Source organism: Aquarana catesbeiana, linkage group LG13, assembly GCF_042186555.1.
Source record: "Aquarana catesbeiana isolate 2022-GZ linkage group LG13, ASM4218655v1, whole genome shotgun sequence".
In the NCBI taxonomy this organism is placed as follows: domain Eukaryota; kingdom Metazoa; phylum Chordata; class Amphibia; order Anura; family Ranidae; genus Aquarana; species Aquarana catesbeiana.
The window spans coordinates 222,855,282-222,997,307 of record NC_133336.1 but is presented as its reverse complement, the minus strand read 5'-3'; the positions used below and the strand labels follow the sequence as shown (position 1 = coordinate 222,997,307).

The 142,026-nt window shown below is 48.0% G+C and overlaps 7 protein-coding genes across 16 annotated transcripts; 4 read left to right on the top strand and 3 right to left on the bottom strand.

The window, feature by feature from the left end:
• Positions 1-7,003: 7,003 nt before the first annotated feature.
• On the bottom strand, positions 7,004-20,528 carry LOC141116778 (acyl-coenzyme A thioesterase THEM4-like). 2 transcript variants are annotated; one of them, XM_073609207.1, is made up of 7 exons: positions 20,430-20,528; positions 19,349-19,443; positions 13,932-14,070; positions 11,011-11,164; positions 10,789-10,899; positions 10,390-10,514; positions 7,004-7,595 (listed from the first exon to the last, which is right to left on the bottom strand). In XM_073609207.1, exons 2-7 carry the CDS (start codon positions 19,436-19,438, stop codon positions 7,549-7,551), a joined length of 666 nt encoding a protein of 221 aa, XP_073465308.1. In that variant the 5' UTR covers positions 19,439-19,443; positions 20,430-20,528; the 3' UTR covers positions 7,004-7,548. The 2 variants fall into 2 exon arrangements, with proteins under 2 accessions (XP_073465308.1, XP_073465309.1); XM_073609208.1 differs by lacking the exon at positions 20,430-20,528 and having other exon boundaries at positions 19,349-19,518.
• Positions 20,529-20,788: 260 nt separating this feature from the next.
• Positions 20,789-26,393, top strand: LOC141116777 (acyl-coenzyme A thioesterase THEM4-like). The gene is made up of 7 exons (XM_073609206.1): positions 20,789-20,844; positions 21,397-21,494; positions 23,646-23,781; positions 23,969-24,122; positions 24,230-24,340; positions 24,573-24,697; positions 25,959-26,393. Exons 2-7 carry the CDS (start codon positions 21,402-21,404, stop codon positions 26,006-26,008), a joined length of 669 nt encoding a protein of 222 aa, XP_073465307.1. The 5' UTR covers positions 20,789-20,844; positions 21,397-21,401; the 3' UTR covers positions 26,009-26,393.
• Positions 26,394-34,406: 8,013 nt separating this feature from the next.
• LOC141116776 (acyl-coenzyme A thioesterase THEM4-like) lies at positions 34,407-44,800 on the top strand. Of its 2 annotated transcripts, none has more exons than XM_073609203.1 (7): positions 34,407-34,474; positions 36,084-36,163; positions 40,925-41,075; positions 41,318-41,471; positions 41,581-41,691; positions 42,002-42,126; positions 44,661-44,800. In XM_073609203.1, exons 2-7 carry the CDS (start codon positions 36,089-36,091, stop codon positions 44,705-44,707), a joined length of 663 nt encoding a protein of 220 aa, XP_073465304.1. In that variant the 5' UTR covers positions 34,407-34,474; positions 36,084-36,088; the 3' UTR covers positions 44,708-44,800. The 2 variants fall into 2 exon arrangements, with proteins under 2 accessions (XP_073465304.1, XP_073465305.1); XM_073609204.1 differs by lacking the exon at positions 34,407-34,474 and adding an exon at positions 35,749-35,922.
• Positions 44,801-50,884: 6,084 nt separating this feature from the next.
• Positions 50,885-58,789, top strand: LOC141116775 (acyl-coenzyme A thioesterase THEM4-like). Of its 2 annotated transcripts, XM_073609202.1 has the most exons (7): positions 50,885-50,970; positions 54,445-54,542; positions 56,164-56,302; positions 56,384-56,537; positions 56,645-56,755; positions 56,988-57,112; positions 58,101-58,789. In XM_073609202.1, exons 2-7 carry the CDS (start codon positions 54,450-54,452, stop codon positions 58,145-58,147), a joined length of 669 nt encoding a protein of 222 aa, XP_073465303.1. In that variant the 5' UTR covers positions 50,885-50,970; positions 54,445-54,449; the 3' UTR covers positions 58,148-58,789. The 2 variants fall into 2 exon arrangements, with proteins under 2 accessions (XP_073465303.1, XP_073465302.1); XM_073609201.1 differs by lacking the exon at positions 50,885-50,970 and having other exon boundaries at positions 54,200-54,542.
• Positions 58,790-88,907: 30,118 nt separating this feature from the next.
• LOC141116774 (protein S100-A10-like) lies at positions 88,908-105,579 on the bottom strand. The gene is made up of 3 exons (XM_073609200.1): positions 105,440-105,579; positions 90,959-91,119; positions 88,908-89,191 (listed from the first exon to the last, which is right to left on the bottom strand). Exons 2-3 carry the CDS (start codon positions 91,094-91,096, stop codon positions 89,036-89,038), a joined length of 294 nt encoding a protein of 97 aa, XP_073465301.1. The 5' UTR covers positions 91,097-91,119; positions 105,440-105,579; the 3' UTR covers positions 88,908-89,035.
• Positions 105,580-110,293: 4,714 nt separating this feature from the next.
• LOC141116773 (zinc transporter ZIP1-like) lies at positions 110,294-118,260 on the bottom strand. Its single transcript, XM_073609199.1, is given in 5 exon segments — positions 110,294-115,394; positions 115,496-115,626; positions 115,735-115,925; positions 118,150-118,193; positions 118,195-118,260. Coding segments are annotated over 5 exon segments (1,068 nt in total). The 3' UTR covers positions 110,294-114,758.
• TDRKH (tudor and KH domain containing) lies at positions 117,838-136,373 on the top strand. Of its 7 annotated transcripts, XM_073609198.1 has the most exons (14): positions 118,412-118,656; positions 118,767-118,893; positions 122,024-122,130; positions 122,605-122,797; positions 123,648-123,787; positions 126,914-127,172; positions 127,565-127,728; positions 127,815-127,987; positions 130,583-130,647; positions 130,740-130,888; positions 131,169-131,273; positions 131,349-131,430; positions 134,460-134,960; positions 136,204-136,373. In XM_073609198.1, exons 1-14 carry the CDS (start codon positions 118,654-118,656, stop codon positions 136,257-136,259), a joined length of 2,124 nt encoding a protein of 707 aa, XP_073465299.1. In that variant the 5' UTR covers positions 118,412-118,653; the 3' UTR covers positions 136,260-136,373. The 7 variants fall into 7 exon arrangements, with proteins under 7 accessions (XP_073465294.1, XP_073465295.1, XP_073465296.1 ...); XM_073609193.1 differs by lacking the exons at positions 118,412-118,656; positions 134,460-134,960 and adding an exon at positions 117,838-117,988 and having other exon boundaries at positions 127,773-127,987; XM_073609194.1 differs by lacking the exons at positions 118,412-118,656; positions 134,460-134,960 and adding an exon at positions 117,863-117,992 and having other exon boundaries at positions 127,773-127,987.
• Positions 136,374-142,026: the final 5,653 nt, after the last annotated feature.

Below are 142,026 nucleotides of genomic sequence, written 5' to 3'. Positions count from 1 at the left end.
CAGTGACACAATATTGTGGGTGTTTACCCAGAGTCAATGGGGTGATGACGGAAATGTGCCGCACCCACCACTATGCAATGTACAGGCTGTGAAAGAGAAATTATCCGAAGAATCGCACGGCTGGCTATAGAGGTTACCAGAGACCAGATCATCTCTGATCACCTCTGGTCTTGAAGGACCAGAGTAACGTCACAACATTACTTCCGGTCTAGGAGGGAAGTAAACAATACATTTTTTTAAAGCAAAAGATCAAAAACATTTTTTTTTTTAATCTTTTGCTTTTAAAGGTAGAGGAGAGATTTGGGGGTCATATTGACCCCAGACCTCTCCATAAAGAGGACCTGTCATCCCTTATTTCTATTACAAGGGATGTTTAAATTCCTGGTGATAAAAAAAAAAAAAAATTAAAAAAACTCAAGGAACAGTGTAAAAATAAAATAAGAAAAAAAAAATTACAAAATGTAAAGCACCCCCATCCCACCGTGCACGTGTGCAGAAGCGAACGCATACATAAGTCGCATACTTCAACGATGTTCCCGCCACACATGTGAGATATTGCCGCGAACGTTAGAGCGAGAGCAATAATTCTAGCACTAGACCTCCTCTGTAACTCTAAACAGGTAACCTGTAAAAGTTTTTAAAGTGTCGCCTATGGAGATTTTTAAGTATCGTAGTTTGTCCCAATTTCACAAACATGCGCAATTTTTAAATTTTTTTTTCAAGAAATTTTATTGTTACTAGACATCGGTAGGTACAAGCCACAAAAAAAAAAAAAAAAAAAAATCACAAATTTGGTCGTGCACAATTTTAAAGCGTGACATGTTAGGTATCTATTTACTCGGCGTAAAATCGTCTTTTATATTTTACCCAAAATATTTTTTTTTGCATTAAAATTTATTAAAGTGTATCTCCCCCCCCCCCCCCAAAAATTGCATTTGAAAAACCGCATCGCAAATACGCCACAACGTAAAACATTGCAACGATCGCCACTTTATTCTCTAGAGTCTCTGCTATATATATATATATATATATATATATATATATATATATATATAATGTTTGGGGGTTCTAAGTAATTTTGGAGCAAAAAAATACTGATTTAAACTTGTCAACAAAACGTGCCAGAAAAGGCCGGGTCAGCAAGTGAATATCTTTGACTCTATCTTTGGTCCCGGCCAATTCAGCTGCTCACTCTTCCTGTAGTTTCCAAGTTTTAAAAAGCTCAAATTGGAAGTTGCGATAGTAAAAAGGCAACAGAAAAATGTGGGGCTTTTAATAAAAAAAAAAAAAAAAAAGTAATTTAATAAAAAAAAAAAAAAAAAAAAAAGGCTCCTAAATGTCTCTGGGGGCTGTATCATGGAAGCAGCACCATGCAGAGGTCTGCCAGTGTGACCGGCGCAGGCGGAGGGCATTGTGGGTAAAGAATGAGGCGATATTTGTTGGTTACAGTTGGCGTTGGTCCATGTACTGTACTTGTCAGTTATGTAATCCCCAAAGTTCTTAGTGTACCTTTCACTCCGACATGTGTGTACAGAGACTATAACAACAGCTTGGGGTAATGTGTACTGAGGCGGGGGGAGGGTGCCTCGGAATTTGGCTGTACCCAACCAGCGCCGTCACTCACTTCCTAGTTCCTGGATGGTTCCTGAGAACGAAGATTCTGCGACTGCCAACTCAGGAGAAAAACACAAACACTCAATTTCCATGTGGGAATTTTATGCATTTAAAGCCCAACTCTAGGCTTCATTCACTCCCACCCAAGACTACCCCCCTTCCCCCTTGGGGGTAGTATACAGAGCAGGTCCCATGATGCCCAGCACTCACAGTATGTCCTCAGTCTTTCAAGTTGAAACATGCTGGACGTCATTCAACCCAGAATACTGAGGACACCTTCTGACAGCTGAAGATAAGGAGGTCACCAGTGCTTTGATAGCGGCCTTTAGCTTGTTTGCATCATTGGGTCTGGTGTCTCTCATCTTCCTCTAGACCAGGGGTCGCCAAACTGTGTCCCTTTGCTTGCCTATCTGGCCCTTTGCCTGGCACTATTCAATCCACTGACACCAACAATGGGGGGACTATTCCATCCACTGACACCAACAATGGGGCATTATTCCTCCAACTGACACCATCAAAAGGGCACAATTCCTTCCATTGACACCAACGATGGGGCAATAGTCCTTGCTCTCAATGGCCCTAGTCCAGCCCCCCCCCTAAAGTCTGAAGGACAGCAAGCTGGCCCTTTGTTTGGAAAGTTTGGAGACACCTACTCTAGACAATACCCCACAGATGGGGCTTAGGTCAGGCGAGATTGCTGGCCATGATCATGTGACCAGGTATTGGTACTTTTGGCAGTGTGGACGGGTGCCAAGTCCTGCCGGGAAATGAAATCAGCATCTCCATAAAGCTGGTCAGCAGAGGGAAGCAAGAAGTGCTCTAAAACTTCCAGCTAGAGGGCCATGCTGACTTTGAACTTAATAAAACACAGAGGACCAACACCAGCAGATGACATATCCCCAAATCATCACTGACTGTGGAAACTTCACACTGGACCTCATGCAACTTGAATTCGGTGCCTCTTTGCTCCTCTTCCAGACTCTGGGACCGCAATTTCCAAATGAAATGCAAAATTTTGGGGAGCCATGTCATCTGCTGGTGTTGGTCCACTGTGTTTTATCAAGTCCAAAGTCAGCGCAGCCCTCTACCAGGAAATTCTAGAGCACTTCATGCTCCCCGCTGCTGACCAGCTTCATGGAGATGCTGATTTCATTTTCCAGCAGAACTTGGTACCCGCCCACACTGCCAAAACTACCAATACCTGGTCACATGATCATTGGATCACTGTGCTTGATTGGCCAACAAACTCGTCTTATCTAAATCCCATAGAGAATCTGTGGGGTATTGTCAAGAGGAAGATGAGAGACACCAGACCCAACAATGCAGATGAGCTGAAGGCCGCTATCAAAGCAACCTGGGCTTCCATAACACCTCAGCAGTGCCACAAGCTGATCACCTCCATGTCACGCTGCATTGATGCTGTAATAGATTCAAAAGGAGCCCTGACCAAGTATTGAGCGCATACTATACTGTACTGTAGGAAGGATAGAGGGTTCTGGTTGCTTATGGTACTTTTTTTTTAACCACTTGCCGACCACGCTATAGCCGAATGACGGCTGCAGCGCGGTCAGATAACTCTGGGAGGGCGTACAGTGACGTCCTCCCAGAATCCCGCTCTCGTACGCACCCGAGAACATCGCGCATCACGGTAAACGCCCGCTGATAGCGGCCGTTTACCATGTGATCGCTCCGTCAAATGACGGAACGATCACTAGTAAACAAACCGGCGTCACGTCCGGTTCCTCTCTCCCCTCTCTGTACAGTGCGAAGGGAGAGGGGGAGAGATCAGTGGCAGCAGCACTGTGGGCTGATGTCTAGTGCCCATAGCGCTGGTCTGTGCCCATTGCAGCCAGCCATCCATCCATCCCCAGCCATCCATGCTCAGCATACTCACTCACCCATCAATACTCAGCATAGTCATCCATCCATGCTCAGCCATCCATACTCATCCATCCATACTCAGCATGCTCATCCATCTATTCATGCTCACCCATCCATACTCAGCATACTCATCCATCCATACTCATCCATCCATCCATGCTCAGCCACTCATACTCAGCATACTTAGCCATACCCATCTATACTCATCCATCCATCCTCATCCATCCATGCTCAGCCTACTCATCCATCCATCCATGCTCAGCCATTCATACTCAGCCATACCCATCCATACTCATCCATCCATGCTCACCCATCCATACTCATCCATCCATCCTCAGCATACTCATCCATCCATCCATGCTCAGCCATCCATCCACCCTCAGCCATCCCCATCCATACTCAGCAATACTCAGCCGTACCCGGCCATACTCAGCCGTACCCGGCCATACTCATTCATGCTCATCCATCCCCATATCAGTTATCATCCATGCCACTACAGTGCTCCACAAAAGTGTAATAGGTAGTCAAATTAGATTTGAAACTTATGCCCCTAGAACACCTGACGGTGCTCCCTGCATGTTGGTCCTCTGTATGTGGCCACGCTGTGGAAAAGTCTCACACATGTGGTATCACCGTACTCAAGAGGAGTAGGAGAATCTATTTTGGGGTGTAATTTTTGGTATGTACATGCTATGTGTTAGAAACATAGTGTAAATGGACAACATTGTGTAAAAAAAGAAAATGCCTTTTAATTTTCTTTACACATTTTCCAAAAACTTGTAGAAAAAAATGACATGTTCAAAATACTCAATATGCCTCATAGATTATACGTTGGGTTGTTTTCTTTCCAAAATGGGGTCATTTTTGGGGCGTTTCCATTGTCCTGGTTCTCCAGGGCCTTCAAAAGCGTAAGAGGTAGTCAAGAAATTAGATGTGTAATTTATGCTCCAAGAAAACCTGAAGGTGCTCCCTGCATGTTGGGCCTCTGTATGTGGCCATGCTGTGTAAAAGTCTCACACATGTGGTATCGCCGTACTCAGAAGGAATAGTAGAATGTGTTTTGGGGTGTAATTTGTGGTATGCATATGCTGTGTGTGAGAAATAACCTGCTAATATAACAATTTTGTGAAAAAAAAAAAAATCTTGATTTTGCAAAGAATTGTGGGAAAAAATGACAACTTCAATAAACTCACTATGCATCTTTCTAAATACCTTGGAATGTCTACTTTCCAAAAAGGGGTCATTTGGGGGGTATTTGTACTTTCCTGGCTTGTTAAGGTCTCAAGAAATGAGATTGGCCGTCAGTACTCATCAGGTGTGATCAGTTTTCAGAGACTGGCACCATAGCTTGTAGACTCTATAACTTTCACAAAGACCAAATAATATACACAGATTTGGGGTTTTTTTTACCAAAGATTTGTAGCAGTATAAATTTTGGCCGAAATATATGAAGAAAAATTACTAATTTGCAAAATTTTATAACAGAAATAAAGAAAAATGCATTTTTTTTTAACTGAAATTTCGGTCCTTTTTCTTTTATAGCGCAAAAAAAATAAAAAACCCAGCAGCGATTAAATACCACCAAAAGAAAGCTCTATTTGTGGGGGAAAAGAAAGGACAAAAATTTCTTATGGGTACAGTGTTGCATGACTGAGTAATTGTCATTCAAAATGTGAGAGCACCGAAAGCTGAAAATTGGTCTGGTTAGGAAGGGGGTTTAAGTGCCCAGTGGGTAAGTGGTTAATGTGTTATTTTTTGGATTAGTTCCTGCGACACTTAGGCCCTTCATTTAGCACATGAAGGGCCCAGTCTCTTTCTAACCAATGCTAGATGCATGATCCCTAAAATGAATGAGTTGCAGATCGCTACATGCAGCTTGGTTAACCACTTCAGCCCCCGGAAGATTTGGCTGCTCAATGACCAGGCCATTTTTTAGCGTTAACGGCACTGCGTCGCTTTAACTGACAATTGCGCAGTTCGTGCAACGCTGTACCTAAACAAAATTGACGCCCTTTCCCCCCCCCCACAAATAGAGCTTTCTTTTGGTGGTATTTGATCGCCTCTGCAGGTTCTTATTTTTTTGCGCTATAAACAAAAAAAGAGCGACAATTTTGAAAACAAACAAACAAAAAAAAAAAAAAAAAAAAAAAAAAAAAAAACACAATATCTTTTACTTTTTGTTATAATAAATATCCCACATTTTTTTAATCAAAAAAACTATTTTTTTCCTCAGTTTAGGCCGATATGTATTTTTCTACATATTTTTGAGAAAAAAAAAAAAAAATAAAATCGCAATAAGCGTATATTGATTGGTTTGTGTAAAAGTTATAGCGTCTACACAATAGGGGATAGATTTATGGCATTTTTATTATTTTTTTTTTTTTTACTAGTAATGGCAATCTGCGATTTTTATCGTGGAAAAATTGGACACTGAAACAGGAAAATAACAAGGAAAAATAAAAATATGGGGCTTTAAAAGAAAAAAAAAAATCCTAAATGTCCCTGGGGGCCGTATCATGGAAGCAGCACCATGCAGAGGTCTGCCAGTGTGACCGGCGCAGGCGGAGGGCATTGTGGGTAAAGAATGAGGAGATATTTGTTGGTTACAGTTGGCGTTGGTCCATGTCCATGTACTGTACTTGTCAGTTATGTAATCCCCAAAGTTCTTAGTGTACCTTTCACTCCGACATGTGTGTACAGAGACAATAACAACAGCTTGGGGTGATGTGTACTCAGGCGGGTTCCTCGGAATTTGGCTGTCCCCACCGAGCGCCGTCACTCACTTCCTGGTTCCTGAAAACGAAGGTTCTGCGACTGCAAACTCAGGAGAACAACACACTCAATTTCCATACTGCACCTTTATGCATTTAAAGCCCAACTCTAGGCTACATTTTCACCCCCTCCCCCCTCAAGACAACCCCCTTGGGGGCATTTTACACAGCAGGTCCCATGATGTCCCGCACTCACAGTGTGTCCTCAGTCTTTCAAGTTGAAAGATGCTGGGGTCGTTCAACCCAGAACACCGAGGACACCTTCTGGCAGAAAAGAAGTACTTCCGAAAACAGCTCTGAACTGTGTGTCCCCATTGGAGAGATTTTACTCACTTCCTGTCTTGGTGACCACACAGGAATGGAGAAAATCTCCTTGTGTAGCTACAAAAACTGAGCCTTTTAGGCCAGCTCTACTCCCCAGCTGAAAATAAAAAATTCTCTGGAGGTGTGCTTTAACTAAAGTAAAGGGGCAGGCACTGGTGAGCTCCTTATGTTAGGATTTCAGGAGGAAAACTCAGCAAGGGGGTACGAGGAACATGTGACCCATCATCCCATCTGAGACTGCTGGTACTTCCTGATTGGCTACTAAGGTACCCTATGCTGTCACATTGGGGGGGGGGGGGGTTCCACAGCCCTATAAGATGTGACTGGGAATGTATGAGGATCACAGGTGAGGGCACCCCCAGGAAAGCCAAATCCAGTATAAAACAGCAAAAGGAACTTCCAAAGCCACAACCTTCAAAAGACAGAAAATTTTATTGACATTTCTAATGTGAGTTTTGTTCGGAAAGGTCCTAATGCAGCTCTTCAATGGGAAGAGTAATAAATAACATCTAAAAGGCACACAATGTTACAATGAATACAGATATTGAATGTTAAGAAACGGATAAGAAAACCCATCAAGTATGCCGACGAGGTCCCTGTTCAGCAGTGCTGTCTTCAGGGGGGCAGCGGGGCACCCATAGTGAGGTAGAGTGCCTACAGATTGAGGCATACTGGGGGGGGTTATTGGACCCAGAGGGGGCCCCTGTGACAAGAACCAGTCTACAGTACAGAAGAGGGAGCGTGTGAGTACATTACCTGGAGTTGGCCTCTAGAACACCTCCTAGGGGTCCTACAATACAGGATCTGCTGCCCACTAGTGGCAGACAGGATACACTACAGTACAAAGTGGAGCTGCCAACCAATAGAAGAGGATCTGCCATACTGGTGACAGGCTTGCGGTGGAAGATAAAAAAAAAAAAAAAGCAAATACTTCCGGATGTCAGAAATGTACAAGTATTTATAGTTTGGCTTCAGGTTCTCCCCGGGTCACCCTAATGAACAAACCTGGAAGGGGATACAAGAGGAGAATTATCAGTGATAGTGCAGGAAGAGGTGGTGGAGGAATACGAAAAGTGACAGAGAGGGAACAAGAGAGGCAGGGGAGGGGGAGAGACTGAAGAGGTAGGGGAGGGGGAGACTGAAGTGGCAGGGGAGGGGGCAACGGGAGTGGCAGGGGAGGGGGAGACTGAAGAGGCAGGGGAGGGGGAGACTGAAGAGGCAGGGGAGGGGGAGACTGAAGAGGTAGGGGAGGGGGAGACTGAAGTGGCAGGGGAGGGGGCAACGGGAGAGGCAGGGGAGGGGGAGACTGAAGAGGTAGGGGAGGGGGAGACTGAAGAGGCAGGGGAGGGGGAGACTGAAGAGGTAGGGGAGGGGGAGACTGAAGAGGTAGGGGAGGGGGAGACTGAAGAGGCAGGGGAGGGGGAGACTGAAGAGGCAGGGAGCGACGGGAGAGGCAGGGGAGGGAGCGACGGGAGAGGCAGGGGAGGGGGAGACTGAAGAGGCAGGGGAGAGAGCGACGGGAGAGGCAGGGGAGAGAGCGACGGGAGAGGCAGGGGAGAGAGAGGCAGGGGAGGGGAGAGGCAGGGGAGGGAGCGACGCGAGAGGCAGGAGAGGGAGAGGCAGGGGAGGGAGCGACGCGAGAGGCAGGAGAGGGAGCGACGCGAGAGGCAGGGGAGGGAGAGGCAGGGGAGGGAGAGGCAGGGGAGGGAGCGACGCGAGAGGCAGGGGAGGGAGCGACGCGAGAGGCAGGAGAGGGAGCGACGCGAGAGGCAGGAGAGGGAGCGACGCGAGAGGCAGGAGAGGGAGAGGCAGGGGAGGGAGCGACGCGAGAGGCAGGGGAGGGAGCGACGCGAGAGGCAGGAGAGGGAGCGACGCGAGAGGCAGGAGAGGGAGCGACGCGAGAGGCAGGAGAGGGAGCGACGCGAGAGGCAGGAGAGGGAGCGACGCGAGAGGCAGGAGAGGGAGAGGCAGGGGAGGGAGCGACGGGAGAGGCAGGGGAGGGAGCGACGGGAGAGGCAGGGGAGGGAGCGACGGGAGAGGCAGGGGAGGGAGCGACGGGAGAGGCAGGGGAGGGAGCGACGGGAGAGGCAGGGGAGGGAGAGGCAGGGGAGGGGAGAGGCAGGGGAGGGAGCGACGCGAGAGGCAGGAGAGGGAGAGGCAGGGGAGGGAGCGACGCGAGAGGCAGGAGAGGGAGCGACGCGAGAGGCAGGGGAGGGAGAGGCAGGGGAGGGAGAGGCAGGGGAGGGAGCGACGCGAGAGGCAGGGGAGGGAGCGACGCGAGAGGCAGGGGAGGGAGCGACGCGAGAGGCAGGAGAGGGAGAGGCAGGGGAGGGAGCGACGCGAGAGGCAGGGGAGGGAGCGACGCGAGAGGCAGGGGAGGGAGCGACGCAAGAGGCAGGGGAGGGAGCGACGCGAGAGGCAGGGGAGGGAGAGGCAGGGGAGGGAGCGACTCGAGAGGCAGGGGAGGGAGCGACGCGAGAGGCAGGGGAGGGAGCGACGCGAGAGGCAGGGGAGGGAGCGACGCGAGAGGCAGGGGAGGGAAGGGAGCGACGCGAGAGGCAGGGGAGGGAGCGACGCGAGAGGCAGGGGAGGGAGAGGCAGGGGAGGGAGAGGCAGGGAAGGGAGAGGCAGGGGAGGGAGAGGCAGGGGAGGGAGCGACGCGAGAGGCAGGGGAGGGAGCGACGCGAGAGGCAGGGGAGGGAGCGACGCGAGAGGCAGGGGAGGGAGCGACGCGAGAGGCAGGAGAGGGAGAGGCAGGGGAGGGAGCGACGCGAGAGGCAGGGGAGGGAGCGACGCGAGAGGCAGGGGAGGGAGCGACGCGAGAGGCAGGAGAGGGAGCGACGCGAGAGGCAGGGGAGGGAGAGGCAGGGGAGGGAGAGGCAGGGGAGGGAGCGACGCGAGAGGCAGGAGAGGGAGAGGCAGGGGAGGGAGCGACGCGAGAGGCAGGAGAGGGAGAGGCAGGGGAGGGAGCGACGCGAGAGGCAGGAGAGGGAGAGGCAGGGGAGGGAGCGACGCGAGAGGCAGGGGAGGGAGCGACGCGAGAGGCAGGGGAGGGAGCGACGCGAGAGGCAGGGGAGGGAGCGACGCGAGAGGCAGGGGAGGGAGCGACGCGAGAGGCAGGAGAGGGAGCGACGCGAGAGGCAGGAGAGGGAGCGACGCGAGAGGCAGGGGAGGGAGAGGCAGGGGAGGGAGCGACGCGAGAGGCAGGAGAGGGAGAGGCAGGGGAGGGAGCGACGCGAGAGGCAGGGGAGGGAGCGACGCGAGAGGCAGGGGAGGGAGCGACGCGAGAGGCAGGGGAGGGAGCGGCAGGGGAGGGAGCGACGTGAGAGGCAGGGGAGGGAGCGACGTGAGAGGCAGGGGAGGGAGTGATGGGAGAGGCAGGAGAGGGAGCGACGCGAGAGGCAGGAGAGGGAGAGGCAGGGGAGGGAGCGACGGGAGAGGCAGGGGAGGGAGCGACGGGAGAGGCAGGGGAGGGATGACAGGAGAAGCAGGGGAGGGATGACAGGAGAAGCAGGGGAGGGATGACAGGAGAAGCAGGGGAGGGATGACAGGAGAAGCAGGGGAGGGGCGATGGAAAAGGCATGAAAGAGGCGAAGAGAGAGGCAGGGAAAGGAGTGACGGGAGACGCAGCAGAAGAAAGAAAAGGGTGACGGGGGTGGGGGAGGGGAGGTAGGATAGGCAGGGAAGAGGCAAATGAAAAGGCAGGGGAGGGCAATGAGAAAGTCAGGGAAGGGGTGATGGCAGGGACAGAAGAGGAAGGAATAGAGTTACAGAATGAAGATTTCCCAGCAGCCCTCACCGGTGGCCTCGTTGTGCAGCACAGCGTCATCATGACTGCGGACCTGGCAGCTGCTGTAGATTTTGCGGCCGTCTACCTTCTCCACTCGGCTGTCTATGATGACTGTAGATCCCAGAGGAATCGGACTACAGACACAAAGAGAACCTCATTACACCTTTCTGCTATCACAGCTTCATAACATCAATAATTGTTTTAATCCCCCCTCCCCATTATCATCATTCTTTCCCAGTTAACTGGAATCACATCTCCTATGGAAGGAACCTTCTATAACCTTCTGGATTTCCTAAGTGTCACACATTACAATCTGATCGCACAATGCCTGAAAATCTATGTAGTGTGGAAGTCTTCCTCCATTCAATGTACATTAGTCAGGTAGGTCCTCCCACCCTGGGCACTTACTTCCGATAGTCGATGTTCAGGTTGGCCGTCATAGCAGGTCCGTAGGTGTACACGGTTCCAGTCCCCACGGTGGCATCTATGATGGTGGCGATGCAACCTCCGTGTGTGTACCTAGAAGAAGTTAAAGGGGACATGAGAGGCGCAAGCAGAACAGGATGGCCAAGAAACCAAGAGGATTCTAAATAAGACAAGCTGGACAAAAAAAAAAAAGAGAACGCTCACCCTCGAGGGCCCTCCAGATAGGGCCCGGGCTGGAATATGCAGATCGTCCTCTTCTCCGCCTGGTTGTAGAACATACAATACTCAAAGCCAACTCCATCCTGGTCAAGGTTCCTGGTGAAGAGGCGAGTTTTCCTGTCTCCCTCCGGACGCATACCTGTACAGAGGTCACCAGAGAAGCTTACACTCTAAAGTCCCCTCCCCCACAGTCACACACTATTATTATTATACATTTATATAGCTCTGACATATATACCTCAGTGCTGTACAGAGATCACTGAGCCAGTCATATCAGTCTCTGCACCAGAGGAGCTTTTCCACCAAGTGGTGCTGTTTTGCAAGGTGCTGTTGGCTCACTTTGCTTTGCTCTCAGTTGGAGGAACCATCAAGCCTGGACCTGTCCTGCAGGCTTCTCCCCCAACCACCATGCAGTGGGTGGGGGGAGACGAAGGTGGAGGCTCTCCAGAGGCACTGAGGCCTACACCATGTGCTCAAGCTGTAATGGATGGGCCTGTCCCTATGCAAGAGGAGTCCTTATCAGTCTTCCAGGATAAAGTGGTGAACAGACTTCGCCGCATTACTAAGGAGGAACAGAAACTTGCTGTCATGAAAGAAGTTCTCAGGAAAAAGAAATCCCTCGAAATTGTAAGAGGCAAGTCTCCAAGTTGAAGTTTCTGGAAGAGGCATTAAAAAAGCAGAAGTTGGTCGCCTCTCTGAAGAAAAGCAGCGGTGTGTTCAGAGAAAAGTGAGAGAATGAGGAGAGATTCCAACAGATGAAGGAAAGTGCCTCTGCCAGTACCAGGGTGGAGGGTGGATACCATACAACAGTATGGATGAGGGGTAAGGAAGTGGAAGTGGCTTCACATGGTGGCCCCAGTACTACCCCTGTCTCAGGATCTGTCATGTCTGAGTCAGTATCTGCCCCCCTCCTTCCCCAGCAGCCTGGGTCATCTCAGGAGGAGGTTGAGGGAAATGGCGGATTGCTGCAGGCCATTACAGAAATTGAATCTCCCTTGAGCGGCACCGACTCATCACATGAAGATCATGATAAAGGAGTGCTTGCTGAAAATCTCTCTCAGTCTGTGGAGGACTTCTCTGAGATTGCACCTGCCAACAGATCCTTGCAATCAGCAGGGAATGCAGGATTAGCTGGCTGCGAGGAGTCCTAACAGTGCAGAGCAGGAATGTCGCATGAACATTGAAACTGCAGAGCAGGAGGGCCCCGTATGAACGCTGAAACAGCTGGTTATTTTTCTAAACAGAAGACTTTACTTGATGATGGGATTGCTGGTATCTGTGGTACTTCTGGGACTACGGTGAGTGGGACTGTTGTGCTGGAAGGGAGGAGGGAGGATCAAGGGGTGGGTAATTTACCAAACCAGATTTCAGAGGTTCCTATGCAGCCAGTTAATATTCCTATGCAACCAGTTAATGTGTCATCTGTTAGGAGTTATGCTAAGGCTGTGTCGGGACAAAGTCATGCTGCTGCTGGTGGAAGGAAGCCAGTTGTGCGACTTTCATTTAACGCACCTTCTTCCATTAAACGCAGGAATGTGGTACAGCTCAGGTGGGAAGGAGGAGGTATTCCACCTATCAGGAGGGTGGTTGTGGATAAGATCCTAGCCATGGGATTTAAGGCGGAGGATATTTATGCTCTTATCAGTCCAGCTGGTTCCTTTGAATATTATTTGTCATTTGTGCGTCCAGAATTGCTGGATCTGTTTTGGGAGCGGTTTGAGCATGTGTATAGGGGCCAGACAAGCTGGAAGGGGCTTGTCCCCAAAGTTGTCTCACGACAGCCCTTGATAAAAAATTTGACTATCCTGACAAGGAATGAGTCTATACCCCCCGAGGATTTATGGATCTGGTTGAAGAGGTTTGGTGAAATGTTGTGTCCCCTAAAAAAGATTGTGGATCATAGTGGAATCTGGATGGGTGGGTGGTCGGTATCGATGAGGTTGAGTGTGTGTGGGAATGTGGTAGAGATAGGATTACTGTCTTCTACCCTGATCAACCTAAGCTGTGCCATAAATGTGGAGTCAAGGGACATTTCTCCTCTAAATGTGCAGAAGAGAAGTGTTCTTTGTGCCAGGAACTGGGGCATCTGGCGAGGGACTGTAACATCATTAAATCTAACCTATGTGATAAGGTTGGTCACCCTTATAGCCGGTGCCCTGAGGCTTTGCACAATAAGCCAGAGTTGGTGGAGGAATTTTTCCATCTGGATAAAGAAGAGTCTGGGTTATTGGAGGTTGTACCAGGGGATCCTAGTGTTTCTGTCCAGTCAGAATCTGTGTCTGTGAGGCCGTCTGTGGTGTCAGTGTCCCCCCCAGTCTGTGGTTGTCCAGTCAGTGTCAGAAAGTGTGGTTGTCAAGTCTGTGTCTGCACCTATTGTTTCTCTTAGTGTAGTGAAGGCAGTGGGAGGGTGCTGGACCAGCGTGTATGGTGGTGCCAACCCTTCCTCTTCAGCGTGGTAGAGGTGCGGCTGGAGGGCAGCAGACACCGAGGGGTGGAGTGAGGGATGGATTGGATGATGGTGGAGGGGGAGGTGGAAAGGGAATGAGAGTGGCTGGTGCAAAATGCAAGGTGAACGATGTGGAAGTCGGGGTGAATGATGTGGGGGGAGGGGGTTTGGAATTGCATCCTGATGGCGATTACATCTCAAAATGTTTCTTAGCCTGGATTGTGTTTAAGTTGAGATTCGGGGTTTGTAGTCTCTTTTTTGTTATTAAAATATGTTTCTTTCTATGTTATCTTGCAGGAAACGGTTTTCTTTACTTGCTGATGTAAGCACGCTTGTTTTTGTTTATTGGTGTGTAAATATGTTTTTATTAATAAGCTGTATGTTAGTATGATTTTTTAATAAACAAAAATTTACACTCTAATGTCCCCTCCCCCCACAGTCACACACTGTTATCTCTCACCATCTCGGTAATGGACGGAGGTGTTGTAGGAGGGAAGTAACCTCCAGCTCTGGTCTCGGCTCAGCTCCTCATACAGTCTCTTGGTGTCGGGGCTCCAGGTGGCGTTGGGCAGAGAGTAGTCTCTTGGTTGGTGGGCGACCTGCAGATATCACAGAGATGTCAAGTTAGAGTCCATTCACACATGTGCGACTTATCAATTGTGCAATTTGCATTACGACTTTACCCTGCGACTCGATGTGACTTTGGACGAGTGTGACTTTGTCACGACTTTGGCTTTGACCAATGTGATCGTTTTTGTTTGTGCTCTACAAAGTCGTTAGACATGTGCAGAATGGAAAAAATTATTTAGTTTCTTTATTTTCTAACAAATTCCAAATTTCCAGAACGATTTGAATGCTCTTCTGGATCGGCTGCAAGTATAGCCCCACAGGCCTCCCCTCAGGATTCACTGTGTCCTACACCTATTGCAGCCCAGGTTAGTGCCTCTCCTACCTTGTTCTTCAAGGGAAAACCCTAACCCCTAACCCCAACCCTGCTAGAGCACACTCTAGATGAACTGCTGCTAGCTCAGGCATTGCCACCTCCAGCTAGCATAACTACATCAGAAGCTTGTCCTAGCTCCCCTGTGGTTGATATGGCCCAACAGACTTTGTCCACACAGTTCTCAGTGCTGCTAGATCAGGGCCTGACCAGAACGGTGCAGCAGATCACCACCCCCACCCACTAAGGTAGATTTACAGGGGCTGGGGGCTAGGATAGACACTATTGAGCATATGATGGAGGAGACTGTTGTCCGCACCAACCATAACACCACGTGCATTGAGAGTCTCCAACAACAATTAGAGCAAGCCCTGGCAAAAATAGACGATCTGGAAAATAGATCTCGGAGATATAATTTACGCATAGGGGGTCCCCCTGCATCTGTTAAAGATGTGGATGCTGCTGTGCATACTTTTCTTAAAGACCTTCCCCCTGACATGCCTTCCTCAGCATTTGGACTTGGACAGAGCTCATCGAGCCTTACAGCCCCCCACGCCCAGAGGGTCTACCACGTGACATAAAATAGTCAAGCCTCATTACTACACTACTAAGGAATGGTGATGCAGAAAGCTAGAGGCCTCCACCTTGTCTCTCCTGGGTTATGGGGACATGTATCCTTTTACGGCCCAGAAGGGCAGGACCCTGAAACCCCTTCTGGTGGCTCTCACACGCAAGGCAATCAAATACCGATGGGCCTTCCCATGCTGCCTATCCTTCTCCAGACAGCATTCCTTTTCCTCGTTTGCGGAGGGAGAAGCCCTTCTGCTATGGCTAGGTCTCATCTCCCATGACGGCCCTGATCGGGGGGAACCCCCATCCTCCCGCTGGATTGGATCACCCTGGGAGCTTAACTCGTCTGCTCTCCCCGTTATGGCAGCAAGCTTTTTCTGGTCGCCCTGGACCATCTAAGCCTCCCTGAAGACTTTGTTGATCCCTGTTGTTGAGCAGGCTCCCTCTTATTTCAATCCCTTGGACAGCCGGGAACTTTGGAACCCTCCTGGGTTACCCATTTGAAGCTACATGGAACTTCATATGCTTTTGAGTTCTAGTTCTTTATGTTTGTTCAAGATTATTTGCCCATCCGCAACCATTTGGTGTGGGTATAGCCACCGGTTTACTATCATTAGGTATTTTGTGACAGTTTGCAGCATGCTATCCCAGCTCCTCAGATATGATGTCTGGATTTTTTTTTATAGCCCACGAAGCTTGTCCAGTTATGGAGGCCCTTGAAAGTTTGGTCCTCTCCGGTTAACCTCATGCTTACTGCTCCAAGCGGAGTTTCATCCACTTTATTACTCCTCCCCATGCGGTACTAATGTGCATCCTTAAAATGAATTGGCAATTTATTTATTTATTTTTCTGTTCACTTACCAGATTTATGCCTATATCTAATTTCACTTCCTCCTTTAGCGGTCGTGGTGCCGTACGTCATTTGCGGTTTTGCATTGGCTCCTGGTAGATCTTGGTCAGCTTGGCATGGCACGGCTCTAGTACCATTTAACATTGGCATCTATGGAAATTCTTAGTCGGCATGGCATGGCAATGCTTCTGTAATATTTAACATTGGCGTCTATGGAAAATCTTGGTCAGCTTGGCCTGGCTTCAGTAACATTTAACATTGGCGTCTATGGAAAATCTTGCTCAGCTTGGCATGGCACGGCTCCAGTAACATTTAACATTGGCGTCTATGGAAAATCTTGCTCAGCTTGGCATGGCACGGCTCCAGTAACATTTAACATTGGCATCCAAGGAAATTCTTGGTCAGCTTGGCATGGCACGGCTCCAGTAACATTTAACATTGGCGTCTATGGAAAATCTTGCTCAGCTTGGCATGGCTCCCATAACATTTAACATTGGCGTCTATGGAAAATCTTGCTCAGCTTGGCATGGCACGGCTCCCGCAACATTTAACATTGACGTCTATGGAAAATCTCGCTAAGCTTGGCATGGCAAGCTGACCAAGATTGCACCGCACATGCATGAGATCGGCAGGTGCATGCTGGGTAGCCAGCATGCACAGAATCCAGGAAGAAGAACACTGTGGCTTCAGATGCCCACACTAGAGATGGCCGTGCTGTGCAGGAACTTCTCAAAGTAAGAAAACGATGCTGGACAAATAGAAAACTGGGCATAGTTTACAGCCTCATTTTTGTTACATTGCACGAGGCATGAGAATTCTAGGGGTATTTTTTATCTTAAAAGTCAAATTTCGTCCGGAACTCCGCTTTATGGAGTCACTCACGGACTAGGTTATAGACTCCATCACAATATAAACTGTTTCAGGTTTTATGGTTCCATGTTTCCTATGCTTAGTATGCTAAAGGCCTGGCCGGATGGATGTGTGCACTCACTCGAGCCAATTCTCCCATGTTTCAGGCTTTTGGCCCGATTTTTCATGCCACACCAGTTCGGGGTGCGAACCTTTTTTTTTTTCCCTCTAGCCTGGGGACCTCCTTTTCTCCCCTGGCTGTAGTATTTGTGTGCTTGTCCTTATTTCTTCTCTTTCTATTTTTTTTTTCTCTCACTTTGTTCTTTTTTTCCCCTCCTAGAGAACAAGGTTTCATCCTGGACCGGTTTGTGTTGAGGAGCCTCGGTGTCCGTTCCAAGCAGGAATCCATGCTCTGGGTTGCGGTGAGTGGCCATTTGGGATCTCAGTGCTCTTACTACCCTTGTGCACCATGAGTACTCTTAGGCATATGAACCCCGCCCCCCCCCCCCCCCCCACCCGCAGGGTGACCTCTCACAAGACTTTTTTTAGGTTTCATCCTGGAACGGTTCGTGTTTAGGAGCCTCGGTGTCTGTTCCAAGCAGGAATCCATGCTCTGGGTTGGGGTGAGTGGCCATTTGGGATCTCAGTGCTCTTACTACCCTTGTGCACCATGAGTACTCTTAGCCATATGAACCCACACCCCTCCTTGCAGGGTGATCTCTCACAACACTCAGGGCCTTAATTCTCCTACCAAACGAAGGAAGGCGTTTCAATACGATCATTCTTGTAAAGGCCGATATCCTTCTCCTACAAGAAACCCATTTCACTAGGTCTTACCGAACGTCTTTCCTCCATGAACAATATCCAGTGTACTTCCTGGCCAATGCCACCGATAAAACTAAAATGAGTGGCTATATGCTTCTCTTTCAACCTTCGGCAGGAAATCAGGGATCCTGACGAGCGGTTCCTATTGGTTAAGGGTATGGTGGGGGGGGAACAGCTTTGCTCTTTTGTAACTTATTATGCTCCCAACGTCGGTCACGCCACTTTTTTCACATGTCCGCCTTAACTCCATACTTGGAGGGACAAGTTATTTGTGGTGGGGGGACAGTAAACTTGCTTTAGACCTGTCTTTGGATACAGTTGTGCTCATAAGTTTACACACCCTGGCAGAATTTATGATTCCTTAGCCATTTTTCAGAGAATATGAATGATAACACAAAAACATTTCTTTCACTCATGGTTAGTGTTTGGCTGAAGCCATTTATTATCGATCAACTGTGTTTACTCTTTTTATATCATAATCACAACAGAAACTACCCAAATGACCCTGATCAAAAGTTTACATACCCCCGGTGATTTTGGCCTGATAACATGCACACAAGTTGACACAAAGGGGGTTTGAATGGCTATTAAAGGTAACCATCCTCACCTGTGATCTGTTGGCTTGTAATTATTGCGTGTGTATAAAAGGTCAATGAGTTTCTGGATTCCTGACAGACCCTTGCATCTTTCATCCAGTGCTGCACTGACGTTTTCTGGATTCTGAATCATGGGGAAAACAAAAAGAATTGTCAAAGGATCTACAGGAAAAAGGTAGTTGAACTGTATAAAACAGGAAAGGGACATAAAAAAAGATATTCAAGGAATTGAGAATCAGCAGCGTTCAAACTCTAATCAAGAAGTGGAAAATGAGGGCTTCTGTTGAGACCAAACCACGGTCAGGTAGACCAACTAAAATTTCAGCCACAACTGCCAGGAAAATTGTTCGGAGTGCAAAGAAAACCCCACAAATAACTTCAGGTGAAATACAGGACTCTCTAAAAACATGTGGTGTGGCTGTTTCAAGATGCACAATAAGGAGGCACTTGAAGAAAGATGGGCTGCATGGTCGAGTCGCCAGAAGAAAGCCATTACTACGCAAATGCCACAAAGTATCCCACTTATAATACGCCAAACAGCACAGAGACAAGCTTCAAACCTTCTGCCACAAAGTCATTTGGAGTGATGAGACCAAAAACTGAGCTTTTTGGCCACAACCATAAACACTACATTTGGAGAGGAGTCAACAAGGCCTATGATGAAAGGTCCACCATCCCTACTGTGAAACACGGAGGTGGATCGCTGATGTTTTGGGGGATGTGGGAGCTACAAAAACACAGGAAATTTGGTCAAAATTGATGGCAAGATGAATGCAGTATGTTATGTAAAAAATACCGGAGGAACATTTGCATTCATCAGCCAGGAAGCTGCGCATGGGACGTACTTGGACATTCCAACATGACAATGATCCAAAACACAAGGCCAAGTCCGACCCGTCATTGGCCTCAGCAGAATAAAGTGAAGGTTCTGGAGGGGTCATCTCAGTCTCCTGACCTCAATATCATTGAGCCACTCTGGGGAGATCTCAAACGTGCAGTTCATGCAAAACAGCCCAAGAATTTACAGGAACTTGAGGCTTTTTGCCAAGAGGAATGGGCAGCTTTACCATCTGAGAAGATAAAGAGCCTCATCCACAAATACCACAAAAGACTTCAAGCCGTCATTTATGTTAAAGGGGGCAATACACAGTATTAAGAACTGAGGTGTGTAAACTTTTGATCAGGGTCATGTAGTGACAACAGGTGGAATGCCCCACTGGAAACATCACCCACCAATCAGTACTCACGGAGAATTGGCGATCGCTCTGTACTCCGGTGGCGGTGTAGCGGCAGACGGCAGCGCCGCCCCGGATGATCCTGGAAATTCCGTGCAGCATGGTGCCTGTGAGGAGAGGAGACAGGAAGGAGATGAGACGGGGACACCGGCATTCTATACATTATCGGGGGAGGGGCCAGCACACGTCACATGACCATACAGAGAGGACATGAGACCTTTATACAGAGAGGGGGAGGGGACAGCACACGTCACATGACCATACAGAGGCGATATGAGACCTTTATACAGAGAGAGGGGGGAGGGGCTACCAGACAGCTCACCGTCATGTCACCTGCAAGGTCTGTGGAGCTGTACAAAGTTCAGAGGAATGATACAAATACAGGAAGAGTCATTGGGGAGCTCAATGACGGGTCCGATAATGATCAGAGGGCCAATCAGGTTACCCTTCATTTACATAAATATATAAATACCCTGCTACCCCCCCCCCCCCCCATAGGAGCATCACCCCTCCCGCACACCGGAGCACTACATATCCCAGCATGTCCTGTGTACCCTCCCCTCCCCCACACCGGAGTACTACATATCCCAGCATGTCCTGTGTCCCCTCCCCCCAAACCGGAGGACTACATATCCCAGCATGTCCTGGTATCGGGGGATGGTAGGAGAGCTGTGTTGGGGGGTAGCGGGGACACCCTGGGGCGTGCGGCCATTGCCCACTATTGGGGGGATGCTCTGCTGAGAGAGGTGCACTACAAGTCCCAGAACATTCACCTAGAACTGAACCACCCAGCTGAAGGACTACAAGTCTCAGATATGGTTGCCACCTCATCCCTTTAAACCCGAACACATATGGATTACACGGGTTCTGTGGCTGATTAAAGTGATAATTAAATTCACTCGGTACCTTATCTGCATTTAATTAGCCTCAAAACCCGAGTAATTGAAAGGTGTTCAGGTTTAAAGGGATGAGGTGGCAACTCTAGTCTCAGCAGAGCCCACAGGCCCCAGAATTCTCTATCCAGGGCTGATAGGAGTTGTAGTTCCCCTGTTACTTTCTGTGAATGAAAAGCTCCCCCTGACCCCCTCCTCACCTGCCCCGCCAGTCCCTCCAATGTCCTCCTCATCAGTTCATTCCAGAACAATATCCCGCTCACACCTGTCCCTGTGTCAGGAGACATTTTACTGAAGCCTCCGCCTGGAGAATATGAAGCCGGGCCTACAACAACATGGCCGCCACACTGAGCCTAACACGCAGGAGAGGGCGGCCTCTAGCGGCGACACTGAAACCCGAAAGACCTGTTCCCCTTGGAGAGTAGAGTGGGTCGCAGTGTCACCGCTAGAGGCCGCCCTCTCCTGTGTGTTAGGCTCAGTGTGACGGCCATGTTGTTGTAGCCCAGGCTCCATCAACTCCATGGGGAGGCTTCGGGAAAATGTCTTCTGACACAGGGACAGGTGAGATTAGAGAACAGTCCAGGAGGACATTGCTGAAATTGAAGGGGGCTGGTGGTGAGGAGGTGGACAGGGGGGAGTTATTTATGTCTTATATCTAAAGCAGCAAAAGAACCACAACTCCCAGCAGGCTATGGAGCTTGTGGGCTTTGTTGGGACTTGTAGTTCAGTTCTAGGTGGAGGAGGGGGGGGGTGTACGCAGAGCATGCTGGGATATGTAGTACTCCGGTGTGGGGGAGGGTACACAGGTCATTCTGGGATATGTAGTGCTCCGGTGTGGGGGGAGGGTACACAGGACATGTTGGGATATGTAGTACTCCGGTGTGGGGGAGGGGACACAGGTCGGTGTACCCCGGACGCGGAGCTCCTGATGACTCTTCCTGTATTTGTACCAATCGCATGAACTTTGTACAGCCCCACAGATCGTGTTGGCGATATACCTCTCATCCATGGCAGTGACCTGTGTGTCTGGTAGCCCCTCCCCCCCTCTCTGTGTATAACGATCTCATGTCGTGTCTGTATGGTCACGTGACGTGCACTGGCCCCTCCCCCGATAATGTATAGAATTCCGGTGTCCCCGTCTCATCTCCTTCCTGTCTCCTCTCACAGGCACCATGCTGTACGGAATCTCCAGGATCATCCGGGGCGGCGCTGCCCTCTGCCGCCACACCGCCGCCGCCAGGGTACAGCGTGAACGCCGATACTCTGTGAGTACTCATTGGTCGATCTCGGAAACGAAATGGTAACAAATTTTGCTGAAATTCATTTACGTTCGTTTATCGTTTTCTAACGAATTCCAAATTTTCGGTACGATTTGGATTCGGATCGGTCGAAAAAACAATCGACCGGTTTGAATTCTGTGTGAAGAAATAGCTGGTTGCTAAGGAAGCAGGGTGGGAAGCCAGCCGCTGCGTCCTTGACAACCGATGAGTCATCAGCTGGCAGCGGGCTTCCCCACTGAAAACAAAACAATTCCGGCAATAGAAAAGTAAAAAAAAAAAAATCGGGTCCCCCCCCCTCCCCAATCTATATCAGGCCCTATCCGAGCATGGAGGCCAGGGAAAGCACCCCTCCCCCTCCTCCTGAACCATACCAGGCCACACGCCCTCAACATGGGGGGAGGGGGGTTCTTTGGGGCCTTGTCGATGGGGACTAGGGCCTCTTCCCCACAACCCTGGTCGGTAGTTGTGGGGGTCTTCGGGCGTAGGGCTTATCTGAATCTAGAAGACCCTAGATCCCAGCCCCCCCCCATGTGAATGAGTACCCCTACACCAAAAAAGTGAGTAAAGACACAACACAAGTTTTTGACAAGTTCTTTATTAATAAAATCCAGAATAAAAAACAATGCCCCCCCCCATGTAGATCCATCGTCAATCACGCCGCACCTGAAAAAAAAAAGACCCCTCCGGCCTCATCAAACGCTCCCACCGTCTGACATTTCTTAAATAAGTAGGGGCAGAGTACCCGATGATGTCATCTGGTGACCCCCACCCAGCATGACCTGGTCGGTGATGTCACAGGGGGGCGGGGCCCCCTGGTGACGATGCCTGGTGGCCCTGCCCCTTAGCTATGTAAAAACTGTCAGACATTCGTCAGCGTGGAGCATTCAACAAGGCCGAATATGTACCCCATACTCATTCACATAGGTGGGCAGGGCGGGCTCCTTGTTAAAGGGGGCTTCCAGATTCTGGTAAGCCCCCACAACCACTGGCCAGGGTTGTCAGGAAGAGGCCCTTGTCCCCATCAACATGGGGACAAGGTGCTTCTTCCCCCCCATGTTGAGGGCATGTGGCCTGGTATGGTTAGGAGGGGGGGGCCATTTTGCTGGTACCCCCCACACACACACACACTTTCCTGGCCTGCCGGTATGCATCGGATAAGGGCCGGGAGGGGATTTTGATTTTGTTTAATAAAGAAATTGTCAAAAACGTTGTCATTACCCACTTTTTATACTTTTTTGGGGGAATGTGTAGGGGTATGATGTACCCCATACTCATTCACATAGGTGGGTAATGCGGGATCTGGGGGCCCCCTTGTTAAAGGCAGCTTCCAAATTCTGGTAAGCCCCCACAACCACCTGCCAGGGTTATCGGGAAGAGGCCCTTGTCCCCATCAACATGGTGCTTAGGGTAGGGGCCCTCCCTGCCCCAAAGCGCACCCCCCGCCCCAAAGCAACCCCACAGGTCCGGACCCCCACAACGTTTTTTTTTTCTGGAGGGAGGGGGGTGCCCACGCTGTTTTTTTTCTGGACTGGGGGGGTGCCCACGCAGTTTTTTTTTTGTTTTTTCTGAATTTTCTATTGCCAGTGTTCTTTTGTTTTTACATTTCAGCTTTCAGTGGGGAGGCCCGCTGACAGCCAATGAGTCATCGGTTGCTAAGGACGTGGCGGACAGCTTCCCGACCCGCTCCTTAACAACCAGCTATTTCTTCACACAGAATTCGAATCGGTTGATCGTTTTTTGAAGAATTCAAATTGCTCCGAAAATTTGGAATTCGCTAGAAAATGAGTAAACAAAATTACATTTTTAACTAATCGAAGCTAATTCCGAAACAAAATTAGTAACATTAGAAAAAATAAGTAACATAAAAAATTTTAATGTTCTGCACATATCTAGTGCCGCGCACACACTGTCCGTGGGACGCTGATCACAGTAATCTGCTTCCTATAGGCGTGTCACCGCGCCGAAAACTGTGTTACTATTAAAGGGGGGGAAAATATCATGTCTGATAGATGTGGGGGTGGGGGGCCTGAATATCCACCAAAGACTCCGCCCAAAACTAGAATGTCACCCTTAACACTCCAATCATAGAAAAGCCAAAGCGAAAGCGCAGGTCTGACGTCTCGGTAATATCTTCAGGTGGCCCACCGACCGCGGGACTACGCCCTGCCCAACCCCACCTGGAACCCCGACACCAAGAGACTGTACGAGGAGCTGAGCCGAGACCGGAGCTGGAGGAGACTTCCCTCCTACAACACCACCGCCCACCGAGACGGTGAGCGATCATGTGACCATGGGGGGACGACGACATTAGAGTGTAAGCTTCTCTGGTACAAAGACTGATGTGACCTACGAGGAGTTCGCTCGCAGCAGACCGAGTACAAGAATAATAATAGTGTGTGACTGTGGTGGAGACGACATTAGAGTGTAAGCTCCTCTGGTGATCTCTGACCTCTGTACAGGTATAAGTCCGGAGGGAGACAGGAAAACACGTCTCTTCACCAGGAACCTTGACCAGGATGGAATCGGCTTCGAGTATTGTATGTTCTATAACGAGGCGGAGAAGAGGACGGTCTGCATATTCCAGCCCGGGCCCTATCTAGGCGGCCTCACAGGGTGAGCGTTCTTTTCCTTTTTCGCCAGCCTACCCTAACCAGAATCCTTTAGTTCCTCGGTTCCCTTGTTCTGCTTCCACCTCTCACGTCCCCGTTGCCTTCTTCTAGGTACACACACGGGGGCTGCATCGCCACCATCATAGACGCCACAGTGGGGACAGGAATTGTACACAGCATCGGACCGGCTATGACGGCCAACCTGAACATCGACTATCAGAAGTAAGCAGCCAGGGGGGAGAGAAGGACCTATCTGACACTACATAGTTGTCAGGAGATTGTACAATCCATGGCCGGAGGTGATGGTGGGATGCTGGTGGAGGTGTGGTAGTGACTGGGGAAGAATAATAATATTGGGGAGACTCATGCGGGGAGAGGGGGGGGTTTAGGAATTATTGGTGATATGAAGCTGTGATACCGGAGAGGTGTAATGAGGTTCTCTTTGTGTCCGTAGTCCGATTCCTCTGGGATCTACAGTCATCATAGACAGCCGAGTGGAGAAGGTAGACGGTCGGAAAGTCTACACCAGCTGCCAGGTCCGCAGTCATGATGACGCTGTGCTTCACAATAAGGCCACCGGTGAGGACTACTGCTGGGAAATTTTCATTCTGTAACTTCATTCCTTCCTCTTTTGTCCCTCCTGTCACTCTTCTTCTATCCCTTCTGTGGTTTCTTTTCTGTCGCTCCTGTCATTGCTCCTCTGTCACTCCCCCTCTGCCATTCCTGTTGTTTCTTGTCTGCTGTTCCTGTCACTGCTCCTCTGTCTCTCCTGTCATTGCTCTTTTGTTGCTCCTCTGCCGTTCCTGACATTGCTCCTCTGCCATTCCTGACGTTGCTCCTCTGCCATTCCTGACGTTGCTCCTCTGCCGTTCCTGACGTTGCTCCTCTGCTGTTCCTGACGTTGCTCCTCTGCTGTTCCTGACGTTGCTCCTCTGCCGTTCCTGACGTTGCTCCTCTGCCGTTCCTGACGTTGCTCCTCTTCCGTTCCTGGCGTTGCTCCTCTGCCATTCCTGGCGTTGCTCCTCTCTCCCTCCTCCTCTGCCTTTCCTGGCGTTGCTCCTCTCTCCCTCCTCCTCTGCCTTTCCTGGCGTTGCTCCTCTCTCCCTCCTCCTCTGCCTTTCCTGGCGTTGCTCCTCTCTCCCTCCTCCTCTGCCTTTCCTGGCGTTGCTCCTCTCTCCCTCCTCCTCTGCCATTCCTGGCGTTGCTCCTCTCTCCCTCCTCCTCTGCCTTTCCTGGCGTTGCTCCTCTCTCCCTCCTCCTCTGCCTTTCCTGGCGTTGCTCCTCTCTCCCTCCTCCTCTGCCATTCCTGACGTTGCTCCTCTGCCATTCCTGACGTTGCTCCTCTGCCATTCCTGACGTTGCTCCTCTGCCGTTCCTGACGTTGCTCCTCTGCCGTTCCTGACGTTGCTCCTCTGCTGTTCCTGACGTTGCTCCTCTGCCGTTCCTGACGTTGCTCCTCTGCCGTTCCTGACGTTGCTCCTCTTCCGTTCCTGGCGTTGCTCCTCTGCCATTCCTGGCGTTGCTCCTCTCTCCCTCCTCCTCTGCCTTTCCTGGCATTGCTCCTCTCTCCCTCCTCCTCTGCCTTTCCTGGCGTTGCTCCTCTCTCCCTCCTCCTCTGCCTTTCCTGGCGTTGCTCCTCTCTCCCTCCTCCTCTGCCATTCCTGGTGTTGCTCCTCTGCCTTTCCTCCTCTCTCCCTCCTTCTCTGCCATTCCTGGCGTTGCTCCTCTGCTGTTGCTCCTCTCTTCCTCCTCCTCTGCCTTTCCTGTAGCTCCTTCTCTGTTGCTCCTGTTGTTGTACTGACAATTTACCTTTTTTTTTTTTTTTTTTTTTCTCCTTCAGTTTTGTACATCAAGTTGAAGAAATCAGGAGAATCTGAAGCCCAACTATAAATTGTACATTACAGACACCAGGAAATATTACAGATTCTGTTGGTTGGCCGCTGCACTTTGTACTGTAGTGTATCCTGTCTGTCACTAGAGGGCAGCAGATCCCGGTACCGTAGGACCCCTGGGAGACCTCTTTATAATGTACTCACCTGCTCTTTTTTTTTTTTAAACAGAAAAGTTTTTATTGAACAAATCAGTATTACAATACAGTCAGCTTTCGACAATCAAATCTTGCTTAGTTACAGTGTCAATTTAAAATATCCATATTTAGCATCTTACAACTCTGTACAAAATATAATTTCTACCAATTCTCATCTAGTGACAATTCCCAAGTTTACTCCCATCTAGATCCGGTCCATGACTACTTAAGGGCATACGATCTCTCTCCCCTGGGTGGGCATCAGCCGCCCAGCCTGTATATTAAAATCATTTTTATTTGGCGTGGTCAGGTGCCATCCGGGGGGAGAGGGGGGGACGCCCCCCCCTCCCCCTTCGGACGGGGGGGGGGGATCCATCATCATCCATCATTTGGTCAGGTACAGATAGAGGGTAGAAAGGGGTTTCCCCCCCATTACACTGGAGGCGGGCAGTATCAGTGCCTCCGGGAAATGAGCCTTCATGGCATGTCTCAGCTGCCAGAACCTAAATTCCGAGGTATGGGGAAGGGAAACAGGTTTTTTTTTGCTAGAAAATTACTTAGAACCCCCAAACATTATATATATATTTTTTCTAACACCCTAGAGAATAAAATGGCGGTCATTGCAATACTTTTTTTTTTTTGCACCATATTTGTGCAGCGGTCTTATAAGCGCACTTTTTTTTGGGGGGAAAAAGTTCACTTTTTTGAATAAAAAAAATAAGACAACAGTAAAGTTAGCCCAATTTTTTTTTTTTTTATATTGTGAAATATAATGTTACGCCAAGTAAATTGATACCCAACATGTCACGCTTCAAAATGGCGCCCGCTTGTGGAATGGCGTCAAACTTTTACCCTAAAAAATCTCCATAGGTGACGTTTAAAAAAATTCTACAGGTTGCATGTTTTGCGTTGCAGAGGAGGTCTGGGGCTAGAATGATTGCTCTCGCTTTACCGGTCGCGGCGATACCTCACATGTGTGGTTTGACCACCGTTTTCATATGCAGGCGCTATTCGCGTATGCGTTCGCTTCTGCGCGCGAGCTCGTCGGGACAGGGGGGTTTAAAAAAATTTTTTAATTGTTATTATTTATTTTACATTATTTTATTTATTTTTATACTGTTTTAAAAAAAAATTGTGTCACTTTTATTCCTATTACAAGGAATGTAAATATCCCTTGTAATAGAAAAAAGCATGACAGGACCTCTTAAATATGAGATCTGGGGGTCAAAAAGACCTCAGATCTCATATTTACACTAAAATGCAATAAAAAAAAAAAGTAATTGAAAAAAATGACATTGAAATAAATGTGCCTTTAAGACATATGGGCGGAAGTGACGTTTTCACGTCACTTCCGCCCAGCATTGTCATGGAGACGAGGGGCCGCCATCATACCCTCACTCGTCTCCGGGCACAGAAGGGAGAAGGACGCGATCGCCTCCGCCGCTACCGACGGCTCCAGTAAGCGGCGGAGGGCACCGGATCGCGGCGGGAGGAGGGGGGGGAGCCCTCTCCCGCCACCGATAAAAGTGATCTCGCGGTGAATCCGCCGCAGAGACCACTTTTATCAGAAAGCCTGGCCGCCGCACGAAAACGGGGATACCGGGGTTATGGCAGCTAGCTGCTGCCATAACAACGATATCCGCCGACAAACTTTGGACGTACATCGGCGTGCGGCGGTCCGCAAGTGGGTTAAAGGTGGTTATCCCTCGCCCAGCCCAAAATGATGGGTCCGGGATATCGTTCAAATGGGGTAACGTGGGGTTGCCCCATAATGGGGTGTGTGGGGGTGCGCAGTTCGGCTTGCGGTAAACTGCTCTGGCCTCTTTCCGAACCCTAAGCATCGTTTTCATAGGCACTGTCAGGTCGTGTGGAGCCTTGAGCCCCCTAAATGCGAGGTTGCTCAATGCCGCATAGGACCCCGGTATATCCGCCTCCAGCCTCTTACCGCTGGATTTTTGTCTGGGTTGGGAGGACCACCACCTGACCGTGACCAGGACTGCCTCCCAGTAGTATATGAGGAAGTTGGGCATCGCTAATCCTCCTGCAGGCAGAGGTAGGTACAGTATACGTTTCGCCACTCTGGGTGGTCTCCCCGCCCGCACAAACAAGGTCATTATTCCCCCAAGGCGTTTGAAAAAGGCCCTGGGGGTGTGCGAAGGGGTGTTTCGGAAGAAGTATAAGAATTCAACTGGTATGCCGTCGGGGCCAGGGGTCTTGCCAGATTGGAGTGGTTTTAGGGCCTTCAACAGTTCTTCTACCGAGATAGGCGCATCAAGCGCATCTCGGTACTTCGCTGTCAGGACCGGAATGTCGATAGAGTCTAAATACGAGGTCAACTCGTCCTGTGTGTATGTCGCCTTGGAACTATTAAGGAGACCATAGAAGGAAACAAAGCCCCCATTAATTTCATCGGTGGGAGTAAAGGCGTGCGCCATTTTGGTCTTGTATGTGAGACGCGCGTATCCCTCCCGCCTGCTCCCGTGACAGCCAGGCCAGCAATGTACCCGATCTTTCACCCTGCTCGAAAATGCGCTGTGACTGGGCTGACGTTCTTTTCTGAGTGAGAGAGGTGCGCACACGCATTACCTCACCGGTCAGAGCCTGTAATCTAATGTAATCCTGAGGGTCTCCAGTCCGGATAAATCTGTCCTCCTGTAGGCCCACTTCCCGTTCTGTGCTGGTCAGTTGAGCACGTCTCTCTCTGTGAATCTTGCCTATAATAAGTTGGTATTGCCCCCTAGTATAAGCCTTGAAGGCGTCCCACACCACCAGCGGGGATGCTGAGCCGGGGTTGGTCGCCCAATACTCCCGGAGAGATCCCTGAAACCGACCTTCCTCCGCCTCATCCGACACCCAGAACCTAGAAAGACACCACAACGTGGACTCAGGGGCTGAGGAAAAATCCATGGAAAGGAGCATGTAGAGTACTCTACTCTGCACTGTGCCATCAAATGCTGCCACTGTGCCCATCAAACAATGCCACTGTGCCCATCAAACGCTGCCACTGTGCCCATCAAACACCAATGTGCCCATCAAACGCTGCCACTGTGCCCATCAAACGCTGCCACTGTGCCCATCAAACGCTGCCACTGTGCCCATCAAACACCACTGTGCCCATCAAACACTACTGTGCCCATCAAACGCTGCCACTGTGCCATCAAACGCTGCCACTGTAACATCAATTGCAGTCACTGTGCCCATCAATTGCAGTCACTGTGCCCATCAATTGCAGTCACTGTGCCCATCAAACCCTGCCACTGTGCCCTTTAAACGCTGCCACTGTGCCCATCAAACGCTGCCACTGTAACATCAATTGCAGTCACTGTGCCATCAAACGCTGCCACTGTGCCCATCAAACGCTGCCACTGTGCCCATCAAACGCAGCCACTGTGCCCATCAAACGCTGCCACTGTGCCCATCAAACGCAGCCACTGTGCCCATCAAACGCAGCCACTGTGCCCATCATACGCTGCCACTGTGCCCATCAAATGCAGCCACTGTACCCATCAAACACTGCCACTGTGCCATCAATTGCAGTCACTGTGCCCATCAAACACTGCCACTGTGCCCATCAAACGCTGCCACTGTGCCCATCAAATGCAGCCACTGTACCCATCAAACACTGCCACTGTGCCATCAATTGCAGTCACTGTGCCCATCAAACACTGCCACTGTGCCCATCAAACGCTGCCACTGTGCCCATCAAATGCAGCCACTGTACCCATCAAACACTGCCACTGTGCCATCAATTGCAGTCACTGTGCCCATCAAACACTGCCACTGTGCCCATCAAACCCTGCCACTGTGCCCTTCAAAGGCTGCCACTGTGCCCATCAAACGCTGCCAGTGTCCCCATCGTATGCTGCCAGTGTGCCCATCAAATTCTGCCAGTGTGCCCTTAAATGCCCCCAGTGTGACCCCCGCCTGCTCGTCGTCTGCCCGGCACTTACCCTGACTTGGTGGGGCACTGGGTGACGGCGACGGGCAGGCTCCTCCGTGCGGTCTCCCGGCATCCTCATCTCCCGTCCTCTCCTCCTGATAGGCGTCCAATAGTGGCGACTGTCATTTCAGCCAATCAGGTGACAGGTAACAGACCCGAGCACCTGATTGGCGGAGAGGCGGTTTAGTGTTAGGAAAGCGAATATTCATTCGCTTTTCTAACACAGCTGAGTGACCTGTGAGCGCCCAGCATGGCGCTCGCAGGTCACCTTTTTTGATGCCTATGGTTCCAATCAGGTGCTTCAAAAACACTCCCCGCCGCTGTAATTCAGGCACCCGAAAAGGGTCCGGGCGCCTTGAATAGGGGGTGGCAGCGGCGGCCATAGATAGACAGATTGATGCAATGCACAAATCTATCGGTGATAGAAGGGGGTGGCAGGAGAGAGGGGGCGGTGCTTGTGCGGCCTTAATGCACGGGCCGCCACTGCTATGGGGGGCCACACCGCTCCCGAAGCCGTCAGTCAGCACTGCTCATCAGTACGCTCGATGTGTTATCCTCCCGGGGCTGATTTACTAACCATGTAACCTTTTTATACAGCTCTGTTATTTTTTACTCTTCCCACTGACTGTATTAATAATCGTTTATTTTTATTGTATGTAAATTTTATGTAAAGTGAATAAATACAGAAAATATTTCACAGCATTTCAATTGTTGCAAATACCTATATTGTATCTTCTTGACTGAGGTCACATGACCGTCCTCCTCCTCCTGCACACCGCACTGTCCGATAGGTGGGCGGAGCAAAGTGGTAACATGTGACACATGTTGCCTGTAGGCACCATTGCAGTCAGGGCTGGTGCTACCACTGAGCAAAATAGGCAGCCGCCTGGGGGCGCTCTGCTGCCTAGGGCGCCCGGCCACTGGTGTTCCTACTCTGTTCTCTCTGCAGCAAACAACTAAGTCTCAGCATCAGTAACCGCTGCTTTGTTCGTACAGTGTCAGAGGCGCGGCGGCGGTGGAGGAATGTGTCTGTGCCCCGACTCCTGAATGAATGGAAGCAAGCAAACATTCATTGATGGGCGCTGGTGAGGCTGCATTTGATGGGCGCTGGTGAGGCTGCATTTGATGGCGCTGGTGAGGCTGCATTTGATGGGCTCTGGTGAGGCTGCATTTGATGGGCCCTGGTGAGGCTGCATTTGATGGGCTCTGGTGAGCTGCATTTGATGGGCCCTGGTGAGGCTGCATTTGATGGGCGCTGGTGAGGATGCATTTGATGGGCTCTGGTGAGGCTGCATTTGATGGGCGCTGGTGAGGCTGCATTTGATGGGCGCTGGTGAGGCTGCATTTGATGGGCGCTGGTGAGGCTGCATTTGATGGGCGCTGGTGAGGCTGCATTTGATGGGCGCTGGTGAGGCTGCATTTGATGGGCGCTGGTGAGGCTGCATTTGATGGGCGCTGGTGAGGCTGCATTTGATGGGCGCTGGTGAGGCTGCATTTGATGGGCTCTGGTGAGGCTGCATTTGATGGGCTCTGGTGAGGCTGCATTTGATGGGCGCTGGTGAGGCTGCATTTGATGGGCGCTGGTGAGGCTGCATTTGATGGGCGCTGGTGAGGCTGCATTTGATGGGCCCTGGTGAGGCTGCATTTGATGGGCGCTGGTGAGGATGCATTTGATGGGCTCTGGTGAGGCTGCATTTGATGGGCGCTGGTGAGGCTGCATTTGATGGGCGCTGGTGAGGCTGCATTTGATGGGCGCTGGTGAGGCTGCATTTGATGGGCGCTGGTGAGGCTGCATTTGATGGGGGCTGGTCAGGCTGCATTTGATGGGCTCTGGTGAGGCTGCATTTGATGGGCTCTGGTGAGGCTGCATTTGATGGGCGCTGGTGAGGCTGCATTTGATGGGTGCTTCATTAAAAAGGGTGGAGTATACATGGACAAGGTAAAGGGGGTGGTGCCAAGGGGGGCGGCGACATGAGGTTTCACCTAGGGTGTCAAAAATCCTTGCACCAATCCTGAATGCAGTGTTACCCGTCCTTGCCACCGGGGGGCCCCACAGAGCCGATTGGCGCCCTTGCAGTCACATGGACTCATTGTTAAGAAAATAACATATAAAAGATTAAAATATCACTTAAAAATGACAAAACAAATCATAGAAATAATTCTTTATTTACAGTAATTGCCAATATATTGCTGCTGCTTCATCCTTCACATGCACAGAGAAGTAGGGACATCGGGGGGCTTCAGCTTCTGTCAATCACTCGCTTGGAAGAGGGTGGGAGCGGGGGTGTGGCTTGGCACTGCAGATATTCATATCTCTGGATGCTGTATAAGGAGGCTTGTCTATAATGGCATTCAGGAGCACATGTGCAAAGGTGGCTCCGTGGGACCCTGGAAGGGGGATGGAGCCACTGGAAAACAGCAACCAAGGAAAAGGTGAATTTTGAGACATGGAAATGAAAGCAATGGCAGACCTGGTAAGTGCTGAGATCTGCAATATATGTGATTTTTTTAAGGTTTAATAAAAAATCATAAATACCACACAAAAACACTTCAGAGCCACAACCCCACATCCCCCCCCATCCCTAAATCACCAATTATATCAGTGTGTATTATCGGAGAAACGATAACCAGAAATATTCTATTATGTGATAAAAATACAGGAAAAGTCGTCAGGAGCTCCGTATCAATTCCCCTCCCCGAACACTACATATCCCAGCATGCCCAGTGTACCCTCCCCTCCCCCACACCAGAGCACTACAAGTCCCAGGAGAACCAGATCTGAACTACAAGTCCCAGGAGAACCAGAACTGAACTACAAGTCCCAGGAGAACCAGAACTGAACTACAAGTCCCAGGAGAACCAGAGATGAACTACAAGTCCCAGGAGAACCAGAACTGAACTACAAGTCCCAGGAGAACCAGAGATGAACTACAAGTCCCAGGAGAACCAGAACTGAACTACAAGTCCCAGGAGAACCAGAGATGAACTACAAGTCCCAGGAGAACCAGATCTGAACTACAAGTCCCAGGAGTACCAGAACTGAACTACAAGTCCCAGGAGAACCAGAGATGAACTACAAGTCCCAGGAGAACCAGAACTGAACTACAAGTCCCAGGAGAACCAGAGATGAACTACAAGTCCCAGGAGAACCAGAGCTGAACTACAAGTCCCAGGAGAACCAGAGATGAACTACAAGTCCCAGGAGAACCAGAGCTGAACTACAAGTCCCAGGAGAACCAGAACTGAACTACAAGTCCCAGGAGAACCAGAGATGAACTACAAGTCCCAGGAGAACCAGAACTGAACTACAAGTCCCAGGAGAACCAGAACTGAACTACAAGTCCCAGGAGAACCAGAGCACTACAAGTCCCAGGAGAACCAGAACTGAACTACAAGTCCCAGGAGAACCAGAACTGAACTACAAGTCCCAGGAGAACCAGAGATGAACTACAAGTCCCAGGAGAACCAGAACCGAACTACAAGTCCCAGGAGAACCAGAGCACTACAAGTCCCAGGAGAACCAGAACTGAACTACAAGTCCCAGGAGAACCAGAACTGAACTACAAGTCCCAGGAGAACCAGAGATGAACTACAAGTCCCAGGAGAACCAGAACCGAACTACAAGTCCCAGGAGAACCAGAACCGAACTACAAGTCCCAGGAGAACCAGAGATGAACTACAAGTCCCAGGAGTACCAGAGATGAACTACAAGTCCCAGGAGAACCAGAACTGAACTACAAGTCCCAGGAGAACCAGAGATGAACTACAAGTCCCAGGAGAACCGGAACTGAACTACAAGTCCCAGGAGAACCGGAACCGAACTACAAGTCCCAGGAGAACCGGAACCGAACTACAAGTCCCAGGAGAACCAGAGATGAACTACAAGTCCCAGGAGAACCAGAGATGAACTACAAGTCCCAGGAGTACCAGAGATGAACTACAAGTCCCAGGAGAACCAGAACTGAACTACAAGTCCCAGGAGAACCAGAGATGAATGAAAAGCTCGCCCTGATCCCCTCCCCCCTCAGTCCCAGCAATGTCCTTCCAGGATTATCTGTCCCTGTGTCCAGAGACATTTTCCTGAAGTCTCTGCTAGAAATGAAAGGGCTGGGGCTACAACAACATGGCCGCCACACAGTGTGCGACATACAAAAGAGCGCGGCCTCTGGTGGTGACACTGCGACACCGGTGTTCGGTTTCATTGCCACCACTAGAGGCCGCATTCTTCTTTATGTTCTATACAGTGTGGCGGCCATGTTGTTGTAGCCCCGGCTCCCTCATCTCCAGGGGAAGGCTTCGGAAATATGTCTCCGGACACAGAGACAGGTGTGAGCGGGATATTTCCTGTAATGAGCGGATAAGGAGGACATTGGAGGGACTGGCAGGATAGGTGAGGAGGGGCCCAGGGCGAGCTCTTCATTCATATACAGCAACAGGGGAACTACAACTCCCAGCAGGCAATGGGCTGGACTTTGGAGCTTGTGGGCCAGCACTAGCCTGGCTGAGACTTGTGGTTCATCTCTGGTACTCCTGGGACTTGTAGTTCAGTTCTGGTTCTCCTGGGACTTGTAGTTCATCTCTGGTTCTCCTGGGACTTGTAGTTCAGTTCCGGTACTCCTGGGACTTGTAGTTCAGTTCCGGTTCTCCTGGGACTTGTAGTTCAGTTCTGGTTCTCCTGGGACTTGTAGTTCAGTTCCGGTTCTCCTGGGACTTGTAGTTCAGTTCCGGTTCTCCTGGGACTTGTAGTTCAGTTCTGGTTCTCCTGGGACTTGTAGTTCAGTTCCGGTTCTCCTGGGACTTGTAGTTCAGTTCCGGTTCTCCTGGGACTTGTATTTCAGTTCTGGTTCTCCTGGGACTTGTAGTTCAGTTCCGGTTCTCCTGGGACTTGTAGTTCAGTTCCGGTTCTCCTGGGACTTGTATTTCAGTTCTGGTTCTCCTGGGACTTGTAGTTCAGTTCTGGTTCTCCTGGGACTTGTAGTTCAGTTCCGGTTCTCCTGGGACTTGTAGTTCATCTCTGGTACTCCTGGGACTTGTAGTTCAGTTCTGGTTCTCCTGGGACTTGTAGTTCAGTTCCGGTTCTCCTGGGACTTGTAGTTCAGTTCTGGTTCTCCTGGGACTTGTAGTTCATCTCTGGTTCTCCTGGGACTTGTAGTTCAGCTCTGGTTCTCCTGGGACTTGTAGTTCAGCTCTGGTTCTCCTGGGACTTGTAGTTCAGTTCCGGTTCTCCTGGGACTTGTAGTTCAGTTCCGGTACTCCTGGGACTTGTAGTTCGGTTCCGGTTCTCCTGGGACTTGTAGTTCGGTTCCGGTTCTCCTGGGACTTGTAGTTCGGTTCCGGTTCTCCTGGGACTTGTAGTTCAGTTCCGGTTCTCCTGGGACTTGTAGTTCATCTCTGGTTCTCCTGGGACTTGTAGTTCAGTTCTGGTTCTCCTGGGACTTGTAGTTCATCTCTGGTACTCCTGGGACTTGTAGTTCATCTCTGGTTCTCCTGGGACTTGTAGTTCGGTTCTGGTTCTCCTGGGACTTGTAGTTCGGTTCTGGTTCTCCTGGGACTTGTAGTTCATCTCTGGTTCTCCTGGGACTTGTAGTTCAGTTCTGGTTCTCCTGGGACTTGTAGTTCAGTTCTGGTTCTCCTGGGACTTGTAGTTCAGTTCTGGTTCTCCTGGGACTTGTAGTGCTCTGGTGTGGGGGAGGGTACACTGGGCATGCTGGGATATGTAGTGTTCGGGGGAGGGGAATTGATGCGGACCTCCTGATGAAGCTTCCTGTATTGGTATCAACAGATGAACTTTGTACAGCTCCACAGACTGTGTCGGCGATATACCTCTCCTCCACGACGGTGACCTGTGTGTCTGGTAGCCCCTCCCCCCCTCTCTGTATTAAGGTCTCATGTCCTCTCTGTATGGTCATGTGATGTGTGCTGGCCCCTCCCCTCCCCCCGATAATGTATAGAATTCCGGTGTCCCCGTCTCATCTCCTTCCTGTCTCCTCTCCTCACAGGCACCATGCTGCACGGAATCTCCAGGATCATCCGGGGTCACCGCACCACCGCTGGGGCGCACAGCGATCGCCGCTTCTCCGTGAGTACTGATTGGTGGGTGATGGGACTAACCCGTCGCTGTGTCCCCAGTGGGGGGGAGGGGCATTTCATCTGTTGTCCCTCCATGAGCCTGCGCACCCCCCCCCCACACACACACACACACACAAACACACACACACACACACCACACACACACAGGAGCCGGTACGACAGCGCTGTAAGGCGCCGCACACACACACTGACCCCAGGACAGAGATCACATGTCATAAATCTGCCCCCCCCCTCGCCCTGGTGTACAATGGGTGAGAGATATGGGGGATCTCCATGGGATAAGTGGAGATATCGGCAACTCCAACACTTTGTAGACTCTCCCAAAACCCCTTCACTCCAGTAAAGAGCTTACCCCCCCCCCATGGGAAAGTTTGTTGGGGGGGGGGGAATAAGGGGCCATTGAATATCATATATATATATATATATATATATATATATGATGTTGATCTCCTCTCCAGGCTTGGAGCCGATCCTCTTCTTCGAGAATTAGATCAAACGATACCACAGCGAACAAAACATAAAATCATGGACTGTGTACACTCGACGTCAATAGAGAATGAAGGAAATGAACTATAAATTATTAACGAAATGGTACTATGTCCCAACAAAACCTCACCAGATAAACCCAGAGATATCACCGCTATGCCGGGGGAAATGCGGATTGGAGGGCACACATGCCCACCTATGGTGGCAGTGCACCAAGATCCGATTTTTTTTGGAAATAGATATTGAAAATGATTAAAAAGATCACCGGGGTCAGAGGTTGTGCAGGATTCCCTGGCAATGTTTGTTCCATGCTACCGGGGAGCCGAGGAAGAAATATAGAACGGCGGTAGTACCATGTCTATTAAATGCGGCAAAGGCTCCAATACCGAGACGATGGAAAATGAAATGAGGCCCCCCCCCGTCAATTAAGGATCGCTTTTAGAGAAGTAGATAAAATCAGACTGCTGGGAAGAATTGATATCTCTACAAAATGACTCTAGACAAAGATTCCATAGAATCTCTGGAAAGAATGGCTGGGCTTTAACCACTTCCATACCGGGCCTATTCTGGCACTCAGGACCATTTTTAAGGCAGGGCAAAAGGGGCAGATGCCCTGGGCCCCATCGTTATTGTGGGGCCCAAAGCAGCTGCCTCATACTTGCCAACTATCCTGATTAAAATCCCTTATCCCTTGAAGTTTTAGTCCCGTGCTGTGTCCCGATATCTCAGTGTGAAGTTCTGTTACTAATACTGCTCTACATGATTCAGAATTTGCCACAGTGTACTGCCTCCTAACTAATCCCACACAACCCCCTCCCCACTGCCACTGATCCCAACGCCCCCTCTCGCAGCACTGCCACTGATCCCAGGATTCCTAGGAGTTTTCTGTCTATTGATGGGTCCCCTCACCTCCCCAGTCCATGGTGTGCAAGCGGTGAGGAGATGATGTGCTGTAACCTCTAGCAACCAATCATTGAGCGGTAAGGATATGCAGTTACCTCTAGGAACCAATCAGTGAGCAGTAATAATGTGCAGTAACCTCTAGCAACCAATCAGTGAGTGGTATAGATGTCCAGTAACCTCTAGCAACCAAGCAGTGAGCAGTATTGATGTACAGTAATCTCTAGCAACCAATAAACAAGCAGAAGTCATGTGCTGTAACCTCTAGAAAATAAACAGTGAGCCATAATGTGTGTTGTAACCTCTAGCAACCAGTCAGTGAGCGGTAATGATACACTGTAACCTCTGGCAACCAATCGCAGTCGTTGCCTGATCTCATTCAGTAAACTGATTTTGAGTCTAGCTGCTATTTATTGTATGTCTCAAAGCATGTGGAGAGCGAAATTGCATGTAGGGGGGCCCAAGAAAATGTTTGCTCGGGGTCCAATTAATTTGCACAACAATTTTTCCAAACGTGTTTTTTTTTTTGGAAAAATGATTTAAAAAAATAACAAAACAGTAAAGTTAGGCCAATTTTTTTTATATATATTGTGAAAGATGATGTTACGCCGAGTAAATAGATACCCAACATAACGTGACGCTTTAACCACTTGCTTACCGGGCACTTGAAGCCCCCTTCCTGCCCAGACCAATTTTCAGCTTTTAGCGCTGCCACTCTTTGAACAACAATTGCGCAGTCATAACAACGATAAGACAAAGAACATAACAAAGGATAGAGCTTTCTTTTGGTGATATTTGATCACCTCTGGGATTTTTAATTTTTTGTTAAAAAAAATTAAAAAAGACAGATTAAAAAAAAATACAAAACCGTTTTATATTTTGTTAATAAATTTTGCAAACAGGTAATTTTTTCTCCTTCATTGATGTACGCAGATGAGGCTGCACTGATGAGCACCGATAAGGCTGCACTGATGAGCACCGATAAGGCCGCACTGGTGGGGACTGATGGGCACCGATAAGGCGGCACTGATAGGCTGCACTGATGGGCACTGATAAGGCTGCACTGATGGGCACCGATAAGGCTGCACTGATGGGCACTGATAGGCTGCACTGATAAGGCTGCACTGATGGGCACCGATAAGGCTACACTGATGGGCACCGATAAGGCGGCAGTGATAGGCTGCACTGATGGGCACCGATAAGGCTGCACTGATGGGCACTGATAGGCTGCACTGATAAGGCTGCACTGATGGGCACAGATAAGGCTGCACTGATGGGCACTGATAAGGCTGCACTGATGGGCACTGATAAGGCGGCACTGATAGGCTGCACTGATGGGCACCGATAAGGCTGCACTGATGGGCACTGATAGGCTGCACTGATGGGAACCGATAAGGCTGCACCGATGGGCACCGATAAGGCTGTACTGATGGGCACCGATAAGGCTGTACTGATGGGCACTGATAAGGCTGTACTGATGGGCACCGATAAGGCTGCACTGATGGGCACTGATAGGCTGCACTGATGGGAACCGATAAGGCTGCACCGATGGGCACCGATAAGGCTGTACTGATGGGCACCGATAAGGCTGTACTGATGGGCACTGATAAGGCTGTACTGATGGGCACCGATAAGGCTGTACTGATGGGCACCGATAAGGCTGCACTGATGGGCACCGATAAGGCTGTACTGATGGGTACCGATAAGGCTGTACTGATGGGCACTGATAAGGCGGCACTGATGGGAACTGGTAAGGCTGCACCGATAAGGCTGCACTGATAAGGCTGTACTGATGGGCACCGATAAGGCTACACTGATGGGCACCGATAAGGCGGCAGTGATAGGCTGCACTGATGGGCACCGATAAGGCTGCACTGATGGGCACTGATAGGCTGCACTGATAAGGCTGCACTGATGGGCACAGATAAGGCTGCACTGATGGGCACTGATAGGCTGCACTGATAAGGCTGCACTGATGGGCACTGATAAGGCGGCACTGATAGGCTGCACTGATGGGCACCGATAAGGCTGCACTGATGGGCACTGATAGGCTGCACTGATAAGGCTGCACTGATGGGAACCGATAAGGCTGCACCGATGGGCACCGATAAGGCTGTACTGATGGGCACCGATAAGGCTGTACTGATGGGCACTGATAAGGCTGTACTGATGGGCACCGATAAGGCTGCACTGATGGGCACCGATAAGGCTGCACTGATGGGCACCGATAAGGCTGCACTGATGGGCACTGATAGGCTGCACTGATAAGGCTGCACTGATGGGCACAGATAAGGCTGCACTGATGGGCACTGATAGGCTGCACTGATAAGGCTGCACTGATGGGCACTGATAAGGCGGCACTGATAGGCTGCACTGATGGGCACCGATAAGGCTGCACTGATGGGCACTGATAGGCTGCACTGATAAGGCTGCACTGATGGGAACCGATAAGGCTGCACCGATGGGCACCGATAAGGCTGTACTGATGGGCACCGATAAGGCTGTACTGATGGGCACTGATAAGGCTGTACTGATGGGCACCGATAAGGCTGCACTGATGGGCACCGATAAGGCTGCACTGATGGGCACCGATAAGGCTGCACTGATGGGCACCGATAAGGCTGTACTGATGGGCACCGATAAGGCTGCACTGATGGGCACCGATAAGGCTGTACTGATGGGCACTGATAAGGCGGCACTGATGGGAACTGGTAAGGCTGCACCGATAAGGCTGCACTGATAAGGCTGTACTGATGGGCACTGATAAGGCTGGGCATTAATAGGTGGCACTGATGGGCACATCCCCCCATTGTTCCACCCCCTTATAAAATGATCAATTTAAAAATGCATTATAGAAGCACTGAGATAATAGGTTTGGGAATTTTATGGATGAGTTTTTTTTTCTCACTACCTCCCCCCCCCCCCTTCCTCTGCCCCCCTTTTTCCCTTCTTTACCCTCACCCCCCCTCTCCCCCTCCTATATCCCCCCCCCCCCCCCCACTGTTTTGTTTCTGTATCTCATTTCCTTCTTTTAGGCAGGAATGGTATAGATTGTAGGAGTCGGATGCAGGGAGTGGAAATTATAGAGTAGAAGTTTACATTTCAGGAATGTTCAATGTTAATTGATAAATGTAATGTGTTCTGTAAATATGTAATGTATATGATTGTACTTTTATAGGATGAGATTTGGAACTTTCTTTTTGAAACTGAAACTTCTCTTTGTAAAGTGTTGTCCTTTTATTTTTTCTTAAAAACAATAAAAAGAGTTGAAACACATAAATCTGCCCCCCACCCCCCAACTATTATAGGGGAAGACTGATGATCTAGAACACATAACAAGAGAGCGTCTCTCTGATATCCACAGGCCGCCCCCTGCTGTGCGAACCAGGAACCGCGGGACTACGCCCTGCCCAACCCCACCTGGAGCCCCGACACCAAGAGACTGTACGAGGGGCTGAGCCGAGACCGGAGCTGGAGGAGACTTCCCTCCTACAACACCACCGTCCACCGAGATGGTGAGAGATCATGTGACCATGGGGGGACGACGACATTAGAGTGTAAGCTCCTCTGTACAGAGACTGATGTGACTGTGGGGGGAGGGGACATTAGAGTGTAAGCTCCTCTGTACAGAGACTGATGTGACTGTGGGGGGAGGGGACATTAGAGTGTAAGCTCCTCTGTACATAGACTGATGTGACTGTGGGGGGAGGGGACATTAGAGTGTAAGCTCCTCTGGTGACCTCTGACCTCTATACAGGTATAAGTCCGGAGGCAGACAGGAAAACTCGTTTCTTCACCAGGAACCTTGACCAGGATGGAGTCGGCATTGAGTATTGTATGTTCTATAACGAGGCGGAGAAGAGGACAATCTGCATATTCCAGCCCGGGCCCTATACGGAGGGCCCCCCAGGGTGAGCATTCATTTCTTTATTTTTTTTCTCCAGTCTGTCCTACCCAGAATCCTCTCGGTTTCTTGGCCATCTTGTTCTGCCTCCACCTCTCCCCTTTTTCCTTCTCTAGGCACGCACACGGAGGTTGCATCGCCGCCATCATAGATGAGGCCGCGGGGACGTTAATTGAATACAGCAGCGGACCAGCTTGGACGGCCAACCTGAACATCAACTATCGGAAGTAAGTGGGAGGAGCTACCTGACCAAATTTACTTTGATTGGAGGAAGGCTTTCACACTTGCATAGCTGTCCTGAGATTGTATGATCAGATTGTAATGTGTGTGGCCAGCATTTGACTTTATCAGCCATATCAAGTAAAATAAGAAATGGAGGGAAGTCACATTCAAGGTCCCTCTGGACCTCTTCGGAAATCCTGAAGATGATGGTGATGGGGGGGGGGAGTGACCGGAGAACAATGGCGATATTGGGAAGAATTTAGGAATTATTGATGATATCGGAGAGGTGTAATGAGGTTCTCTTTGTGTCCGTAGTCCGATTCCTCTGGGATCTACAGTCATCATAGATAGCCGAGTGGAGAAGGTAGACGGACGCAAAATCTACATCAGCTGCCGGGTCCGCAGTCATGATGACGCTGTGCTGTACAACGAGGCCACCGGTGAGGACTACTGGCAAATCTTCATTCTGTAACTCCATTCCTTCCTTCTCTGCTACTCCTGTTATTATTCCTGTCTCTCCTCTTCTGTCCCTCCTCTTCTGTCCCTCCTCCTCTTCTGTCCCTCCTCTTCTGTCCCTCCTCTTCTGTCCCTCCTCTTCTGTCCCTCCTCTTCTGTCCCTCCTGTCCCTTCTCTTCTGTCCCTCCTGTCCCTCCTCTTCTGTCCCTCCTGTCCCTCCTCTTCTGTCCCTCCTGTCCCTCCTCTTCTGTCCCTCCTGTCCCTCCTTTTCTGTCTCTTCTGCCCTCCTCTTCTGTCCCTCCTCTTCTGTCCCTCCTGTCCCTCTGCTTCTGTCCCTCCTCTTCTGTCCTTCCTCTTCTGTCCCTCCTCTTCTGTCGCTCCTCTTTTTTTCTCTTCTGTCCCTCCTCTTTTGTCCCTCCTCTTTTGTCCCTCCTCTTTTGTCCCTCCTCTTCTGTCCCTCCTCTTCTGTCCCTCCTCTTCTGTCCCTCCTCTTCTGTCCCTCCTCTTTTTTTCTCTTCTGTCTCTTCTGCCCCTCCTCTTCTGTCTCTTCTGCCCCTCCTCTTCTGTCTCTTCTGCCCCTCCTCTTCTGTCTCTTCTGCCCCTCCTCTTCTGTCTCTTCTGCCTGTCCCTCCGCTTCTGTCCCTCCTCTTCTGTCCTTCCTGTACCTCCTCTTCTGCCCCTCCTCTTCTGTCCCTTCTGTCACTCCTCTTCTGTCCCTCCTCTTTTTTTCTCTTCTGTCCCTCCTCTTCTGTCTCTTCTGCCCCTCCTCTTCTGTCCCTCCTGTCCCTCTGCTTCTGTCACTCCTCTTCTGTCCCTCTGCTTCTGTCCCTCTTCTTCTGTCCCTCTTCTTCTGTCCCTCTTCTTCTGTCCCTCTTCTTCTGTCCCTCTGCTTCTGTCCCTCTGCTTCTGTCCCTCTTCTTCTGTCCCTCCTCTTCTGTCCCTCCTCTTTTTTTTCTCTTCTGTCCCTCCTCTTCTGTCTCTTCTGCCCCTCCTCTTCTGTCCCTCTGCTTCTGTCCCTCCTCTTCTGTCCCTCCTGTCCCTCTGCTTCTGTCCCTCCTCTTCTGTCCCTCCTCTTCTGTCTCTCCTCTTCTGTCCCTCCTCTTTTTTTCTCTTCTGTCTCTTCTGCCCCTCCTCTTCTGTCTCTTCTGCCCCTCCTCTTCTGCCCCTCCTCTTCTGCCCCTCCTCTTCTGTCCCTCCTCTTCTGTCCCTCCTCTTCTGTCCCTCCTGTCCCTCTGCTTCTGTCCCTCCTCTTCTGCCCCTCCTCTTCTGTCCCTCCTCCTCTTCTGTCCCTCTTTTTTTTTCTTCTGTCCCTCCTCTTCTGTCCTTCCTCTTCTGTCGCTCCTCTTTTTTTCTCTTCTGTCCCTCCTCTTTTGTCCCTCCTCTTTTGTCCCTCCTCTTCTGTCCCTCCTGTCACTCCTCTTCTGTCATTCCTCTTTTGTCTCTTCTGTCACTCTCTCATGGTTATGCAATAGAGTTTGTCGATCAGCATACCTGTCTCCATGTGTTCATCTCTAGAGACCAGCTGACCTTCACCTGACTGCTTTTATAACCTCTCCTCTAAGCATGGCCCCACCCCAGGCCCTATCAGGGAACCCTGTATTAACCTGTGCACTGCAAGCCAGCAGTGCTGATCAACCACTGTGTGTTATCCTCTGTGTGTACTTGTTTCCTACATCTGATTCCTGTTACCGACTTTGGCCTGTTCTTAACTATTCCTGTCTGCTCGTGACCCTGACCTTTGGCGTGTTCCCGACCATCCCTGTTTGCCTGTGACCCTGAACTTTGGCGTGTACTCTCTTGTCCTTGTCTGCTTGTGGCCCCGACCTTGGCTTGTCCCTTACTTTCCCTGTTGTTCCAGCCTACTGCCTCCTTCCTCTTCTCCTGTAGTCTACCATGAGCGTGAGCTGTGAGACCCTGGGGGCCGCGACCTGGAGCCAGACTGCAGCGCAGTCCATCCTTACCATTAAAGGCTCTGGTGAACACCTGCTGGCTCTTAGACTCCACGCCCTGGGGAATCTATGCTCTAGCTCCCAGTGGGATCTGAGTCAGTGATCCAGTAGACCTGCTTCCTGGACCTCCCAGGGTTCAGTCCGCAGCAGTCAGCCGTAGGGTCCACTACCTTGCGGTGCACTTCTGATCCCAACGGTGTGCATCTGTCACCCAGCCTCTAGGTGACCTGACACACTCCTCTTTTGTCTCTTCTGTCACTCCTCTTTTGTCTCTTCTGTCACTCCTCTTTTGTCTCTTCTGTCACTCCTGTCATTGCTCCTCTGATATTTTGGCCACTCCTCTTGCCCTCCTGATACTCCTCCTGTCTCCTTCCTCTCATTGCTCCTCTGTCACTCCTCTGATTGCTCCTCTGTCGCTCCCCCCATTTCTCCTCTGTCGCTCCCCCCATTTCTCCTCTGTTGCTCCTCTCATTGCTCCTCGTTCTTCTGTCCCTCCTGTCATTGTTGTTCTTTCACTCCAGTACTGATTAATTCTTTTTTTTTTTTTTTTTCCTCCCTCGCCCTTTCAGCTTTGTTCATCACAGTCAAGTCGGAAGGACTTCAAGCCAAACTATAAATTGCTGTATATTACAGACATCAGGAAATCTTCCTAATTCCATTGGTTGGCACCTGTACTTTGTACTGTAATGTATCCCGTCTGTCACTAGAGGGCGGCAGATCCTTGGTTGTAGGATTCCTGGGATACCTGCTCTTTATAATGTACTCACGATCTCTCAGAGCAATGGTTCTGCACTGTAGACCAGTGGTCCCCGCCACGGGGGCCCCCTCAGGGTCCAATAACCTCAAACGTGCCTACTTCAATATAAACTCTAATTCAGTATGGGTGCCGCACCGCTCCCCGAAACCAACAGCCAGCACTTCCGAACAGGAACCTCGTCAGTACACTCGATGTGTTATCCTCCTGTCAGGGATATCGATCGCCTTCACCCAGCAGCAGAGATGACCAGATCATTGTAGCTGCACTCAGGAAACTGTAACCAGACTGTGTATAATTAAAGTAAGATTTATTAATAATGAAATTAAAAAAACATCCAAGCACCAGCAAGCTGAACGCATAGCAAACGTGAAGATAAAAGCGAATTATAAACCTGGTAAGAAAAATTCCTAACTAACCAAGTGACAGGAAAACCTGACCAACAAACTATAATACAATATACAGTGCCTTGCCAAAGTATTCACCCCCTTGGCTTTTTACCTATTTTGTTACATTACAGCCTTTAGTTCAATGTTTTTTTTTAAATCTGAATGATATGTGATGGATCAGAACACAATAGTCTCAGTTGGTGAAAATTAGAAAAATATATACATAAAACTATTTTTCAGAAATAAAAAACTGATAATTGGCATGTGCGTATGTATTCACCCCCTTTGTTATGAAGCCCATAAAAAGCTCCGGTGCAACCAATTACCTTCAGAAGTCACATAATTAGTGAAATGATGTCCACCTGTGTGCAATCTAGGTGTCACATGATCTGTCATTACATGTACACACCTCTTTGAAAGGCCCCAGAGGCGGCAACACCTAAGCAAGAGGCATCACTAACCAAACACTGCCATGAAGACCAAGGAACTCTCCAAACACGTAAGGGACAATGTTGTTGAGAAGTACAAGTCAGGGTTAGGTTATAAAAAAAAATATCCAAATCTTTGATGATCCCTAGGAGCACCATCAAATCTATCATAACCTAAATGGAAAGAACATGGCACAACAGCAAACCTTGCCAAGAGACGGCCGCACACCAAAACTCACGGACCGGGCAAGGAGGGCATTAATCAGAGAGGCAGCACAGAGACCTAAGGTAACCCCGGAGGAGCTGCAGAGTTCCACAGCAGAGACTGGGAGTATCTGTACATAGGACGGCAATAAGCCGTACGCTCCATAGAGTTGGGCTTTATGGCAGAGTGAATGCCAGAAGAAAGCCATTACTTTCAGCAAAAAACAAAATGGCACATTTTGAGTTTGCGAAAAGGCATGTGGGAGACTCCCAAAATGTATGGAGGAAGGTGCTCTGGTCTGATGAGACTAAAATTTAACTTTTTGGCCATCAAAGAAAACGCTATGTCTGGCGCAAACCCAACACATCACCCAAAGAACACCATCCCCACAGTGAAACAAACCCAACACATCACATCACCCAAAGAACACCATCCCCACCGTGAAACATGGTGGTGGCAGCATCATGCTGTGGAGATGTTTTTTAGCAGTCATGACTGGTAAACTGGTCCGAGTTGAGGGAAAGATGGATGGTGCTAAATACAGGGATATTCTTGAGCAAAACCTGTAGCACTCTGTGTGTGATTTGAGGCTAGGACAGAGGTTCACCTTCCAGCAGGATAATGACCCCAAACACACTGCTAAAGCAACACTTGAGTGGTTTTTAGGGGAAACGTGTAAATGTGTTGGAATGGCCTAGTAAAAGCCCAGACCTCAATCCATTAGAAAATCTGTGGTCAGACTTAAAGATCCCAGTGGTAAGATGTGGCAAGCTCATAGAGACTTATCCAAAGCGACTTGGAGCTGCGATAGCCACAAAATATGGCTCTACAAAGTGACTTTAGGGGGGTAAATAGTTATGCACATTGACTTTTTCTGTTATTTTGTCCTATTTGTTGTTTGATTCACAATAAAAAAAAAATCTTCAAAGTTGTGGGCATGTTCTGTAAATTAAATGATGCAAATCCTCAAACAATCCATGTTCATTCCAGGTTGCGAGGCAACAAAACACGAAAAATGCCAAGAGGGTGAATACTTTTGCAAGGCACTGTATACAGGCAAAAGGAAGCGCAAATCGGCAAGATTAACTGGAGGTGCAAGGAACAGTCAGGAAGGAGGAACCAGGACTGGGATCAGAAACAAGGAGAGTAGATAGGAGCCTGCAGGGTACAGGATGCAGGGCAGGAGCAAGATCAGGCAGGGCTTTTGACTCGGGATAACTCGGCAAGCATGAATCTGGCTATCAGGCAAAACACAAGCAATAGGGAATGGTAGAGCAGGGACTAAATACCCACCCAGCAGCCAGCAGATCCCAGTAATCAGTCTTTACCTGATGGTGGCTGCTGGGAAACACCGGAACTACAACCTTCTGCTTTGGAAACCACAGTGCCACCTGAAGGTGATCCAGGCCCTGAGGCTGATTTACTTAAAGCGGAACTTTAGTCATTTTTTCTCATCTTTCCATCTATTAAGTCTTCTTCCCTTGTTGTTGTTTTAACTTTGGATAGTAAAACATTTTTTTCTGCCAGTAAATACCTTATACAGCCCACTTCCTGTTTCCTGTCTGGTCATTAGCCTAGGCTTATGACATCATGCACAGCTCTCTCTCTCACTCTGGTGACAGTTTGCCAGGAAGGGAGGGGGGATGAGTCATAAGAGAGCCAATGAGAGCTGCAGAGCTGGAGGTGTGCCTCTGTGTAAATCCAAGAAGTGAACAGGCAGCAGCTTCAGCAGCCCACAGTTAAAATAGATGCAGCCAGACTCAGTGGAGGGAGATTTCTGCAGCATATTTGGCAAGTACAGAATCACAGTATATATAAAATAATATGCAAAGTGGTTGGAGGGAAGCTTCAGAATGGCAAAGATATTTTTATTACAAATTATGTGAGCAGACTGCAGTTTCTCTTTAACCACTTGCCTACAGGCTACTTTCACTCAACTCCTGCCAAGGCCAATTTTCAGCTTTCAATGCTGTTGCACTTTGACAATTGCGCAGATTTTGTATCATTTTTTTTTTAGACAGATAAAGCTTTCTTTTGGTGGTATTTAATCACCACTGGGCTTTTTACTTTTTACCAAACAAACGAAGAAAGACCAAAAATTTTGAAAAAAAAAACAGTTTTTCTCAGTTTCTGTTATAAAATTTTGTAAATATGTAATTTTTCTCCTTCGCTGATTTGCATTGATGAGGCTGCACTGATGGGCACTGATCAGTTTAGTGATGGGTACTGATGAGACTGCACTGACGGGCACTGATAGGCTGTACTGATAAGGGCTGCACTGATAGGCTGTAATGATGAAGCTGCACTCATGGGTACTGATAAGGCTGTACTGATGAGAATGCACTGACGGGCCCCACCGAGCCAACTGCCACTCTTGCAGTCACATGGACTCTTTGAGAAAATAAAAGATCAAAACATCAATTAAACATTACAAAAAAAAGTCTATGGAAATAAAAGTTACGGTAATTGCCACCATCTATAAAGCAAAAAAAATCACTGCTGCTTTGCCCTTCGCATGCACAGAGAAGTAGGGACATTGGGGGGCTTCAGCTGTCAATCACTCGCTTGGAAGAGGGTGGGAGCAGGGGTGTGGCTTGGCACTGCAGCTATTCATATCTCTAGATGCTGCATAAGGAGACTCGTCTATAATGGCAGCCAGGAGCACTCATGCAAAGACGGCTCCGTGGGACCCTGAAAGGGGTGGGGGTCACTGGAGAACTGCGACCAAGGAAGACAGCATTTTGAGATGTGGAAGTGAAAGCAACAGCAGGCTTAAAACAAAAGCAGGCATGGTGAGTGCAAAGTGGTGCAACACTATATGCTTTTTTAAGGTTTAATAAAAAGTCAAAACCGAGTGCATAAAAACAATTCAAAGCCACAACCCCACATTACCTCCAATCCCTACAGTATATCCCCAGTTATAATAGAGTGTATTATCTGAGAGACAATAACCAGAAATAACGTTCAGTGGCTGGAGAGTATGTAAACTGCTTTGTTAAAGTGGAGCCCTACCCAAAAGGGGAAGTTCCGCTTGTCTGCCTCCCCCCCCTGCTGCCACATTTTGGCACCTTTTTGGGCTGGAGCGGGTACCTGGTTTTGACAGGTTCCTGCTCAATTCGCCCTCTCCTTCCTCCTGCAGCCGGCCCGTTCAGAAAGCCACAAGGCTTCACTGCTGGTTTCTCTTAGCCAAGATGGCGGCGCCAGCACCCAAGAGCTGATTGAAGAATCGGCTCAGGCCAGGACACCGCTGGATGCCTGGGCAAGTAAGTACCCTAATAGTGAAAGTCAGCAGTTGCAGTCTTGGAGCTGCTGACTTTTAATTTTTGCGGGGGGTGGAGGCGGAACTCCTCTTTAAGCTACATTAACCTATGTAAGAGGGAGAGGCGAGGCAGGTTTTATCTTGCAATAAAAATCGGAGTCCATTATGTGAGAGACACCAGGCATGAACATTCTACAGTGACTGAACATTATGTAAACAGCTTCATTAGGCAGTCATATAAAAGCGAGAGAGAGAGATCAGACAGCTTTTATATTTTAATTAAAATTGGAGTGTATTACCTGAAAGACAATTACCACAAATACTGTTCAGGTGGTGGAAAACATGTAAGCAGTTTGGTTAGGATACAATATAAGAGGGAGAGACCAGGCAAGTTGTATCTTGCAATAAAAATTTTAAGAGTGTATTATATAAGAGACATTAGCCACAAATATTGATCAGTGGCTGGACAGCCTCTAAGCAGCTTGGTTAGGCTGCAATAAAAGGAGAAAGACCCAATAAAAATCAATCAATAAAAATTTATGTCAGAGTCTTTTATATCAGAGACATCAGGCATGAATATTGCACGGTGACTGGAGATTTTGTAAGCAGCTTCATTAGGCTGCAATATAAAAGAGAGATGGAGAGGCCAGGCAGGTTTTATCTTGCAATATAAATTAGAGAGTGTTATCTGAGAGACATCGGCCATGAATATTGCAAACACGTAAGCAGTGTGGCTGGGCTGCAATATAGGAGGGATAGGCCAGGAAGGTTTTAGCTTGCAATAAAAATTTAAGAGTGTATTATATGAGACAATAGCCACAAATATTGTTCAGTGGCTGGAAAACATATTAGCAGTTTGGTTTGGTAATAGAAGAGACATTAGCCACAAATATTTTTCAGTGGCTGGAAATATATAAGCAATTTGGTTTGGTAATAGAAGAGGGAGAGACCCGACAGGTTTTATCTTAAGACATTAGTCACAAATATTGATCAGTGGCTGGACAGTATCTAAGCGGCTTGTGTGACAAAAATATAAGCGTAGGATAGTTTTGCCTTAACTAGATGTGGTGTGATCGTTAGAAGTAGTGTAAATGTAGATGTAATTTAATTCTGGGTTATTAAAAATATAGTATTCGATGTCAGTCATGCACATATGTTCTTTCATTAGCATTTGAAAAGGACAGAGATAGTTTTTTCTAGGATCGTAGTGACACCTAGATGCCAATAAAAGTTCCCATTAGAGTAAACATAGATTGCCACCTTCCTGAGGCTCAAAGAAACTGCTAGTCATCTTGGCTACACAGATCTGCAGGGGGCATTCACAAGGCTCCGGACAGTCTGTAAGCTTTGATTAATATCAAGAGATCTAAGGAACCTATTTTATCTCTCATAAAAGCTAAAATATTAACGGCAGAGAGATGAAAATAATTCCTTTTGATCGTACACCTGATGGGTTACGTGTACATGTAACTCTGTATGTTTAGCAGGTGTGGAATCCTAGAGAACCACACAAAACCGTTATATGGCGCCTGATTGCGGCAGGCAGGCAGTGATTGGTACTGTTGCGATCGGCATGATGCGCTGGTATCGGAAATCCTATCCATGACCCAGCAATCAGCGCCGTTCTGGGCCAATTTGACTCTGGTCATTTCAGAACACAAAACATTTGTGGGCTGAGACAGGAACACCCCCCCAGGGTTGATTGGCCAAGGGCTAAAGTCCAGCCCGCATCCATATTTCAATAAATTGGGTAGCCTGAGATATGGACCTTGTTCTTCCATGAAGCCAGTTTGAAACTGGGGAGTTCCCACATGTTCCAGTATGCTTCTACAAGATAGACTTGGGTAAAGTTTATTTCTGTTTTTATCCCTTTTTATTTTCATAACAAATTGCCAATTGTGTGTCTTTCTGCATTTCTTGTATCTTTTTTGGTAAATCCTTTTTTCTTTGTATATCTTATATGCACTGCCCACTTTTGGGATATTAAATGATAAAATTAATAAGTGACTTCTGTGTACTAAACTAGGACTCATATCTCTGGAGAGGTTGTTGTATTTTAGTGCCCAAGTACTCGGTTTAAGTTACGTACCAATCGGTATGCAATTGCACTGTGTGTTGGCAGATTGCATGCAGATTGTAAGCTAACAGATCTTCCAGACCGAGATCTGTGTGTGTGGTGGCTCAGCAGACCAGTCTGCGGACAAACTGTTGGGTGGTGGCAGGCTATCGTTTATTGTGTGTCTGGTGTGTGGGTGTGGGGACAGTGGGAAGAGTGATTAATACCGGGGTTCAAGCTTGCAGGATAGCTGGAGGAACCCTAGAAGTGTATAGTAATTGCTAGACTGCTCCCCAACCCTTAGAGTGCACCAGATTGTATGTAAGATTTGTATCTGCCTGTGTGTGGTCAGCTAGCTGGATTGGAGTGGAGTCTCCCTCTAGTGGTGGCCAAAGGTAGTGCAGGCTGTGAAAATACTACAGCCAGTCTTACATTCGCAGTATAAGTTCCCCCTTATTCCCTTAGTTCCTCATATACCCCGGTCACGGAACGCACGTCGCGGTTAGTTAGTCGCCGTGGGCGTGCGAATTCGTGACTGCTTGGTTAGGCTGCAATAAAAAAAGAGCGAGAGAGACCAGGCAGGTTTTATTTATAAAAATTGGAGTGTATTATCATATTGTACAGTGGCTGGACATTATGTAAACAGCATTTTTAGGCTGCGATATAAAAGGGAGAAAACATTAGAATGTCTGATCTGAGAGAGACAATAGTTGCAATTATTGTTCAATGGCTGGACAGTATGTAAGCCGAGCACTATATATCCCAGCATGCCCTGTGTACCCCCCACATTGGAGTTCTACATATCCCAGCATGCCCCGTGTACCCTCCCCCCACGCTGGAGCACTACCTATCCCAGTATGACCTGTGTACCTTTTCCTCTCCCACAGCAGAGCACTACAAATCCCAGCATGCCCAATATACCCTCCCCCCACCACCAGAGCACTACATATCATAGCATGCCCCATGTCCCCCCCCCACAGCAGAGCACTACATATCCCAGCATGTCCTATGTACCCTCCCCCACATCGGAGCACTACATAGCCCAGTATGTCCTGTGTACCCTTCCCTCCCCCACACCGGAGTACTACATATCCCAGCATGTCCTGTGTACCCTCCCCTCCCCCACACCGGAGTACTACATATCCCAGCATGCCCTGTGTACCCTTCCCTACACCAGAGCACTACATATCCCAGCATGCCCCATGTACCCCCCACACACACACTAAAGCACTACATATCCCAGCATGTCCTGTGTATCCTACCCTCCCCCACACTAGAATACTACATGTCCCGCGTACCCTCCCCTCCCCCACACCGGAGCACTACATATCCCAGCATGTCCCATGTACCCTCCCATCCCCCACACCGGAGCACTACATATCCCAGCATGTCCCATGTACCCTCCCATCCCCCACACCGGAGTACCACATATCCCAGCATATCCTGTGTACCCTCCCCCCACACCAGAGCACTACATATCCCAGCATGTCCTGTGTACCCTCCCCTCCTCCCACACCGGAGTACTACATATCCCAGCATGTCCTCTGTACCCTCCCCTACACCGGAGCACTACAAATCCCAGCATGTCCTGTGTACCCTCCCCCCACACTGGAGTACTACATATTCCAGCATGCCCTGTGTACCCTCCCCTCCCCCACACCGGAGTACTACATATCCCAGCATGTCCTGTGTACCCTCCCCCCACACTGGAGCACTACAAATCCCAGCATGTCCTCTGTACCCTCCCCCCACACTGGAGTACTACATATCCCAGCATGCCCATGTACCCTCCCCTCACCCACACTGGAGTACTACATATCCCAGCATGCCCTGTGAACCCTTCCCCACACCGGAGTACCACATATCCCAGCATATCCTGTGTACCCTCCCCCCACACCAGAGCACTACATATCCCAGCATTTCCCCTGTACCCTCCCCCACACCGGAGTACTACATATCCCTGCATGTCCTGTGTACCCTCCCCTCCCCCCACACCGGAGTACTACATATCCCACCATGTCCTGTGTACCCTCCCCTCCCCCCACACCGGAGTACTACATATCCCACCATGTCCTGTGTACCCTCCCCGCCCCCCACAGCGGAGTACTACATATCCCAGCATGTCCTGTGTCCCCTCCCCCACACCGGAGTACTACATATCCCAGCATGTCCTGTGTACCCTCCCCTCCCCCACACCAGAGTACTACATATCCCAGCATGTCCTGTGTACCCTCCCCCACACCGGAGTACTACATATCCCAGCATGTCCTATGTACCCTCCCCCACACCGGAGTACTACATATCCCAGCATGTCCTATGTACCCTCCCCTCCCCCACACCGGAGTACTACATATCCCAGCATGTCCTGTGTACCCTCCCCGCCCCCCACACCAGAGTACTACATATCCCAGCATGTCCTGTGTACCCTCCCCCACACCGGAGTACTACATATCCCAGCATGTCCTATGTACCCTCCCCCACACCGGAGTACTACATATCCCAGCATGTCCTATGTACCCTCCCCTCCCCCACACCAGAGTACTACATATCCCAGCATGTCCTGTGTACCCTCCCCCACACCGGAGTACTACATATCCCAGCATGTCCTATGTACCCTCCCCCACACCGGAGTACTACATATCCCAGCATGTCCTATGTACCCTTCCTATGTAGTATGTAGTACTCCGGTGTGGGGGAGAGGAGAGTACACAGGACATGCTGGGATATGTAGTACTCCGGTGTGGGGGAGGGTACACAGGACATGCTGGGATATGTAGTACTCCGGGGTGGGGGAGGGTACACAGAGCATGCTGGGATATGTAGTACTCCGGTGTGGGGGAGGGTACACAGAGCATGCTGGGATATGTAGTACTCCGGTGTGGGGGAGGGTACACAGGACATGCTGGGATATGTAGTACTCCGGTGCGGGGGCTGGGAGGATACACAGGACTTGCTGGGATATGTAGTACTCTGGTGTGGGGGAGGGGACACAGGTCGGTGTGCACAGGACATGGAGCTCCTGATGACTCTTCCTGTATTTGTATCAATCACATAGACTTTGTACAGCTCCACAGATCGTGTTGGCGATATACCTCTCATCCATGACAGTGACCCGTGTATCTGGTAGCCCCTCCCCCCTCTCTCTGTGTATAATGGTCTCATGTCGTGTCTGTATGGTCATGTGATGCATGCTGGCCCCTCCCCCAATAATGTATAGAATTCCGGTGTCCCCGTCTCATGTCCTTCCTGTCTCCTCTCCCAGGCACCATGCTGTACGGACTCTCCAGGATCATCCGGGGCGGCGCTGCCCTCTGCCGCCACACCGCCCCTGCCAGGGTACAGTGTGAACGCCGATACTCTGTGAGTACTCATTGGTCGGTGATGGGGGTTAACCACTTGGAGTGTCCCCAGTGGGGGAGGGGCATTCCATCTAATGTCACTGCACCCCCCCAGCAGCTGGTTCTGGAGTGCGCACTCTGCTACCGGACCACCGAAAGGTGCCACATAGACACGTGCAATCCGTTTCTGTCCAGATATAAATTTGGATACGTTTGTAGCTATTCGGATGTATCAGAATCTCGGAAACGAAATAGTAACAAATTTTTGTTGAAATTTATTTGCGTTCATTTATCGTTTCCTAACAAATTCCAGTACCTGATGATGTCATCTGGTGACCCCCATCCCTTTTGTGACATCAACAACCCAGCATGACCTGGTCGGTGACGTCACAGGGGGGGGCGGGCCCCCCAGTGACGTTGCCTGGTGGCCCTGCCCCTTAGCTATGTTAGAATGTTAAACATACCCCATACACAATCACATAGGTGGGCAGGGCGGGCTCCTTGTTAAAGGGGGCTTCCAGATTCTGGTAAGCCCCCACAACCACTGGCCAGGGTTGTCGGGAAAAGGCCCTTGTCCCCATCAACGTGGGGACAAGGTGCTTTTTCCCCCCATGTTGAGGGCATGTGGCCTGGTATGGTTCAAGAGAGGGGGGGCATTTTGCTCGTACCTGCCGGCCTGCATCGGATAAGGGTCTGGGGAAGGGATTTCGATATTTTTTTTTAATAAAGGAATTGTCTTTACTCACTTTTTATACTTTTTTTTTGGTAAATGGGTAGGGGTACTATGTACCCCATACTCATTCACATAGGTGGGTCGGGATCTGGGGGGCCTCCTTGTTAAAGGGGGCTTCCAGATTCTGGTAAGCCCCCACAACCACCAGCCAGGGTTGTCGGGAAGAGGCCCTTGTCCCCATCAACATGGGGACAAGGTGCTTAGGGTAGGGGCCAAAGCACCGCCTCATGTTGAGGGTATGTGGCCTGGTATGGTCCAGGAGGGGGGGCGCTTGCTCGTAATCCCCCCCACCTTCCTGGCCTGCCGGGTTGCATGCTTGGATAAAGGTACGGATCCCTACGCAGTTTTTTTTTTTCTAAATTTTCTATTGCCGGCATTCTTTTGTTTTTACATTTCAGCTGTCAGTGGGGAAGCCTGTGGACAACCAATGAGTCATCGGTTGCTAAGGACGTGGCGGGCGGCTCCCCGGCCTGCTCCTTAACAACCAGCTATTTCTTCACACAGAATTCGAATCGGTTGATCATTTTTTGACGAATTGTTCTGAAAATTTGGAATTCATTAGAAAATGAGTAAACGAAAATTACATTTGTAACTAGTCAAAACGAATTCCGAAACAAATTAGTAACATTAGAAAAATAAGTAACATAACAAATTTTAATGTTCTGCACATGTCTAGTGCCGCACACACACTGTCCGTGGGATGCTGATCACAGAAATCTGCTTCCTATAGGCGTGTCACCTTGCCGAAAACTGTGTTACTATTAAAGGGGGGGAAATATCATGTCTGATAGATGTGGGGGGGGGGCTGAATATCCACCAAAGACTCCGCCCAAAACTAGAATGTCACCTTTAACAATCATAGAAAAGCCAAAGCGAGAGCGCAGGTCTGATGTCTCTGTGATATCTGTAGGTCGCCCACCGACCGCGGGACTACGCCCTGCCCAATCCCACCTGGAACCCTGACACCAAGAGACTGTACGAGGAGCTGAACCGAGACCGGAGCTGGAGGAGACTTCCCTCCTACGAGGAGTTCGCTCGCAGCAGACCGAGTACAAGAATATTAATAGTGTGTGACTGTGGTGGGGACATTAGAGTGTAAGCTCCTCGGGTGACCTCTGACCTCTGTACAGGTATAAGTCCGGAGGCAGACAGGAAAACACGTCTCTTCACCAGGAACCTTGACCAGGATGGAATCGGCTTTGAGTATTGTATGTTCTATAACGAGGCGGAGAAGAGGACGGTCTGCATATTCCAGCCCGGGCCCTATCTAGGCGGCCTCACAGGGTGAGCATTCTTTTCCTTTTTCGCCAGCCTACCCTAGCCAGAATCCTTTAGTTCCTCGGTTCCCTTGTTCTGCTTCCACCTCTCACGTCCCCTTTGCCTTCTTCTAGGCACACACACGGGGGCTGCATCGCCACCATCATAGACGCCACAGTGGGGACGGGAATTGTACACAGCATCGGACCGGCTATGACGGCCAACCTGAACATCGACTATCAGAAGTAAGCACCCAGGGGGGAGAGAAGGACCTACCTGACACTACATAGCTGTCAGGAGATTGTACAATCAATGGCCGGAGGTGATGGTGGGATGCTGGTGGAGGTGTGGTAGTGACTGGGGAAAAATAATAATATTGGGGAGACTCATGCGGGGAGAGGGGGGGGTTTAGGAATTATTGATGATATGAAGTTGTGATACCGGAGAGATGTAATGAGGTTCTCTTTGTGTCCGTAGTCCGATTCCTCTGGGATCTACAGTCATCATAGACAGCCAAGTGGAGAAGGTAGACGGTCGGAAAGTCTACACCAGCTGCCAGGTCCGCAGTCATGATGACGCTGTGCTTCACAACAAGGCCACTGGTGAGGACTACTGCTGGGAAATCTTCATTCTGTAACTTCATTCCTTCCTCTTCTTCTATCCCTTCTGTGGTTTCTTTTCTGTCGCTCCTGTCATTGCTCCTCTGTCAATCTTTTCATTGCTCCTCTGTCACTCCTTCTCTGCCATTCCTGTTGTTTCTTGTCTGCTGTTCCTGTCGCTGCTCCTCTGTCTCTCCTGTCATTGCTCCTTTGTTGCACCTCTGTTGCTCCTGTCGTTGCTCCTCTGCCATTCCTGACGTTGCTCCTCTGCCATTCCTGACGTTGCTCCTCTGCCGTTTCTGTAGTTGCACCTCTGCCGTTTCTGTAGTAGCACCTATGTCGTTGCTCCTTTGTCCCTCTTGTCGCTGCTCCTCTCTCCCTCCTTCTCTGCCATTCCTGGCGTTGCTCCTCTGCCGTTCCTGGCATTGCTCCTCTGCCGTTGCTCCTCTGCCATTCCTGTCATTGCTCCTCTGCATTTTCAGTAGTTGCACCTCTGTCATTGCTCCTCTGTCCCTCCTGTTGCTGCTCCTCTCTCCCTCCTTCTCTGCCTTTCCTGGTTTTACTCCTCTGCAGTACCTGTCGTTGCTCCTCTGTCATTGCTCCTCTGCCATTCCTCCTTTCTCCCTCCTTCTCTGCCTTTCCTGGCGTTGCTCCTCTGCCTTTCCTGGCTTTGCTCCTCTGCCTTTCCTGGCTTTGCTCCTCTGCCATTCCTCCTCTCTCCCTCCTTTTCTGCCCTTCCTGGCGTTGCTCCTCTGCCTTTCCTGGCTTTGCTCCTCTGCCATTCCTCCTCTCTCCCTCCTTCTCTGCCTTTCCTGGCGTTGCTCCTCTGCCTTTCCTGGCGTTGCTCCTCTGCCATTGCTCCTCTCGTCCTCCTCCTCTGCCTTTCCTGTTGCACCTACTCTGTTGCTTCTTTTGTTGCCCCTCTGCAGGCTGCTTCTCTGTTGCTCCTGTTGTTGTACTGACAATTTACCTTTTTTTTTTTCTCCTTCAGCTTTGTACATTACGTTGAAGTCAGGAGAATCTGAAGCCCAACTATAAATTGTACATTACAGGGAAATAGTACAGATTCTGTTGGTTGGCAGCTGCACTTCTTTGTACTGTAGTGTATCCTGTCTGTCACTAGAGGGCAGCAGATCCCGGTACCGTAGGACCCCTGGGAGACCTCTTTCAGGGGCCAACTCTTTATAATGTACTCACCCGCTCTCTTAGGTAACCATTCTGTACCGTTCTAGCAGCCCCTGTCATGGGCCCCTTTCTAGGTGCAATAACCTCAAACATGCCTACTTCACCGTTCTAGCAGCACCTGTCATGGGCCCCTTTCTAGGTGCAATAACCTCAAACATGCCTACTTCAATATCTGCTCTACCTTACTAGGGGGGCCACACCGCTCCCCGAAGCCAACAGCCAGTACTGCTCAACAGGAACCTCATCAGTACACTCGATGTGTTATCCTGCTGGGGCTAATTTACTAAATGAGTTAAACTTGGTCGCTGCTCCTTGCATGTGATTGGGTATTCTTTGCAAAGTGAATTTTTAGCGCATTCTCTAAACTACGTAAAAGTACCTTTTATACAGCTCTGTTATTTATAACTCTGCCCACTGACTGTAATAATAATCGTTTATTTTTATTGTATGTAAATTTTATGTATAGTGAATAAATACAGAAAGTATTTCACAGCATTTCAATTGTTGCAAATACCTATATTTTATCTTCTTTACTGAGGTCACATGACCGTCCTCCTTCTTCTGCACCGTCCAATAGGTGTGCGGAGCAAAGTGGTAACTTGTGACACATCTTGCCTGGAAACACCATTACAGTGTTACCCGTCCTTGCCCAGGGGGGCCCCACAGAGCTGGTTGGCGCCCTTGCAGTCACATGGACTCATTGTTAAGAAAATAACATATAAAAGATTAAAATATCACTTAAAAATTACAAAACAAATCATGGAAATAATTCTTTATATACTGTACTTGCCAAGATATTGCTGCTGCTTCATCCTTCACATGCACAGAGAAGCAGGGACACCGGGGGGCTTCAGCTTCTGTCAATCACTCACTTGGAAGAGGGGGGGAGCAGGGTTGTGGCTTGGCACTGCAGCTATTCATATCTCTGGATGCACACTGCATAAGGAGGCTTGTCTATAATGGCATTCAGGAGCACATGTGCAAAGGTGGCTCTGTGGGACCCTGGAAGGGGGATGGAGCCACTGGAAAACAGCAACCAAGGAAAAGGGGAATTTTGAGACATGGAAATGAAAGCAACGGCAGACCTGGTAAGTGCTTAGATCTGCAACACTATATGCTTTTTTAAGGTTTAATAAAAAAAATCATAAAAAACACACAAAAACACTTCAGAACCACAACCTCACATCCCCCCCATCCCTAAATCACCAATTATATTAGAGTGTATTATCTGAGAGACAATAACCAGAAATAATGTTCAGTGGCCTGACAGTATGCAAACTGCTTTTTCAAGCCACAATAAGCAGAGAGAGAGAGAGAAAGAGAGACCGAGGCAGGTTTACCTTGCATTAAAAATCTGAGTCTATTATGTGAGAAACATCAGGCATGAATATTGTACAGTGGTTGGACATTATCTAAACAGTTTCATTAGGCTGTTTTTTAAGGCCTCATGCACACTGGACGTTAAAAAACACCAGTAGCGTTAGCTGTAGAATAAGTTTTGCAGTAGCGTTTTTTAGTAAAACTATACTCCTGCAAAATGCTGATAAACGACGAATAGCCACGTTTTTGGGCATTTTTAAGCTTTTATCAAAGTTAGAGCGTTTTTACAGCTGAAAACTCCTCTTAAAACCTACTAGTTCTGGGGGGGGGGGTTCTAGCCAAAAACGCTGATAATAGTCTATGTGTGCATGGACACATAGGATAATATGCTGTGGCTTTACTGGCTGCAGAGAAAAAAACGCCTGAAGCCCAAAACAGCAGCTGTAAAAACGTCCAGTGTGCATGACGCCTTAAAGAGAGAGGGAGAGATTAGGCAGATTTTACCTAACGTTAAAAATGTAAGTGACCATAGCCACAAATACTATTCAGTGGCTGGAAATCATGTAAGCAGTTTGGCTATACCGCAATATAGGAGGGAGAGACCAAGCAAGTTTTACCTTGCATAAAAAAAATGGATTGTATTATCTGAGAAACAGTAGCCACAAATATTATTCAGTGGCTGAAAAACATGTAAGCAGTTTGGTTAGGCTGTGACATACAGTAAGAGGAAGAGATGGGGCAGGTTTTTTCTTGCAACAAAAATCAGTCTATTATGTCAGAGACATATAACATGGATATTGTACAGTGACTGGAGATTATGTAAACAGCTTCATTAGGCTACACTAAACCAGGCAGCTTTTATCTTACAATAAAATTAGAGTGTATTATCTGATAGACATCAGCCACAAATATTGGAAACATATAAGCAGTTTGGTTAGGCTTCAATATAAGAGGTAGAGGCCAGACAGGTATAATCTTGCAATAAAAATTTGAGGGAATAATCTGGGAGTCAGTAGTTGCAAATATTGTTTAGTGGCTGGACAGTATGTAAACCGCTTTGTTAGGGCCTCAATCTAATAGGGAGAGACTAATACAAATTGGATTGTATTATCTGATAAACATCAGCCACAAATAGTGTCCAGTGGCTGGAAAACATGTAAGCAGTTTGGTTAGGCCACAATATAAAAGGGACAGACCAGACAGGTTTATCTTGCAATACAAATTACATGATCATTATCCAGGAGACAATAGTTGAAAATTTTGGTCAGTGGCTGGACGGTATGTAAGCCACTGTGTTAAGCCGCAATCTAAAAGGGAGAGTATAAAAGCAGCAGCTTCACTAGGCCTCAATGTAAGAGGGAGAGATGAGGCAGGATTTATCTTGAAATTTAAATTAGAGTGTATTATCTGAGAGACAATAGACACAAATATCATACAGTGGCTGGATAGTATGTAAGCAGCTTTATTAGGCTGCACGGATTCCTGCAATAAATCACTGGTCCTCGAACTACAAACACGCAGAATTTGTCTGGAACTCATGGTAGTGCTGAACCTGATCCCTGCAGCATACGTTCGATATGTCCCTGATGAGTCAGACCTAGGGCTCTCCAATCAGTAAAGTTCATACTCCCTGCTTATTGGAGAGCTCTAGCTCCGACTCAGCAGAGGGCATGCCTGACTGCTGCAGAGAGACCACTGCTTCTGCACAGAGAGCTAAGGTAGCTTGCTGCAGTTGCTGGCAGAGGACAGGCTTTTCTACTTGTAAACATTATTTTGCACACCTGGAATTAATTATATTTAGCTGATTAATAACAAAGTTCAACTGGGCTTGAAAAAAAAACTGAAAATAAATCCCAAGGTGACATTACAGGATAGTCACTTTTTTTTCTAAGTTCACCTCTGTTGCAGAAAAGAAACAGAGGTGAACTTAAAGAGGACACGTCACCGCCTATTACTGTCACATGGGATGTTTACATTCATTATAGACCCCAGATCTCTTCATAAAGAGGACCCGTCACTGCCTATTACTGTCACATGGGATATTTACATTCATTATAGACCCCAAATCTCTCCATAAAGAGGACCCGTCACCGCCTATTACTGTCACATGGGATGTTTACATTCATTATAGACCCCAGATCTCTCCATAAAGAGGACCCGTCACCGCCTATCACTGTCACATAGTATGTTTACATTCATTATAGACCCCAGATCTCTTCATAAAGAGGACCCGTCACTGCCTATCACTGTCACATGGGATATTTACATTCATTATAGACCCCAGATCTCTCCATAAAGAGGACCCGTCACCGCCTATCACTGTCACATAGTATGTTTACATTCATTATAGACCCCAGATCTCTTCATAAAGAGGACCTGTCACTGCCTATTATGCCGCGTACACACGGTCGGACTTTACGGCGGACTTTGCCCGGCGGATTTTTCGACGTACTTTCCGACGGACTTTGTGAATGAACGGACTTGCCTACACACAATCCACCAAAGTCCGTCGAATTCGTACGTGATGACGTACGACCGGACTAAAACAAGGAAGTTCATAGCCAGTAGCCAATAGCTGCCCTAGCGTGCCTTTTTGTCCGTCGAACTAGCATACAGACGAGCGGACTTTTCGACCGGACTCGATTTCAACGGATAAATTTTAAACAAGTTTAAAATCTAATGCCGCGTACACACGAGCGAACTTTACGGCGGACTTTGCCCGGCGGACTGGATTTCGTCGGACAATTCGATGTGTGTGGGCTCCAGCGGACTTTGTTTTCTCAAAAGTTGGACGGACTTAGATTTTAAACTTGTTTAAAATTTATCCGTTGAAATCGAGTCCGGTCGAAAAGTCCGCTCGTCTGTATGCTAGTTCGACGGACAAAAAGGCACGCTAGGGCAGCTATTGGCTACTGGCTATGAACTTCCTTGTTTTAGTCCGGTCGTACGTCATCACGTACGAATTCGACGGACTTTGGTGGATTGTGTGTAGGCAAGTCCGTTCATTCACAAAGTCCGTCGGAAAGTACGTCGAAAAATCCGCCGGGCAAAGTCCGCCGTAAAGTCCGACCGTGTGTACGCGGCATAAGTCCGTCCAACTTTTGAGAAAACAAAGTCCGCTGGAGCCCACACACATCGAATTGTCCGACGAAATCCAGTCCGCCGGGCAAAGTCCGCCGTAAAGTCCGCTCGTGTGTACGCGGCATTACTGTCACATGGGATATTTACATTCATTATAGACCCCAGATCTCTCCATAAAGAGGACCCGTCACCGTCTATTACTGTCACATGGGATGTTTACATTCATTATAGACCCCAGATCTCTCCATAAAGAGGCCCTGTCACCGCCTATTACTGTCACATGGGATGTTTACATTCATTATAGACCCCAGATCTCTCCATAAAGAGGACCTGTAACCGCCTATTACTGTCACATGGGACGTTTACATTCATTATAGACCCCAGATCTCTCCATAAAGAGGACCTGTCACCGCCTATTAGTGTCACATGGGACGTTTACATTGATTATAGACCCCAGATCTGTCCATAAAGAGGACCTGTCACTGCCTATTACTGTCACATGGGATGTTTACATTGATTATAGACCCCAGATCTCTCCATAAAGAGGACCTGTCACCCTCTATTACTGTCACATGGGATGTTTAAGAGGACCTGTCACCGCCTATTACTGTCACATGGGATGTTTACAGTCATTATAGACCCCAGATCTCTCCATAAAGAGGACCTTTCATTGCCTATTACTGTCACATGGGATGTTTACATTCATTATAGACCCCAGATCTCTCCATAAACAGGACCTGTCACCGCCTATTACTGTCACATGGGATGTTTACATTCATTATAGACCCCAGATCCCTCCATAAAGAGGACCTGTCACCCCGTATTACTGTCACATGGGATGTTTACATTCATTATAGACCCCAGATCTCTCCATAAAGAGGACCTGTCACCGCCTATTACTGTCACAAAGGATGTTCACATTCCTTATGACAGCAATAAAAGTGATTAAAAAAGTAAATCAACAATGTAAATATAAAATAAATGAAAAGGGTCGAGGTTTGCATTCTATGCATTAAGGTGAAAAACCTTCTGTAGTTCAGCAGCCCCCCTTTTACTTACCTGAGCCTAATCGTTCCAGCCGCGGTCTCGGGTGCTCATTGGATAGTTAGCAGCAGGAGCCATTGGCTCCCGCTGCTGTCAATCAAATCCAGTGACACGAGGGGTCGGGGCCGAGTCCTGCTGTCTATGTCAATGGATGCAGCAGCAGGACTCGGGAGCGCACCCATGGAAAGCGTTGAGGGGCACTCGATGAAGAGGAGGAGCGCCGCTGGGGGACCCCAGAAAAGGAGGATCCCAAAACCCTTGCACAGAGGAGGTAAGTATAACATGTTTGTTATTTTTTTTTTAAATGAATCTTTACAACCCCTTAAATCACTCTCTGTACATCTAAAGTGGTTACCTGTAAAGGCTTTTAAAATGTCCCCTATAGATAGTAAAATTTACGTCGTTTGTCGCCGTTGCGCGCTATGTGACAATTTTAAAGCGTCACATGTTTGGTATCTATTTATTTGGTGAAGCATCATCTTTTATATCTTCTTAAAAAATTGGGTTATGCATTTGGGGGGGGGGGGGGTTGCAATAAAATACACTTTTTTAAATTCTTTTTTGTTCCCAAAAAATTGTATTTGAAAAACTGTGTGACATACAAAAACTGCAACAACCGCCGTTTTATTCTCTAGGGCAGTAATGGCGAACCCTGGCACCCCAGATGTTTTGGAACTACATTTCCCATGATGCTCCACCACACTGCAGAGTGCATGAGGATCATGGGAAATGTAGTTCCGAAAACATCTGGGGTGCCAGGGTTCGCCATCACTGCTCTATAGGGCCTCTGCTTTAAATACTGACTGAAAGTGCTGGAAAAGGCCCGGACTGGAGGTAGGCAGGAAAGCGGCTGGAAATGATAAAGGGGCGGGGCAGTGGTGAGGGAGGCGTGGTACACAGAAGGTAACACACACCCTATTCTATGATGCAATAAGTCAGTGCATGATTGGATATGAAGTTTCCCGGATGGTCACATGATTCTACAGGATGTAATGGGCTCAGAGTTTATTTCTTTTTTTTAGGGTGAGATGAAGGGTGAAAGCTGCCATGGACGAGGTAGGTGAACACCCTCTGTAGGGTGTTCGTGGGCAGTTATGCAGATTTGCCATCTGTTTGGCCTTGTGTGAAAGCAGAGATAGCGGGGTTAATAGGTAATGTGCCCCCCCCACTGCTGGTAATCGCTCCGGGTGTGTGGTAATTGTGCGGAACGGGGGAAGGGAGAGTCCTACAAAAAGAGGGACACTACAAGTCCCAGAACATCCCCCTAGAACTTAACTACAAGTCCCAGGAGTACCAGAGCTGAACTACAAGTCCCAGGAGAACCAGAGCTGAACTACAAGTCCCAGGAGAACCAGAACTGATCTACAAGTCCCAGGAGAACCAGAACTGATCTACAAGTCCCAGGAGTAAATGATCAACTATAGACACTCACATGAGTAAAGACAGATAGGCTGCGCACCCCACATGATGCATAAAAATTATACAGAAACCCCCTAACGGGGCTTTAAAACAGCCAGTAAATGCAATGTAGGTGGTCAAAAAGTTATTTTTATTGGTACAAAAAGTCATACAAAACAGGTGAGTTCTGACCTCTAAAGTCAGGACATGAACTGGAGTACAATGTTAAAAATTTCAACGGACATTGCCCATAATTCGGGAACAGTGTACAGTACAATGTGTTAGGAACAACAAGATCATAGATATTAAAATTCCTGACAACAAGATCATAAATATTGAAATCCTGACGCGTTTCGACCCTCACTGGGTCTTCTTCAGAGGATGGTTGTCAGCTGTAGGGATGTAAGCATATGTCAAAGCACTGCATAAAGCTCAACAATAGTAAACCTGTGTATATGTGACATAGCATATCTACATAAATTGCATAGTTACCCGTCCCAGAGTTCTCGATGGTTTGGGATGTTCGTAATGGGGAGAATGTAGTCCCTCCTGTGTCCTCTGCCCTCCCAAAACCCGGCCAACTCCCTAGGGAGCGGGTAATGGACCACCAGACGTGCCTTGCAAGGGATCACTGAACTACAAGTCCCAGGAGTACCAGAGTTGAACTGCAAGTCCCAGGAGTACCAGAACCAAACTACAAGTTCCAGGAGTACCAGAACTGAACTACAAGTTCCAGGAGAACCAGAACTGAACTACAAGTCCCCGGAGTACCAGAATTGAACTACAAGTCCAAGGAGCACCAGAGATGAACTACAAGTCCCCGGAGAACCAGAGCTGAACTACAAGACCCAGAAGTACCAGAACTGAACTACAAGTCCCAGGAGTACCAGAACTGAACTACAAGTCCCAAGAGAACCAGAACTGAACTACAAGTCCCAGGAGTACCAGAATTGAACTACAAGTCCCAGGAGTACCAGAATTGAACTACAAGTCCCAGGAGAACCAGAACTGAACTACAAGTTCCAGGAGAACCAGAACTGAACTACAAGCCCCAGGAATACCAGAACTGAACTACAAGTCCCAGGAGAACCAGAGCTGAACTACAAGTCCCAGGAGTACCAGAACTGAACTACTGAGGAAGGCCTGTGATTGGCCGATACGTGTCTAGAAGGGAGGAGCTGATAGTCACGTCCAGCCAAGCACTCTGTATGTGGACACGGTGGTGCTACTCTGGAGGTTTTTATGTGATTTTAAAGTTTTTATCTTGTAAGTGCAACTTGTCTATTTGGGGGCTTTGAATAAATTTGTATACGGAGAACACTATGGTCTCTATACTTATTATTTACATGTCCTGGACTCATGGAATCTTGAGCCAAGCTGGGAGATGATCTGCTTCTTTGGATATTAATGAGCTGAGTTACCATTAAGAAAAGAGCCATCTAGTTTACCCACCACTGATTGGGAAGAGGAGGTGAGAGCAAAGAGCTCGTGGGGAGATCCGCATATGAGATTTTTCACTCATCTGGGAGGTGAGCGCGCTTTTTTACTGGTGGTGGTGTGCACTCCTTTTGAGGACGAACAATCACTGTGGTGGAATTGTGTGGATACACTGATCACAAGAAGAGTTTTTCATGTTTTATTTCTTCATTTTTTCATTTTATGGACTATTCATTTATATGTAGGATTTATTTATTTTAGAGATTTGCACTTTATATTTATAATTTTACACATAGCGCTACATTTATTATTTACTATCCATATACAGGCAAAAGGGAAGCGCGAATCAACAAGATTAACTGGAGGTGCAAGGAACAGTCAGGAAGGAGGAACCAGGACTGGGATCAGAAACAAGGAGAGTAGATAGGAGCCTGCAGGGTACAGGATGCAGGGCAGGAGCAAGATCAGGCAGGGCTTTCGACTCAGGATAACTCGGCAAGCTTGAATCTGGCTATCAGGCAAAGCACAAGCAAGAGGGAATGGTAGAGCAGGGACTAAATACCCTCCCAGCAGCCAGCAGATCCCAGTGATCAGTCTTTACCTGATGGTGGCTGCTGGGAAACACTGGAACTACAACCTTCTGCTTTGGGAACCACAGTGCCACCTGCAGGTGATCCAGGCCCTGACGCCTCCTGGTCATTAGCCTAGCCTTATGACATCATGCACAGGGCTAAATACCCTCCCAGCAGCCAGCAGATACCAGTAATCTGTCTTTACCTGATGGTGGCTGCTGGGAAACACTGGAACTACAACCTTCTGCTTTGGGAACCACAGTGCCACCTGAAGGTGATCCAGGCCCTGACGCCTCCTGGTCATTAGCCTAGCCTTATGACATCATGCACAGCTCCCTCTCTCACTCTGTGGAGGGAGGGGGGGTGAGTCATAAGAGCACCAATGAGAGCTGCAGAGCTGGAGGTGTGCCTCTGTGTAAATCCAGGAAGTGAACAGTCAGTAGCTTCAGCTGCCCACAGTTAAAATGGATTCAGCCAGACTCAGTGGAGGGAGATTTCTGCAGGATATTTGGCAAGTACAGAATCACAGTATATATAAAATAATATGCAAAGTGGTTGGAGGGAAGCTTCAGAATGGCAAAGGTGTTTTTATTACAAAATTATGTGAGCAGACTGCAGTCCCTCTTTTGGCTACAGGGTACTTTCACCCAATTCCTGCCAAGGCCAATTCTCAGCTTTCAATGCTGTTGCACTTTTGCGCAATTGCGCGGTCATGCTGCACTCTGCCCAAATGAATTTTGTATCATTTTTTTGAGACAGATAAAGCTTTCTTTTGGTGGTATTTAACCACTTCAATACCCGGCCATAGTAAAATGACGTCCTCTACTTTGTGGGGTGATATCTGAAGGATGCCTGCAGCTAGATGCATCATTCAGATATCATTCTTTGAAGCCGGCGATTCTGTGCACGATAAGAATGATCATAGCGGCAGTTCCGCCGCTTGATCGTTCTTATAGGCGATAGGAGGGGACATTCCCTCCCTCCGACATCCGGTGCTTCTCCGGGCTCTCCCGTGCCATCGGGGGCCCGGAGAAAGAATCGGCCGGCGCCAGATGAGGACGATAGAGATGACTGGTGACCAGATGGTCACCAGTCATCTCTATGGCCATTGGAGGCCCGGGCGTGACGTCATAACATCGCACCCGGGCCTCCGACGGTCATAGAGATGACTGGTGACTGTGATTGCATATTATTTTATATATACTGTGATTCTGTACTTTGCCAAATATGCTGCAGAAATCTCCCTCCACTGAGTCTGGCTGCATCCATTTTAACTGTGGGCAGCTGAAGCTACTGCCTGTTCACTTCCTGGATTTACACAGACGCACACCTCCAGCTCTGCAGCTCTCACTGGCGCTCTTATGACTCCCCCCCCCACAAGAGTGACACCCCCCCCCTCACCGGATGAGGATGATAGAGATTTCTGGTGACTAGATGGTCACCAGTCATCTCTATGACATCGCGCCCGGGTACCCGGAAATAAACGAAGCCGCGATCGCGGGTTTCAGCATGAGATCGGTGAATTTTTTTTTCCCGATCTCATGCTTTCCAATCTGGAGGAGAGATGTGGGGTCTTATTGACCCCACATCTCTCCATAAAGAGGACCTGTCACATAGATTCCTATTACAAGGGATGTTTACATTCCTTGTAATAGGAATAAAAGTGATCAAAAAAAATGTAAAAAAAAGTGTAAAAATAAAAAAAATTAAAGTAAAAGTAAAGTAAGTAAAAGTAAGTAAAATAAAAAATAAAATGAAAAAAAAAATTAAAACGCCCCTGTCCCCGGTAGCTCGCGCTCAGAAGCAAACACACACGTAAGTCCCACCCACATATGTAAACGCCGCTCAAACCACACATGTGAGGTATTGCCACGTGCGTTAGAGCATGTGCAACAATTCTAGCACTAGACCTCCTCTGTAACTCTAAACTGGTAACCTGTAAAAAAAATTTAAAGCGTCGCCTATGGAGATTTTTAAGTAATGAAGTTTGGCGCCATTCCATGATTGTGCGCAATTTTGAAGAGTGACATGTTAGGTATCTATTTACTTGGCATAACATCATCTTTTACATTATACAAAAAAATTGGGCTAACTTTACTGTTTTGAGATAAAAAGTTGCAATGACTGCCATTTTATTCCCTAGGGTGTCTGCTAAAAAAAAAACATATATAATGTTTGGGGGTTCTGAGTAATTTTCTAGCAAAAAAATGATGATTTTTACATGAAGGAGAGAAGTGCCAGAATAGGCCCGGTATTGAAGTGGTGTTAATCTCCACTGGGTTTTTTACTTTTTACTAAACAAACGAAAAAAGACCAAAAATTTTGAAAAAAAAAAAGTTTTTCTCAGTTTCTGTCTCTCTCCTTCACTGATTTGCATTGATAAGGCTGCACTGACGGGCACTGATGAGTTTACTGATGGTTACTGATGAGGCTGCACTGATGGGTACTGATAAGGCTGTACAGATGAGGCTGCACTTACGACACTGATAGGCTGTACTGATGGGTACTGATGAGGCTGCACTGACGGACAATGATCGACTGTACTGATAAGGGCGGTACTGAAGGGCACTGATAGGCTGCACTGATAAGGGCTGCACTGACAGGCACTGATAGGCTGTACTGATGGGTACTGATAAGGCTGTACTGATCAGGCTGCACTGACGGGCACTGGTAGGCTGTACTGACATGTACTGATGAGGCTGCATTGACGGGTACTGATGAGGCTGCACTGACGGGTACTGATGCTGCACTGATGGGCACTGATAGACTGTACTGATGAGGCTGCACTAATATGCAGAACTGATGGTCACTGATAGGCGGCATTTATATGCAGCACTGATGGGCACTTATAGGCGGCATTGACAGGTATCTCTGATGGGATCACATTCATAGTGAACACATTCTACTCCTTTAGTAAATCTGACTCAGCATGTACCTTGTATAAAACTTTCTTACTCTTCCCAAGGACTGCATTACAATTGGTTACTTTTATTGTCCGTAAACCTATTTGTACCAGTTTAGCTTTATGTAAAGTAAAAAAAAATATAGGAAATATTTTGCAGCCTTTCAATAGTTGCAAATACCTATTTTTTATCTTCTCTACTGAGGCCATGTGCTCATTCTCCTGTTATAGGTGGACGGAGCCAAGTGGTAACCTGTGACACATCCTGCCTGTAAACATCATTGCAGTGTTGACCGTCCTTGCCCTGGGGCCCCACTGAGCCAACTGCCACTCTTGCAGTCACATGGACTTGTTGTTGAGAAAATAAAAGATCAAAACATCAATTAAACATTAAAAAAACAAGCCTATGGAAATATTTTTTTTACGGTAATTGCCACCATCTATAAAGCAAAAACAAAAAAAACTTCTGCTTCACCCTTCACATGCACAGAGAAGTGAAGTAGGGACATCTGGGGGCTTCAGCTGTCAATCACTCGCTTGGAAGAGGGTGGGAGCAGGGGTGTGGCTTGGCACTGCAGCTATTCGTATCGCTAGATGCTGCATAAGGAGACTCGTCTATAATGGCAGCCGGGAGCACGCATGCAAAGACGGCTCCGTAGGACCCTGGAAGGGGTCGGTGCCACTGGAGAACTGTGACCAAGGAAGACGGCATTTTGAGACGTGGGAGTGAAAGCGACAGCAGACTTAAAACAAAAGCAGGCATGGTGAGTGCAAAGTGGTGCAACACTATATGCTTTTTTAAGGTTTAATAGAAAGTCAAAACTGAGTGCACAAAAACACTTCAAAGCCACAACCCCAAATTACCTCCCATCCCTATATCCCCAGTTATAATAGAGTGTATTATCTGAGAGACAATAACCAGAAATAATGTTCAGTGGCTGGACAGTATCTAAACTGCTTCGTTAAAGTAGAGCCCTACACTAAAGGGGAAGCTCCGCTTGTCTGCCTCCTCTCCCCCCCCCCCCGCCGCCACATTTTGGCACCTTTACGCTCCTACTTCCCGCTCAGTTCGCCCTCTCCTTCCTCCCGCAGCCGGCCCAATCAGAAAGCCGCAAGGCTTCACTGCTGGTTTCTCTTAGCCAAGATGGCAGCGCTAGCACCCAAGGAGGAGTCTGTGATACTTGTGTACATGGGAGGAGTCTGTGATACTTATGTACATGGGAGGAGTCTGTGATATTTATGTACATGGGAGGAGTCTGTGATACTTATGTACATGGGAGGAGTCTGTGATATTTATGTACATGGGAGGAGCCTGTGATACTTATGTACATTGGAGGAGCCTGTGATACTTGTGTACATGGGAGGAGCCAGTGATACTTATGTACATGGGGGGAGTCTGTCATACTGATGTACATGGGAGGAGTCTGTGATACTTATGTACATGGGAGGAGTCTGTGATACTTATGTACATGGGAGGAGTCTGTGATACTTATGTACATGGGAGGAGCCTGTGAATACTTATGTACATGGGAGGAGCCTGTGATACTTATGTACATGGAAGGAGCCTGTGATACTTATGTACATGGGAGGAGCCTGTGATACTTATGTACATGGGAGGAGCCTGTGATACTTATGTACATGGGAGGAGCCTGTGATACTTATGTACATGGGAGGAGCCTGTGAATACTTATGTACATGGGAGGAGCCTGTGATACTTGTGTACATGGGAGGAGTCTGTGATACTTGTGTACATGGGAGGAGCCTGTAATACTTGTGTACATGGGAGGAGTCTGTGATACTTGTGTACATGGGAGGAGTCTGTGATACTTGTGTACATGGGAGGAGCCTGTAATACTTGTGTACATGGGAGGAGTCTGTGATACTTATGTACATGGGAGGAGTCTGTGATACTTGTGTACATGGGAGGAGTCCGTGATACTTATGTACATGGGAGGAGCCTGTGATACTTATGTACATGGGAGGAGCCTGTGATACTTATGTACATGGGAGGAGTCTGTGATACTTATGTACATGGGAGGAGTCTGTGATACTTATGTACATGGGAGGAGTCTGTGATACTTATGTACATGGGAGGAGTCTGTGATACTTATGTACATGGGAGGAGCCTGTGATACTTATGTACATGGGAGGAGTCTGTGAATACTTATGTACATGGGAGGAGTCTGTGATACTTGTGTACATGGGAGGAGTCTGTGATACTTATGTACATGGGAGGAGCCAGTGATACTTATGTACATGGGAGGAGCCAGTGATACTTGTGTACATGGGAGGAGCCAGTGATACTTGTGTACATGGGAGGAGTCTGTCATACTGATGTACATGGGATTTTTTAGTTTTTTATATTTAATACATTTGCAAAGATTTTATGCAAAGATTTTAAACAAACTTCTTTCACATTGTCATTATGGGGAATTGTTTGTAGAATTTTGAAGGAAAATAATGATTTTAATCCATTTTGGAATAAGGCTGTAACATAACAAAATGTGGAAAAAGTGAAGCTCTGTGAATACTTTCCGGATGCGCTGTACATGCAGTTGGTAGAGGTAAGATGAATATCAGACGTTATGATATGTGTCCAGCAGGGGGCGCTGCCTTGCTCTGTATGGAATGGCGGCACACCCTGCCGGGGAATTCACACGGATGCCTTGTTCCACTTGAAGAATATCAGATCTATGTGTGGGGGAGTCGTGCGTTTACTCAGCGAACCGAGGAATTTAAATTGATCCGTCGCTCCCCTGCCTCTGAGGACAGAATGCTCCTCGCCATGTTTTATCACCTGCAGAACACTTGTGACCAGTTCGCCGGTGCCATTTATATCTTTGCGTTGCGTTAAGGCGGCACGTTCCTTTCGTTAAATGCAGTGCAATGCGCCATTTGTGGCAACGCAATGTGGCATTTTTATATTGTCCTGCAACACACACGCCCATCAGCAAGGTGCCATGTAGGAATGAATGCCGCCGCAGCAGCGTAACGTCCAACGTCGCGTGTTACCACAAACACAAAAATGTGAATGGGCCCTTACGCGTTACGTCGGAAGTCACATTCAAAATGAATTGGCAGCGTGATCCTGCTGCTGTAACGCGCTGTAGTTCCATGAGTGCGGAACGCTGTAGTGTAGGCGCGTCACCTTAGTTGCACCGGGGCGCCATTAAAAACGAAGGGCACCACAATGCCGTAGTGTGAATGGGCCCTCACGCGTTACGTCAGGACGTCACATTCAAAATGAACTGGATGCCAACTCGCCCTATTGTGTGATCCTGTTGCTGTAACGCATTGCACTGCCGTGAGTTGCGGAACGCAGGCCCGTCGCCTTAGCTGCGCAGAGGCGCCAATCAAAATGAAGGGCACCGCAAAACACCGTAGTGTGAATCCAGTTTAAAACATTCACTGGTGAGTGGTTGATGGCGGCCGGTTGTATCGCCCCCTTGTTTTCCTGCACTCTACCGGTGACCTTCATCTGAAAATGCCAATTTCCTGGCTGTCATGTTCATCCCCCAAACAGGCAGCAGAAAGGGCGGCGGTGGGGGGCAGGGAGTTATTTTGACTTGCTGTAACTTCTAATGTACATTGTGACCCCCCCCTCCCCTCTCCTTCATCATCCTCGTCCCTCGGGGCAGCGGAGAGTCACATGACCCCTCAGCAGTGTTTGCGGTCTGTCATGTGTTCCCCCTTTCTGGCACGTGTCCTGTCTGTGATGTCACCCCCGGGGGTCACCCCCCATGACTCAGCTCTTCCTGCACCATGGAGCCGTCGTCTTCTTCTTCATCTGAGGGTCACTGGAAAGGGAGAAGGAGCTCGCCATGGCTGACCGACCCAGGAAAATGCCCAATTCCTGGCCGCCACGCTGATCAAATCACCCAGAATTATTGGCCTGATACAAACAATTCATTCTGGTCTTCACTGGCTGCATGCTTGTCCTTGGTCAGCCTCCCAGAGGCCATCAAAGCCAGAGACAGCCAGGCAACCGGGATTTTCAGGAGGAAGCCAGCAGTGTGACGTGACCCTTATCCCCCCCCCATGCAGCACGCACCCCAAAAGGGGGTCTCCTTATACAGCAGAGAATGTGACTTTCACCCAACATACTGTTATCTGTGCCTCCGTTTTAAAGATTTTCCCTCACTTTCTGTCACGGTGACAACGTTAGAGAGATTTGCCCTCTTTTCCTGTCATGGTGACAACGTTAGAGCGATTTCCCGTGATGTTAGAGCGATTTTCCCTTACTTCTTGTCATGGTGACAACATTAGAGAGATCTCCCCTTACTTCCTGTCACGTGACAACGTTAGAGAGATTTATCATCATTTTCTGCCTGCTATTATAATGTTGACACCGTGACAGGAAGTGATGGTACATCTCACTAACGTTGTCACTGTGACAGGAAGTAAAGTTAAATCTCTCTAATGTTGTCACCATGACAGGAGGTGAGGGAAAATTTCTCTAATGTTGTCACCATAACAGCAAGTGAGGGGAGATGTCTCTGACTTTGTCCTCATGATAGGAAGTGAGGGGATATCTCTAAAGTTGTCACCATGACAGGAAGTGAGGGGAAATGTCTCTGATGTTGTCACCATGACAGGAAGTGAGGGGAAGTGTCTCTGATGTTGTCACCGTGACAGGAAGTGAGGGGAAGTGTCTCTGATGTTGTCACCGTGACAGGAAGTGAGGGGAAATGTCTCTGATGTTGTCACCGTGACAGGAAGTGAGGGGAAATCTCTAACGTTGTCACCGTGACAGGAAGTGAGGGGAAATCTCTAACGTTGTCACCGTGATTGGAAGTGAGGGGAAATCTCTAATGTTGTCACCGTGACAGAATGTGAGGGGAAATGTCTCTGATGTTGTCACTGTGACAGGAAGTGAGGGGAAATGAAAATGGGGCCCTAGATAACAGTGAAAACCCAGCAGGGTGTCTAGTTCCTCCGCCGCCAAAACAAAAGGTTTCAGCTGGACATACACTGTGTTTTTTCTCTGTGCTTTTCAGCCATGTCCGTCTACACTCCAGCCGGGTGTTTACTTCCGACAACAATTGTCGCCATGGATACCGCACCTCGCTGACACCTCGTCCCCCCGGGTGACGGATGTAAACACCGCCAGATGCACCATGAGGAAGGAAGCTGAATATGAATGGGGGAGGGGTGAGGTCAGAGCTGCAGGAGGTGCAAACGCACGCCGCCCCGCAATGGTGGAAAATCGGACGGATGAGAGAAATGTGTAACCCCCGCAGTGCCAGGGTGTCACCTCCCCGGGGGTCACGGGACACAGACGGGTTACATATAGATGCCGCTGTTTAATGTGCGTCACAACGCGGGATCACCGCGCGCTAAAAGCACACGAAAGCCGCTCGCCGTTATTTAAACTAAACACTCTCCGTTAGGGGCAATTTTCACACTCGTGTTACAATCCGTATTTCTTGCTAGAAAAATGACTCCGGACCCCCCAAACTTTTCCTGAAAGCCGAGACCCCGGAGAATAAAATGGCGGCCGTTGTAAAGTTTGTATGTCACTTTATGTGCAGATGTTTATCAAACGCAAATTTTCAGGAAAAAGCTCACCACAATAAATTTCAGCGCACGCCGACGCAATATAACGCCTACGTTTTGTTTTTTTTCTTCACTCTGACGATCGCTGGCGACACACCTCACACCTTTTCCTGACTTTTTATTACTTTTATTCAATTCAATTTTTTACACTTTAAACCCTTTTTTTTTTTTTTTAAAGTACAAGATAAAAGTGGTCTCTGCGGCCGATTCGCCGCGAGATCACTTTTATCGGCGGTGGGAGGGGGCGCAGCCCCCCTCCCGCAGTGATCCGGTGCCCTCCGCCGCTTACCGGAGCCGTCGGCAGCAGCGGAGGTGATCGGATCCTTCCCTAGCTATGCATAGGGACGAGTAAGGGGGGGAAGATGGCCCCCACCCGTCTCCATGACACTACAGGGCGAAAGCGACGTCAAAACATCACTTCCACCCAAGGGCCATTTTTTTTTTCATTTTTTTAAATGACAATTTTTTTTTTTATTGTATTTTAGTGTAAATATGAGATCTGAGGTCTTTTTGACCCCCCAGATCTCATATTTAAGAGGACCTGTCATGCTTTTTCTTCTATTACAAGGGATGTTTACATTGTAATAGGAATAAAAGTAACACATTTTTTTTTTTTTAAAAAACAGTGTAAAAATAAAAAATAAAAGGTAAAATAAATAAGAAAAAAACAAAAAAATTTTTAAACGCGCCCCTTCCTGCCGAGCTTGCACGCAGAAGAGGAAACGCATACGTGAGTCGCACCCGCATATGAAAACGGTGTTCAAACCACACATGCGAGGTATGGCCTCGATCGGTACAGCGAGAAATATATATATATATATATATATATATATATATATATATATATATATATATATATATATATATATATATACTCACACATATACATACACACACATACATTTTTTTAATTTTATTAAATTATTTTTTTTAAATAAAATTATTATTAATAAAAATAATAATAATAATAATTAAAAAAAAAAAAAATATATATATATATATATATATATATATATATATATATATATATATATATATATATATATATATTTTTTTTTTTTTTTATTATTATTATTATTATTTTTATTAATAATAATTTTATTTAAAAAAAATAATTTAATAAAATTAAAAAAATGTATGTGTGTGTATGTATATGTGTGAGTATATATATATATATATATATATATATATATATATATGTGTGTATATATATATATATATACACACATATATATATATATACACAGTATCTCACAAAAGTAAGTACACCCCTCAGTCACATTTTTGTAAATCTTTTCTTCTATCTTTTCATGTGACAACACTGAAGAAATGACACTTGTCTACAATGTAAAGTAGTGAGTGTACAGCTTGTATAACAGTGTAAATTTGCTGTCCCCTCAAAATAACTCAACACACAGCCATTAATGTCTAAACCGCTGGCAACAAAAGTCAGTACACCCCTAAGTGAAAATGTCTAAATTGGGGCCCAATTAGCCATTTTCCCTCCCCCCCGGTGTCATGTGACTCGTTAGTGTTACAAGGTCTCAGGTGTGAATGGGGAGCAGGTGTGTTAAATTTGGTGTTATCGCTCTCACTCTCTCATACTGGTCACTGGAAGTTCAACATGGCACCTCATGGCAAAGAACTCTCTGAGGATCTGAAAAAAAGAATTATTGCTCTACATAAAGATGGTCTAGGCTATAAGAAGATTGCCAAGACCCTGAAACTGAGCTGCAGCACGGTGGCCAAGACCATACAGCGGTATAACAGTACAGGTTCCACTCAGAACAGGCCTCACCATGGTCCACCAAAGAAGTTGAGGTCACGTGCTCAGCGTCATATCCAGAGGTTGTCTTTGGGAAATAGACGTATGAGTACTGCCAGCATTGCTGCAGAGGTTGTAGGGGTGGAGGGTCAGCCTGTCAGTGCTCAGACCATACGCCGCACACTGCATCAAATTGGTCTGCATGGCTGTCGTCCCAGAAGGAAGCCTCTTCTAAAGATGATGTACAAGAAAGTTCGCAAACAGTTTGCTGAAGACAAGCAGACTAAGGACATGGATTACTGGAACCATGTCCTGTGGTCTGATGAGACCAAGATAAACGTATTTGGTTCAGATGGTGACAAGCGTGTGTGGGGGCAACCAGGTGAGGAGTACAAAGACAAGTGTGTCTTGTCTACAGTCAAGCATGGTGGTGGGAGTGTCATGGTCTGGGGCTGCATGAGTGCTGCCGGCACTGGGGAGCTACAGATCATTGAGGGAACCATGAGTGCCAACATGTACTGTGACATACTGAAGAAGAGCATGATCCCCTCCCTTCAGAGACTGGGCCGCAGGGCAGTATTCCAACATAACAACCCCAAACACACCTCCAAGACCACCACTGCCTTGCTAAAGAAGCTGAGGGTAAAGGTGATGGACTGGCCAAGCATGTCTCCAGACCTAAACCCTATTGATCATCTGTGGGACATCCTCAAACGGAAGGTGGAGGAGCGCAAGGTCTCTAATATCCACCGATGTGAGGAGCTCTGTCGATTTATAATGGTGACCGTTTTTCAGGTGCTCTTAGCGCACCGCAATCCCGCGTTGTTAATCGCTGTGGCCTGGCATTTGGTAACCTGGGAGGCGAGGGGTTAACCTCAGAATTTGGCGGTCGGAGGAAATCCCTCGTCATTTTCCTGTGATTCACCCTCCCTGGCAGCTCGCCCTCCCCGCCCGCCCCGTCCGCTGGCGAGCATCGCCGTGGAAACGACAGTTATTTTCCCCAAACAGTGAGGAAGGGGGGAGGGGAGGGGGGGCTCATTCCAACATAAACACCGATCGGGCCCAGCTGGCGGGAACCGCGCCTCGTCGATAACAATAAAACATTCCGACCTCGCCGCGTGTTTTGTTTTCTGCTCTTCTACCTTCCGACGAACCTCCAAAAAAAAATCCAAAATATTTCCATCGTTTCTCGCACCTCCTCAGAGCCGCGCCCTCCGCGCCGATGTTTGCACAGCTGGGCGAATTCTTCCAAGATGGCGGCCCGTGGGAAACGCTTTCCCACTTCCTGTCCCAGTGACACCCTTACCAGAAATTGTGTTTTGTATTCTATATTCTATTCTGTTCTGTTTTACTCTATTCTGTTCTTTTCCATTCTATTCCTTTATTTTCTCTTTCATGTTTGTATATTTTATTCTATTCTGTTTTATTATATTCTATTCCTTTATTTTCTGTTCTATTTTTTGTATATTTTATTCCATCCTGTTTTATTCTTTTCTATTTTATTCCTTTATTTTCAATTCTATTTTTGTCTATTTTATTCTATTCTTTTCTATTCCTTTATTTTCTATTCTATTTTTGTATATTCTTTTTTCTGTTTTATTCTATTCTGTTCTTTTCAAAATTTTGTAAAGCGGCTATATTTTATTTTATTCTACTCTAATTTATTCTATTCTTTTATTTTCTCTTCTATGCTATTGTTTTCTATTCCCTTATCGTCTATTGTATTCTATCCTTTTACTTTCTATTCTCTTCTATTCTATTTTACCCTATTCTTTTATTTTCTAGTCTTTTTTATTCTATTCTTTTACTTTCTATTCTATTTCATTCTGTTCTTTTATTCCCTATTCTTTTCTATGCTGTTTTATTCCATTCTTTTATTTTATATTCTATTTTATTCTATTCTTTTATTTTCTACTCTTTTCTATTCTTTTTTATATTCTATTTTATTCTATTCTTTTATTTTATATTCTATTCTATTCCCTTATTTTCCATTCTATTATTTTCTATTCTCTTTTATTCTATCATTTTATTTTCTAGTCTTTTCTATGCTATTTTATTCTATTCTATACCCTTATTTTCTATTCTATTCTTTTATTTTCTATTCTATTTTATTCTATTCTTTTATTTTTTTGTCTTTTCTATGCTATTTTATTCTATTCTATACCCTTATTTTTTATTCTCTTCTGTTCTGTTTTACTCTATTATTTCATTCTATAGTCTTTTTCTCTCACCTATTCTTTTATTTTCTATTTTATTCTATTTTTTTCTATTCTCTTCTATGCAATTTTATTATATTCTATTCCCTTATTTTCTATTCTATTTTATTCTAGTCTTGTTTTTTAATTTAGCTCTAATTCAATTCGGTCTGATTCGAAATTTGGACGAAATTTTGTTTTTTTATTTCGGATTCATTTAAAATAATTACTATTGCAATCCGAATAACAAAAAATTTGTTTGAATTTTGATTTGGGAAGAAACGAACCGCACATGTCTAACAGGAAAAAACCTTGTCAGAGATCTAATCCATCCCCACACTATTGATCTGTACAGATGCCAACAGTGCCAAATTTGCCGGGACAGTCCCAGGAGCGGGCCCTCCTCTGTCCCGGGCTGTGTCCCAGGACCACAGCACCGTTATTTAATGCTGATCATGCAGAGTGGCTCAAAAAAGGGTAATAATGGGGGAGGGAGATTTGGGGGCCTTGAGTGGGCGGTTCCTGCATATTTAGGAGTGGCCCTGCATTGGAAAGTGGGTGTGGTCTAGGCACAGCCATCTGTTAAGTAGGGATGGGGGCCATGAGTGGGCGGTTCCTGCATATTTAGGCGTGGCACTGTACTGGAAAGTACTGTACTGGAAAGTGGGCGTGGTCTAGGCACAGTTAAGTAGTAATGGGGGCCTTGAGTGGGCGGTTCCTGCATATTTAGGAGTGGCACTGCACTGGAAAGTGGGCGTGGTCTAGGCACAGCCATCGGTTAAGTGGTAATAGGGGGCCTTAAGCGGGTGGTCCCTGCATATTTAGGAGAGGCGCTGCACTGGAAAGTGGGCGTGGTCTAGGCACAGCCACTTGCTAAGTGGGTGTGTCACGTGTGGACTGTTGTTGGGGGTGAGTATTGGGGGGGTTGGGACTAATGTGCTGGTAAGGATTTCCATCACTTCCTGTCCTGACAAGAAGTGAGGTCATTCTCCCCAGTGGGGACACAGAGCCTTTAACCCTTCACCAGTTTCAGGTTTTCATGCTCTCACCCACTATCATTGAGCCCCCCCACGTCTTTTATTTCTCAGCTCACCCACCATTGCATGCAGATTACCATGTTATCTCTCACATATAAGCAGTAAGTCAGTGCAGCCGCTCTACCATTCATTTTTCATTTTTCTTTTAGAGAGACTTAGAAGTGGCCGGTAAAAGGCTGCAGGTAATAATAATAAACTGGTCCCTGGCTTCTGATTCCTCCGCTCAATACACAGTGGGAGTGTTGGGTGACAGTACAGAGGTGTACGGGGGTCTGCCCATAGGTTTGTGAGCAGGACCGGGACAAGGGGTGGGCAGGAGGGGCGGCTTCCCCGGGCACTGTGGTATTATATGAGGTGGGAGGGTACCACAAGGAGATGGGAGGGGGGATTTGTGTTGGAAGGGGGCATTTGGGGGGCGACAAGGAAGGGGGTATTTCGAGGGAATTTGTGCTGGGAGCGCAGAATTGGGAAGTAATTTGTGCTGGGAGGGGGGATTTGGGGGGAAATTTGGGCTGGGAGGGGGGGATTTGGGGGGAATTTATGCTGGGGATTTATGCTGGGGGGATTAGGGGGGAAAATTGTGCTGGGAGGGGGGATTTGGGGGGAATTTGTGCTGGGAGGGGGGATGTATGGGGAAATTTGTGCTGGGAGCGCAGATTTGGGGAGAAATTTATGCTGGGAGGGGGAATTTAAGGGGAATTTGTGCCGGGAGGGGGGATTTGTACTGGGAGGGGGGATTTGGGGGGAATTTGTGCTGGGAGGGGGAAATTTGTGCTGGTTGGGGGGATTTGTGGGGAATTTGTGCTGGGAGGGGGGATTTGGGGGAGGGGATTTTTGCTGGGAGGGGAGATTTAAGGGGAATTTGCGCTGGGAGGAGGGATTTGGGGGGAAATTTGTGCCAGGAGGGGGGATTTGTGCTGGGGGGGGGGGTTTGGGGGAATTTGCGCTGGGAGGAGGGATTTGGGGGGAAATTTGTTCCGGGAGGGGGGATTTGTGCTGGGAGGGGGGATTTGGGGGAATTTGTGCTGGGGGGGGATTTATGCTGGTTGGGAGGTTTAGGGGGGAATTTGTGCTGGGAAGAGGGATTTGGGGGGAAATTTGTGCCGGGAGGGGGGATTTGTGCTGGGAGGGGGGATTTGGGGGAATTTGTGCTGGGGAGGGGATTTATGCTGGTTGGGAGGTTTAGGGGGGAATTTGTGCTGGGAAGAGGAATTTGGGGTGAACTTTGTGCTGGGAGGGGGGAAATTGTGCTGGGATGGGGGTTTTGGGGAGGAATTTGTGCTGGGGGGGATTTGTGCTGGAAGGGGGATTTGGGGGAAAATTTTGCTGGGAGCAGAGATTTGGGGAGAAATTTGTGCTGGAAGGGGGAATTTGTGCTGGTTGGGGGATTGGGGGGGAATTGGGCTGGGAGGGGGGATTTGGGGGGAATTTGTACTGGGAGGGGGGATTTGGGGGAGGGGATTTTTGCTGGGAGGGGAGATTTAAGGGGAATTTGCGCTGGGAGGAGGGATTTGGGGGGAAATTTGTGCTGGGGGAGGGGGGATTTGTGCTGGGGGGGGATTTGGGGGAATTTGCGCTGGGAGGAGGGATTTGGGGGGAAATTTGTGCTGGGAGGGGGGATTTGGGCGAATTTGTGCTGGGGGGGGGGGATTTATGCTGGTTGGGAGGTTTAGGGGGGAAATTGGGCTGGGAGGGGGGATTTGGGGGGAATTTGTGCTGGGAAGAGGGATTTGGGGGGAAATTTGTGCTGGGAGGGGGAAAATTGTGCTGGTTGGGGGGGATTAGGGGGAACATTGGGCTGGGATGGGGGTTTTGGGGAGGAATTTGTGCTGGGGGGGGATTTGTGCTGGAAGGGGGATTTGGGGGAAAATTTTGCTGAGAGCAGAGATTTGGGGAGAAATTTGTGCTGGAAGGGGGAATTTGTGCTGGGAGGGGGGGATTAGGTGGGGAATATTTGCTTTGAGGGGGGATTAGGTGGGGGGATTTTTTGCTGGGAGGGGGATTTGTGGATAAATTTGTGCTGGGAGGGAGGATTTGGGGAGAATTTTTTTTTGGGTGGGAAGTCGATGTTTGCTAGGAGGGGTAATTTTAGGGCTAGGAGGATTGAATTTTTTTTGAGGGGGGGGGATTTGGGGGGCAAAGATTTTTGTGCTGGGAGGGGAGATTTCAGCAGAGGGGGCAGTTTTATACCGGGAGGAGGGGAATTTATGCGTAGGGGTAAGCATGCAGATTAGTGCTCAGTGGTTTTGGGGGGGGGAGGGGTTTGCTGACACATATTGCTCATATATTTTAGGGGGGGCTCCAGATGCCCTTGTCCCGGCACTGTTGGTGACCCCGGCCAGGATCTTCCAGCCAAGTCCCCTCCACAGAAAGTACATTGTCTGAATTGTCCCTCCCTAGTTGGGGGTGGGCAGGAGGGGAAGCCGCCTAGGGTGCTTCAGAAGGAGGGGGGTGCAAAGAGGGCAGAACCTGCAACCTATGCTATTGGGGTATTCACAGCACATGGGGGGAGGGGTACTTTTGTCATTTCCATGTCTCATAAACAGGCAGAGTGAGGCGGAGTGCTCCTTTAAGCTGCACGTTCCGTGTAGAGACTTGCCGTCTGGGAATTCGCACTCGGCGGACTTTGTTCTCTGTATCCGCTGGCAGCGGGTCAATATTTGCACCCCTCTTATCTCTGAGCCGCTGATAGTCTCCCGATGAGTCATCCCAGAGCTCCGCCCCCCCAATCTGCAATGTTTATACCGAGATAACGAAGTTTATACAACGAAATACCCAAGGAAAGGGCTAGATGATGCTGGACGTCCTCCAGGCAGGAAGTGGAGCGGGGCTCTATCTGACTTGCTGCAGCTTCTAATGCACATTATGAGAAGCTCACAGTGTGAGGTGTCATCAGAGGAAGACATTTTAGTCCAGGAGAGGAGCCGGCACACCCGGAGGATGGAGGTCGGCCACTGAAACATTGCACAGGTGGACCCCTCTTCTTTTCATCCCCCAAGCAAAACATGACTTAGTAGTTGGTGGAGAAACCCTTGTTGGCGATCACAGAGGTCAGATGTTTCTTGTAGTTGGTGACCAGGTTTGCACACATCTCAGGAGGGATTTTGGCCCACTCTTCTTTACAGATCTTCTCTAAATCTTGCTGTCTCTTGGCACCTCGAAGTTTCAGCTCCCTCCATAAATTTTCTATGGGATTAAGGTCTGGAGACTGGCTAGGCCACTCCATGACCTTCATGTGCTTCTTCCCTTGTTGCCTTGGCGGTATGTTTTGGGTCATTGTCATGCTGGAAGACCCATCATGACTCATCTTCAGTGTTCTGGCTGAGGGAAGAAGGTTCTCCTCCAAGATCTTACAATACATGGCCCTGTCCATTGGCCCCTCAATGCGGCAAAGTCGGCCTGTACCTTTATCAGAGAAAAAGCCCCAAAGCATCATGTTTCCACCTCCGTGTGTGACTGTAGGGATGGTGTTCTTAGGGTCATAGTCGGCATTTTTCTTCCTCCAAACAAGGTAAGTCCTCCTCCTCAGGAAGACACATGTACAGGACTGTCTGAAGTTGGCCAATGAACATCTAAATGATTCAGAGAAGGATTGGGGAGAAAGTGCTGTGGTCAGATGAGACCAAAATTGAGCTCTTTGGCATTTACTCGACTCGTCGTATTTGGAGGAAGAAAAATGCTGACTATGACCCTAAGAACACCATCCCTACAGACACACACGGAGGTGGAAACATGATGCTTTGGGGCTGTTTCTCTGCTAAAGGTAGAGGCCAACTTTGCCGCAATGGATGGGACCATGTATTGTAAGATCTTGGAGGAGAACCTTCTTCCCTCAGCCAGAACACTGAAGATGGGTCATGGATGGGTCTTCCAGCATGACAATGACCCAAAACACACGGCCAAGGCAACAAAGGAGTGTCTCAAGAAGAAGCACATTAAGGTCATGGAGTCTCCAGACCTTAATCCTATAGAAAATTTATGGAGGGAGCCGAAACTTCGAGTTGCCAAGAAACCTTAAGGATTTAGAGAAGATCTGTAAAGAAGAGTGGACCAAAATCCCTCCTGAGATGTGTGCAAACCTGGTCACCACCTACGTCTGACCTCTGTCCTTGCCAACAAGGGTTTATCCACCACATACTAAGTCATGTTTTGCTTGGAGATCAAATACTTATTTTACTCCCTGAACTGCAACTCCATTTATAACATTTGTGTTTTGTTCTGGATTTTTGGTTGATATTCTGTCTCTACGATATAAAATACACCTATGATAAAAATGATGGACCCTTCATTTCTTTGTAAGTGGGTAAAACTTACACAATCTGCAGGGGAGACAATCATTATTTTCCACACTGTAAAAAAAAAAATATATATATATATATATATATATATATATATATATATATATATATAAAATAATAATAATAATAATAATAAATAATAATAAGATTTTATATATATATATATATATATATATATATATATATATATATATATATATATATATATATACTTAAAGACCTGGCCTTTTTTGGCTCTCTTTGTTTACAAGTAAAAATCTGTATTTTTTGCTAGAAAAATACCCAGAACCCCCAAACATTATATATAAAAAATAATAATATATAATATTATTATTATTATTTTATTTTTTTTTAGCAGAGACCCTAGAGAATAAAATGGCGATTGTTGCAATTTTTTGTATGTCACCCTGTATTTGCAAAGCAGTCTTTCAAACGCAATTTTTTTTGGAGAAAATACACTTTATTAAAGTGTGTAAAAAAAAAAAAAAAAAAAAAAACAATATATAACCCAATTTTTTTTTTTGTAAAATATATAAAGATGATGTTACGTTGAGTAAATAGATACCAAACATATCAAAATTGCGCCGGCTTGTGGAATGGCGACAATCTATGATACTTAAAAATCTCCATAGGCGACGCTTTTAAAAATGTATTACAGTTTACCAGTTTAGAGTTACAGAGGAGGTCTAGCGCTAGAATTATTGCTCTCGCTCTAACGATCACGGCGATACCTCACGTGTATGGTGCGAACGCCGTTTACATATGTGGGAGCGGCTTACGCATTCGTTCGCTTCTGTGCGCGAGCTCGGAGGAAAGGGGGCATTTTACATTTTTTTTTACTTATGATTTTGATTTTTTCTACTGTCCCTTTTATTTAATTTTTTTAAATCACTTTTATTCCTATTACAAGAAATATAAACATCCCTTGTAATATAAATACGGGATGACAGGTCCTCTTTATGGAGAGATCTCATGTAATAGAAATAAGAGATGACAGGTCCTCTTTATGGAGATCTCATGTAATAGAAATAAGAGATGACAGGTCCTCTTTATGGAGATCTCATGTAATAGAAATAAGAGATGACAGGTCCTCTTTATGGAGATCTCATGTAATAGATATAAGAGATGACAGGTCCTCTTTATGGAGAGATCATGTAATAGAAATAAGAGATGACAGGTCCTCTTTATGGAGATCTCATGTAATAGAAATAAGAGATGACAGGTCCTCTTTATGGAGATCTCATGTAATAGAAATAAGAGATGACAGGTCCTCTTTATGGAGATCTCATGTAATAGATATAAGAGATGACAGGTCCTCTTTATGGAGATCTCATGTAATAGAAATAAGAGATGACAGGTCCTCTTTATGGAGATCTCATGTAATAGAAATAAGGGGTGACAGGTCCTCTTTATGGAGAGATCTTGTAATAGAAATAAGAGATGACAGGTCCTCTTTATGGAGATCATGTAATAGAAATAAGAGATGACAGGTCCTCTTTATGGAGATCTCATGTAATAGAAATAAGAGATGACAGGTCCTCTTTATGGAGATCTCATGTAATAGAAATAAGAGATGACAGGTCCTCTTTATGGAGATCTCATGTAATAGAAATAAGAGATGACAGGTCCTCTTTATGGAGATCTCATGTAATAGAAATAAGAGATGACAGGTCCTCTTTATGGAGATCTCATGTAATAGAAATAAGAGATGACAGGTCCTCTTTATGGAGATCTCATGTAATAGAAATAAGAGATGACAGGTCCTCTTTATGGAGATCTCATGTAATAGATATAAGAGATGACAGGTCCTCTTTATGGGGAGATCTGAGGTCTATAAGACCCCTAAATCTCTTCTTTACCTTAAAAAAGATTAAAAGGACTGATCTTTTGCTTAAAAAAAAAAAAAAAAAGTGTTGACTTCCACCCTTGACTTGAAGTGACATCATGACGCCGCTCCGGTCCTCCAAGACCATAGAGGAGATTAGCGATGACCTGTTTTCTCATTGCTTCCGTGACACACCGTAGGATCGTTTCTCGGGCACGCTGGTGAAAATGGGAAGCCCCAGAAAACAAGTGGGGGAGGAACACCTCCTGCCACTTTGGAAAGTGATGCAGCGAATATTGAGTCACTTGGACCGTTTTAATGAGAAAGCGCCAGCCGCCGGCTGAAAAAAATACAAATTGCTTCATCCATAACCCCAGTAATGTATTTGCAAACCGCAATGTGTATATATATATAAGTATTGTGTGCGGCAAGTGGAGATTGTGTGTGTGTGTGTGTATATATATATATATACACACACACACACACACACACACACTGGATTGTATTTATAGGAAAAAAAAAAAATATATATATACACACATGATAAATGGGGAAAAGTCGAGCGTTCTCTGGCTATATTCTCTGCAATTCGAATGTGTGATTACACACCATACCGCCTTACAGCCACTAGATGGTGCAATGATGAACATCTTTATCGCCTGTGATAATTAGCACCATCTAGTGGCTAGAATTTTTTTTTTTTTAATTGCAGAACATATCATCTTAGAACATTCGATTTAGCCCCATTTGTGCAGAGAAATATTCTATGTGATTTTTAAGGAGAAAAACTGCTATGCTAATTTTTTTTTTATATAGTAAATACCCCCTTTATGTCCACTGACTGTATAAATGTGGAATCCTAGGTGAAAGTGGTATGAATCCTTGGTGAATGCAGTGTGAATCTTGGGTGAATGCGGTGTGAATTCTGGGTGAATGCGGTATGAATGTGGAGTGAATCCTTGGTGAAAGCGATGTGAATCCTGTGTGAATGCGGTGTGAAGCCTGGGTGAATGCGAAGTGAATCCTTGGTGAAAGTGGTGTGAATGTGGAGTGAATACGGAGTGAATCCTGGATGAATGCGGTGCAAATTCTGGGTGAATGCGGTATGTGGAGTGAATTCTTGATGAAAGCGGTGTGACACCTGGGTGAAAGCGATGTGAATGCGGAGTGAATCCTTGGTAAATGAGGTGTGAATACAGAGTGAATCCTAAGTGAATGCGGTGTGAATATGGAGTGAATCCTAGGTGAATGCGGAGTGAATCCTGTGTGAATGCGGAGTGAAGCCTGGGTGAAAGAGGTATGAATGTGGAGTGAATACGGAGTGAATCCTGGATGAATGCAGTGCAAATTCTGGGTGAATGCGGTATGTAGAGTGAATTCTTGGTGAAAGCGGTGTGACTCCTGGGTGAAAGCGATGTGAATGCGGAGTGAATCCTTGGTAAATGAGGTGGGAATACAGAGTGAATCCTAAGTGAATGCGGTGTGTATCCTAGGTGAATGCGGTGTGAATATGGAGTGAATCCTAGGTGAATGCAGAGTGAATCCTGTGTGAATGCAGAGTGAAGCCTGGGTGAATGCGGAGTGAAGCCTGGGTGAAAGAGGTATGAATGTGGAGTGACTACGGAGTGAATCCTGGATGAATGCGGTGCGAATTCTGGGTGAATGCGGTATGAATGTGGAGTGAATCCTTGGTAAAAGCAGTGTGAATCCTGGGTGAAAGTGATGTGAATGCGGAGTGAATCCTTGGTAAATGCGGTGTGAATGCAGTGTGAATCCTGGGTGAATGCAGTGTGAATCCTGGGTGAATGCAGTGTGAATCCTGGGTGAATGTGGAGTGAATCTTGGGTGAATGCGGTGCGAAGTCTGGGTAAATCGAAGTGAATCCTTGGTGAAAGCGGTGTGAATGTAGAGAGAATACAGAGTGAATCCTGAAAGAATGCGGTGCAAATTCTTGGTTAATGCGGTATGAATGTGGAGTGAATCCTTGGTGAAAGTGGTGTGAATGCGGAGTGAATCCTTGGTAAATGCGGTGTGAATACAGAGTGAATCCTGGGTGAATGCGGTGTGAATCCTGGGTGGATGCGGTGTAAAAGTGGTGTGAATCCTGGGTGAAAACCTTTGTAAAGAGACCCTTTAATAATATTTATAGTGTGCACACCAGACACAGCAATGGACACGGATGGTACAAAACACGGAACGTTTATTACGGGATTGGACACGGGTTAGGTAGACTGGAAAGCATTAACAGATTTCGGAGCCCCTCCGGCAATGGGAATGGCGAGATTGGTGGTCGATTGTGGGCGGGGCTTCTTTAGTTCCGGCCCTTCATGTGCTTACAGTAATAGTCATTACAGGCAATGGTGAGGCCGGCGATGAGGGAGAAGAAGCTGTGGAAGTTGACCCGCCCATCGCGGCACTGATCCAAATCCTTCATTATCTTATCCACTGCCAGGGGGTCGTTCTGATTCTGAGGGGGAGCGAGGGAGAAAAAAAATATGGGGTTAATGGAAGGAAGAAGAACATATAACAAAATACTACAATGTATCAACAAAAATATCAGACGACAAGATGATCAGATGTAATATAGGTATATTATTAATGATAGGATATAACATATACTATAGGATGATACAATACTCCTGTGCTGGCAGTCTTCCCTCCGGGATACGGAAGGAATGTGCTACAACCCCCCCCCCCCCACCGCTCATCTTGTTGTCGAATTGCGCAATGTCTTGTGAATGGCGCTCATTGTGTCACCTCACACCCAGCAGAGGGCGTCGCCCGCAGATTAGTCGGGGCAAGATGAGGCCTGCAAGAGGCGCAGAGGGCGCTGATCCTAAAAGGAGGAGACATGGAGGAGCTGGATGTTGGAGGGTGTGAGAACAAGCTGGAGATAAGCCGATGGATTCCCAGATATTTACTATCGGCTTTATGGTTTCCTTTAGTAGGTTGTACCGATCGCCGACAATCACATATGATCCCTTTTCATTCCCCAACCCTATACAATACCGATCCTACACATCCCCAATCCTATACAACCCTGAGTATATACTGTACATCCTCAAACCTATACAACACCAATCCTGTAGAACACCAATCCTATTCATTCCCAACTCTATGCAACTCCAACCCTATACAACACCAATCCTACACATCCCCAATCCTATACAACACCAACCCTGTAGAATGTCAATCCTATGCATCCCCAACCCTATGCAACACCAATCCTGTAGAACACCAACCCTATTCTTTCCCAAACCTATACAACACCAACCCCGTAGAACACCAACCCTATTCATTCCCAACCCTATACAAACACCAACCCCGTAGAACATCAATCCTATTCATATCCAACCCTATGCAACCCCAACCCTATCCAACACCAACCCCGTAGAACACCAATCCTATTCATTCCCAACCCTATACAATGCCAACCCCGTAGAACATCAATCCTATTCATATCCAACCCTATGCAACCCCAACCCTATCCAACACCAATCGTAAACATCCCCAACCCTATACAACACCAACCCTGTAGAACACCAATCCTATTCATTTCCAATCCTATTCATTTGCAACCCTATGCAACCCCAACCCTATGCAACTCCAACCTTATGCAACCCCAACCCTATGCATCCCCAACCCTTTACAACACCAATCCTATTCATTTCCAATCCTATTCATTCCCAACCCTATGCATCACCAACGCTATGCAACACCAACTCTATGCAACACCAATCCTATACAACACCAACCCTGTAGAACACCAATCCTATTCATTCCCAATCCTATCCAACCCCAACCCTATCCAACACCAATCGTAAACATCCCCAACCCTATACAACACCAACCCTGTAGAACACCAATCTTATTCATTTGCAACCCTATGCAACTCCAACCTTATGTAACCCCAACCCTGTGCAACCCCAATCGTATTCATTCCCAACCCTATGCATCCCCAACCCTATGCAACACCAATCCTACACATCCCCAATCCTATACAACACCAACCCTGTAGAACACCAATCCTATTCATTCCCAACCCTATGCAACTCCAACCCTACGCATCCCCAACTCTATACACCCCAACCTCATAATCCCCTACCATATACAACCCCAACTTGAAAAATAAAAGGAAACTGTAGATGCATTTCTCATATATCATCATGAAGGATTGTAGAGGGAATGGAAAGTTGCCATCTGCAGCGGTTTCGTTGGGGGGATGGGAACTCACCTTGAGGAATTCAGGGAACTGGCTCTCCATCAGGTGGTGCAGGTCCTCCTTGCTCATGTAGTTCTTGTCCCCGGCGTACTTATGGAAGGTGAACATGATGTTCTCCATAGCTTGCTCCATCTGTGATGGGACGCCCATGTCTGCGGAGTCTGTGTGGAGTTCTGCAAGAGACGGCGAGAGAGTTCAGTCCAACCGTTTCCATGGAGGCGGTAAAGACAATAAGACATTAATTATTCACTTATAATAACATCCGAAACTGGAGGGCCCCCCAACTCCATCCATAAAGCCCCAATCATGGACAACCACCACTGAGTGCCAAGGACTGGTGCCATGATATTTCCATTTCGTTGAGACATCTAGGTGAGTTTTCACTCCTTATGACTGATCCCTACCGTTAAAGAGAACCCGTCACAGATGACCATTTACAAGAATCTGAATGGAGGACAGGCTGACACGGATGTACGGTCAGATTAAGTAACAAATTTTGATTTCCTGTAGGAAGAATAAAATATGTAGATTCAGGTTTATGATTGGACGGGGTACAGACCTGATCACGGATGTGGAAATACGGGGCAATTTAGGAAAACAGCGATCACAGGTCAATTGGCTTCAGTATAAATCACACAAATAGGAAACATAAGGGGAATACAAAGACACTGAATTTCAAGAGAGCCAACTTCCCTAAACTACAAACCTTGCTAGAAGACATGAATTGGGATAAAATCTTAGGAACAAAGAACACGGAGGAGAGATGGGTTTGCATTAAGAGCATATTAAATAAGGGCATTACCCAATGCATCCCATTGGGTAATACATTTAAAAGAGCGAACAAAAGTCCTGGATGGCTTAACTCCAATGTAAAAATGCATATAAAAGCAAAGGAGAAGGCCTTCAAAAAAATACAAGGTTGAGGGATCATCATAAGCATTCGGACTTTATAAAGAATGCAACAAGAAATGTAAGGGTGCAATAAGGACCGCTAAGATAGAACACGAAAGACACATAGCGGAGGAAAGCAAAAAAAATCCCAAGAAATTCTTTAAGTATGTAAACAGTAAAAAAAAGGGAGGACAGACCATATTGGCCCCATAAAGAATGAGGAAGGACATCTGGTTACAAAGGATGGGGAGATGGCGAAGGTATTGAATTTATTCTTCTCCTCAGTCTTCACGAGTGAATCGGGGGGCTTCAGTAACCAAAACTGCAGTGTTTATCCTCATGACACAACACAGGAAGCACCTCCATGGTTAACAGAGGACAGAATTAGAATTAGACTTTGGAAACTTAACATTAATAAATCACCGGGACCAGATGGCTTGCATCCGAGGGTACTTAGGGAACTCAATCGAGTAATTGCCAGACCATTGTTCCTAGTTTTTACTGACAGTCTACTGACTGGAATGGTACCAGCTGATTGGAGAAAAGCCAATGTAGCACCGATATTTAAAAAAGGGCCCAAAATACATCCCTGGGAATTACAGACCAGTTAGCCTAACATCAATAGTATGTAAACTCTTGGAGGGGATGATAAGGGACTATATACAAGATTTTAGTAATGAGAACGATATCATTAGCAGTAATCAGCATGGATTCATGAAGAATCGTTCTTGCCAAACCAATCTACTAACCTTCTATGAGGAGGTGAGTTGCCATCTAGATAAAGGAAGGCCCGTAGACGTGGTGGATCTGGATTTTGCAAAAGCATTTGATACAGTTCCCCATAAACATTTACTGTACAAAGTAAGGTCCATTGGCATGGACCATAGGGTGAGTACATGGATTGAAAACTGGCTACAAGGGCGAGTTCAGAGGGTGGTGATAAATGGGGAGTACTCAGAATAGCCAGGGGTGGGTAGTGGGGTCCCCCAGGGTTCTGTGCTGGGACCAATCCTATTTATTTTGTTCATAACGACCTGGAGGATGGGATAAAGAGTTCAATCTCTGTATTTGTGGATGATACTAAGCTAAGCAATAACTTTGTCACGAAGTTCTCCCATTCTGTGCCCAGGTCACCAATAACCACCCAAGAATGTGTCGCCCAAACTTCATCCCTTCCCCCAACCTATGGTCAGCACACAAAGGGGGTTAACGTTCCCTTTAGCAGCTCCATTGATTATCATAAAGTGCTCGCTGCGGAGGTGGAGGAGGTTGTAGTCGCTGTGTGTACAGAGGAACATCTAAATGGAGACTAATGGCTGAGATCATCCTCATCTGCTGGGAAAATGGATTCTACGGGAAGGCGGCCAGTAAAAAGTGCGCACTCATGATGGGTCATTGGGGGATTGTACGCGTCTGTCTGTGTGCAGAGTCATTAAACCGTGAATTTCAAATTCCAGATCTGAACCCAAGATGCCAATAGACTGACACCACAACAGACCTTACAGGACAGAAGTACCTATATGTATAGATATTGTATATACAGTATATATACACTGTATTACCAAAAGTATTGGGACGCCTGCCTTTGCACGCACATGAGCTTTAATGGCCTCCCAGTCTTGGTCCGTAGGGTTCAATATTGAGTTGGCCCCACCCTTTGCAGCTATAACAGCTTCATCTCTTCTGGGAAGGCTGTCCACAAGGTTTAGGAGTGTGTCTATGGGAATGTTTGACCATTCTTCTAAAAGAGCATTTGTGAGGTCAGGCACTGATGTTGGACGAGAAGGCCTAGCCCGCAGTCTCCGCTCTAATTCATCCCAAAGGTGTTCTATCGGGTTGAGGTCAGGACTCTGTGCAGGCCAGTCAAGTTCCTCCACCCCAAACTCGCTCATCCATGTCTTTATGGACCTTGCTTTGTGCACTGGTGCGCAGTCATGTTGGAACAGGAAGGGGCCATCCCCAAACTGTTCCCACAAAGTTGGGGGCATGAAATTGTCCAAAATGTCTTGGTATGCTGACGCCTTAAGAGTTCCCTTCACTGGAACTGTGACCGAGCCCAACCCCTGAAAAACAACCCCCCACCATAATCCCCCCTCCACCAAATGATCGGGACCAGTGGACAGGTCTCAGTACTGTGAACCGGGCCTCATCATTACATTCTACTCATAATATTATTATTATATTATCATTGCTTGTATTACCTGAAGAAGGATCCATGATGGTATCCAAGTTCTCCTATATATAACGTGCAATCAGATCCCCGAGCTGCTGCAGTTTATACTGTGAGGGTGTTATATATATATATATATATTTTTTGTAGGTGGAGCCAAAGAAAAACAAGACTTGTATAAATCTCCGGGATCTCATTGACACAACTTTGGCTGATTGGAGTGTCATTTACATTTATGTCAGGGTGGGGCTGTGACCTGACATGAGGACAACCTATGTACTCCGATCTCTCCCTCCACCTGTGTGATCACCTACAGACCTACCGCATAACGTGAGACACAGAGAAACACACCACTATTATTATTATTATACATTTATATAGTGCTGACATATACCACAGCGCTGTACAGAGATCACTGAGCCACTCACATCAGTCTCTGTACAGAGGAGCTTACACTCTAATGTCCCCTCCCCCCACAGTCACATCAGTCTCTGTACAGAGGAGCTTACACTCTAATGTCCCCTCCCCCACAGTCACATTAGTCTCTGTACAGAGGAGCTTACACTCTAATGTCCCCTCCCCCCCACAGTCACATCAGTCTCTGTACAGAGGAGCTTACACTCTAATGTCCCCTCCCCCCACAGTCATATCAGTCTCTGTACAGAGGAGCTTACACTCTAATGTCCCCTCCCCCCCCCCAGTCACATCAGTCTCTGTACCAGAGGAGCTTACACTCTAATGTCCCCTCCCCCCACAGTCACATCAGTCTCTGTACAGAGGAGCTTACACTCTAATGTCCCCTCCCCCCCCCCCAGTCATATCAGTCTCTGTACCAGAAGAGCTTACACTCTAATGTCCCCTCCCCCACAGTCACATCAGTCTCTGTACAGAGGAGCTTACACTCTAATGCCCCCCCCCCCCCAGTCACATCAGTCTCTGTACAGAGGAGCTTACACTCTAATGTCCCCTCCCCCACAGTCACATCAGTCTCTGTACCGGAGGAGCTTACACTCTAATGTCCCCTCCCCCCCCCACAGTTACATCAGTCTCTGTACAGAGGAGCTTACACTCTAATGTCCCCTCCCCCACAGTCACATCAGTCTCTGTACAGAGGAGCTTACACTCTAATGTCCCCTCCCCCCACAGTCACACACTATTATTATTATTATACATGTGTATAGCTCTGACATACAGTGCCTTGAAAAAGTATTCACACCCCTTGAAATTTTCACATTTTGTCATATTACAACCAAAAACGTAAATGTATTTCATTTTTATTTTATGTGATAGACCAACACAAAGTGGCACAAAATTGTGAAGTGGAAAAAAAATGATACAAATAAATATGTGAAAAAGTGTGGGGGGGGGGACATTTGTATTCAGCCCCCTTTACTAAAATCTAGCGGAACCAATTGCTTTCAGAAGTCACCTAATTAGTAAATAGAGTCCACCTGTGTGTCATTTAATCTCAGTATAAATACAGCTGTTCTGCGAAGCCCTCAGAGGTTTGTTAGAGAACCTTAGAGAACAAACAGCATCATGAAGGCCAAGGAACACACCAGACAGGTCAGGGATAAAATTGTGGAGAAGTATAAAGCAGGATTAGGTTATATAAAAATCTCCCAAGCTTTGAACATCTCACGGAGCTCTGTTCAATCCATCATCTGAAAAGGGAAAGAGTATGGCACAACTGCAAACCTACCAAGACATGGCCGTCCACCTAAACTGACCGGCCGGGCAAGGAGAACATTCATCAGAGAAGAACCAAGAGGTCCATGGTAACTCTGGAGGAGCTGCAGAGATCCACAGCTCAGGTGGGAGAATCTGTCCACAGGACAACTATTAGTCGTGTTCTCCACAAATCTGACCTTTATGGAAGAGTGACAAGAAGAAAGACATTGGTGAAAGAAAGTCATAAGAAGTCCTGTTTGTAGTTTGTGAGAAGCCATGTGGAGGACACAACAAACATGTGGAAGAAGGTGCTCTGGTCACATGAGACCAAAATTCAACTTTTTGGCCTAAAAGTAAAACGCTTTGTGTGGGGAAAACTAACACTGAACATCACCCTGAACACACCATCCCCACCGTGAAACATGGTGGTTGGCAGCATCATGTGGTGGGGATGCTTTTCTTCAGCAGGGACAGGGAAGCTGGTCAGAGTTGATGGGAAGATGAATGGAGACAAATACAGGACAATCTTAGAAGAAAACCTGTTAGAGTCTGCAAAAGACTTGAGACTGGGGTGGAGGTTCACCTTCCAGCAGGACAACGACCCGAAACATCCAGCCAGAGCTACAATGGAATGGTTTAGATCAAAGCATATTCATGTGTTAGAATGGGCCAGTCACAGTCCAGACCTAAATCACATTGAGAATCTGTGGTAAGACTTGAAAATTGCTGATCACAGACGCTCTCCATCCAATCTGACAGAGCTTGAGATATTTTACAAAGAAGAATGGGCAGAAATGTCCCTCTCTAGATGTGCAAAGCTGGTAGAGACATCCCCAAAAAGACTTGTAGAGAAAGGGGGTTCTACAAAGTATTGACTCCGGGGGGCGCCATACAAATGTCCCCCCCACACTTTTCACATATTTATTTGTATCATTTATCATTTTCCTTCCACTTCACAATTATGTGACACTTTGTGTTGGTTTATCACATAAAATCTGTCTGATTTACCTGAAGAAGTATCCATGATGGAATCCAGCCTCTCCTCTCTATAACACTGCAATCAATATCACCAGGTGCTGCAATTTAATACTGAGTGCAGCTGTGCATAGTAACCAATAAGCTTCCAAGTTTTATTGTCAAAGCTTGATTGAACCACCTATCCTTAGAAACTGATTGGCTATCATGCACAGCTGCACGAGATTCTGAATGCTCCAGTTTTAATAAATCTCACTCTCTGTATATAAATTATATTTTTTTTTATGTTGACTTTTCTTTGAAAATAATCAAGACTTGTATAATGTAGAGGCTGATTGGGGAGTCATTTACATTTATATCAGTGCTAGATCAGGGCGGGGCTGTGACCATGTGTGGGGACAACCTATGTACTCCCATTATTCCCTCCACCCGTGTGACCACCTACAGACCTACCATGAGATCTACAGACCTACCATGAGATCTGCAGACCTACCATGAGATCTGCAGACCTACCATGAGATCTGCAGACCTACCATGAGATCTGCAGACCTACCATGAGATCTGCAGACCTACCATGAGATCTGCAGACCTACCATGAGATCTGCAGACCTACCATGAGATCTGCAGACCTACCATGAGATCTACAGACCTACCATGAGTTCTACAGACCTACCATGAGATCTGCAGACCTACCATGAGATCTGCAGACCTACCATGAGATCTGCAGACCTACCATGGGATCTGCAGACCTACCATGGGATCTGCAGACCTACCATGAGATCTGCAGACCTACCATGGGATCTGCACACCTACCATGGGATCTGCACACCTACCATGGGATCTGCACACCTACCATGAGATCTGCACACCTACCATGAGATCTGCAGACCTACCATGAGTTCTACAGACCTACCATGAGTTCTACAGACCTACCATGAGTTCTACAGACCTACCATGAGATCTACAGACCTACCATGAGTTCTACAGACCTACCATGAGTTCTACAGACCTACCATGAGATCTGCAGACCTACCATGGGATCTGCAGACCTACCATGGGATCTGCAGACCTACCATGGGATGGGATCTGCACACCTACCATGGGATCTGCACACCTACCATGGGATCTGCACACCTACCATGGGATCTGCACACCTACCATGGGATCTGCACACCTACCATGGGATCTGCACACCTACCATGGGATCTGCACACCTACCATGGGATCTGCACACCTACCATGGGATCTGCACACCTACCATGGGATCTGCACACCTACCATGAGATCTGCAGACCTACCATGAGATCTGCAGACCTATCATGGGATCCGCAGACCTACCATGGGATCCGCAGACCTACAATGAGATCTACAGACCTACCATGAGATCTGCAGACCTACCACGGGATCTACAAGCCTACAGAATAATGTGAGACACCAAGAATTGTTTTCGTCTCTGCACCAGAGGAGCTTACACTCCCCTAATGTCCCATCCCCCCACAGTCACACACTATTATTATTATACATTTATATAGCTCTGACATATACCGCAGTGCTGTACAGAGTCAATCACATCATTCTCTGTACCAGAGGAGCTTACACTTTAATGTTATCCCTACATGACCTTTCCTTCTCAGGACTGACAATGCAATCTCTGTGGGGGAAGGGAGGGTGGGGGTTGTACATTGATCTGACAATAAAACCCATCCAGAGTTCAGCACACACATATCACACATTCCGGGAATTCTTTGCGGTATGCAGATATACAGCTGAGAGGGAATCATAAACAATTGCCCTCTCACTGCTGCTGATCTTCTGAGGCTCGATTCACACAGGGGCAACACGACTTCAGCGCAACTTTGCAAGGCGACTTCAACGCGGCTTCAACGCGACTTCAGCGCGACTTTAAGCAATTTACAACGCGACTTCAAGTTGCCTCCAGGACAGGCGACTTTGGCTGTGGCCAATCACAGAATAATCAGCTCTCTGGGAGGGAGGGGTTTGCCTGGGCAAACTAATTTTTTTAACTGTAAAGTCGCTTCAATATAGATGGAGATCCGACTTGGAGGCGACTTCTATTGATTTCTATGGTACAGGTCGCCTAGAAGTCGGATCCAAGTAGTACAAGTAGTATGCTCTGAAGTCGGAGCGACTTCAGTAATGTCAATTAAGACGCTCTCATTCACTGTAATGTAAATCTCACAGTAAAGCGACTTGGGGCGACTTGAGGGCTTACAAGTCGGATCCCAAGTCGTCCTAGTGTGAACCGACCCTGAGGCCTCTTTGCAACCACTTCCTGTCTGCATGCATTCCAGTGGTGGAATTTCTCAGGGCGGCATTCCTGATGGTGACACCAGGGGGCAATGTCTGTGCGATGTGTGATGGAACGCCCATGTGACAGAGTCATATAACAGGAAATGTCTGAACAAGGGCCCCGTGGATGGATCGATTCAGGGGCCCCAGAGATGGATCGATTCAGAGGCCCAAAGGATGGATAGATTCAGGGGCCCCAAGGATGGATAGATTTAGGGGCCTGGAGTTGGATACAATGGGGAAAATAATTATTTGATCCCCTGCAGATTGTGTAAGTTTGCTCACTTACAAAGAAATGAAGGGTCTATCATTTTTATCATAGGTGTATTTTATATGATAGAGACAGAATATCAACCAAAAATCCAGAAAACACATTATACAAATGTTATAAATGGAGTTGCAGTTCAGTGAGTAAAATAAGTATTTGATCCCCTACCAACCAACAATAATTCTGCCCCCCACAGACTGGCTACAGTAGGTGCTCATGTGGTCCACAGATTAGTCCTGTCAATGTAAGAAGGTTCTCCGAACGACAACTGGTTATGTGTATAAAAGACACCTGTTCACAGAATCTCTTCCATTCAAACCTCACCATCATGGGGAAGACCAAAGATCTGTCAGAGGAACGTCAGGGAGAAGATTGTAGACCTGCACAAGGCTGGAATGGGCTACAAGACCATCAGCAAGAAGCTTGGTGAGAAGGAGACAACTGTTGGAGCGATTATTCGCAAATGGAAGAAATACAAAATAACCATCAATCGCCCTCGGTCTGGAGCTCCATGCAAGATTTCTCCTCATGGGATGAGGGTGGTCATGAGAAAAGTGAGGGATCAGCCCAGAACTACACAGGAGGAGCTTGTGAATGATCTCAAGGCAGTTGGGACCACAGTCACCAACAAACCATTGGTAACACAATACGCGCCATGGATTGAAATCCTGCAGCTCCCTCAAGGTCCCCCTCCTCAAGAAGGCCCATGTACAGTCATACCAATGAACATCTAAATGATTCAGAGAAGGATTGGGGAGAAAGTGCTGTGGTCAGATGAGACCAAAATTGAGCTCTTTGTCATTAACTCGACTCGCCGTGTTTGGAGGAAGAAAAATGCTGACTAAGACCCTAAGGACATCATCCCTACAGTCACACACGGAGGTGGAAACATGATGCTTTGGGGCTGTTTCTCTGATAAAGGTACAGGCCGACTTTGCCTCATTGAGGGGCCAATGGATGGGACCATGTATTGTAAGATCTTGGATGAGAACCTTCTTCCCTCAGCCAGAACACTGAAGATGGGTCATGGATGGGTCTTCCAGCTTGACAATGACCCAAAATATACCGCCAAGGCAACAAAGGAGTGACTCAAGAGGAAGCACATTAAGGTCATGGAGTGACCTAGCCAGTCTCCAGACCTTAATCCTATAGAAAGTTTATGGAGGGAGCTGAAACTTCGAGTTGCCAAGAGACAGCCAAGAAACCATAAAGATTTAGAGAAGATCTGTAAAGAGGAGTGGACCAAAATCCCTCCTGAGATGTGTGCAAACCTGGTCACCAACTACAAGAAACATCTGACCTCAGTGCTTGCCAACAAGGGTTTCTCCACCAACTACTAAGTCATGTTTTGCTTGGGGATGAAATACTTATTTTACTCACTGAACTGCAACTCCATTTAAAGCATGAGTCTTTTTCTGCATTTTTGGTTGATATTCTTTCTCTATTATATAAAATGCACCAATAATAAAAATTATAGACCCTTCATTTCTTTGTAAGTGGGCAAACTTACATAATCTGCAGGGGAGACAATCATTATTTCCCCCCACTGTAGAACCGGACCCGAAGATGGATAGATTCAGGTCCCCTGAGGACGGAGGGATTCAGGGGCCCCAGAGATGGACAGGTGGGGGTTCGGTTTATGACACACAGTGCAGATCAGAACAAATACAATGGACATTGTTTCTGGGAAAGTTTAATGTTTGTTGGCAGGTAGATAACGGCTTTGATTGTCAGTTTTGCAGACAATTAGGAGATAGTGGCCTCAAGGTCCACCCCACCCCCTCCCTGGAGTCCCTCCGTGTCAGTGTCAGCCAGGCGCGGTTATTGGTTCAGGCATTCCTCCAATCCATTCCAAACATCCCAGTAATTAGGACCGCACCCCACTCATCATTCCATCAACAGACCCCAGCCTGGAGGATGAACTCAACACTGGTCAGAGGGAAGGTGGAGCTCTAATGAAGGGCTGCCCTAGACCAACGCTAATGGAACCCTGGCACAGGGATGGTGGGAACCCCTCATAATGGGCACAGCGGGTGTACAGACCTGGGAACTCAGCACAGGGATGGTGGGAACCTCTCATAATGGGCACATCGGGTGTACAGACCCGGGAACTCAGCACAGGGATGGTGGGAACCCCTCATAATGGGCACATCGGGTGTACAGACCTGGGAACTCAGCACAGGGATGGTGGGAACCTCTCATAATGGGCACAACGGGTGTACAGACCCGGGAACTCAGTACAGGGATGGTGGGAACCTCTCATAATGGGCACATCGGGTGTACAGACCCGGGAACTCAGCACAGGGATGGTGGGAACCCCTCATAATGGGCACATCGGGTGTACAGACCCGGGAACTCAGCACAGGGATGGTGGGAACCCCTCATAATGAGCACAGCGGGTGTACAGACCTGGGAACTCAGAACAGGGATGGTGGTAACCCCACACTCCGGATAAAAATACGGTGTAATAATTATGGGCGGGGCAGAGTAGCCAGCATGGATAGAGTTGCCACCTCATCCCTTTAAACCCGAACACATATGAATTACACAGGTTCTGAGGCTAATTAAATGCAGATAAGGCACTAAGTGAGTTTAATTACCACCTTAATCAGCCTCAGACCCTGTGTAATAATATGTGTTTGGGTTTAAAGGGATGAGGTGGCAACCCTAAGCGTGAAGCACACAGTGATTTTCTCTTCCTGGGTGTGGCTCGCATGGACTCTATACTTGCGGCCATCTGTCCGTTATAAGAGAAGACCGTTACTACCATTGCACAGAGTGTCCCCTTTAAGGGAAATCTGACCTCCATTAAAGATTGCCTCTTCCATGGAGAACCCCTATCTGCCACTCCCATTATCTGCTACAGTCAAAGATTCCATTAAAAAAATGCCCCTGAACTGCTGATTTTCCACAGCTGACTACTTAGCAATGACTATAAACCACAGAACTCCTATCTACATTGCATTGTCCGGATACATCGTCATCCTGCGGCACAGTCACCGACAGGTCAGGGTTGGGCGGAGGCTGCATAGATGAACCACCTAACGGTTTCCTGTGACACTGCCTTTTAGATTGTAAGCTCTGAGGACCACAGCCCCCCCCCCCCCCCCCGAACCCTCTTCCATTGTAACTGTATTACCTCCCTTTATATTGTAAAGCGCTGTGCAAACTGTTGGCGCTATATAAATCCTGTATAATCAATAAATAAGTTCCTGCCGTCCCTGGAGGACGCAACCGGTGGGGTCGGAGGGGCAAAACCCCAAAGTGGGTGAGAATTGGGGCGGCAAAGGGGGTGACCCAGCCTATCAGAACCCACCTACAAAAGTTGCGTGACTTTCAGGTGGGACGGATCCTGTAAGGAACACTCAGTCCTCCATAACAGACAATGATTTAATAGAATAATTAAGAAAATTGGCGCAGCGGGCTCCGCCGTGTCTCCCGGCACGCACGGGGTTAAGCGGGCTGAGCGATCGCAGGGAGTGCGGTCTGTGGGCTGAGTGCAGGGTGTGTCCCGCCTGTGTGTGCACAACACGTCTTCGCAACACTTCTCCAGTCTCTCATTAACCCCTTCCTGACCCGCCCCCCCCCCAACACCGCACCTGTCCGGCCTGCCTGCGCTTTTCTGATGACATCATCAAAATTAACTAATCCAAGACCGTGCCAATCACCCGTGTCGTTATCGTATGTCAACCCCTGCATGGTTGGCAGACCCCCAAACCCATCCGCACACCGCCCCCCCCGGCGACCGATAATCAAACCCCACCCTCCGACGAAAATTTTAAAAAACGCAATTTGGGGTGCGCACTTCGGCGAAAGGAAAGCACGAAGAAGACCGAAAATGAGGCGATCGGTTAGAAATAAAAGTTGCAATAATGTAATGATTTTTAATCGTCTGTGGTCGGCGTTGCTCTGCAGACGCAACAACAGCCCCCCCCCCCAACCTGTTTGCAAACCTCTCGTGACCAATAATCAAACCCCGCCCTCCAACGAACGCAAGAATGCAAATTTGGGGTGCAGAACAGCGAAAGTAAAGAATTAAAAAGACCGAAAATGAGGCGATTATTGCGATCAGTTAGAAATAAAAGTTTGCAACATTGTAACCATTTTTTAATTGCACGTTGTAAGCGACGCAAACGCCCCCCCCCCCCAAAGCCGTCTGGCGACTGATAGTCAAACCCGGCCCTCCAACAAAGGAGCGCAATTTGGGGGCGCTCAACGGCGAAAGTTAAGAGCTAACCGGCCCCCAAACCCCTCCACAAACCCCGCCCTCCAACGAAAGTAAGAACCCAATTTGGGGCGCGCAACGGCAAAAATAAAGAGCCAAAACGAGGAGATTAATGTGATCAGTTAGAAATAAAAGTTGCAACATTGTAATGATTTTCAATCCTGCGTGGTCGGCAACACTCTGCGGACGCAACCGCCCCCCCAAACCCGTTTGCAGACCACCCCCAGTAACTGATAATTAAACCCCACCCTTTTAAAAAAGTAAGAGCGCAACTTGGGGCGCGCAACGGCGAAAGTAAAGAATTAACCGCCCCCCCAACCCATCCACAAACCCCGCCTTCCAACGAAAGTAAGAGCGCAATTTGGGGCGCCCAATGGCGAAAAAGCTAACGCCCCCCAAACCTATCCACAAACCCCACCCTCCAACGAAAGGAAGAACGCAATTTGGAGCGAGCAACGGCGAAAGAGCTAACCGCCCGCCCCCCCAAACCCGCCCAAGTAAAAGCGCAATTTGGGGGTGCCCAATGGCGACAGGGCTGACCCCCCAAACCTATCCATAAACCCCGCCCTCCAAGGAAAGTAAGCGCAATTTGGGGGCGGCCAATGGCAAAAGAGCTAACCGGCCCAAGCCCATTCACAAACCCCGCCCTCCAATGAAAGTAAGAGCGCAATTTGGGGCGCGCAACGACGAAAGAGCTAACGAGCTAACCGCCCCCCAAACCCATCCACAAACCCCGTCCTCCAATGAAAGTAAGTGCGCAATTTGGGGGTGCCCAGTGGCAAAAAAGCTAACCGCCCCCCCCCAAAACCCATCCACAAACCCCGCCCTCCAACTAAAGTAAGAGTGCAATTTGAGGGCACCTAATGGCGAAAGTAAAGTGCTAACCGGCCCCCCCCAAACCCATCCACAAACCCCGCCCTCCAATGAAAGTAAGAACGCAATTTGGGGGCACGCAACAGCGAAAGCGCTAACCGACCCCCCCGAACCCATCCACAAACCCCGCCCTCCAACGAAAGTCAGAGCACATTTTGGGGTGCGCAGCGGCGAAAGTAAAGAGCTAAAAAGACCGAAAGCGAGGCAATGAATGCGATTGGTTAGAAATAAAAGTTGCAACATTGTAACGATTGTATCCCTGCGCTGTCAGTGATGCTCTGCAGGCGCAATGATTGACAGTCAAACCCCGCCCTCTTAGGAGAGTAAGAGTGCAATATTTTTTTTTTGGGGGGGGGGGGCGATATGGAAAAAAAAATTAAAAATGGGAGCTAATTAATATATGAAAAATAAAAGGTTGCGACATTATATCCGTTTGCATTTTACATTTCCTGCTGCAATAAATCGCTCACCTTCACTGTTCTAGAAACTTCTGGGGCGACCTCCCCCTCCCCCCCCCCATCAATTCTAGGGGACCGGAATGGCGTCCAGGCGCATGCAACGACCCGCAATGTATAGACAGGTGAAGGGGGCTCATTTCATTTCTCCTCCCTGCGAATCCACCAACCCCCCCCCATGACCTGTCAACGAATCTGCAGCAAACAACGGGGAACTGACTGAAATTTTCCAACCTGCCCCACCCATTGCAGCTGCAGACGAGGATCCTTCCACAAAGTTGGCGTTTACGGAACGCAGTAATAACTAGCAGATAGATATCGGTCTTTTGATTGGCTGTAAGGGGTTAAGGCTTCCCGTGTTCCTCAAGGCGCCCCCAACAGGTCACGTCTTCAGGATTTCCCTCCGATGAACCGGCTGTGGGAATTACTAAGGCAGAGAAACCGATCAAATCACCAGAGCAAAATAATGGAGAGCCTGAAAACATGACCTGTTGGGGCGCCTTGAGGACTGGAGTTGGGAAACATTGGGGTGAAACGCTCAGAACGAGCCCAACGGACAGGAAACGCGCCGATATTTGGCGTCCGTTGGTCTCGCCACGTGTATGGGGGGCGGGAATATAAGAAGTGAAAGATGAGGATGACGAGGAGGACTCACCTTTGGGGCAGATAGAGAAGAGGAGGACGGTGCGGCTCGGAGTCGGTCTGCACAATGTGAGCCGTCAGCAGAGAACTCCTTCCTTAGAGAAGGACCAACCCTTGAAATCTGAGTCACTTCCAGCCTCGCCCCTCCCCCGCCTCCTCCTCCCAATCCTGGAATTCTTCCGTCATCCCCGTCCCCCTCACCCCCCCCAGGGTCCACCTCACCCCATGATCCCTCCTCACCCCATGGGTCCCACCTCACCCCCCCAGGTCCACCCTCAACCCATGACACCACCTCACCCCATGGGTCCCTCCTCACCCCATGATCCCTCCTCACCCCATGGATCCCTCCTCACCCCATGATTCCTCTTCACCCTCTGGGTCCACCCTCACCTCCCCATGGGTCCCTCCTCACCCCATGGATCCCTCCTCACCCCATGGGTTCCTCCTCACCCCATGATCTCTCCTCACCCCCGGATCCCTCCTCACCCCATGATCCCTCTTCACCCCCTGGGTCCACCCTCACCCCATGGATCCCTCACCTCCCCATGGGTCCCTCCTCACCCCCTGGGTCCACCCTTACCTCATGGATCCCTCCTCACCCCCCCGGTTCAACCTCACCCCATGGATCCCTCCTCACCCCATGGGTCCACCCTCACCCCATGATTCTTCCTCACTACATGATCCCTCCTCACCCCATGATTCCTCCTCACCCCATAATCCCTCCTCACCCCATGATTCCTCCTCACCCCATGATCCCTCCTCACCCCATGGGTCCCTCCTCACCCCATGGGTCCACCCTCACCTCCCCCCGGGTCCCTCCTCACCCCATGGGTCCTTCCTCACCCCATGGATCCACCCTCATCTCCTGGGTCCACCCTCACCCCATGGATCCCTCCTCACCCCATGGGTCCACCCTCACCTCCCCCCCGGTCCCTCCTCACCCCATGGATCCACCCTCAGCTCTCCCCCGGGTCCCTCCTCACCTCATGGGTCCCTCCTCACCCCATGAATCCCCCCTCACCTCCTGGGTCCCTCCTCACCCCATGGATCCTCCCCCCATGGGTCCCTCCTAATCACCTGGGTCCCTCCTCACCCCATGGGAATACCCTCACCTCCCCCCGGGTCCCTCCTCACCCCCTGAGTCCCCCCTCGCCTCCCCCCGAACACACACGTGGTGTAAACCTAGAGGGCTCATTCACACGGGGCGCCCAGCCCCATCCTCCATGCTGAGCCGCTTTTTTGCTGCGTGTTCGTCCACCTTGGATGCCGACGCAGCGGCTGCGCGGACACGGGGCTCAGTGCATGCGTTCAGATCCCTGCACCCGCCCATGTGACCGCGCAGCCGCTGCGTCTGCATCCACCTCTATAGGCTGTCGGTGCGCAAACCACCACAGTTCGCTTTTCAGAGGCGCGGTACACTTGCCGCACATGGTAATAAGGTCTGATTGATTACATACAATACATGAACGGCATGGGGGGATTGGGGCCCAACATGTGTTGGTGTGCCGCAATGCCGCTCATTCTGGATGGTACCCAAAGGACCTTGCCGATGGGACGTGCGTTGCACCACGTTGCATCTACTGGTTTTTTGGCATTGGCAGCTCACCTATATTTTTTAATAGGCTTCCGTAACGCCCTGCAAGTTGGCGCATGCGCGTTGGCACATGCACGTCAGCGCCCCGCGGTGCTGTGAATGGGCCCGTGCACTGCCAGCTTTCCCCAGACAAATGTGTGCAGCATTTACACCCAATTCCAGGTGAACTCCGCCTATTTTTTTGTACACTTATCTTTTCCAGAAGGCTTCAGGTAGATCACATGATGTGCGAGGTCCTCGGCTCCGGTGCGGAGAGGTCTCCTGTGACGCAGAGTGCGCCGCTGGCGTGATGACATCATGGTGAAGACCTTCAGGGGGCGGATCTATGACACCCCGCACTCACAGTATGTCCTCAGTCTTCTGGAGTGAACAGTGTGGGGCATCATTCAAACAGGGTAACTGAGGACATCTAGTGGTGGAAAGGAAGTACTGCCGGGGACAGCTCCGGGGGGGAGGTGAGCGCTGCAACCAGAGCTGCTTTTTTTATTCAGATCTTCTGGGGGACCATAAAAAAAAATAACCTGCGACCTAATGGGGTCTAAAGGTTTCCTTTAAAGTGAACCTGTCAGTTCATGAATATTGTAGCTTTGTAGTAGCCAAGAGGAAGCATTTCCTCAGTCTCCTCTCCCCAGGTGATCAGGCTGTACATTGTAACTTTGTAGAAGGGGGAGGAGTCATTTCTTCAGTCTCCCCTCCCCCAGCGATCAGACTGTACATTGTAACTTTGTGGGAACGGACACCAGTAATACTCAGCGAGGGGGGCGTGTCTCATTATAGCGGGGGAGGGGGGGGTCACAATGTACAGTCCCCGGGGGGGGGTGATATTTGCGGTTTGTTGTGTTATTCCCTCTTTATAGTGATTTATGTGAGGTGGGGATTTGTAGATTTCCTCATTTTGTAACAAATATCACATTATAATATAATTTTCTGTAGAACGGCTCCCCTCCCCCCCTTCCTGCTCTCACACTTTGAATGACAATTACTCGGTCATGTAACATTTGGACACAGAGGAGATTTTTATCATTTTTTAGAGACAGACAGAACTTTCTTTTGGTGGTATTTATTCACCACTGGGGGGGAGGGGGGTATTTTTTATTTTTTATTAAAATTTTATTTCTGTTATAAAATGTTGTAAATAAATAATTTTTCTCCTCCACCGATGGGCACTGATATGTGGCACTGATGGGCGGTGCTGAGGGGCAATGACGGGCATCACTGGTGGGCACAGATTGGAAGCACTGATGGGCGGCATTGATGGGCACTGATAGGCTGCACTTATGAGGCGGCACTGATAAGTGGCACTGATGAGGGGCAATAATGGGGAACTGATGGGCGGTGCTGAGGGGCAATGACAGGGCATCACAGGTGGGCACCGATTGGAAGCACTGGTGGGCACGGATGAAGCGGCACTGATAGGGGGGACTGATTGGCGGCAATGATGGGGCACTGATAGACGGCAATGATAGTCATCACTGGTGGGCATGGATGAAGTGGCACTGATAGGGGCACTGCTGAGACATCACTGATAGGCTGCACTGATGAGGCTACATTAATAGGTGGCACTGATAGGCTGCACTGATATGTGGCACTGATGGGGGGCAATGATGGGCGATGCTGAGGGGCAATGACAGGCATCACTAGTGGGCACAGATTGGAAGCACTGGTGGGCACGGATGAAGTGGCACTGATGGGCAGCAATGATGGGGCACTGATAGATGGCAATGATAGTCATCACTGGTGGGCACCAATTGGAAGCACTGGTGGGCACGGATGAAGTGGCACTGATAGGGGGCACTGTTGGGCGGCAATGATAGGCATCACTGGTGGGCACAGTTGAAGCGATACTGATATTGGGCACTGATGGGCGGCAATCATGGCCGCTGATAGGCGGTGCTGAGGGGCAATGACAGGAATCACTGGTGGGCACGGATGAAGTGGCACTGATAGGGGGCATTGATGGGCGGCAATGACAGGAATCACTGGTGGGCACTGTTGGGGCCGCACTGATGATCAGTGTAGAAGGCCCCGGTGTGGATTTGCCAGTTATCGGCTCTCCTCGGTCGCTGTCAGACGGAGAGGAGAGGAGAGGAATGCCAATAACCGGAAAATCCTGTTTAGATTGTGATCAGCTGTGATTGGCTCTTTAGCCCGATCTGTAATCAGCGGAGGACACCTGGAGATCACAGATCAGTGCCGGCCTGCAGGGGGCGTGCGGGAGGTGTGATCACAGGAGGACGTCATACCATGCCCCCCCCCCCGGCAATGTGCGGCCGTGCTGTAACCGTCATTCAGCTATAGTGTGGTTGTGAAGAGGTTAAACTGGCCACACATGTTACAATCTAATTGTACAATCTGCTTTAAAAGGAGACCATCCAATATACAATCCGACTGTGCAATCCTATTTATATCTACTAATCGCCTATAAAGTGCCTGATTTGCTGCAAACTGAATGGGTTGTTAAAGGAGAAGGTGCATTCTATGCATGAAGATAAAAAAAAACCTTCTGTGTGCAGCAGGCCCCCTAATACTTACCAGAGCCCCTCCCCCTAATACTGACCCGAACCCCTCAACCTAATACTTACCAGAGCCCCTCCCCCTAATACTGACCCGAACCCCTCAACCTAATACTTACCAGAGCCCCTCCCCCTAATACTGACCCGAACCCCTCAACCTAATACTTACCAGAGCCCCTCCCCCTAATACTTACCTGAGCCCCTCCCCCTAATACTTACCAGAGCCCCCCCTAATACTTACCCGAGCCCCTCCCCCTAATACTGACCCGAACCCCTCCCCCTAATACTTACCTAGGCCCCTCCCCCTAATACTTACCCGAGCCGCTCCCCCTAATACTTACCCGAGCCCCTCCCCCTAATACTTACCCGAGCCCCTCCCCTAATACTTACCCGAGCCCCTCCCCCTAATACTTACCCGAGCCCCTCCCCCTAATACTTACCCGAGCTGCTCCCCCTAATACCTACCTGAGCCCCCTCTCCATCCAGCGAAGTTGCACAAGAGCCACGAAGTCCAGGGACTCCAGAGATCGGTCCTCATGTCCCAGCCTGCCTGAAGGAACGTGGAAGAAGCGGGGAGGACTGAACTAACTAGCACTAAACAGGAGGGGAGGACAGAGGAAAAAAAACAAAACTACTTTGTAAACAAGTTGTAGAGACCCAAAACCTCCACTAGATGTCAGCCTACTACTACTGAGCAATAATAACCTAATGTAGTTCAATACAAACACATAGAAGACGGATGGAAGGAGGAGTCCGGACACAGGATTTCATTTCAGGTTTATTATAAACGCACATCACATGTACATCGCACTGCAATCCAAATCTTTCATTTCAGAAAAATGACAAACTATTCAATGTAAGGCAATTATAGACCGCAAAACCGGGATTTTTCTATTTTATCGCTGATATAAAATATTCTTTTTGTGCTTCTGTAATACACATTATGGGGTCTCTTTATAAAAATAAATCACAGGGTTATTCGTCCAATGAGACGGCGTGTACATTCGTTCTGTGCGAAAACCAAATGTCATTAGGCGATTTCCTTCTCCAGGTCGAATATTATCCATTCATATAGAATGAATTGAGGGGGAGCAACACCGCATCAGGCCACTAGATGGAGCCTTTAATCCTAAACCGCATCAGGCCACTAGATGGAGCTGTTGATCATACAAAATTATTACTATTTGTTAGCACCATCTAGTGGCCATAATAAGGCATTTGAATTATGTTTATAATATAATATAAAATATTATTACCATTATTATATTATATTAAAATGTAATTTATTATAAATTAAATTCACTTTTTTCTCTCTCTCTTTCTCATGAAAGCAGTCCAAGTGGCTAATTAACCACTGGATCGCTTTAGGAAGCAGGGGGGGGGGGGGGGGGGGGGTCGCTGACGGTGTTTATCAGGGGTTACCGTTTTTCCCTTAAAAAAAAAAAAAAAAAAATTCCCTTTGAAAAAAGCGCTGCGCAAATACCGTGTGACATAAAAAAAAAAATTACAACAATCGTCATTTTATTCTCTAGGGTCTCTGCTAAAAATATATATAATGTCTGGGGGTTCTGAGTCATTTTCTAGCAAAATAATAGGGATTTAAAAAAAAAAAAAAAAAAGTGTCAGAAAAGGCTGGGTCAGCAAGTGGTTAATACTGTTTGTTAGCGCCATCTAGTGGCCACAAGGTGGTATTTATAGTTTTTATTTCTAAAAATGCTTTTTATTGATAATATAATACAATTATAATATAATATTAATAATATATTATCATTTTATTTATTATATTATTATAATACAGGATTTATATAGTGGCAACAGCTCATATATTAGATCATATTATAATATAATATTGTAGCAAAAAAATATGGATTTTAAACAAAAAGTGCCAGAAAAGGTCGGGTCAGCAAATGGTTAAAATACTTTGTTAGCGCCATCTAGTGGCCATAAGGTGGTATTTATATTTTTATTTATAATATCATATTAATAATATATTACAATTTTATTTATTATAATAATAATAATAATAATAATACAGGATTTATATAGTGGCAACAGTTTGTATATTAGATCATATTATAATATAACATAATAATGATAATATATCACATGATTTTTAATTGATGAATAACATTCGACCAAGCAAAAGAAAAAAAAAAATAGTGTAACGTCTGACATTTCCCCCATTGGCACAGAACAAATGTACATTAACAAGATGAATCACTCTGTAAATGTGTATATATATATATATATATATATATATATATATATATATATATATATACACATACACACAGTATATACTGTATACTCCTCTATGGGTTCCAGTATAAAGCAGCAAATTATTTGCCTTCCATTCGCCACAGTAACATTTTGCTCCTTTTTTTCACCTGATTCCCATATTTCCCCGGGGGGGGGGGGGGGGGGCAGTCCAGGTCTGTCACATTTATAATATATAGATATTATTATATATATTTATATATGTAGCACACTGCGGTTTGGCTGCTGCGTGGGCATATCCGCCGTTTTTTCGCGTGTTTTCCTCCCCGCGGTTTTAGCCGGGGTCCCACTTTTTATCAGGTCATGTGTTTTTGCTGCATCTTCTGAAAGCGCATCAAAAAAAAAAAAAAAAAAAAAGGTAAAATGCACAAAATCCCGGATACGCCCACACAGCGGCAAAACCGCGGTACGCCAGCGTGAACCTGGGCTTTTTCCTAGTCGTTATTTGACGTTTAAACCTGGAGAACCAACATTTTCATATTTTGGGGCGATGGCGGCAGAACCCGACTGGAAAACCTTCATTTTTAAAAAAATATTTTTAACTTTTTTTTTTTTTTTTACTGCAAATTTAGAAAAATTGTAGAAATCCGATGTGCAAGTAATAAAAATATAAGACGACGGTAAACTAATACTAGTAGAATTAATCCGATATAATAAAGCAATCCCTTACACTGGATTGGTTAGTGCTGGTGAATAATATGAATCTCACGCTGGCCATACATCGTACAATCTGATTGGACAATCTCCTAATCTATGTAAGAAGAGGACACATGAATCAATCTGTAGCCAATCAGAGGCCCTTGCGCTACTTTAGATCTAAAGGCGATTGTTCGATCAGATTGGTGATTGGTCAACTGTAGACCTCTCCTCCTATCCCACTGAGGCTTTGTTTGACGCGATCCCGAACCGCCGAAATGAGGAAAGGCTGGCCAAAACTGTGCAATTTCAATAGAACTGGGAAGGTCTTAAATGCTGTCTGTGTCCCTTCTGTTGAGATTCCCCTTCACTTCCTGTGCTGGTGACCCCAGTGAGGTAATTAATTGGTAATGCTGGAACCTCGGGGGAGGTCCTAGTGGTGTTACTGTCCAATAGCGTTGCAGTTGCTCATTAATATCTGGAATATTAACTCGTGGCTTGGCTCAGACTCTGTCACATCTGACCCTCGGGAGATGTCACCAGAACAGGAAGCAGGGGTGTCACCGAAACAGGAAGTAGGGGTTGAAACCTCCCAAAGTAATAAAAACCTAACAAAGCATCTAACACTAAAGATTTTGCAGGAGGATGAAGCCACCAATCCATCATGGCTGCTACCTCCATCTTCTTTCCCATACTTCCCTGTACTTGGAGCTGTGCCGTCACATGAAAACCCTGCAGGAGGATGAAGCCTCCAACCCATCATGGCTGATGCCTCCATCTTCTTTACCATCATTCCTTGTAATTGGAGACGGTGCTGTGCCATCACATGACTACCCTGTAGGAGGATGAAGCCACCGATTCATCATGGCTGCCTCCATAGTGAGGTGAGTTGTAGACTGCTGACACCCCAGTTAAACTTTGTTCTCCATACCTGAAGAACCTGATATTTCCAAAGGTTCCAATAGGTCAGTAGAGCGAGGTGAAGGTGAGTATCTATGGGTGCATAGTTGGATTTCAAAATGTATGGGCCAAAATGGACAGAAGCTTTAAAAAGTTGGGTGCCCAGCTTTAAACTGTTTAGGCCTGCTGGTGACTTGATTCCTGAGGTCCCTCCAGGCCACATAAAACCGAAAGTCAAAACACGGTGAAATTGTTCCAATGTCTGTTTTACCGAATTTTTTTTTAACCCAAATCCTCATCATCTGCCATGATTTCACTGAACCACCATCCAAAATGGTTCTCTTTTTCTTCAAAGGAGAAACAGCCAACACCATTTTGAAGGGCTAAGGAAAAAGGAAACTGCTGATTACAGTCCAGAATTAAACTTGGTTTGGGTCTTTAGATGGTTGAAGAGCCGTGGTGGGTCTGCTCATGGGTTGGTCCTTTTCTTTGACCATCAGGGGATGAGGTGGAAACGTTATGTCTATAACCCATTCTAGTTCTTGATAAACAAGATGGTGGTGATGACTGCGAACCTCCACAGCATCACCACAACCTTGCCGATGAGCTGATTGGCAGAACTCGTGAGGCAGGATCTTCAAGAAGTTACTATACAAGAAAGGTGCTGGTGGTGATGCCCTCCTAGGGCACTGCGAGTCAGCTGGTGAAAGGGGTCAGAGGATTTCCTCAGGACCACCCCAAGGCTGATGCTCAAGAGTGGTCATGAAGGGAAAGAGCAGAAGGCAGCATAGGATGACCCAAGGATGTAAGTAGAACTGGCTCAGCTGAAAGGTGAAGCTAACGGAGATGATACACTTGTGGTTGAGGAGCCATGGTGGGTCTGCTCATGGGTTGGTGCTTTTTTTTGACCATCAGGGTTCGGGAAAGGGGGGGGATGAAATGGAAACGTTCTGTCTATAGCCCATCCTAAATCTTGATAAACAAGATAGTGGTGATGACTGAGAAGCTCCACAGCATCACCACAACCTTACCGATGTGCTGGTCGTCAGAACTCATGAGGCAGGATTTCCAAGAAGTTAGTATACAAGAAGATGCTGGTGGTGGTGCCCTCCAGGGCACTGTGAGTCAGGTGGTGAAAGAGGTCAGAGGACTTCATCAGGGCTACCCCTAAGGCCGATGCCCAGAGGGGTCATGAAGGAGAAGAGTAGAAGGCAGCGTTGGATGACCCAAGGACATAGGTGGCCCTGGCACAGCTTCAAAGTCAAGCTGAACGAGATACACTTGTGGATGAGGAGCCCTGGTGGGTCTGCTCATGCGTCGGTCCTTTTCTGTGACCATCGTTCAGCCATCTTTGCCATCAGTGTTCAGGAAGGGGGAAGGATAAGATGGAAATGTCCTGTATATAAGCCATCCTAGATCTTGATAAACAAGATGGCGGTGATAACCGAGAAGCCGCATAGCATCACCACGACCTTGCCAATGCGCTGGTCGCCGGAATTCAGTTCATGAGGCAGGATCTCCAGGAAGGTGATGTACAAAAAGGTGCCGGTGGCGATGCCCTCCAGGACGCTGCGAGCCAGCTGGTGCAAGGGGTCGGAGGACTCCGTCAGGGCCACCCCGATGCCGATGCCCAGAGGGGTCATGAAGGAGAAGAGCAGAAGGCAGCCCAGGATGACCCGAGGACGTAGGCGGCCCTGGCTCAGCTTCAAGGTCAAGCTGAAGGAGATGATGCACTTGTGGATGAGGAGGGCCAGGCAGATCTCCAGGACCTTCCCGCTCTCCCGCAGGAGGCCGACCGCCAGACCCTCCAGAACGGAATGCAGGGAGAGCGACATGACCAGGATGACCGCCCGCACCGCCGAGTGCGCGTTGACGTCCACGTGTACGTGCGGCTGGTCCGAGCCGGAGTGGCGGCCCTCCGAGGCCAGGAGGGAGTGAGTCTCTTCTGATGGGCCCGGCTGGTCCTTGTAGCTCAACACGATTTGCTCCAAAACCAGAACCAGGAAGAACCCCATGGCCAAGATGAACTCCTGCAGAGGGAACTGGAGCTGCCGGAGGGGAAAAAAAAAAGCCAGAAATCTGGATTAGGCCACTTTGTACTACAAGCTTTGGGATGGGGCCTTGGGATGTATAGGAGCGTCATACTCACCGTTATATTTAACTTGCCGAGCGCCTCATTGATGCCGGAGAGGTAGTCAGGTAGCAGGTCCAGCAGGCAGGTCGCCAGGAAGACGCCACCGGCAAAACAGCTGATTAGGCTCAGCGCACTGCGACGGGCACCTGCGGAGATATCAGAAGTTCAGAGATTGAAATGAGACCGCCATGGCTGCCCTGGGGATAAGTGTAGGGGTTGTTCATGCCCCCCACCCCCATGGCCCCGTTTCTTACTCAGGATGTCGGTGCTCCCTTGGCGGCGCAGCAGGAAGAGGGGGATCAGGCCGCTGATGAGGGTCAGGAGGAGTAAGGTGACCAGAGAGCCGATCTTCACCTCCAGGTCGGTGACGACGGCGGGGGGCGAGGCCTCCAGGCCCGGCCTCCAAACCAGCCTGGCCAGGTCTCCTTCCATGGTGGCACCAGCTCTGGGGAGAGGACCACACAATAAGCATCAGATGTCACCAAAAACAGTCACCAGGGTGTTTGGGGGGGGAGGGGGAGCTAGAAAAGGGTATGGATGAGGGGGGGGGGGGGGATAATGGGGCATTGGAGGCCAGTATGCATGAAGGAGAAGGAGAGGTGAAAAGGGTTGGATGGGGGCAGTGATCAATAAGAGAAGGAGGGGCAAAAGGTATGGGGTAGGCAGAGGAGCTGATCTAGCTGATCTGTGTGTGTGTGTGTGTGGGGGTGGGGGGGGGGTGGGGGGGGGATTGGCTTATAGGGGGTAAAAAGAGGGCAGTATAAGGCAGTAGGAGGCATGGGGGGTGGGGCTTGTGGCAATGAAGGGTATTAGGAGGGCAGAATGTATAGGAGTAGGCAGGAGGAATGGGGGAGGGGTAATTGGGGTAGGAAGAGGGCAGTATGTATAGGAAAGGGTAGGAGGATTGGGGGAGGGGTAATTGGGGTAGGAAGAGGGCAGAATATATAGATAAGGGTAGGAGGAATAGGGGAGGGGTAATTGGGGTAGGAAGAGGGCAGAATGTATAGGAGTAGGTAGGAGGAATGGGGGAGGGGTAATTGGGGTAGGAAGAGGGCAGAATGTATAGGAGTAGGTAGGAGGAATGGGGGGGGGGGTAATTGGGGTAGGAAGAAGGCAGTATGTATAGGAGCGGGTAGGAGGAATGGAGGAGGGGTAATTGGGGTAGATAAAGGGCAGTATGTATAGGAGCGGGTAGGAGGAATGGGGGGAGGGGTAATTGGGGTAGGAAGAGGGCAGTATGTATAGGAGCGGGTAGGAGGAATGGGGGGAGGGGTAATTGGGGTAGGAAGAGGGCAGAATGTATAGGAAAGGGTAGGAGGAATGGGGGTGGGGTAATTGGGGTAGGAAGAGGGCAGTATGTATAGAAAGGGGTAGGAGGAATGGGGGAGGGGTAATTGGGGTAGGAAGAGGGCAGTATGTATAGGAGCGGGTAGGAGGAATGGGGGAGGGGTAATTGGGGTAGGAAGAGGGCAGTATGTATAGAAAGGGGTAGGAGGAATGGGGGAGGGGTAATTGGGGTAGGAAGAGGGCAGTATGTATAGGGGCGGGTAGGAGGAATGGGGGAGGGGTAATTGGGGTAGAGGGCAGTATGTATAGGAGCGGGTAGGAGGAATGGGGGAGGTGTAATTGGGGTAGGAAGAGGGTAGTATGTATAGGGACGGGTAGGAGGAATGGGGGGAGGGGTAATTGGGGTAGATAGAGGGCAGTATGTATAGGAGCGGGTAGGAGGAATGGGGGGAGGGGTAATTGGGGTAGATAAAGGGCAGTATGTATAGGAGCGGGTAGAAGGAATAGGGAGAGGGGTAATTGGGGTAGGAAGAGGGCAGTATATATATCGGAGTGGGTAGGAGGGACAGATATTTGTGGGAATCCCCCCTTCCCAGTGGTTGCGGACTCTCAGCGATGGCGGTGTGTACTGTTACTCGCTGTTATTCTCTCCCCGTCAGGCTGTGAGGCCCCCTGGAGGCTGTCCGGTCTCCTGCCTGAGCTCAGGGCTGACATCTGACCCTCCGTCCCCCTTCCTGGGGCAATACTCCAGGCTCTCTGTCGTGTCACCCGGACAGTATTGGGAGGTCTGTTCTCAGGCAGTAAACTGGACAGCCCCGGGGGGGGGGGGGGGGGTCTGTTCTCAGGCAGCACACTGGACAGCCCCGGGGGGGGGGGGAGGTCTGTTCTCAGGCAGCACACTGGACAGCCCCGGGGGGGGTCTGTTCTCAGGCAGCACACTGGACAGCCCCGGGGGGGGGGGTTCTGTTCTTGGGCAGTACACTGGACAGCCCCGGGGGGGTCCTCACAAGATGACAGGGAGAGAATACCAGTGACTAACCCTCCTCTGTGTACACTCAGCCTGTCCTATTAGAACAGTAACCATGGTGACAGGCTCTCCACCCACTAGAGGCCGAACCCCGCCCACACCTAGCCTAGGTCTCCGGAAAAATGGCCGCCGGAGGCCAATACTAGAAAACTACTAATACCCGGCCAGAGGGGCGAACACAGGACCGACCCGGGGTAGGTGGGTGTCCTGAGGGCTGGGAGGGAGGGGCGGGGATTATAGGTGGGAGGAGTAGAGGGGCGGGGTATATAGGGTGAGGGCGGGGTATGTAGGGTGGGGGGGTGCTGGTTATGGGGTATGAAGTGGGGGGGAAGGGGGTAATAAACTCGGTACTTACCCCGGAGTGATCAGCGCTGACGGCCCGGACACACACGTAAGTCTCTCCCCGGGTTCTCTTTGGCTCCTCCTCCCTCCTGTCCGAAGAGCGCATGTTCTGTGCGGCCGCCATCTTGGTACACCCGGAAGTGGGCGGTACGGAGCTTTTAAATAGCCGGGAGAATCCCCCAGCCGGGTTCAGTCTCCTGTAGTTGTCCCGGCGGGTGAGTTTCTGTCAGCCTTAATAGGGGGTATTACTCTGGGGGATAAGTCCTTTCTGCCCCACCCTGGGTGACACTGCTCGCTCTTTGCCCCTGAATGTCCAGCAGACGTAAAGGGACGTCAGGACCCCCACCTCCATGTGGTCACTATGACATCATTCCGGCAGGTGGAGTCTACCTTCCAGTGAGCTTTCCCAGTTCCGCCCCCTGCAAGTAGTTTTTGGGTTTTTTTTAATTCTTGAGAATGCAGCAGAAGGAGTAAGACTTCCATGTCGGAGGGGGACAAACCTGGAGTGAAGTAGTGGATGGTAATGCTGGCTGTGACACTGGCTCCGCCTCCCTCGAGGGTTTCGGTGAGGGGGGGCTGTTTTTGTACACGGGGCTCCTACGCTCCTAACGCTCCTTCCTTTATCCGCAGGTCTCTGGTGCCACCATGGCAGGCTGGAGCGATCTCAGCACCAGGCAGAAGGTGGCGCTGGCTCTCGGGGTGTCCGCGGGGGCCGCCGTGCTCTGTGTGTGCTACGCCAAGTACCGCAGCGGGCAAGGTAATACCACCGGGGGCTCACAACTTTCATAAACTGGTCCCAAAAAAATCAGAATATACGCCCCCCCCCCCCATATACCTATCCACCGTGGGGGTCACATGGGGGTAGGAAGTGGGCACTATGTGTAGTAGTGGGGATGGGAAGGAGGTAATAGGGGGTACGAAGTGGGCACTACGTATAGGAGAGATGGGAAGGGGATTATAGGAGGTAGGAAGTGGGCACTATGTATAGGGGGTGGGCAGTGGGCACTCTGTATAGGAGAGATGGAAAGGAGATAATAGGGGGTACGAAGTGGGCACTATGTATGGGGGGTTGGCAGTGGGCACTATGTATAGAAGAGATGGAAAGGAGATAATAGGGGGTACGGAGTGGGCACTATGTATAGGGGGTGGGCAGTGGGCACTATGTATAGGAGAGATGGAAAGGAGATAATAGGGGGTACGGAGTGGGCACTATGTATAGGGGGTGGGCAGTGGGCACTATGTATAGAAGAGATGGAAAGGAGATAATAGGGGGTACGGAGTGGGCACTATGTATAGGGGGTGGGCAGTGGGCACTATGTATAGGAGAGATGGAAAGGAGATAATAGGGGGTACGGAGTGGGCACTATGTATAGGGGGTGGGCAGTGGGCACTATGTATAGGAGAGAAGGAGATAATAGGGGGTACGGAGTGGGCACTACGTATAGGAGAGATGGGAAGGGGATTATAGGAGGTAGGAAGTGGGCACTATGTATAGGGGGTGGGCAGTGGGCACTCTGTATAGGAGAGATGGAAAGGAGATAATAGGGGGTACGAAGTGGGCACTATGTATGGGGGGTTGGCAGTGGGCACTATGTATAGAAGAGATGGAAAGGAGATAATAGGGGGTACAGAGTGGGCACTATGTATAGGGGGTGGGCAGTGGGCAGTGGGCACTATGTATAGGAGAGATGGAAAGGAGATAATAGGGGGTACGGAGTGGGCACTATGTATAGGGGGTGGGCAGTGGGCACTATGTATAGGAGAGAAGGAGATAATAGGGGGTACGGAGTGGGCACTATGTATAGGGGGTGGGCAGTGGGCACTATGTATAGGAGAGATGGAAAGGAGATAATAGGGGGTACGAAGTGGGCACTATGTATAGGGGGTGGGCAGTGGGCACTATGTATAGGAGAGAAGGAGATAATAGGGGGTACGGAGTGGGCACTATGTATAGGGGGTGGGCAGTGGGCACTATGTATAGGAGAGAAGGAGATAATAGGGGGTACGGAGTGGGCACTATGTATAGGGGGTGGGCAGTGGGCACTATGTATGGGAGAGATGGAAAGGAGATAATAGGGAGTACGAAGTGGGCACTATGTATAGGGGGTGGGCACTATGTATAGGAGGGATAGGAAGGAGGTAATAGTGGGTAGGCAGTGGGCACTATGTATAGGAAAGATGGGAGGGAGATAATAGGGGATAGGAAGGGGGGACTATGTATAGGATGGATGGGAAGGGGGAACTATATATGGAAGGGTGTAGGAAGGAGGAACTATGTATAGAAGGGATGGGAAGGGGGTACGGAGTGGGCACTATGTATTGAGGGGGGTGGTAAGGGGGGGGGGTAGGAAGTGGATATTATGTATAGAAGGGATGGGAAAGCGGTAATGACTGTAGGAAGTGGGCACTATGTATAGGGATGGGGACAATGGGGTGTGGGTACTGTGTATAGGAGAGGGTAGGTAATGGGCACTATGTATTGGGGGGGGGGGGCGGATAGGAAGGGGATATTCTGTATAGAGAGGATGGGAAAGGGGTGCTGAGGGTAGGAAGCGGGCACTATGTATAGGGGAAGGTGAGAGGGGGTGATGAGGGTAGGAAGTGAGAACTATGTATAGGGGAAGGTGAGAGGGGGTGATGAGGGTAGGAAGCGGGCACTATGTATAGGGGAAGGTGAGAGGGGGTGATGGGGGTAGGAAGCGGGCACTATGTATAGGGGAAGGTGAGAGGGGGTGATGAGGGTAGGAAGTGAGCACTATGTATAGGGGAAGGTGAGAGGGGGTGATGAGGGTAGGAAGTGAGCACTATGTATAGGGGAAGGTGAGAGGGGGTGATGGGGGTAGGAAGTGAGCACTATGTATAGGGGAAGGTGAGAGGGGGTGATGGGGGTAGGAAGCGGGCACTATGTATAGGGGAAGGTGAGAGGGGGTGATGAGGGTAGGAAGTGAGCACTATGTATAGGGGAAGGTGAGAGGGGGTGATGAGGGTAGGAAGTGAGCACTATGTATAAGGGTGTAGGGATGGGGGTAATGAGCAGTAAGAAGCGGGCACTATGTATAGGGGAAGGTGAGAGGGGGTGATGAGGGTAGGAAGCGGGCACTATATATAGGAGAAGGTGAGAGGGGGTGATGGGGGTAGGAAGTGAGCACTATGTATAGGGGAAGGTTAGAGGGGGTAATGAGGGTAGGAAGTGAGCACTATGTATAAGGGTGTAGGGATGGGGGTATTGAGCGTTAGGAAGCGGGCACTATGTATAGGGGGAGGGCAGAGGTGGTAATTGGGGTAGAAAGCGGCATGGTGTATAAGATGGGCAAGGAGGTAATGAGGGTAGGATGAAGGCACTATGTTAAGGAGGGGGGGGGGGGGGGGGTTGGTAATGTAGGAAGTGAGCACTGTCTGTAGGAGGGAAGACGTGATGGGGACAGATGGAGGGCACTTATGTATTGGAAGGGTGGGGTGGGGTGGGGGGTGGTTAGAAAGAGGTAACTTTGTATCGTGTGGGGTAGGACAGAGGGGGGTTGGGAAGGGGGTAGGAAGTGAGCTATATGTATATGAGGGAGGGTATAAGGGGTTATGAGGTGTAGGAAGAGAGTAGTATGTGGAGGGGGGGGGGGGGTTAACAGGGGTACTAAACTTAAAATTTAAAGAGAACCAGTCTAGTATTGTATAGAAGTTTATTTGCCCTCCTTCCTCACTGTACTCCCAACTCCGGAGTGTACAGAACATCCCACTATACGGTGCAGCAGTTGCTTGTACATGGTTGTGCCCTTTACTGATTGGTAAATTGGGGGAACATAAACTTTCTCCATCCCAGAGATTTCCAAATGTGTCCCCAGCCCCACCCCACCCCCGCCCTACTGAACCTCTGTGTCTGTCTCCTCCCCCAGCGCCGGCGTCTACGGAGAGCGCAGAGGATACGGATGAACTTCGAATGAAGATTTCGCAGCACGCGGTGAAGCAGCTCCCGGCTGGAGAGGATGAGGTCATTGGTCAGGTGAGGTCTCTTCCACCTCCTCCCCCGTCCAGGGTGGGGGGGGGGCGCTAAACTCCAAAATTGTATTGGGATTGAGTGATTTTATCACGGGGTCGTGTCTGCTGGTCTTTGTAAGTTTGATACGACGGGCTGACAGGCTCCTTTAAACGTTGCCTCTCATCGTATGGAAGAACACATTCCCGGCATCCCTTTAGATGTGCATGCTCTTCCCTGCTGGTCGCTCGGTGCTGTGCTATCTGCTGATCAATTGCTTGTTTAAACTGTATTGGTGATCAACAAATTGCACAGCTAAGGTCTGCAGCACCCAGTGGCGCCAGCAGGGAAAGGAGCATAAATATCTAAAGGGATATGAGAATTGGTGATAACTCTTGCAGTTTTTAGACCTGACTTGAAGGGGCGGTTGTTTGTTTTTTGTTTTGTTTTTTTCCCCCTGAATGGAGCCGGTTCCTGTACTGTCTTCTTTCTTCCTTGCAGCTCTCGAAACGAACGTCCACTCGTATCGAACTGAGCCAAGTCATAGACTCCGATGGGCGCCAAGAGCTGACGATCAGGGGGAGCCCCGCCCAGGTGCGCCAGGCCCAGGAGCTGCTCCCGGGAATCTTACAGGATGATGCCGTGATAGAGGTGGAGCTGCACCTACCGGCCAGATCTGTGTGCCGGATTATAGGTACGTTTCCCGGGAGCCCCCGATGGGAAGTATGTGCGGGGGAGGGGGTGTTATAAGGCCATTAACTTGCATATCATTGATTTTGTCAGGGACTCTTGGGTTCCTTCACCTGTACGGGACAGAAAGCTGAATGTCCAACCAGCAAGACATTGTTTCTACTCAATATGGAGCTTGAGGGTCCCATCTGGACACCGTATTCTAAATGAGGTCTAACTAAAGACCTAAATGGAGGAATCTGGACCTCCTTCCTCCTGGTGGTGACCCCTCTAGTGATATAAAGATCTATATAGAGGAATCGGGACCTCCTTCCTGGTGGTGACCCCTCTAGTCATATAAAGATCCATGTAGAAGAATCGGGACCTCCTTCGTCCTGATGGTGATCCCTCTAGTGATATAAAGATCTATATAGAGGAATCAGGACCTCCTTCCTCCCGCTGGTGACCCCTCTAGTCATATAAAGATCTATATAGAGGAATCAGGACCTCCTTCCTCCTGGTGCTGACCCCTCTAGTGATATAAAGATCTATATAGAGGGATCAGGACCTCATTCCTGGTGGTGACCTCTCTAGTGATATAAAGATCCATGTAGAAGAATCAGGACCTCCTTCCTCCTTCTGGTGACCCCTCTAGTCATAGAAAGATCTATATAGAGGAATCAGGACCTCCTTCCTCCCGCTGGGGATAACGGAAGTGTCTTTTGTATGGAACTTTGCCTTGATGGGATTTATTAGTTGTTACTTGGAAAATATTGCAGCCAAATCAGATGATTTCTGGGGTCCTAAGGACTCCGTACTGATTAACCATGTAGTAGTGACTGTGCTGTGACCCATTCCTGTCCAATTGGTTTTAGGGAAAGGAGGACAGAGGATTCGGGAGATGAGTAAAACCTCCGGAGCGAATATCCAGTGTGAGCGCCAGCCGGACAACTGCTTGGACCTAGCGAGGTGCATCACCGTAACCGGATCGCTGAAGCAAGTGGAGGCCGCCAAGGTGCTCAAGTTGACTTAAAGCTGATCTCCAGCTCTGTGAAGGGACACATCCCTGGCAATCCCTTCCAACATACATGCTCCCCCCTTGCTGGCCACTGGGTGGGTGCAGACTTTAGCTGTGCAATCTGCTGATCACTCTACCCAGAGTATAATCAAGCAAATGATCAACAGATTGCACAGCTAAAGTCTGCAGCGGCCAGCAGGAAGGAGCATGCACATCAAAAGGGATGCCGGGCATGTGTTCTTTCATATAATGCTCAAGACAGGGTGCTGTGACTCCGCCCACCCCCCCCAAAATTGGTGCCTACTATGGAGCAAAGCCCAGACCCAGTAATGCCACTTGGTCTCCGAAGGTATTTATCTGCTTCCCGCCTACACCATTATAAAATGATGTTCAGGAGGGAACCCTGTCCTGGGAGGACGTCATACCACGCTCCGGTGCTATGGCGGGTGACCGATCAGTGTACCGTTCTGCTGCCGGTATCACTTAATCGCTGTGATTAATCACAGCAGATCACATGACATTTGTACACAACGGAGGGCTTCCATTTTATGCCGTTCATTGTATACCATTGTGTTGCTAGCTGTGATTGGTCACTGTGATCACATGGTACAGACTGGGCCAATCACAGCCTATATATATATATATATATATATATATATATATATATATATATATTATTTTTTTTATAATAAATTTATTTATATATTTATTTATATATATATATATTTTTTTTTTTTTCCATACTGTCACTAGTCACCAAATGATGACACTGTACTTCACTGATGAAAGTATGCTAAAAAAAAAAGATGTGATATTTTCCAAAAAAATTGTAACAAAAAAAAAACTTCAATAAACTTGCTATGCCTCTTGTTAAATAACTTGGACTGTCTACTTTAAAAAAAAAGGGGGTTATTTTGTAATGTCCAGACATTTTCGGGTTTCTGGAAATGAGATAGGCCGTCAGTACATCAGGATTGATCAGATATATTGATTTTTAGATGTCTATCCCATAGTTTGTGGACTTTATAACTTTCCTACAGACTAAATATTATACACTGATTTAGGTTTTTTTTTTTTTCACCAAAGAAATGGAGCAGAATACAGTTTGGCCTAAATTTATGAAGAAAGATTATTTGCAAAATTTTACAACATAAACGAAGAAAAACACTAAATGTATTTAGCAAAAATTAAAAAACCCAGTGGTGATTAAATACCACCAAAAGAAAGCTCTACTTGTGTGGAAAAAAAAATGTCATATGGGTACAGTTACTATAGTAAAACTGTATTGCTCTGGTCACAATATGTAAATAAAAAAAATAAAAAAACAGAAAAAAAAATGTAATAAACATTTAAGTTAAGAGAAAAAAATTGAAAAAAATATTTAAAAAAAAAATATTATTTTTATTTCATACTGTCACTAGTCACCACCACACCATTTATATGATGACACTACTGCACTGGTGAAAGTTTGTTAAAAAAAAAAAAAAAAAGTAATCATTTCCAAAAAATTGTAACAAAAAATTTACAACTTCAAAAAACTTGCTATGCCTCTTATTAAATACCTTGGACTGACTACTTTCAAAAAAAGGGGGTTACAGTATTTGTAATGTCCTGATGTTTTCGGATTTCAGGAAATGAGATAGGCCGTCAGTACATCAGGATTGATCAGATATATTGATTTTTTTTTTTTAATTTTAAAAATTTTTTTTTTTTAGATATCTATCCCATAGTTTGGACTCTCTAACTTTCCTACAGACTAAATAATATACACTGATTTGTTTTTTTTTTCACCAAAGAAATGTAGCAGAATACAGTTTGGCCTAAAAGTATGAATAAAGATTATTTGCAAAATTCTATAACATAAACGAAGAAAAACACTTTTTTTTTTTCAAAATATTTGGCCTTTTTTCTTTTTTTTTTTTTTTTTTTTTTTTTTTTTTTCTAATTCCTGCTAAATAAATTTAAAAAAAACAGTGGTGATTTAAATACCACCAAAAGAAAGCTCTACTTGTGTGGAAAAAAAAATCTCATATGGGTACAGTTACTATAGTAAAACTGTACTGCTCTGGTCATATGTAAAAAAAAACTGAAAAAAAAAATAGAATAAAAATTTAAGAAAAAAAAAAAATGAAACAAATTTAAAGAAGAAATTATTTGCAAAATTGTATAACATTAACGAAGAAAAAACACTTTTTTTTTTCAAAATATTTGGCCTTTTTTTATTTAGCAAAAATTAAAAAACCCAGTGGTAATTAAATACCACCAAATGAAAGCTCTACTTGTGTGGAAAAAAAGTCACATGGGTACAGTGTCACTATAGTAAAACTGTATTGCTCTGGTCACAATATGTAAAAAAAAAAAAAATTATATATATATATATATATATATATATATATATATATATATATATATATATATATATATATATATATATATATATATATATATATATATATATATATTATATATATAATAAATTTAAGTAAAAAAAGAAAAAAAAATGAATAAAAATTTAAAGAGAAAATTATTTGCAAAATTTTATAACATAAACAAAGAAAAACACTTTTTTTTTTTTTTTTTTTTTTTTTTTTTTTTTTTTCAAAATATTTGGCTTTTTTTTTTTTTTTTATTATTATTATTTATTTAGCAAAAAAAAAAAAAAAAACAGTGGTGATTAAATACCACCAAAAGAAAGCTCTAGTGTGTGGAAAAAAGTCATATGGGTACAGTTACTATAGTAAAACTGTATTGCTCTGGTCATAATATGTGAAAAAAATAATAAAGAATAAGTTAAGTAAAAAAGAAGAAAAATGAAAAAAAAATTAAAGAAAAAATATAGAAAATGTATTTATTTTTTTACATACTGTCACTAGTCACCACCACACCAGTTATATGATGACACTACTCTACTTGTGTGAAAAAAAAAAGTGATATATATATATATATATGTGTGTGTGTTGCATGACTGCGCAATTGTCATTCAAAGTGTGACAGCGCTGAAAACTGAAAACCGGCCTGGGCAGGAAGGGGGGGTGACGGTGCCCGGTACTGGAGGGGTTAAAAATGAAATGATCTGATTGAATGTTTAATGCTTATTTTTTTTCCTCCTATCCTCGCTCACAGACTCTGATCCAGAAGGTGGTGGAAGAAGACGCCTCCATCTGGAAGAATCCGGCGGTTTCTTCCAACTTCCGGTCGCACAGGAAGACCATAATCGCCGTAAAGAAGAAAGACAAGCAGCCCCCCGCCAAGGAGAGCGCCACCCCGAGCACGGGCTCCCCAGACAGTTTCCACACCGCCGACTCTCCGGAGGAAAGAATGGGCCAGGACTCCGAGCCCCGAAATATCGCCAACACTACATTCAACATCTACAAGTTTGAGGGTAGGGGGCGCTCTATATAATGATGGGTGGTGAGCTGTGATGATGGGGCCTGTTGATAGGTTTGAATCACAACTTCATTGCTTTATGCTCTAGTGCACCTCTATGATACTAGTTTCACCTTTACTAAAGGACCTAATGTGCCTATTGGGGGGGGGGGGGGGGGGCAAAGCCCTCCACCTCTAAGACTAGGCTGGACCTATCTCTCTCGTCTTTATATCGGCCCTTGTATATGCCATCATTGGAAAGGGGGGAAGGGCTTGGCTCTGTTGATGGGGGGGGACCTAAAGAGAAACTAGAATCGGAGGGGAGCACAAGTCGTATGCCATTGATTTTGCGATCCCCTTTTGGTATTAGATCTTGAATCGATCTGCCTTTGTATGTCCACCTTCCAGTTCCCAGCCCGGACTTCAACTTCCGCGCCGGTGAGCACGTCGAAGTCTGCGTGTCCGCCTCGGAGAACCCCAAACATTTCTGGATCCAGATCCTCGGCTCACGCGCCTCGCAGCTCGACAAGCTGACCACGGAGATGAGCGACTTTTACCTGAGGCAGAAGCAGGTGAGTACGTGCGCTTCGGCAGGTGCGCTTTGACTTTGCGGCAGGCGTGGCGTTGCCTTGGCTGTTTTTGTTTTTTTTTTCATCAGGGAGAGATGCCGGAGATTCAGAACGGGGATATCGTGGCGGCTCCGTTCCATGATGACGGTTTCTGGTACAGGGCGGAGGTCCTGGGATTATCGGAGAACGGCATGGTTGATTTGTATTACGTGGACTATGGTGACACCTGGGCATGCCCGAAAGAGCACCTCTTCCCGCTCAGGTGAGTGAAAGTGGGGCATTACCTAGCCACACGTGTATTTATTCTGTGCTGATATGCCAGCGAGTGAGCTCTTTATGGGTTCAGTTGCTGCATTCAAAGTTCTCTAAAATTCCTCTCTTCTTGCCATGCATAGAGTGCCCAAACCCCTGATTTCCCCCCATTCTAGATTTGGGTCTACTAATGATTTATATTGAGGTAATGCTAGATTAATGTTCTTAACATTATATAGCTAAGAGTGTGATATAGCTGGCATACCACGGAGAAACAGTCATGGTCATAGTGCTGGCATACCACGGAGAAACAGTCATGGTCATAGTGCTGGCATACCATGGAGAAACAGTCATGGTCATAGTGCTGGCATACCATGGAGAAACAGTCATGGTCATACCGCTGGCATACCATGGAGAAAGCTTCATGGCCGTACAACTGGCATACCATGGAGAAAGCTTCATGGCCGTACAACTGGCATACCATGGAGAAAGCTTCATGGCCGTACAACTGGCATACCATGGAGAAAGCTTCATGGCCGTACAACTGGCATACCATGGAGAAAGCTTCATGGCCGTACAACTGGCATACCATGGAGAAAGCTTCATGGCCGTACCACTGGCATACCACGGAGAAAGCTTCATGGCCGTACCACTGGCATACCACGGAGAAAGCTTCATGGCCGTACCACTGGCATACCACGGAGAAAGCTTCATGGCCGTACCACTGGCATACCACGGAGAAAGCTTCATGGCCGTACCACTGGCATACCACGGAGAAAGCTTCATGGCCGTACCACTGGCATACCACGGAGAAAGCTTCATGGCCGTACCACTGGCATACCACGGAGAAAGCTTCATGGCCGTACCACTGGCATACCTCGGAGAAAGCTTCATGGCCGTACCACTGGCATACCACGGAGAAAGCTTCATGGCCGTACCACTGGCATACCACGGAGAAAGCTTCATGGCCGTACCACTGGCATACCACGGAGAAAGCTTCATGGCCGTACCACTGGCATACCACGGAGAAAGCTTCATGGCCGTACCACTGGCATACCACGGAGAAAGCTTCATGGCCCTACCACTGGCATACCACGGAGAAAGCTTCATGGCCCTACCACTGGCATACCACGGAGAAAGCTTCATGGCCCTACCACTGGCATACCACGGAGAAAGCTTCATGGTCATACGTGAATGTTTGTTTCAGGTGTCTCCAGTGGACAGTCCTGTTAATACTCCACCATACAAAGACATTGTAGACAATTGGGCTTTTCCAACCTTGTGGTAACCGTTTGAAGACCCTTTTCTGTTCCACCCTGAATGTACCCCTGTGTACAAAGCCAGCTCCATAAGGACATCATGTGACCCAGTTTGGTGAGAAGGAACCAGTGTGTTCTACGCAGAGCCCTGACCACAACCCTACTGAACACCATTGGCAAGAATTGGACCAGCGATTGTGAGCCAAGCCCTTTTACAGTGCCCAACGTGTGGCACATAAGCCAGGTCTTCTCATCCAACATTGGTACCTGCTCTCACTTCTAGAAATGTTTCCCACAATGTGTCCCCATAAGAGTGGAGCCAGCTCCATAAGGACATGGTTTGACCAGTTTGGTTTGGAGGAACTTTACTGATCTGCACAGAGCCCTGACCTCAACCCTACTTGAACACCTTTTGGGGTGAATTGAAATGCCAGGTTTTTTTTTTTTTTTTGGTGCCCAGTGTGTGGCACCCAAACCAGGTCTTATCATTCAACATTGGTACCTGCCCTCACTAATGGGCAAAAATTGTGGGAAACATTCCAGGTTTGAACAGTTTGGTGTGGAGGAACTCAGAGCCCAAGAAGCCCAGACCTCAACCATACTAAACACCTGTGGGATGAATTGGAACTGTGACTGTGAGCCAAGTCTTTTTTGGTGCCCAATGTGAGGCACATAAGCCAGGTCTTCTCATTCAACATCGGTACCTGTCCCTCACTAATGGGTACAAATTGTGGGAAGCATTCCCAGGTTGGTGTGGAGAAACTCAGAGCTAAGAGCCCTGATTTCAACCCTACTGAACATTAGCCAGGTCTTTTTTGGTGCTCCATGTGTGGCACGCAAACCAAGTCTTCTCATCAAACCTCGGTAGCTGACCTCACTAATGGGCACAAATTGTGGGAAACATTCCCAGTTTGACCAGTTCGGTGTGGAGGAACTCACAAAGCCAAGAGGCATGATCTCAGCCCTACGGAACACTATTAGGATGAATTGGAATGCTGATTGTGAGCCAGGTCTCCTCATCCAACTTCAGTACCTGACCTCACAAATGGGCACAAATTCCCACAGACATTTTCAAAATCTTGATCTTCAGTTCTCATCCCTAACCTCAACCCCCCCCAATGGAGTAGAGCAGTTTTTACATTCCTGATATGGACCTACTTTTTCAGAAAAATCTTTGCCGTTACTTCAGATACAGTAATACATACGCTGTTTTCTTAGCACAACCAAGGCTTTCTTTTGGTGATCTTGTCTTGCAATTATGTATGTATGGACTACAGGCCTCGGTGCCCATGTGAATGAGTCTTGTTTGTCCTCTCAAAAACGTTTGATTTGTGTTTCCTTTTCAGGAGTGACTTTCTCAGTTTGCCATTCCAGGCGGTGGAATGTGGCCTTGCGTATGTCGCTCCGAACGGTGAGTTGCAGACCCCTCATCTGTAACCCACAAGTTTGGCGTATCCAAATTGTCAGCTCATTCCACTGTCTGTGTCTTTTTTTTTGTGGCAGGTGGGAAGTGGTCATCTGAGGCACTGGACGTGTTTGATACCTTGGTGCACTGTGCTAAATGGAAACCCTTGTTGGCCAAGATAGCTAGTTTCCCATCCCCGGGGGTCTCCCACTTTCAGATCCAGCTATACGACCCATCCAGGGACCCGGTGAGTGGAGATGCCCCCATGCTTAATCTTGCTAATATGAAAATGCCTTGATGGGTGGCGGGTATCAGTCTGGGGGAAGTGGGTGTTCCTAGGCAAAGGCTGTATTTGCATAGGTAACGCCCACATGTAATGCCGAGCCTCCATGATTGACCGAACTGAAGTCCAAAGAATGCAAGGGTCGGGGACAAGCACGGTTGGGCTGGGTCAGGGACAGTCAGGCTGGTTCCTCTGGTACTTTATGTGGCCCCATCTCCAGTCTTGACTCTCTTCCTTGTTGCAGATGCTGGATATCGGCCAGGAACTCATTCGTCTGGGACTTGCACTAGAGCAACGGAAAAGTCCTGTGAAGTCTGACGATGGTGAGACGGTGGTATCCCGACTTTTGGTGAGGAACATTCTCGGCTGTGAATTCTCACAAACAAGTGTCACCCAGTAGACTCATTGCATGTACCCCCGACAGGCGGAAGTCACCAGCATGTCTGAGAAGCCAGAACCCACTAGCTTTGCCAAACTACAAGAGGAGGAACACCGGCTGGAGTCTGGTAAGTGGCATTTGTCATGTCATTGTCACCATATTTGAATGCATGAATCACCTCACCCCCCCCCCCCCACCACCACCACCCCCACCACCACCCAAAAAACAGAAGCCTCTAATAAGTCTAGTATGGCATATAAAGTGTTCTCATACCCTCCAAAGGTGGCTACGTTGCCTTGCAAGGGTCTCAATGGAGCCACCCCGCTATGCGTGCTTCTAGGTTGTTGTCGTGTGTGAGGGTTCTTATCCATATGGCCACTTATGGCATGCATTGTGGCTGGGGTCCTTTAATATTGTGCCCGCTCAGGGGCGGTGCTTGGATGGGTAGTGTGGCTGGGATCCCTATCACTGTGCCTGTTTGAGTGTCATGCTAAAGGTGTGCATGCGCAGCGTATCTGGGGGTCCTTCTTGTGCCCCCTCGAGTGTGGTGCTTAGAACATGCATTGGGACTGGGGTCCTTAATGTGCCCGCTAAAGTACCATGCTTGGGGCACGCATTGGGGATGGTGTCCTTAACGTGCCCGCTAGAGTGCCATACCATGGCGCTTTTTGGTGCTTCAAAGCATCTCCAAAGCCTCCATAGAAATCTGACAACGCTCGCTAACAGCACCTGAAGCTTTTGAGAGGCTTTTATTCAGCGTTCGTTTTGCTTTGTTTTGGAGGTATTGTACATTTGAGATATCCCAGGATGCACTGGGGAAACTAACAAGCAAACCGGAAAGATGTCATCAGCAGCCACTTCCGGGTCGTGTATATATTCTGGGAGTGTGTGGTGCAGATGTCACATCTGATGTGGTGCAGATGTCACATCTGATGTGGTGCAGGTGTCACATCTGATGTGGTGCAGGTGTCACATCTGATGTGGTGCAGATGTCACATCTGATGTGGAGCAGAAGGAAGGTGAGCGGGGTCCAAACTTGAGCGGAGCAACTAGCAAGACGGCACATGTGTGCAACATGGGAAACCTATAGAGGAAGGTGAGCAGGGACCGGAGAGAGAGGACTGAGGGAGCAGAGGATCAGCAGAGCTGGGGGACCGAGCCGGAGAATCACACGTGGTGAGCAGTGTGGGAGAAATATAGCAGAAGGTGAAAGGGGACCAAAGAGGGGAGGATCAGCAGAGCTGGGGATTGGATTACCACTGAGTCAGGCATTAGCAGAGCTGGGGGACCAGAGCAGGAGAAACTAGCAGATGTCACACGTGGGGAGCAGTATAGTAGGAGATGAGTGTGGACCAGAGAGAGAGAGAAAAGGATCAGCAAAGATAGGGGTTACTACTGGCTGGGGATGATCAGCAGAGATGGGGGTTACTACCGAGTGGGGCATCAGCAGAGCTGGGGGTTTTTTACTACTGAGTGGGGCATCAGCAGAGCTGGGGGGTTTTTACTAGTGAGTGGGGCATCAGCAGAGCTGGGGGGTTTTTACTAGTGAGTGGGGCATCAGCAGAGCTGGGAAGGTTACTAGTGAGTGGGGGATCAGCAGAGCTGGGGGGTTTACTAGTGAGTGGGTCATCACCAGAGCTGGGGATTTTACTAGTGAGTGGGGCATCAGTAGAGCTGGGGGTTTACTAGTGAGTGGGGCATCAGCAGAGATGGGGGGGTTTTACTAGTGAGTGGGGCATCAGCAGAGCTGGGGGGTTTACTAGCGAGTGGGGGGATTTACTAGTGAGTGGGGCATAAGCAGGGCTGGGGGGTTTACCTAGTGAGTGGGGCATCAGCAGAGCTGGGGGGTTTACTAGTGAGTGGGGCATCAGCAGAGCTGGGGGTTTACTAGTGAGTGGGGCATCGACAGAGCTGGGGGACCGGAGCAGATGCAGAAAGTAACAGATGTTACAAGTGGGGGGATCAGCAGAGCTGGGGGGTTTTTACAAGTGAGTGGGGCATCAGCAGAGCTGGGGGTTTTTACTAGTGAGTGGGGGCATCAGCAGAGCTGGGGGGTTTTACTAGTGAGTGGGAGCATCAGCAGAGCTGGGGGGTTTTACTAGTGAGTGGGGGCATCAGCAGAGCTGGGGGGTTTTACTAGTGAGTGGGGCATCAGCAAAGCTGGGGGGTTTTACTAGTGAGTGGGGCATCAGCAGAGCTGGGGGGTTTTACTAGTGAGTGGGGCATCAGCAGAGCTGAGGGGGGGGTTACTAGTGAGTGGGGCATCAGTAGAGCTGGGGGGTTACTAGTGAGTGGGGCATCAGCAGACCTGGTGGACTGGAGCAGATGCAAAAAGTAGCAGATGTCACAAGTGGGGGGGATCAGCAGAGCTGGGGGTTACTACTGAGCTGGGGCTCAGCAGAGCTGGGGGTACTACATAGTGGGACATCAGCAGACGGAGCTGGGAGTATTAATAAGCTGGGGATCTGTTGTGTGTGGGGGGGGGGGGGGGTATCACTGATCTCAGGTTCTGTTGGGCCCCTTTCAAACAAATAGAAAATTAACAACACACGGGGCATTTGCTAAGCTTCAAAAAAGCATAAAAAACATTTTAAAAAAAGCGTGTTGAAGCAGTAGGCTCTTGAATGTATGTTAAAGTCAAAGCAAGTGTAAACAAGCCCTTAACGTTGCCGGTGTGGTGCTTGGGGTGCAAGAGTACCATGCTGTGCAGTATGGCTTGGGGTCCTTTTTGGGGTGCTCCTGCACAAGTGTGGCTTGAGTTCTTATCGTTGTGCCCACTCGGGTCCCGCACAAGTGTGGCCGGGATCCTTATGTATCGAGTGGTTGGAGTCCTTCATTTTTGCCTACTCCTCCAGTGCCATTTGCAAGGAATTATGAGGCATGCAGTCCCAATCGATCAGTTCACCTCACCTCACAATGTCCTGGTCAGAAGTTTGGGTGAAGGACAAGCCATTGCATCTCCCCGGTTGGGGTTTAACACTTCCATAGCGGGTGTAGGGCTTTCACCCCCAGAATAGGTGAGATACGTAAATCCCTGGTTGTGTCTGTTTTTGGTTGAGCACCTGTCACCTTTTTGAAGGTAGCAAACCCCCTCACACACGGGTGATCAGTGGTGGGATTGAGAATCTGGATGTAACTGAGGTACCTACCCGCCAGATGAGTCCATCGAAGTCACGCGGGCAGATGTCAATCACAGCCCGGAGCTGCAGCTGGCCGACAACCCGTCTCCACCTCCTCCTCTGCAAACCTCCACCATGGCCGACAGCTTGGAGGAGAGCTTTTCCAAAATCTGCCTGGGAAGCAGTGACGACCCTGCCGCCGCCTCCTCCCCCTCCAACAAATCACCCGCCGCCTCCTCCCCCTCCAACAAATCAGCCACCGCCTCCAGCCAGTCACCCTCGGTGGATTCCTCGTCCTCCTCCCTAACATCCTCCACCGACTGTTCCACCTGCACGGCCTCTGAAGTGGCCAGCCTCGTGTCTTCCATGGAGGACAGCAGCATCTACTCCCCACGTGGCTGCTTCTACTACATGAAGGACGAAGTGTCCACCAGCTCCGTTTTTGACGACTCCAAGGAGGTCATCACCATCAGTTCTGACAGCGAGGAGGAGAGCGGAGCACTCCAGGATGGTGCGAAACGGGCCGCCGACAACTCCGGTACACAGCGTGATGTCACCGTATTTTACTTATTTCTCTCATCTGGTGATTGGATCACAACTTTTCCTTCTCACCTTTTTCGGCTCTTGGTGGACACATGGAAGTTACTGACTATAGATTCTCTATCACATACTGGGCACAGCGGGTGTACAGACCTGGGAACTCAGCACAGGGATGGTGGGAACCCCTCATAATGGGCACAGCGGGTGTACAGACCTGGGAACTCAGCACAGGGATGGTGGGAACCCCTCATAATGGACACATCGGGTGTACAGACCCGGGAACTCAGCACAGGGATGGTGGGAACCCCTCATAATGGGCACAGCGGGTGTACAGACCTGGGAACTCAGCACAGGGATGGTGGGAACCCCTCATAATGGGCACAGCGGGTGTACAGACCCAGGAACTCAGCACAGGGATGGTGGGAACCCCTCATAATGGGCACAGCGGGTGTACAGACCCGGGAACTCAGCACAGGGATGGTGGGAACCCCTCATAATGGGCACAGCGGGTGTACAGACCCGGGAACTCAGCACAGGGATGGTGGGAACCCCTCATAATGGGCACAGCGGGTGTACAGACCCAGGAACTCGGCACAGGGATGGTGGGAACCCCTCATAATGGGCACAGCGGGTGTACAGACCCAGGAACTCGGCACAGGGATGGTGGGAACCCCTCATAATGGGCACAGCGGGTGTACAGACCCAGGAACTCAGCACAGGGATGGTGGGAACCCCTCATAATGGGTACAGCGGGTGTACAGACCCGGGAACTCGGCACAGGGATGGTGGGAACCCCTCATAATGGGCACAGCGGGTGTACAGACCCGGGAACTCAGCACAGGGATGGTGGGAACCCCTCATAATGGGCACAGCGGGTGTACAGACCCAGGAACTCGGCACAGGGATGGTGGGAACCCCTCATAATGGGCACAGCGGGTGTACAGACCCAGGAACTCGGCACAGGGATGGTGGGAACCCCTCATAATGGGCACAGCGGGTGTACAGACCCAGGAACTCAGCACAGGGATGGTGGGAACCCCTCATAATGGGTACAGCGGGTGTACAGACCCGGGAACTCGGCACAGGGATGGTGGGAACCCCTCATAATGGGCACAGCGGGTGTACAGACCCAGGAACTCGGCACAGGGATGGTGGGAACCCCTCATAATGGGCACAGCGGGCTTTCAGGCTCATTTATAATTCTGTATTTCTCTTTTTTTTTTTTTTTTTTTTTCTTTCAGAGATCTTGAATTCCTCTAGTGATGATGTCATTGTGGTGGAGCCGAATGACGCCTAAATGCCACCGGGGAAGCAGTACTTTATTGCACAGTTGCACGTTCCAGTTCCCAATGTTTACATTTGTATTTATACATTTCCATTATTAAAGTTACAATGTTAATTTAAGATCAGATGGCCGGCTATACTTGCTCCTTATTGGTCTGTTTGTCTTGGCTGCTCATGGTGATTTCCAGGGTTGGTTGGTGAATGACGTTACACCAAGACGCTGGCGTCCATGCAGGTTGGGAGGATGGGTTGGTTGGGTTTCATGACTTCAAAGCTGATGTGCTCTCAGCCTCCCTGAAGGGGGGTAGGACAGAGAACGGTGGTAGGGACAATGTTCGAGTCTTGGAAATATCACTTTCAGTAGGACGTTGCCGATTCAGTTAGTTTTTCATCTGAAATTTTCAGTTTTTGGATGTCTCTGAATTTGCAAATGGACATAGTAACGAATCTGAAAAAAAAAAAGATTGAAAGGAAATGAACAATTTAATTTGTTAATTTCGTTTCATTCGGACTCATTTAGAAGGGGTGGGTGGCTGCAGAGTCCTTAACAACCATGACTCATCTGCTGTCAGCGGGATTCCCTGCTGCCAGCAGAATGTAAACCACATAAAAAAAGTGTGGTGGTCCCCCCCCCAATTCATATCAGGCCCTTTGGGGATAAGGGGGGGACCACCACACTTTATGGATTCTAAGGGGATCCCCACGCCAAAATAAAAATGTAGGGTTCCCACCGCCCCCCAAAATCCATGCCAGACCCCCCCCCCAAAAGCACCTTGTCCCCAGACCCTAGCCCACCCCCCCCTGAGTATGGAGTGCACTTCTTTTGGTATGTACCCCATACTACATTAACATGGGGGGGGTAGTGAGAACCTGGGGGGGCAGATTCCGATAAACCCCCCCCTCCCCCCCGCCGCCTCAGCAACCACTGGGCCAGGGTTTTGAGGAAGAGGCCCTTATCCACATAAATATGGCTGGCTTGTCCCCACTTTCCTGGCCTGCTTGCTCGGGTAAGGGTCTGGCGTGGATTTTGGGGGGCAGTGGGAACTCACTTTTTTTTTATGCTGTTTACATTCTGCTGGCAGCGGGGAATCCCACTGACAGCAGACGAGTCACGGTTGTTAAGGACTCTGCAGCCACCTGCTCCTTAACAACCGGCTCTTCTTAATGAATCTGAAGGACACTAAATTAACAAACTAAAGTTGTTATTAACGAATCTTGGAAAAAAAAGATTGAAAGGAAATTAACAAATGAATGTGTTCATTTTGTGTCATTCGGATTCATTGAGAAGAGCCGGTTGTTAAGGACTCTGCAGCCACCTGCTCCTTAACAACCATGACTCCTGTCAGTGGGATTCCCCGCTACCAGCAGAATGTAACCGGCGTTAAAAAAAAATAAAAATAAAAAAGTGTTGTAAGCCCCCCCCCCCCCCAATCCATATCGGGGCCTGGTATGGATTTTAAGGGGAACCCCACACAAAATAATTAAGGGAGTAGGGTTCCCACTGCCCACCAAAACCAATGCCAGACCCTTACCCGAGCAAGCAGGCCAGGAAAGAATGGGGATGAGCCAGCCATATTTATGTGGATAAGGGCCTCATCCCCACAACCCTGGCCCAGTGGGGGTGGCTTATTGGAATCTGGGGCTCCCCCCCCAATGTGAATGAGTATGGGGGTACATACCAAAAAAGTGCACCCCATCCTCATTGGGGGGCAAGGTGCTTTGGTGTGGGGGGTCTGGTATGGACTGGGGGGGGGTGTTTTTTTTTTTTTTTTTTTTTTTTTCTGCCACTTGTTTTGTTAACATTCTGCTGGCAGCAGACGAGCTGCCTGCTCCTTAACCGGCTCTTCTTAAGGAATCCGAAGGAGGCCAAACAAATTCCGAAAACGAAGAGGTCCATTAACAAATGCATCTGAAAACAAATTTTGTAATTGACGGACGGATCCGAAGCGAAATTTTCTGAAGTGCGTGTCTACTTCCAGTGAGTCTTGTAGGAGGAGTCACTGCGCCAAGCCTCCACTGTTGCAAAGCCAACCGGAAACAGGGTGCCGCTCTAAAGAGCCTGTCCTCGCTTTGTGATGCCTCACAAACAAAAGAGAGAAGCCGTTCACCAATGACGTCCCTTGGCTAGGTACATTTTTATTCAGTCGTAAAAGCAAGACAGCCCTTCACTCCAGGAGACTGCCCCTCTCTGGCATGTTTCACCCTTTTGGGCTTAGTCCTAGAGATGCGCTATATTGCCAAAAGTATTGGGACGCCTGCCTTTACACACACATGAACTTTAATGGCATCCCAGTCTTGGTCCGTAGGGTTCAATATTGAGTTGGCCCCACCCTTTGCAGCTATAACAGCTTCCACTCTTCCAGGAAGGCTGTTCACAAGGTTTAGGAGTGTGTCTATGGGAATGTTTGACCATTCTTCCAGAAGAGCATTTGTGGGGTCATGCATTACTTTTAACAATATAGTGTATGTGCAGTGGGGCACGACTATCCCTCTGTATGGGGGGCCCCACGGTACTGTCAGCAGAGGAGTGAGGATTCAGCATCTGCGCTTTCCAGTGCTGGAGGAAGTGAGGTTAGTTTTAGTCAGGTTAAGGGTCACCTAATTCCCCCCCCCCCTCTATTTCTTGCTCCCCACCAATCCATTCAGCCATGGGAGTGACACGAAATGGTAATTTCTGCTCTCTGTGACATCAACGGCCAAAAAAAAGTATATTTGGTGGTGATGTCCCTTGGAGTGAAAGACCAGCACTGCTCCAGGTGGACCCACCATATATCAACCCCTCCACTGTGCGATCAGGTGCAGGCCTGATCTGTGATGGCGATAATCTAAAGAACAAAAAGTTGACCACACTCCGATGTCCAGGTAAATCTAAACTTTGTGTACAATCAATATCGCAAAGGCAGCAGTTAACGTGTTTCACGCAGAAGACACTTAGTCATTGTTATGACTATGCGCATTCTGCAGGAAATGCATTATCCGCTGTCATGCTGTATCTAGAAACTGATGTCTTTGTGACACGGATTTTACACAATGAAGTTTGGATTTTCTTGGCCATTGAAGTGTGGTCAACCCTTGGAGCACAGCTGTCCATTCCATCGTGAACTGATGGGGGAGCCCACCTTGGGGTTTTTTTTTTTTTATATATAATTATTCTCTGATCCTTACTCGCTGAGAGCAGGCCTATTCTGCTTGGACTTGTAGCTCTCACCTCATCTTTCTAGCTTGGTGCAAGCCCAGATTTACACCATCATAGTGAGGAGCTTTTGGGCAAGGTAATCCAAGCAGGGGTTCCAGGCCTGCAGATTAGACACGCTAAGCCCACTTTTAGGGCCTGAAGCTTTAGTGTGGTAACAGCTGTAACCCCATTTGGGAAGCTGTGGCATAATTTCCTAAAATGGTCTTCCCGGACCGTTTGAGACATCGACACCTCCTCCGACAAGAGCAGGACACATCACCAAAAGTGCTTTACTTCCCTACTGGGCCAATTCTGGCATTTCTCTCCTACGTGTAAATATCTTTATTTTCCTAGAACATTACTTGGAACCCCTAAATATTATATATATTTAAGTAGAGGCCCTAAAACAGAGGGGGCTCAGCAACCATTAGATCGGGGACAGGTGACTGGTAGATCGCGGTCTGGGCTTGCTGACCCACCATCCCAGAGCATCAAACAGGGGGACTGCTTGTAAAGTTGGGGAGGTGTAGTAGGGAAGCAAGGGCCGCAAAAGCCAATGCTGCCTCCGGGGCCTGTCCCATGCGAAGTGATCCCAACTGCACTCCACCTTATACCGGCTAGTGGTCTCCAGAGTGGTGCCAGCAGCAGGTCTGTGTGAAACTGGGCATAAAAGTATAGGTGCCCCCCCATTTACTTGAATGGGTCAGGTTTTAAAGGTAGTAGCACCCACCAAAAGCAACAGGGGTTTTAACGCCTGATGGGGCATGTGTACATCTTTGGCTCCTGCCTCAGGAGGTAGAAAGTAGGGGGTGGTAAAAACAAACATGCTTCAACCCCTCCCCCCCAACTTTACATGTGAACAAGCCCTAAGGGTGCCGCTGCCGAATGCAACTAAAGGCTTATTCACAAGTGCAGCAGGCACTGCTGCTCCTCCTCTGAAAGGTAATCCAAGTGTGTTTAACAGGTGGTGAGGAGGCAATGTTACCTCCTCCCCACCTGATTTAAACCCATGATTACCATGCAATACACATGATTGTGACACAGTAGTAAAGGCCCCCAGCCCCCCCGTTTTACTTACCTGACACCTCGAAACTCGGCCGCTCGCTCCTGACCTCCATTCAGCCTGGTCGCTGATTGGCTATAGTGGATGGATTGAAAGCAGCGCAGCCATTGGCTCGCGCTGCTGTCAATCACAGCCAATGGCGCGCCAGGGGCGGGGCCGAGTGATACAGCGAGCGGCTATAGCCGCCGGCTGTATCACGGGAGCGCGCCCGCAATAACTAACCACCATGCGAGAGAGCTCGCATTCAGGTGGTTAGTTATTGCGGGGAGGAGCTGAGACAGCCGCCGAGGGACCCCAGAAGAGCAGGTTCGGGGGCCACTCTGTGTAGAACGAGCTGCACAGTGAAGGTAAGTATAACATGTTTGTTATTTTTAAAAAAAAAACAATTTACCTTTACAACCCCTTTAAAGTTCATGTAAAGGCAGGTGGCCCAATACGTTTGGTACTATAGGGTAGTAGACCACCACCAGTAGGAAACACTAGCAACCTTCCTTTCTAAAAAAAAAAGTCTACCAAGAAAATTCTATGGAGAAGGGCTCTGCAGAAACTCAGACATGGTGGTGCCCAGACAGCTTAGTCCATAGAACCTACAAGAGATGCAACTCAATGGCTATATACACACACCTACAAGTGCAACTCCAGCTAAAGTTGGAAAAGGATAGAACCCATCTGTTGGTGCCCATTGTGGTGGGTATGTGACCCCACACACACACTCTTACCAATATCACTGAGACCCCATTCCCACCGAATCTAGTTGTCACAGCAGCAGGCAAGAGAATCTTTAAATGGGGGCACAGTAGCACAACTGAGGGGGGAGAGGTCTCCTCACGTTCTGTGAATGGTCAGTTGGGGAGGAGAAAGGACCCAGCCTGTCATGAAAGGTTAACCAGTGCTTTTAAAATTGAAAGTTCCTGAATGTAGAGTCCATTGACTGACAGCACAAACCCCATCTGTGGCAACCATTGGCAAGTTTAGAAGAGATTTGACAACTCATCTAGAGAAAGTCTTTTAGCAGGACATTACTCTGCTTCTACAAGAAAGCGATTCAGATTACTCCTCACCTCACTCCTTCAGTCTCCTCTCGCATTACTAACTAACTGACATATCAGCATGGATGTCGCACCACTTCCTTAAACTAAATCCCTCTAAAACTGAGATATTAATATACCCCCCCACCCGTGCCCCCCTCCATGACTTTTCCATCAAAATCAACAATGCAACCATCAGTTCCTCCCCTCACGCCAGGGCACTCGGTGTAATCCTAGACTCTGACTGTCATTTCAGCCTCAAATACAATCGTTGTCAAAAGTTTGTAGAATTCACCTCCGTAACATCTCTAAAATTCGCCCTTTTTTAACGAATGAAACCACCAAGCTCCTCATTCACTCCCTTGTTATCTCTCGCCTTGACTATTGCAACTCCCTTCTCATTGGCCTACCTCTCCATAGGCTCTCCTCTTCAGTCTATCATGAATACTGCTGCCAGACTTATCCACCTTACCAACCGCTCAGTGTCTGCCAACCCTCTACTTCAATCCCTACA

What these genes read in the sequence shown, in the direction of transcription:
- LOC141116777 (XM_073609206.1), top strand. Translation starts at nt 21,402, where the DNA reads ATGCTGTACGGAATCTCCAGGATCATCCGGGGCGGCGCTGCCCTCTGC. An exon ending in CACCACCGCCCACCGAGACG is followed by an intron (nt 23,782 to 23,968) that starts GTGAGCGATCAT and finishes ACCTCTGTACAG; the next exon opens with GTATAAGTCCGGAGGGAGAC. An exon ending in TATCTAGGCGGCCTCACAGG is followed by an intron (nt 24,123 to 24,229) that starts GTGAGCGTTCTT and finishes GCCTTCTTCTAG; the next exon opens with GTACACACACGGGGGCTGCA.
- LOC141116776 (XM_073609203.1), top strand. Translation starts at nt 36,089, where the DNA reads ATGCTGCACGGAATCTCCAGGATCATCCGGGGTCACCGCACCACCGCT. An exon ending in ACAGCGATCGCCGCTTCTCC is followed by an intron (nt 36,164 to 40,924) that starts GTGAGTACTGAT and finishes TGATATCCACAG; the next exon opens with GCCGCCCCCTGCTGTGCGAA. An exon ending in GCTGTACAACGAGGCCACCG is followed by an intron (nt 42,127 to 44,660) that starts GTGAGGACTACT and finishes TCGCCCTTTCAG; the next exon opens with CTTTGTTCATCACAGTCAAG.
- LOC141116774 (XM_073609200.1), bottom strand. Translation starts at nt 91,096, where the DNA reads ATGGGCGTCCCATCACAGATGGAGCAAGCTATGGAGAACATCATGTTC. An exon ending in AGTTCCCTGAATTCCTCAAG is followed by an intron (nt 89,192 to 90,958) that starts GTGAGTTCCCAT and finishes GCTCCCCCTCAG; the next exon opens with AATCAGAACGACCCCCTGGC.
- TDRKH (XM_073609198.1), top strand. An exon ending in AGCAAGTGGAGGCCGCCAAG is followed by an intron (nt 123,788 to 126,913) that starts GTGCTCAAGTTG and finishes CCTCGCTCACAG; the next exon opens with ACTCTGATCCAGAAGGTGGT. An exon ending in ACGACCCATCCAGGGACCCG is followed by an intron (nt 130,889 to 131,168) that starts GTGAGTGGAGAT and finishes TCCTTGTTGCAG; the next exon opens with ATGCTGGATATCGGCCAGGA.
- LOC141116775 (XM_073609201.1), top strand. Translation starts at nt 54,420, where the DNA reads ATGTCCTTCCTGTCTCCTCTCCCAGGCACCATGCTGTACGGACTCTCC. An exon ending in GTTCGCTCGCAGCAGACCGA is followed by an intron (nt 56,303 to 56,383) that starts GTACAAGAATAT and finishes ACCTCTGTACAG; the next exon opens with GTATAAGTCCGGAGGCAGAC. An exon ending in TATCTAGGCGGCCTCACAGG is followed by an intron (nt 56,538 to 56,644) that starts GTGAGCATTCTT and finishes GCCTTCTTCTAG; the next exon opens with GCACACACACGGGGGCTGCA.
- LOC141116778 (XM_073609207.1), bottom strand. Translation starts at nt 19,438, where the DNA reads ATGCTGCACGGAATTTCCAGGATCATCCGGGGCGGCGCTGCCGTCTGC. An exon ending in AGAGCGATCGCCAATTCTCC is followed by an intron (nt 14,071 to 19,348) that starts GTGAGTACTGAT and finishes TGATATCTGCAG; the next exon opens with GTCGCCCACCAACCAAGAGA. An exon ending in CTGAACATCGACTATCGGAA is followed by an intron (nt 10,515 to 10,788) that starts GTAAGTGCCCAG and finishes TTGTGTCTGTAG; the next exon opens with TCCGATTCCTCTGGGATCTA.